This window comes from Leucoraja erinacea, chromosome 6, assembly GCF_028641065.1.
Source record: "Leucoraja erinacea ecotype New England chromosome 6, Leri_hhj_1, whole genome shotgun sequence".
NCBI lineage: Eukaryota > Metazoa > Chordata > Chondrichthyes > Rajiformes > Rajidae > Leucoraja > Leucoraja erinaceus.
The window spans coordinates 81,167,594-81,289,409 of record NC_073382.1 but is presented as its reverse complement, the minus strand read 5'-3'; the positions used below and the strand labels follow the sequence as shown (position 1 = coordinate 81,289,409).

At 45.7% G+C, this 121,816-nt stretch overlaps 1 protein-coding gene across 2 annotated transcripts; it reads right to left on the bottom strand.

Moving 5' to 3' along the window:
- Positions 1–2,967: 2,967 nt before the first annotated feature.
- Positions 2,968–100,504, bottom strand: pgm2l1 (phosphoglucomutase 2-like 1). 2 transcript variants are annotated; one of them, XR_008723667.1, is made up of 15 exons: positions 100,274–100,504; positions 78,949–79,116; positions 66,184–66,290; positions 63,060–63,144; positions 58,495–58,578; positions 55,842–56,035; positions 39,956–40,145; positions 28,244–28,341; positions 25,201–25,381; positions 24,988–25,081; positions 22,065–22,194; positions 19,650–19,839; positions 12,984–13,117; positions 7,474–9,622; positions 2,968–4,534 (listed from the first exon to the last, which is right to left on the bottom strand). XR_008723667.1 is itself a non-coding variant. In XM_055637422.1 (14 exons), exons 1-14 carry the CDS (start codon positions 100,379–100,381, stop codon positions 9,523–9,525), a joined length of 1,863 nt encoding a protein of 620 aa, XP_055493397.1. In that variant the 5' UTR covers positions 100,382–100,504; the 3' UTR covers positions 5,535–9,522. The 2 variants fall into 2 exon arrangements, 1 of the variants encoding a protein (XP_055493397.1); XM_055637422.1 differs by lacking the exon at positions 2,968–4,534 and having other exon boundaries at positions 5,535–9,622.
- Between the last annotated feature and the right edge of the window lie 21,312 nt (positions 100,505–121,816).

Sequence of the window (121,816 nt, the reverse complement as noted above, 5' to 3'; positions counted from 1 at the left end):
CCATTACACAGACCAATGAAGAAGGGTCTCAAACCGAAACATCATCTGTCTAGGTTCACAATCATCCTACCACAGCCATAGAGCAGTGCTGAACTACGCCCAACCTCTTTTATGACCCCCTGACTTTCCTTGATTGGACTTTGCTGGCTTTACCTTGCACTAAACGTTATTCCCTTATCATGTATCTATACACTGTAAATGGCTGGATTGTAATCATGCATTGTCTTTAAAAGCAAAAGCTTTTCACTGCACCTTGGTACACGTGACAGTGAACTAAACTGAACTGAAACTGATGTAAGACAAAAGGATTGAAGAGTTGGGCGGTCACGGTGGTGCAGCGGTAGAGTTGCTGTCTTGCAGCGAATGCAGCGCCGGAGACCCGGGTTCGGTCCCGACTATGGGCGCCACCTGTACGGAATTTGTACCTTCTCCCCGTGACCTGCGTTGGTCTTCTCCAAGATCTTCTGTTTCTTCCCGCACACCAATGACGCGCAGGTTTGTAGGTTAATTGGATTGGTAAATGTTAAAAGATTATCCCTAGTGGGTGTAGGATAGTGTTAATGTGCAGGGATCATTGGTCGGCGCGGACCCGGTGGGCCGAAGGGCCTGTTTCCACGCGGTATTTCTAAACTAAAGTTGTGAATTATGGAGCCAGAGGAAGTAATGTAGGTGGAGGGGAGAAATAGGTGCGTCCCGTTGGGTAACAGGGGAGTGGTTAGGGTTTGAGGGAAAGAAAGGGAGTGACGATGGAGAAAGGTGGGGAGAAGTTAGAGGTTACCTAAAATTGGAGAATTCAATGGTCAATAAAGACCATGTGACAACATAGATGGACAGGGTGGAAGGGGGCATTTTTAGTTTAGTTTACTTTAGATACAGCGCGGAAACAGGCCCATTGGCCCATCGAGTCCGCGCCGACCAGCGATCCCCGCACATTAACACAATCTTACACCCACTAGAAATAGATTTTTTACATTTATACCAAGCCAATTAACCTACAAACCTGCGCGTCATTGGTGTGCGGGAAGAAACAGAAGATCTCGGAGAAGACCCACGCAGGTCACGGGGAGAAGGTACAAACTCCGTACAGATGGCACCCATAGTCGGGATCGAACCCGGATTGAACTCTACCGCTGCGCCTCCGAGCCGCTGCCTTTAACAAAGCTTCTCATTGTATCTCGGTGCACGCAACAATAATAAATTATTTGGCATCCTCAGCACAGTCATATAGGAAGGAAACAGACCATTCGGCCCAGATTGCCCCTCAGGCCCTTCGACCCACCGAGTCCGCAGTGACCAGCGATCCTTGCAAAATAACACTGCCCAACACACACGAGGGACAATTTTACATTTTATACCAAGCATAGAAACATAGAAATTAGGTGCAGGAGTAGGCCATTCGGCCCTTCGAGCCTGCACCGCCATTCAATATGATCATGGCTGATCATCCAACTCAGAGTCCCGTACCTGCCTTCTCTCCATACCCCCTGATCCCCTTAGCCACAAGGGCCACATCTAACTCCCTCTTAAATATAGCCAATGAACTGGCCTCAACTACCCTCTGTGGCAGAGAGTTCCAGAGATTCACCACTCTCTGTGTGAAAAAAGTTCTTCTCATCTCGGTTTTAAAGGATTTCCCCCTTATCCTTAAGCTGTGACCCCTTGTCCTGGACTTCCCCAACATCGGGAACAATCTTCCTGCATCTAGCCTGTCCAACCCCTTAAGAATTTTGTAAGTTTCTATAAGATCCCCTCTCAATCTCCTAAATTCTAGAGAGTATAAACCAAGTCTATCCAGTCTTTCTTCATAAGACAGTCCTGACATCCCAGGAATCAGTCTGGTGAACCGTCTCTGCACTCCCTCTATGGCAATAATGTCCTTCCTCAGATTTGGAGACCAAAACTGTACGCAATACTCCAGGTGTGGTCACACCAAGACCCTGTACAACTGCAGTAGAACCTCCCTGCTCCTATACTCAAATCCTTTTGCAATGAAAGCTAACATACCATTCGCTTTCTTTACTGCCTGCTGCACCTGCATGCCTACCTTCAATGACTGGTGTACCATGACACCCAGGTCTCGCTGCATCTCCCCCTTTCCCAATCGGCCACCATTTAGATAATAGTCTGCTTTCACTGCTTTTACTTTCACTAAGCCATTTATTAGGAATCTGATGGGCAACTTTTTCACACAGAGGGTGGTGGGTATATGGAACGAGCTGCCTGAGGAGGTAGCTGAGGCAGGTACTATCACAACTTTCAAAAGACACGTGGACAGGCTTAAGGATAGGAAAGGTTTAGAGGGATATGGACCACAAACGAGTTGGGCCGAAGGGCCTGTTTCCGTACAGTATGGCTATAATATATTCCATCTCTCATGCACCTGGCCATTCACAGTTCTGGGGCAGAAAAGATATCGTATTAATATTCAGTTCAGTTTAGAGAAACAGCGCGGAAACGGGCCCTTCGGCCCACCGACCAGCGATCCACGCACATTAACACTATCTTACACAGACTATGAACAATTTATCCATTCATACCAAGCCAATTAACCTACAAACCTGTGTGTTTTTAGAGTGTGGGAGGAAATCTCAGAGAAAACCCACGTAGTTATGGAGAGAATGTACAAACTCCGGACACACAGCACCCGTAGTCGGAATCGAACCCGGGTCTCTGGCGTTGCAAGCACTGTAAGGCAGCAACTCTACCACTGCGCCACCGTGCCGCCCTTGATCGCAAGATAACACATGATGTGGACACAGCAATAGTCAGAGAGAGATAGTGATACAGCGTATAAACAGGCCCTTCGGCCCAACTTGCCTATACTGGCCAACACTAGTCCCACCTGCCTGCACTTGGTCCATATCCCTCCAAACCTGTTCTATCCACTGTTTCTTAAAAGTTGGGATAGTCCTAGCCTCAACTACCTCCTTTGGCAGCTCATGACACCCACCTCCCTCTGTGTGAAAAAGTTACCCCTCAGATTCTTATTAAACCCTTTCCCCTTCACCTTGAACCTATGTCCTCTGGTCCTCGATTCACATACTCTAGGCAAGAGACTCTGTACATCTATCTGATCTATTCCTCTCATGATTTTATACACCTCTTTTAGATTACCCCTCATCCTCTTGTGCTCCATGGAATAGAGTCCCAGCCTACTCAACCTCTCCTTGTAGCTCACACCCTCTAGTCCTGGCAACATCCTCGTAAAGCCAAAGTCAGACGTCACTTTTTTTTAATATAGACTTTAATTCATAAATAAATATACCAACACTGAACACAAGAAATACAGCTTATCGAGAGACCGTCCCCTCTCTTGGCACGAGAACGAACATTTTAAATCCACCGATTTAATAATTTGAATGTTCATATTCATAGAGCCCCCCCCAAAAAAACATTAATCTTTGTAATAGAACAACACAGGTCACTGCCGAGGTCAAAAGGAAACAGGAAGTGGCAGGATCAACAATCTGTGGGATTGGACAACGGAGGTTGGACAACAGAAGGGAAGGCCAGATGGGAACGGGATGGTGCAGCAAGCCTCGATTGTAAAGCACGCTGATTTCTAGAGAGAGTGAACGTGTGGGTAGAAAGGGGCCAAGTGTGGGAGAGGTCAGGATGGAAGCTGTGGGAGACACAAACTACTGCAGATGCTGGCTTACACAAGAATATGACACAGAGTGCTGGAGTAACTTAGCTGGTCGGGCAGCATCTTTGGAGAAGATGGAAAGGTGATGTTTTGGGTCGGGACCCTTCTTCAGACTGATTGCAGTCTGGGGTAAGAAAGCTGGAAGAGTGGAGAGGCAGGATAAACCCTGGCGAGTGATAGGTGGATACAGGTGATGAGTGGGGGGGGGGGGAGTTGATTGTCAGATGGTTGGAGAAAGGCCAGAAATGCAAATGCAAAAAGGTGTGACATGGATAGAACAGGTGGATATTGTGAAGCCAGAGGAGGGAAGAGAGGTGGACGGGGGGAAGGGAAAGATGGAGGGGGCTTCATCACCACAGATACATTGCAAACTCTTTCCATATCTCAGGCGCCACATTGATGTAGCTGCAAATGCAGGCGCACAACAAAATTAAAACCTAATGGACATAGTTCAGTTTGCATCGACCCCACTCTCCTGTGTGGCTCTTGAAATATTAGCCCTGGAGGTGAGGGTAGTGTGGGAAGAGGAGAAAATCATCACAAAAGCTCACGGTCAAGGGGCAGAAGCCATGAGGCAATAACACTGTCAGAGCCAGATGCACGGGAACCCCAGCAGAGGTTGCACAGTTCAACTGTCTCACACAGACACCTCAGCTCCAGTCCGCTCCGGGTGCTGCGGCAGCAGCTGATGTCGGGTGGTGCAAAGCCGACTTCCAGGCAGCGGCTCCAGCTCGCACAATGCCGCCCTGTCGACGTTCAGCATCCGTTTCTCGTGGGTGGCTGCGGATTTGCAAAGGTGAACGCTTCCCAGCGATTCCACGCCCTTGAATCCGAACGTGGACAGGTGAACCGGAGTCGGACGTTCCCAATTCACCGCCGGCCCCCTTCCTGACTCCAATACGCGGTGATGAAGTTGATTGGATCGCAGCAGCAAGGGCAACAAAGTAAGCAGCATTTACACAGTGTTTGTCTTTGCCAATGCACCAACAAGCCAGAGGTAGACAAAAATGCTGGAGAAACTCAGCGGGTGAGGCAGCATCTACGCTCCGTAGATGCTGCCTCACCCGCGGAGTTACTCCAGCATTTTAGTCTACCTTCGATTTTTTCCAGCAACTTAAACAAGCCAGAGGCGCTGCACAATCTCCAGCAGGCTTGGTCGACGATGAGAACACCTTTCACACAACCCGGTGTGTTACAGAACAAATGAGTTAATCGGCATTTCACAAAGTGCAAGGCATCCAAATACTTCAATATTATTGCTTCTCCCTCTATTTAAAGTTCTCAAATAAATTACTATGAAAATACATTTTGAATTTTAAAAAAAAGTAACAGACGAAACATGGCATGGAACTCTGGAAGTCTGTGCTGAGAGAGTCTGTGGACTTAGTAAGCAGTCAACTCAAACCCCAAGAAAATAAATAGCAAAAAGACATCAAACTTAAATGAAAAGTCTCCACTTCCTGAACCAAAACTATTTCAACTCACAGATCTGGGTGCAGACTGAATGAAGTCCCCCCCTCCCCCTCCTAGCCCCAATTCATAGAACCAGGATTGGAAATCACTGCTGAGCAACACAGCGGGTTTTCTACTGATGTCCAAAGATAAGAAGGTGGACAAAAATGCTGGAGAAACTCAGCGGGTGAGGCAGCATCTATGGAGCGAAGGGAATAGGCGACATTTCGGGTCGAGACCCTTCTTCAGATTTTATCCAAAGATAAGACCTCTGTTATTAATGACGTTGGGAATTGGAAAATTAATAATGTTGAATGAGAAACTCTTGCCCCTGAGGCATGGCGGAGTAGACCTTGGATGGGCATGGGGGGGGGGGGGGGGGGGGGGGGGGGGGGGGGGAATCAAAGACTTGTGAATCTCTAGAGGCTCAGGCTGAAGCCCACCAGATGCTGATGATGTTTGTGGGAGGTTTCAACTTCCTTGCTTTCATACACTCGTTGTTTTTTTTTTTTAAATTGCAAAAGTACTTAGTTAAAACTCAATAAATGATGAATTCTGTGAAAATGTTTTGTTATATTTCCCTGTAGAAGGTAATACTCAAGGGGTGATGGGGAGGACAAGCTGTGCCAAAAATGGGGCGTACAAATTCACATCACAATCGCATGGCAGTTGAAGGGGTTTCGACTGGGGAGCGAGGGCTTGCTTCTCTTGTTGGAATATGCCGGCGTTAACGTGGAGGATTCCACCAGCAGAGAGAGTCTGAAATGTAGGTTGACCGATGAACGAGTGCATGTTGCTGCCATTGAGGATGCTCTTGGAGTGAAGGGCAGGAACACACAACACGCTGGTAGGAGCAACAAACTGCAGATGCTGGTTTATACCAAAGATAAACCGGACCAAAGTACTGGACTAACTCAGCGGGCCAGTCAGCATCTCTGGAGAAGGGTCCTGACCAGAAAAGTCACCTATACATCTTCTCCAGAGATGGTGTCTGCCTGCCCCGCTGAGTTACTCCAGCATTTTGTGACCATATTCTACAACACACAGGGTCAGGATGTGCCAAATTAAAAATGACCCTGGTTCAGTGATTGTTTTGGTGAGGGATGAATCCCATTTCGACCATCTAACTTTTAGCGTGGCGTTATTTTTAACATGCGGTACACAGCTTGTTAAAAGTAACCTTGCCCCGGTTGGACCAGTGATGAAACAGTCCTGAAGATGCCAACAAAGCTTTGGGCCACGTTTGTGGGAGGAGTCACAACTGTCAGGAAATGAGATGAGGAGGAATTTCTTTACTCACCGGGTGGTGAATCTGTGGAATTCTTTGCCACAGACGGCTGTGGAGGCCAAGTCAGTGGATATTTTCAATGCAGAGATAGATAGATTCTTGATTAGTACGGGTGCCAGAGGTTATGGAGAGAAGGCAGGAGAATGGGGTTAGGAGGATCAGCCATGATTGTATGGCGGAGTAGACTTGATGGGCCGAATGGCATAATTCCACTCCTATCACATGATCTGTCCAGAACCCCAGGCACCGATGAAGGACTGAAGGCCTCTCACACGGGATGGATGGATTTTAGGGAACTGGGGAGCACTGTTGGTGCTGGCAAAGTGATAGATCCTGGATAGACACAAAATGCTGGAGTAACTCAGTGGGACAGACAGCAAGGAATGGGCGACCTTTTTAGTTCGAGACCCTTCTTCCGACTGAGACCCTCTTCTAGAAGGATCTCGACATGAAACATCACCCATTCCTCTCTCCAGATATGTTGCTTGTCCCGCTGAGTTACGGCAGCATTTTGTGTCTGTCTTTGGCTTGTTTAAACCGGCGTCTGCAGTTCCTTTCCCAACACATTTGGTTCAAAGGGGTTCTGAGTTCTGGGGATGGTAAGGGAGAACGTTGATTCCTGGGAATAATGGAAAAGAGGAATAATTCCTGGGATTGGTGAGGGGGAAGAGAATTAATGTGTAGGAAAGAACTGCAGATGCTGGTTTACACCGACACAAAGTGCTGGAGTAACTCAACGGGACAGGCAGCATCTCTGCAGAGAAGAGATGGGTGACATTTTGGGTGGAGACCATTCTTCAGAGACGTCACCCATTCCTTCTCTCCAGAGATGCCGCCTGTCCCGCTGAGTTACTCTAATATTTTGTGACTATCTTCGGTGTAAACCAGCATCTGCAGTTCCTTCCTACACATTGCGTCTGCTTGAGCTCAGTCTGAAGAAGGGTCTCGACCCGAAACATCACCCGTTCCTTCTCTCCAGAGATGTTGCCTGGCCCGCTGAGTTACTCCAGCATTTTGTGTCTATCTTCTTCATAATACTATGGATATCTGAGCTAAAAACACAAAAGAAAATTCCGGAAATACTTACGGGTCAGTCAGCATCTGGAGGGAAACGAAGACCTTTCATCAGCTAGATTGCCGCAGCTAAACTGGCTGCAGTCAGCTCATACAGCACAGACTAGGATCCAGAGTCACCACTGCCCAGACCACAGCAATGCTGCTCTCTTCATAAATAAAGGAGACTATAGTTTACTGAATTAAAGCACAAAATAATCACATCTCAGTTCTGCAGATACTAAAATAAAAGTTTTCAAGTGCAAATTAAGACTTACAGTTTATCCAAATGCAATAAATACACTAAATATATCCTCTTAAACCTTTGGCAAAATGCTTCAGCCTCAAATGATCAGACAGGGACAAGACAATGCAGGGTCGTTGTCAGAGTCTTCACCGGTCTCTGCTGCAGTCACTCCTGCCAGCAATAATACTTGAAGTAGTGCTCGCACACAAGCGTGTGCACACAAACAAGCTTGTACACAAACACTAGTGCGCACACACACGCGTGCACACACTCTAACACACAGATGTGCGTTCAAACACACACACACACACACACACACACACAGGTGCATGCTCTCTCACACACGCTCATTCAGACAGGCAAACACACACCTGTGCATGGATCACTCTAGCACAGGTCACGCACGCACACAAGCCCCTGGCTCCCTGTCTCCACACTGCCGCCACAGGTCGATGGCAGAGCATCGGTAAAGTGTAACGCCTGTCTGGGCGATCTTTGGTGATCCAAGGGGCGAGAGGGCCGACTGTGTATATGCCAGAGCGACTGGCTGGAGGGTTCCATCACTCCCACCATCACCACTACCCTTGCACAGAAGCCCGTCTGTAGCAGTGGGATGAACGGGAGCCAGGAACTGCAGATGCTGGTTTAAACCATAGACAGACACAAAATGCTAGAGGAACACAGCAGGACAGGCAGCATCTCTGGAGAGAAGGACTGAGATGTCTTCAGACTGAAGAAGGGTCTCGACCCGAAGTGTCACTCATTCCTTCTTTCCGCAGATGCTGCCTATCCCGCTGAGTTACTCCAGCATTTCGTGTCTGTCTAAGGTGACAAGAGGCTGGGCCTGTGACCTCTGCAGTTGGGGAGGGCTGGCGAGTTGTTTCGCCGCGAGTCTCTCTCCACCCCCATTCAGTTACGCCAAAAGACTCCACAAAAACTGGCATGCAGGGCAACAAACAAACGGCTGGAGAAACTCGGCGTGTTGAGCAGCATCCCTGGGTGTTAATGTGCAGGAAATATTTGAGCAGAGAGGGAGGAGAAACCAAACCTGTATGCCTGCATACCTGTATGCCTGCGCGCCTGCACATCTGTACACTTGCACATCTGTATGCCTGCACATCTGTACTCTTGCATACCAGCACACCTGTACAGCCCCGGACAGGTCCCTGGCACGTGCTGACCAAGTCCCCACAACACAGAACACTGATGGGAACGCAATGCGTTGGGAGTAACTCAGTGGCTCAGGCAGAATCCATGGAGGACAAGAATGGGCCATGTTTCACCTCCGGGACCCTTTCGCATCTGAAGACCCCCAGTGTCACCTAACCCTGTCCTCCACAGATGCTGCCTGACCCGCTAAGCTAACGCCAGCACTTTGCGTTCTATGCAAGATATTCCAGCACCTGCAGTTCCCCGTGCCTCCAACATTAGCCTGCAGCACGGGAGGATTCTGTTTGCAGAGGTGTTTACATCAGACAAATGCAGCAGGATCCAGTGAATAAATGTCCCGCACCGCAGTAGGAGACACCAGAGGCAGGGAGCGAGTGACAAGAACTTCCTAGCAAACGGGCCATACATCTACTCTGGATTAAAGCCGGGCTCATTGTTCACCCTCCTCACCCTGGGGACAGAGCTGACACGCACACAGCATCGGCAGTGTATCGCCCTCTTCATCTCTGCTTCAGAGCACACAGGTCTGCTGGCATTCCCCACAGGCTCTCTCTCGCTCTCTCTCTCTCTCTCTCTCTCTCGCGCGCTCTCTCTCTCTCTCTCTCGCTCTCTCACTCTCTCTCTCGCTCCAACGCCACACACGCTCTGGTTACGGCAGGAGCATCTTTAAACGCGGGCGATCAGGCCGTTCTTCTCCGGCTCGAGGAAGTGTTTGACCAGCGCATCGATCAATTTGTTCAGCTCTTCCTCCAGGTGGGCCGTGTCACTGGATAGAAAGGAGAGAAGCCATTTGTCTGCAAGTCGAGGAAACACTTTCCCCGAGAGAGTTGTGAATCTGTGGAATTCTCTACCAAATAAGGCAGTGGAGGCCGGTTCACTGGATGTATTCAGGAGAGAGTTAGATTTAGCTCTTCGGGCTAAAGGAATCAAGGGATATGGGGAGAAGGCAGGAATGGGGTACTAATTGTGGATGATCAGCCATGATCATATTGAATGGCGGTGCTGGCTTGAAGGGCTGAATGGCCTACTCCTGCACATAGAAACATAGAAATTAGGTGCAGGAGTAGGCCATTCGGCCCTTCGAGCCTGTACCGCCATTCAATATGATCATGGCTGATCATCCAACTTAGTATCCCGTACCTGCCTTCTCTCCATACCCTCTGATCCCCTTAGCCACAAGGGCCACATCTAACTCCCTCTTAAATATAGTCAATGAACTGGTCTCAACTACCCTCTGTGGCAGAGAGTTCCGGAGATTCACCACTCTCTGTGTGAAAAAGGTTTTTCTCATCTCGGTTTTAAAGGATTTCCCCCTTAACCTTAAGCTGTGACCCCTTGTCCTGGGCTTCCCTAACATCGGGAACAATCTTCCTGCATCTAGCCTGTCCAACTCCTTAAGAATTTTGTAAGTTTCTATAAGATCCCCTCTCAATCTCCTAAATTCTAGAGAGTATAAACCAAGTCTATCCAGTCTTTCTTCATAAGACAGTCCTGACATCTCAGGAATCAGTCTGGTGAACCTTCTCTGCACTCCCTCTATGGCAATAATGTCTTTCCTCAGATTTGGAGACCAAAACTGTACGCAATACTCCAGGTGTGGTCTCACCAAGACCCTGTACAACTGCAGTAGAACCTCCCTGCTCCTATACTCAAATCCTTTTGCTATGAAAGCTAACATACCATTCGCTTTCTTCACTGCCTGCTGCACCTGCATGCCTACTTTCAATGACTGGTGTACCATGACACCCAGGTCTCGCTGCATCTCCCCCTTTCCTAATCTGCCACCATTTAGATAATAGTCTGCTTTCCTGTTTTTGCCACCAAAATGGATAACCTCACATTTATCCACATTATACTGCATCTGCCAAACATTTGCCCACTCACCCAGCCTATCCAAGTCACCTTGCAGTCTCCTAGCATCCTCCTCACAGCTAACACTGCCCCCCAGCTTAGTGTCATCCGCAAACTTGGGAGATATTGCCTTCAATTCCCTCATCCAGATCATTAATATATATTGTAAATAGCTGGGGTCCCAGCACTGAGCCTTGCGTTACCCCACTAGTCACTGCATTGTGAAAAGGACCCGTTTACTCCTACTCTTTGCTTCCTGTTTGTCAGCCAGTTCTCTATCCACATCAATACTGAACCCCCAATGCTGTGTGCTGTGTGCACCTATTGTCTATTGAGATAAAGAACAATGAATGAAAGATATACAAAAAAGTGACGATAATAAAGGAAACAGGCCATTGTTTGCTGTTTGCCAGTTCCGGGATGCTGCAACTGTCATGTGCTGAGAAAATGGAGCAGTTGGGCTTGTACACTCTGGAGGTGAGAAGGATGAGAGAGGATCTCATTGAAACATATAAGATTGCTAAGGGTTTGGACACGCTGGAGGCAGGAAACATGTTCCCGATGTTGGGGCAGTCCAGAACCAGGGCCCCAGTTTAAGAATAAGGGGCAAGCCATTTAGAACGGAGACGAGGAAACACTTTTTCACCCAGAGAGTTGTGAGTCTGTGGAATTCTCTGCCATGGTGGAGGCCGGTTCTCTGGATAATTTCAAGAGAGAACTAGATAGGGCTCTTAAAGATAGTGGAGTCAGGGGATATGGGGAGAAGGCAGGAACGGGGCACTGATTGGGGATGATCAGCCATGATCACATTGAATGGTGGTGCTGGCTCAAAGGGCCGAATGGCCTACTCCTGCACCTGTTGTCTATTGTCAGAGCTGTAGGAAGAGGTTGGATAGGCTAGGATTTTTTGAATTTTTAGGATTTTATGAATGAATAATTAAATGAATGACACTATTATCATGTGACATGTCACCATGAAATTCTTTTGTATTGCGTACCGTACATAAAATATGCAGAGTTAAAGTGAACACTCAGTCTTTTTCCACAGCCTGTTGTCAGGCAACTGAACCATCCTATCACCAACTAGAGAGCGGTCCTGCGCATTTTGTACGTTCTCCCTGTGATCACTTGGGAGGTCTCCCAAACTATGGGATGGAGACACGGTGGCGCAGCGGGTAGAGCTGCTGCCTTGCAGCACCAGAGACCCGGGTTCCATCCCGACTACAGGTGCCGTCTGTACGGAGTTTGTACGTTCTCCCCGTGACCGCGTGGGTTTTATCCGAGATCTTCAGTTTCCTCCCACACTCCAAAGACGTACAGGTATGTACGTTATTTGGCCTTGTATAAACGTAAATTGTCCCTAGTGTGTGTAGGATAGTGTTAATATGCGGGGATCGCTGGTTGGCGTGGACTCGGTGGGCCGAAGGGCCTGTTTCTGCGCTGTATCTCTAAAACTATAAGGCACAGGCTTAAAGTGGGAAGGAAATGGTTTAAGCACGGCATTGCGAGGCAACCTTTTCACTGAGAGGGTGGTCCATGTCTGGAACGAGCTGCCAGAGGAAGCGAGTGCAATTCTGACTGGGAGGGGTGAGATGATATAGTGGGGACGGTCACAGGGAGATACAGCGTGGGAACAGGCCCTTCGACCGAACTTGCCCACACCGACCAGCATGTCCCAGCAACACTAGACCCACCTGCCCACATTTGGACCATATCCCTCCAAACCTGTCCTATCCATGTACCTGTCTAACTATTTCTTAAACGATGGGATAGTCCCAGCCTCAACTACCTCCTCTGGCAGTTTGTTCCATACACCCACCACCCTCCGTGTGAAATAGTTACCCTTCGGATTCCTATTAAATCTTTTCCCCTTCATCTTAAACCTATGTTCTCTGTTCCTCGATTCCCCTACTCTGGGTAAAAGACTCTACCCAATCTATTCCTCTCATGTGCATCTACCCAATCTATTCCTCTCATGATTTTGTACACTATAAGATCTCCCCTCATCCTCCGGCGCTCCATGGAATAGAGACCCAGCCTACTCAACCTCTCCCTATAGCTCACACCCTCTAGTCCTGGCAACATCCTCGTATATCTTTTCTGAACCCTTTCAAGCTTGACAACACCTTTCCTGTCCAGTCAGTGTAAAGACTACACATGGGTATCTGCAGAAGGGTCCCGACCCGAAACGTCACCCGTTCCTTCTCTCCAGGGGCAGTATCTGCAGTTCCTTCACACACAATCCACGCAAGCAACCGATCGGTGGTGGCACTGACCTCTGACCTGGCGGGGCGCAGAACTCGGCGTAGTATTTGATCTTGGGCTCAGTGCCGCTGGCTCTCAGTGTGGACACACACCCGTTGAGGAAGGTGAAGGTGATCATCTGGCTGCTCCTGCTCACCGGCAGCACCTAGTGGGGAAAGGGATCAATTACAGCCGGGGCAACTGGCTCTAGCACAACATCATACGGTGGCGCAGCGGTAGAGTTGCTGCTTTACAGCGAAAGCAGCGCCGGAGACCAGGGTTCGATCCTGACTACGGGCGCTGTCTGTACGGAGTTTATACGGTTTCCCCGTGACCTGCGTGGGTTTTCTCAGAGATCTTCAGTTTCCTCCCAAACTCCAAAGACATACAGGTTTGTAGGTTAATTGGCTTGGTAAATGTAAAAATTGTCCCTAGTGGGTGAAGGATAGTGTTAGTGTGCGGGGATCGCTGGTTGGCGCAGACCCGGTGGGCTGAAAGGGCCTATTCCCGCACTGTATCTCTAAACTAAACAAAAAGCTAAAAAAAGATTGGGGAAGAAGGGTCTCAATCCGAAACGTCACCCATTCTTTCTCTGTAGAGATGCTGCCTGTTCCGCTGAGTTACTCCAGGTTTTTGTGTCTTTCTTCGGTTTAAACCAGCATCTGCAATTCCTTCCTTCACATAGATAGGGGAGACAGTCACAACCTTTTTGCCCGGGGTGGATGAATCAAAGCGTTACCCTAAACATTATTCCCTTTATCCTGTATTTGTACAATGTGGACGACTTGACTTTAATCATTTAGCAGTAGGAAGGAACAGCAGATGCTGGTTTAAACTGAAGATAGACACAGTGGGACAGGCTGCATCACTGGAGAGAAGGAATGGGTGACGTTTCGGGTCGAGAGCCTTAAGATGATCATGTGTGGTCTTTCCACTGACTGGATAGCACGCAACAAAAAGGCTTTTCACTGTACATTGGTACATGTGACAATAAACTAAACTAAACCAGCATGTAGAAACAAAGAACTGCAGATGCTGATATATATTAAAGTTAGACACGAAGTGCTGGAGTAATTTAGCGGGTCAATAGACAATAGGTGCAGGAGTAGGCCATTCGGCCTATTGTCTATTCCACTTATTGTCTATTGATCCGTTAAATTATCCCAGCACTTTGTGCCTATCTTTGATACATACCAGCATCTGCAGTTCTCTGTTTCTACATATTGGTTTAGTTTAATTTATTGTGATCATGGCTGATTATCTTATATGTTTCAATAAGATCCCCTCTCATCCTTCCAGTGTATATGTCCAGTTGCTCCATTCTCTCAGCATATGACAGTCCCGCCATCCCAGGAATTAACCTTGTAAACCTACGCTGCACTCCCTCAATAGCAAGAATGTCCTTCCCCAAATTTGGAGACAAAACAGCACACAATACTCCAGGTGTGGTCTCACTAGGGCCCTATACAACTGCAGAAGGACCTCTTTGCTCCTAGACTCAACTCCTCTTGTTATGAAGGCCAACATGCCATTAGCTTTCTTCACTGCTTGCTGTACCTGCATGCTTACTTTCAGTGACTGAAGTACAAGGACAACCAGATCTCGTTGTACTTCACCTTTTCCTAACTTGACACCATTTAGATAATAATCTGTCTTCCTGTTCTTGCCACCAAAGTGGATAACCTCACATTTATCCACATTAAACTACATCTGCCATGCATCTGCCCACTCACCCAACCTGGCCAAGTCACCCTGCATCCTTATAGCATCCTCTTTGCAGCTCACACTGCCACCCAGCTTTGTGAAATCTGCAAATTTGCTGATGTTATTTTTAATCCCTACATCTAAATCATTAATGTATATTGTAAATAGCTGCAGTCCCAGCACCCAACTAGTCACTGCCTGCCATTCTGAAAGCGACCCATTAATCCCTACTCTTTGTTTCCTGTCTGCCAACCAGTTTATCCATGTCAGTACCCTATCCCCAATACCATGTGCTCTAATTTTGCCCACTAATCTCCTATGTGGGATTTTATCAAATGATTTCTGAAAGTCCAGGTACACTACATCCACTGGCTCTCCCTTGTCCATTTTACTGGTTACATCCTCAAAAAATTCCAGAAGATTAGTCAAGCATGATTTCCCCTTCGTAAATCCATGCGGACTCGGACCGATCCTGTTACTGCTATCCAAATGTGCTGCTATTTCATCTTTTATAATTGACTCCAGCCACTTCCCCACCACCGATGTCAGGCTAATTGGTCTATAATTCCCTGTTTTCTCTCTCCCTCCTTTCTCAAAAAGTAGGATAACATTAGCTACCCTCCAATCCACAGGAACTGATCCAGAATCTATAGAACATTGGAAAATGATGACCAATGCGTCCACGATTTCTAGAGCCAGCTCCTTGAGTACCCTGGGATGCAGACCATCAGGCCCTGGGGATTTATCATCCTTCAGTCCCATCAGTCTATCCAACATCATTTCCTCCCCAATTATGAATTTCTTTCAGCTCCTCCGTCACCCTAAGTCCTCTGTCCCCTATTACATCAGGGAGATTGTTTGTGTACCCCTTAGTGAAGACAGAACCAAAGTACCTGTTCAACTCGTCTGCCATTTCCTTGTTCCCGATAATAAATTCACCTGTTTCTGTCTTCAAGGGGCCCACATTTGTCTTAACTAATTTATTCCTCTTCACATACCTAAAGAAGCTTTTACTAGCCTGCACCTCCTTAGTATTCTTGGCTATCTTACCTTCGTACTTCATATTTTCTCCCTGTATTGCCCTTTTAGTTCTCTTCTGTTGCTCTAAGGTGAGCGGGCCAAGGTTTAAAGGAGGTACAGGGCAAGTTCTTTTTTACAATAAACTGAGAAGGATTGAGAGTCAGAATCATACAACATGGAAACAGAGGCCTGTTTGTGCCAAACATGAGGCTGATGAGGGCAGAGCTGTAGATGTGTATATATGGATTTCAACAAAGCATTCAACAAAGTTTCACATTGTAAGCTGCTCTAGAAGGTTAGATCGCAAGGGATCCAAGGAGAGATAGCTGAATGGATAGCAAATTGGCTCCATGGAAGGAAGCAGAGGGTGATGGTGGAAGGTTGCTTCTCGGACTGGAGGCATGTGACTAGTGGTGTGCCTCAGGGTTCGGTGCTGGACCCATTACTGTTTGTCATCTACATCAATGATTTGGATGAGAACATACAGGGCAAGATTAGCAAGTTGGCAGATGATACAAAAGTGAGTAGTTTTGCAGATAGTGAAGATGGTTGTGAACGATTGCAGCAGGATCTGGATCGATTGGCCAGGTGGATGGAATTTAATACAGAGAAGTGTGATATGATGCATTTTGGGAATAACATGGGCAGGACCTACACAGTGAATGGTAGAGCAGAGGGATCTAGGAGTGCAGGTGCATGGTTCCTTGAAGCTCACGTCGCAGGCAACTTTTGGTACATTGGCCATCAGTCAGAGTATTGAATATAGAAGTTGGGAGGTCATGTTCCAGTTGTATAAGACGTTGGTGAGACCGCATTTAGAATATTGTGTTCAGTTCTAGGCACAATGTTATTGGAAAGATATTGTCAAGCTGGAAAGGTTTCAGAGAAGATCTACGAGGATGTTGCCAGGACTAGAGGGTCTGAACTATAGGGAGAGGTTGAGCAGGCTGGGTATCTATTCCTTGGAGGGGAGGATGAGGGGTGATCTAATTGAGGTGTATAAAATCATGAGAGGAATAGATCGGGTAGATGCACAGAGTCTCTTGCCCAGAATAGATGAATCGAAGACCAGAGGATATAGGTTTAAGGTGAAGGGGAAAAGATTTAATAGGAATCTGAGGGGTAACCTTTTTATGCAAAATGTGGTGGGTGTATGGAACAAGCTGCCAGAGGAGGTAATTGAGGCTGGGACTATCCCAATGTTTAAGAAACAGTTAGATGGATAGGACAGGTTTGGAGTGATTTGGACCAAACGCAAGTAGGTGGAACTAGTGTAGATGGGACATGTTGGCCGGTGCGGGCAAGTTGGGCCGAAGGGCCTGTTTCCATGCTGTAGGTCTCTGTGATGGACCCAAAATATGGAAGAAGAGGCATTGATGGGCTTTCTGTGTGATTCCAATCTTCTGGGCCCAAAATCCTTCCAGGCATCAAACAGTGTGAACCAGACACCTATTTGCAGCAGCAAGCCACCTCTTTCTGACGCAGCCTTCTTCATGTCACTGAATGCTGCATGTGCGTGCGGCGTGATCCGAAGACTCGGGGTGTGAGAATCGTGCACGAGACAGAGAACGAGTTGAGGTGTGAGTGTGAGGTGCCGATGTTGGGAACATTCTTGCAGCTGTGAGCAACGTGGGAAGGAGGGAGAGGGAGGGGGGGGGGGGGGAGCAGTGTAGGGGCAATAGGCAATAGACAATAGGTGCAGGAGCAGGCCATTTGGCCCTTCGAGCCAGCCCCGCCATTCAATGTGATCATTGCTGATAATCCCCAATCAGTTCCTGGCTTCTCCCCATATCCCCTGGCTCCGTTATTTTGAAAGCATCCAGAGAACCTGCCTCCACCGCCCTCTGAGGCAGAGAATTCCACAGACTCACAACTCTCTGTGAGAAAAAGTGTTTCCTCGTCTCCGTTCTAAATGGCTTACTCCTTATTCTTAAACTGTGGCCCCTGGTTCTGGACTCCCCCAACATCGGGAACATGTTTCCTGCCTCTAGTGTGTCCTTAACAATCTTATATGTTTCAATGAGATCACCTCTCATCCTTCCAAACTCCAGAGTGTACAAGCCCAGCCGCTCCATTCTCTCAGCATATGACAGTCCCGCCATCCCGGGAATTAACCTTGTAAACCTATGCTGCACTCCCTCAATAGCAAGAATGTCCTTCCTAAATTAGGGGACCAAAACTGCACATAATACTCCAGGTGTGGTCTCACTAGGGCTCTGTACAACTGCAGAAGGGTGCAGAAGGGAGGCAGGGTGGCAGGGGGGAGGGAGGAAGCAAGGGTCCACCCACGTGTGTGGATCCGGGGGGCAGTTGGCTTCACAGAGCGAGTGAGTGTTCACCACAAACAGACAGTGAGAGGGAACTGCATGCAATGCTCTCCCAGGTATATACACCACTGCGATCCTAGGAGAGGTGTGGAAAAGAAAAGGGAGGTAGTATGTGATTGTGGAAATGAAATAGACAAGGCAATACATTTTCAGCAGTTAATGGCATCAAAGGAAGTAGGGTCAGCATGGGAACAATGCAGCATCACTGGAGAGAAGGAATGGGGGATGTTTCAGGTCGAGACCCTTCTCTCCAGAGATGCTGCCTATCCCACTGAGTTACTCCAGCTTTTTGTGTCCACCTTCGACTCTGACTCCACCCTCTCAATGCCAAAATATTCTGTCTTGTAGGGAGATCCTGAGATACGAACTCAGGATCTCTTGTTTACCAGTTTGGTCATAAGGTCATAAGTGATAGTAGTAGAATTAGGCCATTTGGCCCATGAAGTCTACTCCGCCATTCAATCATGGTCGATCTATCTCTCCCTCCGAACCCCATTCTCCTGCCTTCTCCCCATAACCTCTGACACCCGTACTAATCAAGAATCTATCTGTCTCTGCCTTAAACATATCCACTGACTTGGCCTCCACAGCCTTCTGTGGCAAAGAATTCCACAGATTCACTACCCTCTGACTAAAGAAATGTCTCCTCATTTCCTTGCTAAAAGAATGTCCTTTAATTCTGAGGCTATGACCTCTAGCCCTAGACTCTTCGATCCATACCGCTACGGTTTGCAGTGGTATGGATCAAATGCAGGCAAATAGGACTAGCTGGGCCAACATGGGCAGGTTGGGCTGAAGGGCCTTTTCCCATGTTGTATGACTTACTGACCTCAATATGATTAGTTCAGTTTAGTTTATTATTGTCACGTGTTTTTCTGTTGCGTGCTACCCAGTCAGCAGAAATACAATATATGTCGTCCACAATGTACAGATACGTGGTAAAGGGAATAAAGTCCAATAAAGTCCCATTAAAGATAGTCCCAGGGTCACCAATGAGGTAGATGGGAGGTCAGGACCGCTCTCTTGTCGGTGAGAAGATGGTTCAGTTACCTGATAACAGGTGGAAAGGAACTGTCCCTGAATCTGGAGGTGTTTGTTCGTTTTCACACTTCTGTACCTCTTGCCCGATGGGAGAGGGGAGAAAAGGGAGTGATCAGGGGGAGACGAGGGTGTGGACGGGGTGAGACTGGTCCTTGATCTTGGGCTTTCAGAGTCTAGTTTGGTTTAGTTTAGAGATACAGCGCGGAAACAGGCCCTTCGGCCCACCGAGTCCGCACCGACCAGCGATCCCCGCACACTAACACAATCCTACACCCACTAGGGACAATTTATATTTATACCAAGCCAATTAATCTACAACCTGTACTTCTTTGGAGTGTGGGAGGAAACCGAAGATCTCGGGGAAAACCCATGCGGGTCACGGGGAGAACGTACAAACTCCCTACAGACAGCGCCCGTAGTCGGGATGGAACCCGGGTCTCCGGCGCTGCAAGCGCTGTAAGGCAGCAACTCTACCGCTGCGCCGCTGTGGCCATCCTTCATAGTTATCTAGCATTCTAAATAACGCCGCTTGCAAAACCAATGATGGTAAGATTGCTGCATAGAAATAGACCAGGGGGTGAGATATGAAAAACGATTTAAGCTTACCGACTTATTATTGGGTTGGCTGCTGTCAAATCCAGTGGTTACATCCCTGATGTGCAAAATTTCAAATGAGCCACAGGAGCAAGGGTACTGACTTTCCGTCTCATAGTTCCGGAGCCGTTCAAAGATTTTCTTAATTGTAGCAGGGTCGTAGCATTTAAAGTAAGAGGTTCTGGAGATGTGATGACCATACCTAAACACACAGACGGTGAAAACCAATGTCCAGTTATTAGTTTCCATGCATTTCGAGAGGCGGCCAAAACTTAGATTGAAGTTTATTAATGCCACGTGTTTTGAGGTACAGTGAATAGTATTGTTCTGCATGCTAGATTAGATAATACCACACATAAATGCAATCACGTCCAACTCAAGTACAACAGGTGGAGCAAAGGGCAAGATACAGAGTGCAGAATATAGTTCTCAGCATTGTAGCGCATTAGTTCCAGAGACAAAGTCTAATGTCCGCAACGGGGTAGAGGTGAATCGGACAGTACCCTAGCTCATGGAAGGACCGTTCAGAAGCCTGATTGCAGAGGGGAAGAAGCTGTTCCTGAGTCTGGTAGTGTTCGCTTGATGTACAAATTTGCAGATGCCACAAAGCTGGGTGGCAGTGTGAACTGTGAGGAGGATGCTATGAGAATGCAGGGGTCAGGGTATAAGTGGAGAAGGCAGGAACGGGGTACTGATTGGGGATGATCAGCCATGATCACATTGAATGGCGGTGCTGGCTTGAAGGGCCGAATGGCCTCCTCCTGCACCTATTGTCAAACACTAATATATTCTGTACTTTGTATCTTCCCTTTTGTTCTATCCATTGTCCTTGAGTTTGATTTGATTGTGTTTCTGTACAGTATTATCTGATTTGCTTGGATAGCTTGTAAAACAAAGTGTTTAGTTTAGTTTAGAGGTATAGCATGGAAACAGGCTGTTTGGCCCACGCCGACCATCACTCACCCTCCTTCTACATTATCTCACTTTCGCATCCACTCACTAAACACTATGGGGGCAATTTTACAATGAACGCAGGTCTTTGGGACGTGGGAGGAAACCGGAGCACCCGGAGGAAACCCCACGTGGTCCCAGGAAAAACATGCAAACTCCACACCGACAGCACCCGACGTCAGGAACGAAACCGGGTCCCTGGCGCTGTGAGGCAGCAACTCTACCCACTGCCCCAATGTGCCACCCACTGGACAATAAACGTCAGCATTTCTAACGCACAGTTTAATGCAACAGAGAAAATGACCTGTGATCAGAGGTCTGAAGATATAACGGCAGGAAACACAAACTGCACGGCGGCACAGAGGTAGAGTTGCTGCCTTACCTTCTTCACTGCCGTGTGCCGGGGCACCAGGGCAAAGGGCGCGGACGCCAACAGGATCAACAAACTCATCAGGAAGGCCGGCTCTGTCCTGGGGGCGGAGTTGGATTCACGGGAGGTTGCTCTTGGAGGGGAGGATGCTTCTCGAACTGCGGGGCATCCTGGACAATACAGCTCACCCCCTCCATGGTCAACACACTGGTCAACCTGAGGAGCACCTTCAGCAACAGACTGGTTCCACCAAGATGCAGCACAGAACGCCACAGGAGATCCTTCTTCCCTGTGGCTATCAACCTGTACAACCCCACCGCCTTCTGTCGTGGGGTAAACTGAGACTGACTCCCCCTTCTCTCCCCAATCTTTGCACATCCCCCAATCCTTTCCATTCATCACTTTAATTTCATGTTTCATGTATTTTGTGTTTTATGTATTTTGTGTTTTTAAGGATGTTGGCAGATCAATTTCCCTCCTGGGATGAATAAAGTTCTATCGTATCGTTACAGTGCCAGAGACCCGGGTTCGATCCTGACTCCAGGTGCTGTCTGTACAGAGTTTGTCATTCCCACCGTGACCCACATGGGTTTTCTCCAGGTGCTCGGGTTTACTCCCACACTCCAAAGATGTACAGGTTTGTAGATTAATTGGCTTTGGTAAAGAAAAATTGTAAATTTCCCTAGTGTGTGCAGGATAGTGTTTGTGATCGGGCGGTCGCTGGTCGGCACGGATTCGGTTGGCTGAAGAGCCTCTGTCCGCGTTGTATCTCTAAACTAAACTAGTGTGTGAACGGGCGATCGCTGGTCGGCACGGACTTGGTGGGCCGAAGGGCCTGTCTTCGCGCTGTATCTCTAAACTAAACTACTGTGTGAACGGGCAATCGCTGGTCGGTGCGGACTCAGTGGGCCGAAGGGCCTGTTTCCCCCGTTGTATCTCTAAACTAAACTAGTGTGTGACCGGGCACTGTATCTCTAAACTAGTGTGTGAATTGACGATCACTGGTCGGCGTGGACTCGGTGGGCCGAAGAGCCTCTGTCCGCGCTGGATCTCTAAACTAAACAAGTAGCTGAGCCCCACTTCGATACCTAGTTGGCATTACTCACGTTCTGTAAATGTTATTCAACTGCTGGACTATGGTGAGGTTTCTGGTCTCCAGATACGCCGCCATCTCGGCCACCACCACTGCTGCACTCACCCCATCCTTGTCAAACATCAGCGTGCCGCACATGAAGCCTATTAGCAACGAGAGCAAAGGGGCCGAGGTATGAGTGGTGGGAGTGTGGAGAGCACACAAGGAGGTCTGTGAGTACAGAGCCTGCCCACATTAGGCAGCACATTACATTCTGCCTCACCTTCAACACTGAATCTCGATAACTTGAACAATAAACACTGCATAAAATTGCAGATGCTGAAAATAGTGAGCAAAACATAGTCTTGATTGGTAGACAAAATGCTGGAGTAACTCAGCGGGACCGGCAGCATCTCCGGAGAGAAGGTATGGGTGACGTTTCGGGTCGAGACCCTTCTTCAGACTGAATTCACAACAGTAGTCTTGATTAGGGGTTATGGGGAGAAGGCAGGAGAATGGAGTTAGGAGCGAGAGATAGATCAGTTAGGATCGAAAGGCGGATAGACTTGATGGGCCGAGTGGCCTAATTCGGCTCCTAGAATTTATGAACTTAGTCCTGGAGGGACCAGGCAGCATTTAAAATACACTTGGACAGATATGGACCAAACGTGGGTAAATGGGATTAGATGGTCGGCATGGACAAGTTAGGATGAGGGACCAGTTTTCATGCTGTATCACTCTCTGACTCCATCTGGGGAGGGAATGGACAGATGACGTTTTGGGTCGAGATGCATCATCAGACTTTTTATAATAAATTCAAACAGTAAAGTTTTATAAAATCTGCATTGTGATGAGCAGTGGATTTTAAAGAGAATGTAAAAATATGCATGTAAACTCGACCGGAAACGTCACCCATCCCTTCCCTCCAGAGATGCTGCCTGTCCCGCTGAGTTACTCCAGCGTTTTGTGTCCCACATATTAAGAAGTTACCTATTCACACACAACTTTAAAAACAGTAGACAGCAACTATCCATATTAATAACAGTCAGCAGTAAAGTCACAGCAGCAATTAATCTTGTTCACATGATGTTGATATGTCTTGGTTTGTGCAAGATTAATTATCTGTCTAGTGTTGCTGGGCAGAACACCAGCTCGGTAACTCACACACAGAAGGCTTTGGAGGCCAAGGCAATGGATGTTTTTAATAGATTCTCAGTTAGTACGGGTGTCAGGGGTTATGGGGAGAAAGCAGGAGAATGGGGTAGACACAAAACGCTGGAGTAACTCAGCGGGTCAGGCAGCATCTCAGGAGAACATGGATAGGTGACGTTTCAGAGTGCTGGAGTAACACAGTGGGTCAGGCAGCATCTGTAGAGAACATGGATACGTGACGTTTCACTGAGTGCTGGAGTAACTCAGCGGGTCAGGCAGCATCTCTGGAGAAAAGGAATAGGTGATGTTTCGGGTTGGGACTTCTTCTTCTGAAGGGTCTCGATTGAATGCCGGAGTAGACTTGATGGGCTACATGGCCTAATTTTGCTCTTATCACTTATTAACATATGACACAAAATATCATGTCATAAGTGATAGGAGAAACATTAGGGTATTTAGCCCATCAAGTCTACTCCGCCATTCAATCATGGCTGATCTATCTTTCCCTCTTAACCCCAGCCAAGAAAGCCATGGATAAAGTGAACACTCAAGGTCTTTATCCCAGGGTAGAGGATTCTAAAACTCGAGGGCACTGGCTTAAGGTGAGTGGGGAGAGATTTAACGGACTCAGGGCAACTTTATCCACTCAAAGGGTAGTCCGCATTGATCGGTTGATACAGCATGTATACGACAGGCCCTTTGGCCCACTTAGTCCATGCTGGCCATCGTTCACATTAGTTCTATGTTATCCCACTTGTTTATCGATACCCTGCACAGGAAGGACAAATTGCAGAAGTCAATTAACCTACAAACCAGCACGTCTTTGGGATGTGGAGGAAACCGGAGCACCCAGAGGAAACCCATACGGCACAGGGAGAACGTGCAAACTCCATGCAGGCAGCATCTGAGGTCAGGATGGAACACAGGTCATTGACACTGTCAGGCAGCGGTTCTACCAGCTACGCCACTGTCCCACCCTGTGCCGTGTCTGAAACCAGCTGCCTGAGGAAGCAGGAGAAACAGATACAATTACCAGGTTTAAGACATTTGGACAGATATATGGATGGGAAGGATTTAGAGGGATAGGGCGGCATGGTGGTGTAGTGGTAGAGCTGCGGCCTTACAATGCCAGACACCCGGATTCAATCCTGACTACGGGTGCTGTCTGTATGGAGTTTGTACTTTCTCCCCGTGACCTGCATGGGTTTTCCCCCCACATTTCAAAGACGTGCTAGTTTGTAGGTTAATTGGCTTGGTATAAATGTTAAACATTTGTCCCTAGTGTGTGTAGGGTAGTGTTAATGTGCAGGGATCGCTGGTTGGCGCGGACCCGGTGGACCAAAGGGCCTATTTCCGCGCCGTATCTCTAAACTAAACTAGTGTGTGAACGGGCGATCGCTGGTCAGCGCCGACTTGGTGGGCCGAAGGGCTTGTTTCTGCGCTGTATCTCTAAATTAAACTTAAACAAATGGAACTAGCTTAGATGGAACATCTTGGTCGACGTGGATGAGGTGGGTCGAAGGTCCTGTTTCCGCGCTGTATCTCTAAACTAGTGTGTGAACGGGCGATCGCTGGTCGGCGCGTATTTGGTGGGCCGAAGGGCCTGTTTCCGCGCTGTACAGTTCTCTGTGGTCACAGGCAATGGCTGTCTGTTGGTACTACAGTGCAGAGACCAAATACAAAGAGTAGGTGGACAAAAATGCTGGAGAAACTCAGCGGGTGAGGCAGCATCTATGGAGCGAAGGAAATAGTTGACGTTTCGGGTCGAGACCCTTCTTCAGACTTAAAAATACCAAGTGTCTCACCAATGGATTCCTCAAATGCGAACAACACTTCTTTCCCGCTCTGAAGCAACTCGTCGATTCGGTTTCCAATCCACTTGAACCCAGGCAGAGTTTCCTGAAACATAAAGGGACTGGGGTAGGTGGGGCGTAGCGGACGGCATGGGGAAGCTGGGCCGAAGGGCCTGACTTCGAGCTGTATGGCTCGGTGACTGCAATGTCGGCAAAGCTTCTCACCTCAAAGTGGAAGCCTTCATGAACGGCGAGGGCCTGCAGCACTTTGGAGGAGACGGTTGTGGCCAGCATGTAGACGTTCTTCACGTCAGAGAGGTCGGGGTGCTCACTCCTCCAGCAGCTAAACATCCACCAGCCCAGGAGAGCCCCCAGCTCGTTGCCAGAAAACACCTTCCATCTGCCACTGCATCGAGACACAAGAAGCAGGTTAGATACTTTGGGGGGGTAGACACAAAACGCTGGAGAAACTCAACGCTGGAGAAACTCAGTGGGTCAGGCAGCATCTCTGGAGAACATGGATATGTGACAGGTTGGGACTTCTTCTTCTAAAGGGTCTCGATTGGTGTTGAATCTGTGGAATTCTCTGTCACAGACGGCTGTGGAGGCCAAGTCAGTGGATATATTTAAGGCAGAGATAGATAGATTCTTGATTAGTACGGCTGTCGGGGTTATGGGGAGAAGGCAGGAGAATGGCGTTAGGGGGGGGAGAGATAGATCAGCCATGATTGAATTGCAGAGTAGACTTGATGGGGCGAATGGCCTAATTCTATTCGTATCACTTATGATCTTATTCGTTTTTCACCAGAGATGCTGCCTGACCCACCAGCATCTACTGTTCTTTTCCACACTACTCAATACCTTGGGCTGTTTATTGCACCTATCTTCAAGGTGAGATTTTAAAGGACTTGACGGAAGTATATGAAATTATGTGAGGCATGGATAGGGTAGACAGTCAGAACCATTATCCTACAGTGGAAATATCAAAGGCCAGAGGGCACAGGTTTAAGGGGGAACAGTTTAAAAGAGGTGCGTGGGGCAATTTCAAACAGAGTGGCGAGTGCCCTTTAACACGATGCCAGAGGGTGCTGGAAGCAGATGTTTAAAGGAGACGGGTGATCGATGGTCAGCATGAACTCGGTGGGCCAAAGGGCCTTTTCCATGCTATATCTCCAAACTAAACATGTTGTGTAAGCCCCTGTGTGAACCATCTGATCAGTCCTGCTCCATCAGATGGTGTGGGGACAGGTGGGACTAGTGAAAATGGGGCATGTTGATCGACGTGGGCAAGTTGGGTCCACTGCATGTCTCCATGACTGTATGAGGGGTGGAGGTAGGAGGAGAGAGGATAGAAATGAAAACACAGATATTGTGGGTTGAAGGGCCTGTTCCTGTGCTGTTATTTGTTTAAATCCCTCTCCCAAACTCAGGATATTTAGTCAATAACCTTAAAATGTAACCTCTGGACATCAATCACTAAAATACTCCCTGAAGGAGGTGTTTTGTCTCAACCACATGAAGACAGTGGAACATTGAACTCGGAACGGTACAGCTGAGGATCTATAAGCCACTGGTCAGGCTGCATTTGGAATATTGTCAGCAGTTTTGGGCATCACATCCAAGGAAGGATGTGCTGGCGCTGGAGAGGGTCCAGAGGAAGTTTACGAGAATGATCCCAGGAATGAGTGGGTTAACCTACGATGAGCGTTTGACCGCACTGGGCCTGTACTCGCTGGAGTTTAGAAGAATGAGAGTGGATGTGGAAAGGATGTTTCCACTGGTGGGAGAGTCTATAGGTCTACAGGTCATAGCCTCAGAATTAAAGGAGATGAGGAGGAATTTCTTTCGTCAGAGGGCGGTGAATCTGTAGAATTATTTGCCACAGAAGGCCATGGAGGCCAAGTCAGTGGATATTTTTAGGGCAGAGATAGACAGATTCTTGATTAGTACGGGTGTTGGAGGTTATGGGGCGAAGGCAGGAGAATGGGGTTAGGAGGGTGAGATAGATCAGCCATGATTGAATGGTGGAGTAGACATGATGGGCCGACTGGCCTAATTCTGCTCCTATCACAAGATCTTATGAGCACATGAGCAGCCCCTTCAGCCCACAATGTCTGTACCCAACATGATGCTAACCAACTTCATCTGACGGAACATAATCCATACCTGTACATTCCCCGTACATACATGTGCCTATGCTAAAGTCTCTTAAACACCACTAATGTATCAGCCTCCACCACCACCAAGGTACTACACATGTGCACAGGTGCCATCGCAATGTTTAAGAAACATTAGACAGGTACATGGATAGGACAGGTTTAGAGGGATATGGGCCAAATGCAGGCAGGTGGGTCTAGTGTAGATGGGACCTGTTGGCCTGTTTCCACGCTATAAGACTCTATGACAACTCTGGCAGAGCGTTCCAGGCACCCACCACTACCTGTGCAAAAAATGCTGATGTGCACATCTCCTTTAAACTTTGCCCCTCTCACCTTAAAGCTGTGCCCCCCAGTATTTGATATTTTCAAAAGATTTCAAAAGGAAAAGGTTTTCTGACTGTCTACCCCAGGGGTCGGCAACCTACGGCCCATGGGCCGGATCCGGCCCCTAACCCAAAAACAACCGGCCCGCAGGCGCGTTTTTGATTCAATTCGTCATTGCGACCTGGGAACCGCAGCCAGTCCTGGGGCATGCAGCCGGCCTGGGGACTGCAGCTCGTCCCGGGAAGGCGAGCTGATCTGGGAACTGCAGCTCGTCCCGGGGCAGGCAGGCGACCTGGGAGCGACAGCCAGTCCGGCCGACCTGGGAACTGCAGAAAACTAATTGAAAAACACGTGAAAACTAATGGGAAAAACTATTGGTGATAGATGTGGCCCGCCATCCGCTCACACACATGGGTCCTGCCTGGCCCCTATACAGAACAAGGTTGCCGACCCCTGGTCTATCCTATCTATGTCTTTCATAATTTTGTATAGTTTTATTAGGTCCCCTAGCAACCTTTAACGTTCCAGAGAAAACAATCCAAGTCGACCCAACCTCTCCCTGTAGCTAATGATCTATAATCTAGGCAGCATTCTGGCAAAGTTCCTCTGCACCCTCCCCAACCTCTCCCTGCAGCTAATCCAGGCAGCATTGTGGTAAACTTCATCTGCACCCTTTCCAAAGCCTTCCAATTTGGGGATGACCAGAATTGCACGCAATAAAGTGGGCAGTAATGAAAGCTGTGCACAGCACCGAGTGACGAACATGGCTCACTATGAACACTTACTCCTCTTGCTCTTCTGCAACAGCCAGTCTGTCGGCATCGGGATCTGTGGCCAACACAACCCGAGCCCCTTCCTTCTCAGCCAACTTGATTGCAAGAACCTAACGACAGAGAGCAGAGAAAGGTCACGTCAAGTGAAGTCTATTTACAGTGACGGGTCACTACTTACTGAAGTACCATAGTTGACATGGAGAGACAGAGAGAGAGAGAGAGAGGGAGAGAGGGAGAGAGAGAGAGAGAGAGAGAGAGAGAGAAATGGAGAGAGCAGAGATAGAGAGAGAGGGAGACACACACACACACACACACACACAGAGGCAGAGAGAGACACAGAGAGAGGCAGAGACAGGGAGAGAAAGAAAGAGAAAGAGAGACAGGCAGAGAAAGAGAGAGTGACAGACACAGAGAGAGAGAAAGAGAGAGAAAGAGACACAGACAGAGAGAGAGAGGGAGACAGAAAGGGACATAGAGAGAAAGAGAGAGAGCGAGAAAGGTAGGTGGAGGAGTAGGCCATTCGGCCCTTCATGCCAGCACCGCCATTCAATGTGATCATGGCTGATCATCTACAATCAGTTCCTGCTTTTCCCCCATATCCCTTGATTCATTTAATCCTGAGGTAAATCTCCCTCTTGAAAACATCCAGAGAATTGACTTCCATTGCCTTATGTGGCAGAGACAGAGAGGGAGACAGAAAGAGAGAGAGAGAGACAAACAGAGAGGCAGAAAGAGAGAGACAGAGAGAGAGAGAGAAAGAGAGACGGAGAGAGAGAGAGACAGAGAGAGAGACAGAGAGAGAGAGAGACATTGTGCCACACTATTTGCTCCTAAGCTGTTAGTGTACGAGGGGCCCAGAACTGTCTCAGAGTGCAAGATGTGGACTCAACCAAGCTTCCACACTTCACCTATATAAATACCTGTCACAATGTCTTCCACATGTTGTTATTGCTCATCTCAATTACTCCCTCTGGCAGCTCGTAAATGCACCACTCTACACCCAATAAAGTTCCCTTTCAAATTTCTCCCCCCCCCCTCACCTTAAATCTCTGCCCTCTAACTTTGTACTCCCTTCCCCTTCATAAAAGTAATGACTGCAAAAAGAATGCCCTCCACTTTGAGACACTGAGTGTGTGATTAGCAGCCATGAGCCAAAGGCAAGTTCATCAAACCATCCTTTATAAAGTCAGTCACAGATTTCACCATTTGTTCAATCAAGAAAACAACATAAGAAGATGCTGATGCTGGAATCTTGAACAAAGCACAAGTTTCTGGAGGAATTCAGCAGGATGGGTAGCATCTGTGGAGGGAATGGACCAACAGCGTTTCAGGTCATAAGGAATAGGAGTAGAATTGGGCCATTCAGCCCATCAAGTCTACTCCGCCATTCAATCATGGCTGATCTATCTCTCCCTCCTAACCCCATTCTCCTGCCTTCTACCCATAACCTCTGACACCTGCAATGATCAAAAATCTATATATCTCTGCCATAAAAATATCCACCGACTTTGTGCCTTCTGTGGCAAAGAACTCCACAGATTCACCACCCTTTGCTGAAGAAAATTCTCCTAATTTCCTTCCTAAAAGAATGTCCTTTAATTCTGAGGCTATGACCTCCAGTCCTAGACTCTCCCACAAGTGGAAACATCCTCTCCACATCCACTCCATCCAAGCCGTTCACTATTCTGTATGTTTCAATGAGGTCCTCCCTCATTCTTCTTAGGGATAGGAGTGGAATTAGGCCATTCAGCCCATCAAGTCTACTCCGCCATTCAATCATGGTTGATCTATCTCTCCCTCCTAACCCCATTCTCCTGCCTTCTCCCCATAACCTACAAGTCACTAATAGGAATAGGCCATTAAGCTCCTCAATGTTACCCCACCATGTAACACAATCAAGGCTTATGTCAACCACTAGCCTCCTGTCTGATCGTATCCCTTCACTCCTTTAATATTTAGTAGTAGGCCCCCCTCGGTCATGACTGACCATGGGTCATTATATTTATATTTATGTTAATATTATCTGTTGAGGTTTCATATATTATTAAATAATTTGCCCGACCATTTGCACCAGACAATAGACAAGAGGTGCAGTAGTAGGCCATTCGGCCCTTCATGCCAGCACCGCCATTCAATGTCATTTGACGGCACTGGGCCTGTGCTCGCTGGAGTTTAGAAGGATGATGGACCTCATTGAAACTTACCGAGTAGTGAATGGCTTGGATAGAGTGGATGTGGAGAGGATGTTTCCACTCGTGGGGGAGTCAAGGACCAGAGGACACAGCTTCGGAATAAAAGGACGTTCCTTTAGAAAGGAGATGAGGAGGAGTTTCTACAGTCAGAGGGTGGTGAATCTGTGGAATTCATTGCCACAGACGGCTGTGGAGGCCAAGCCAGTGGGTATTTTTAGAGTGGAGATTGACAGATTCTTGATTAGTACAGGTATCAAAGATTAGGGGAGAAGGCAGGAGAATGGGGTTGAGAGGGAGATAGATCAGACATAATTGAATGGGGGAGTAGACTCGATGGGCCAAATGGTCTAGTTTCAGCTCCTAGGACTTATAAACTAAGTAATGGGTCTAGATATGTTTGCCTGTAAGTTTTACGTTAGATACAGCGCAGAAGCAGGCTATTTGGCCCATCGGGTCCGCGCTGACCACCGATCCCTGTACACCACCACTAACCTACACACTAGGGGCAATTTACAATTTTTGGCGCAACCAATTAACCTACAAACCTGTACGTCTATGGAGTGCGGGAGGAAACCGGATGACCCGGGCAAAACCCTTGCAGTCACGGGGAGAACGCGCAAACTCCATCCAGATAGCACCCGTGGTCGGGATGGCATCCGGGTCTCTGGTGCCATGAGGCAGCAGCTCTACCCGCTGTGCCACTCACTGATACTTGCTGACTAGGAACGGCGCCCTGGTCACAGAATTGGAGGTATTGAGTGACAGGAGTAGAATTAGGCCATTCGGCCCATCAAGTCTACTCCGCCATTCAATCATGGCTGATCTATCTCTCCCTCACAACCCCATTCTCCTGCCTTCTCCCCATAACCCCCGACACCCGTACTAATCAAGAATATCTATCTCTGCCTTAAAAATAATCCATTCATTTGGCCTCCACAGCCTTTTGTGGCAATTAATTCTACAGATTCACCACCCTCTGACCAACGCAATTCCTCCTCATTTCCTTTGTACATCCTTTTATTCTGAGGTTATGCCCTCTGGTCCTAGTCTCTCCCACTGGTGGAAACATCCTCTCCACATCCACTTTATCCAGGACTTTCACCATTCGGTAAGTTTCAATAAGGTCCTCTCTCAATCTTCTAACTCCAGCGAGTACAGGCCCAGTGCCGTCCAACGCTCATCAAAGGTTAACCCACTCATTCCTGGGATCATTCTCATAACCCTCCTCTGGACCCTCTCTAGAGCCAGCATGAAGAAATTCCTCCTCAACTCCTTCCTGAAGGTTAAGGTTGCCGTACACTAGCCGCTGCCGCTGTTGTTGCCATGAACGTCGCCTGACAGCTACTTCCTGCTTGCTGCAGTTTCGCGGGCAGCAGTGTGTGTGTCCACGCCTGCGTGAAGGTTGAGGCATGGCAACGAGCCAAGAGAGCAACGAGCCAAGGCAACTGCTCCCCAGCCTGTCCAACCTGTGACATTTGCAAAGGGCTGAGCTGGCAATGGCAGGGGGGTTGAATTACTGAAGTCAAAACTCCACTCAAAATCACCGCACTATGGGGTTAACCATTCCAGAAATAGAAACATATATAGAAAATAGGTGCAAGAGTAGGCCATTCAGCCCTACGAGCCAGCACCGCCATATGATCATGGCTGATCATCCAAAACCATGGCTGATCCCAGTTCCTGCTTTCCCCCCCGTATCCCTGGATTCCTTTAGCCCTAAGAGCTAAATCTAACTCTCTCTTAAACAAACGGCTTTCTAAACTAATGGCTGATTCCTTGACCACTTGTACTTGATCAGTGAAGATTGACACTAAATGCTGAAGTAACTCAGCGGGACAGGCAGCATCTCTGGAGAGAAGGAATGGGTGACGTTTTGGGTCGAGACCCTTCTTCAGACTCTTGATCACTTGTCTTTACATTTCCACACAAAGTGCTTTCCCCCCCATATCCCTTGATTCCGTTAGGCCTAAGAGTTAAATCTAACTCTCTCTTGAAAACATCCAATGAATTGGCCTCTACCGTCTCTGTGGCAGAGAATTCCACAAATTCACAACTCCCTGGGTGAAAAAGTTTTTTCTCACCTCAGTCTTGAATGGCTTCCACTTTATTCTAAGACTGGACCCTGGTTCTGGACTCGCCCAACATTGGGAACATTTTTCCATTTTTGACATGTACAGTCAGTCTGAAAAAGGGTCTCGACCCAAAACATCACCTATTCCTTCGCTCCATAGATGCTGCCTCACCCGCTGAGTTACTCCAGCATTGTCTACCTTCGATTTTTGCAGCATCTGCAGTTCTTTCTTAAACATAATGTCTTCAGAAAGTCGCAATTGTATCCAATTCTATGGCTTCCTCCGGCCGCTTCTTCCAGATATCGACTACCCACTGAGTGGAAAAAGTTTCCCCTGAGGTCCCTCCATAATTTTAGAATACTCTACCCTGGGAAAGAGACTGTGAGCGTTCACTTTATCCATGTCCCTCACGATCTTGTACACCTCAATAAGGTTACCCCCTCAGCCTCCAAAGAGGGAGTAGTTTAGACTCACTCAGTGATCACTCCTGGCAATCGATCATTTTACTGATGATGACAGCACTTATGTACACTGTGGAGGAAGGAACTGCAGATGACCGGCTGCATTGTGGCTTGGTTCGGCAACTTGAGCGTCCAGGAGCGGAAAAGAATGCAGAAAGTTGTGACCACTGCCCAGTCCATCATCGGCTCTGACCTCCCCACCATCGAGGGGATCTATCACAGTCGCTGCCTCAAAAAGGCTGCCAACATCATCAGAGACCCACACCATCCTGGCCACATACTCATCTCTCCGTTGCCATCGGGAAGAAGGTACAGGAGCTTGAAATCTGGAGCATCCAGGTTCAGGAACAGCTTCTTCCCCACAGCCATCAGCCTATTAAACACAACTTCAAACAGGCTCTGAACAATAACAGTCTATTGCACTTTATCTGTTTATTTTTGTGCATATCTATGGTCTATGGTATATAGACACGCTCAACTTTTATTTCCTGTTCTGTATTATGTTTACATGTTCTGTTGTGTTGCAGCAAGCAGGAATTTCATTGTCCTATCTGGAACACATGACAATAAAACTCTCTAGCTTGTTTACACCAAAGATAGACACAAAATGCTGGAGTAACTCAGGGGGTCAGGCAGCAACTCTGGAAAGAAGGATGCGTGATGTTTTGGGTCTGAAGTAGGATGTCGACACGAAACGTCACCCATTCCTTCTCTCCAGAGATGCTGCCTGCCCCGCTGAGTTATTCTAGCATTTTGTGTCCATCTTCCTGTGTGTACTGTGCCGGGTATGAGGGAGAAACCTCATTATATTTGCAAAGCCCTGTGAAAAAAATCCACGTACAAGCCCAACATTCTTCAACTTTTCACCTCTTTGAAACTAGGGTTAAAAGTTTTTGTAAACTGGAGTCAGTATTTAGTTAAGACGACAAGACCTTGAAAGTAGAGGCAAAGCACTGCAGATGCTGTCTAATCCACAAAAGGACACAAAGAGTGCTAGTTGAAGAATTTTCCAGTCTGAAGAAGGATTTTCGGCCCGAAACGTTGCCTATTTCCTTCGCTCCATAGATGCTGCTGCACCCGCTGAGTTTCTCCAGCTTTTTTGTGTACCTTCGATTTTCCAGCATCTGCAGTTCCTTCTTGAACACAAGTGCCAGAGTTACTCGGCAAGTCAGGCAGCATCAGACTCTGAAGAAGGGTTCCGATCCAAACCATTGCCTGTCCATGAATGAATGATATTGGCCAAGTGTTCACATACAAAGAATTTGCCTTGGTGCTCTGCCCGCAAGTGACAGCATGACATACTGTGACAATAGACAATAGGAGCAGGAGTAGGCCATTCAGCCCTTCGCGCCGGCACCGCCATTCAATGTGATCATGGCTGATCACCCACAATCAGTACCCCGTTCCTGCCTTCTCCCCATATCCCCTCACTCCGTTATCTTCAAGAGCCCTGTCTAGATCTCTCTTGAAAGTATCCAGAGAACCAATCTCCACCGCTCTCTGAGGCAGAGAATTCCACAGACTCACAACTTTTTGTGAGAAAAAAAAGTGTTTCCTCGTCTCCGTTCTAAATGGCTTACCCCTTATTCTTAAACTGTGGCCCCTGGTTCTGGACTCCCCTAACATCCGGAACATGTTTCCTGCCTCTAGCATGTCCAAACCCTTAATAATCTTATATGTTTCAATAAGATCCCCTCACATCCTTCTGTACTCCAGAGTATACAAGCCCAACCCCATTCTCTCAGCATATGACAGTCCCGCCATCCTGGGAATTAACCTGGTGAACCTACGCCGCACTCCTTCAATAGCAAGAATGATCTTCCTCAAAATAGGCGACTAAAACTGCACACAATACTCCAGGTGCAGGTCTCAGACTGTGACGAGATGAAGCACAGGAGGGAGAGATTAGGAAGCTGAACCATCCCACCAACAATGAGAGAGCGGACCTGAGCTACCATCCACCTCATCGGAGTTTGCAGTTTCATTTTCTTGTCACGTGTACCGAGGTATAGTGAAAAGCTTTTGTTGCGTGCTATCTAATCTGCAGAAAGATCCTTGGACTATCTTTAAGAAAGAACTGCAGATGCTGGAAATATCAAAGGTAGACAAAAATGCTGGAGAAACTCAGCGGGCAAGGCAGCATCTATGGAGCTAAGGAATAGGTGACATTTCGGGTCGAGACCCAAAACATCACCTATTCCTTCGCTCCATAGATGCTGCCTCGCCCGCTGAGTTTCTCCAGCATTTTTATCTACTTTGGACTATCTTTGATCAGAATTTACCTTGCACTAGACATTATCCCCTTATCATGTATCTATACACTGTAATGACTCGATTGTAATCATGTATTGTCTTTCTGCTGACTAGTTAGCACGCAACAAAAGCTTTTCACTGTACCTCAGTACTCGTGACAATAAACTAAACTCAGAAAGGGAGCTTAGTAGAATCGTGTCAAGGCAGCAGTTTCTCCCTCAATATCAACGCAAGGACAGAGGTGGTCGCCAACTGCAGGCAGCAGTATGGTGTACAAGCCCCAATCTGTACCAATGGTGTTGAAGTGGAGATGGCCTAGAGCTTCCAAGTTCATAAGTGATAGGAGTAGAATTCGGCCATTCGGCCCATCAAGTCTACTCCGCCATTCAGTCATGGCTGATCTATCTCCCCCTCCTAACCCCATTCTCTGCCTTCTCCCCATAACCCCTGACACCCATACTAATCAAGAATCTATCTATCTCTGTCCTAAAAATATAGAAACATAGAAAATAGGTGCAGGAGTAGGCCATTCAATATGAAAATGGCTGATCATCTAAAATCAGTATCCCGTTCCTGCTTTCCCCCCCATATCCCTTGATTCCTTTAGTGAATTGGCCTCCACTGCGTCCTGGTGGTTCCAAAGTTCTTCCAATGATGGAGGCCACTGTGTTCTTCGGGACCTGCAATGCTGCAGAAATTGCTTTATACCCTTCCCCAGATCTGTGTCTCGACACAATCCTGTCTCGGAGGTCTAAGGACAATTTTTAGTGTCATAGCAAAGGGTCTGAATACTTAGGTAAATGTGATATTTCAGTTATTTCATTTTAATTACTTTGCAAAAATTTCTAAACACCTGTTTTTGCTTGTTTATTATGGGGTATTGTGTGTAGACTGATGATAAAAACATGAATTTAATCCATTTTAGAATAAGGCTGTAACATAGAAAAAGTGTGGGGATCTGAATACTTTCTGAATGCACTGTAAGTCCACAATAGGCCGAGGAAATTCACCATGCCCAATGACTCTTATCAATTTCTACAGATGCATCATAGAAAACATCCTATCCAGATGCGTCACAGAGACAACAACCTGGCTGCTCAACACCCGGCTTGAGATCTAACTATTCCTTTGGTTCATGTTTCATTCGCAAGAAGAAGAAGAAGAAGAAGAAGAAGAAGAAGAAGAAGAAGAAGAAGAAGAAGACCGCTTGATATAACATTGATATGTATTCTTCTTCTTCTTCTTCTTCTTCTTCTTCTTCTTCTTGCGAATGAAACATGAACCAAAGGAATAGTTAGATCTCAAGCCGGGTGTTGAGCAGCCAGGTTGTTGTCTCTGTGACGCACCTGGATAGGATGTTTTCTATGATGCATCTGTAGAAATTGATAAGAGTCATTGGGCATGTTGAATTTCCTCGGCCTTTTGTGGACTTACAGTAGGTATGTTACAAAACCTACCTGAATCGTGGCTGAGCATCTGCCCCACCCCTTGTGTGTGATTTTGGCGCTGTTTAGAGGGGGCGGGTTTAAAACGCGATTTTTACTAGGCTGTTGCAATCGAAAATGTTCAGCCTAGTAAATCATTAACGGAAAATCGCTGAAAGACCCCGTCGCAAAAGGTATTATTCGTTTTTATGGCCTTGTAAAATAGTTAGAGTAATTTAAAAACCACTATCTCACTCTGCAACCTCTCGCAGCCCCAGGGTTTTATAAAGCAAACAATTAAAGGTATGTACCTTATTTTTACATTAAATGGGGCATGTATATAACCCTGTAATTAAAGTTTTCTATAGCGAGTAGTTCATTTTGGGCTCTTTATATCCCGCAGTATTTTTCTGGGCATTTGAGGGCATAAATCTAGCGCAATGTGAACGTTCTAAACCAGCGCGTTCCACATGAACCCACTAGAAAGCCGATTTAAATTGACTTTAATTTACAGCAATTGAACACTAAATTCCTTCCATTTGGCCTATAAATTGATGTAAATGAGATTTAAAAATCATGTTTTATTGTGAATTATTTGTGAATATTATTTGGACACTTAGCCTATTTAAAAATGTTAATCATTTATTATGAAAAGGATAGATGTTTAGATCTAGTAAATTGAAGTTTGAAATTAGCTACAATTGGGTAACTAACTAATTATATGCTTTAATTTCAGGTCATCCAAGTTAGATTATTTTATATTGTTTCAGAATGCTTCAATCTATGATAACTGAAAATTTCATTCAGTTCTCTTAATTTTTAAGAAGGTTATGGGCTTTTGACTGTCCTCGATCACAGCTTTTTTGTTATGTCCATAGAAAATCAATAGGGAACAAGATGCTAATTTCCGAGTATGAAAATGGCCATAACTTTTTTATTACTTGAGATATGAAAGTGAATTATGTGTCAAATTAAACTTATTGTTATGCTTTATCTGATGGGATAAATTGCAGACTTGATTTTTTAAATCTCAAAATTTTGTAACATTGCTACTTACAGTGCATTCAGAAAGTATAATTGATATAACAATTGCTCACTGCAAGAAATTGCAGAGGTGTGAATGCAGGCCAGTCCATCACAGGCCAGTGAATGCCACCACCCCAACAACTCCATCTATACTTCACCCTGTCTCGGGGATAGTAGCCAACATAATCATGGACCGCTCACAACCCAGCCCTTCCCTCTTCTCAGCTCTTCTGTTGGACAGAAGATACAAAGGCTTGAAAGCACGCACCACCAGGTTCAAGGATAATTGCTTCCCCCTGCTGAGGGTGAACTCCCGATCTCCCAATCTACCTCGTTGAACCCCCTGGACTTAAAAAAAAAAATCTGCGATTTCTCTGCAGCTGTAATTCAGCAATCTGTTTATTCTCTCTCTGTGCATTAACTGACATACACATACTTCCATCTGGCAAAACTGACTTCATCCATTTCACCACGAACTTCCATCTGGCAAACCCATGTCCAAGACACCTCACACGCTCTTCGTCTCCTTCATGATTTCCGTTTTCCAGGCCCCCTCTTCCTCATCTTCACCATGGATGTCCAGTCACTCTAAACCTCCATCCCCCACCAGGAGGGTCTTAAAGCCCTCCGTTTCTTCCTCGACCGCAGAACCAACCAATCCCCGCCTACCGATACTCTCCTCTGCCTGGTCCTTACCCTCAACAACTTTTCCATTGACTCCTCCCATTTCCTCCAAATCCAAGGCGTAGCTATGGGCACGCGTGTGGGCCCTAGCCCCAAACTCTACCTCCGCTACATCGACGACTGCATTGTTGCTACCTCCCGCACCCATGCAGAACTCACTGACTTCATCCATTTCACTATGGACTTAATTCTGGCAAAATTAACAACATTCATACACGTGTATGCTATGAGTACCCTGCAAGGTTTTTCACTGAGTCTTGGTACATGTGATAATAATACTAATACCAAATGGATTAAATTATATCAGCACATATTATATCACCCCCCCCCCCCCCATCTCACTAAATCAGAGATTGAGAGTCATGCAGCATGGAAAATAAATTACATTAGGCATTGATTCCTCACCAACCATCGACTACCCACTTACACTAACCCCACACTTATCCCATTTTCACCCATCCCACATTCTCAGTAACTCCCCGCAGATTCTACCATTCACAGCGGCCAATTAAACAACCAATCTGGACGTCTTTGACGTGGTAGTAAACCGGGGCACTCGGATAAAACCCACGCCGGTCACGGGGAGAAGATGAAAACACCATGCAGACAGCGCTGGGGTCAGGATTATACCGGGGTTACAGGAACTGTGAAGCAGCAACTCTTCCAGCCGCACTTTAAATCGAGGATTTGCAAAACCTTCTCCATCACTTGTCTTTAGATTGCTGCGCAAAGCCCCCAGGTACGGGACAGACTTCACTTTCTGTTCAAGGGTCGGAAGAAGGGTCTCGACCGAAACGTCGCCCATTCCTTCTATCCAGAGATGCTGCCTGTCCCACTGAGTTACACCAGCTTTTCGTGTCAATCTTCAGTGATAGACAATAGACAATAGGTGCAGGAGTAGACCATTTGGCCCTTCAGGCCAGCACCACCATTCAATGTGATCATGGCTGATCATCCCCAATCAGTACCCCGTTCCTGCCTTCTCCTCTTATCACCTGACTCCGCTATCTTTAAGAGCCCTATCTAGCTCTCTCTTGAAAGTATCTAGAGAACTGGCCTCCACCGCCCTCTGAGGCAGAGAATTCCAGACTCACAACTCTCTGTGTGAAGAAGTGTTTCCTCATCTGTTCTAAATGTTTTTCTACATCTCCGTTCCAAATTGCTTACTCCTTATTCTTAAACTGTGGCCCCTGGTTCTGGACTCCCCAACATCGGGAACATGTTTCCTGCCTCTTGAGTGTCCAAACCCATAATAATCTTATATGTTTCAATAAGATCCTCTCTCATTTTTCTAAATTCCAGTGTATACAAGCCCAGCCGCTCCATTCTCTCAGCATATGACAGTCCCGCCATCCTGGGAATTAACCTGATGAAACTACGCTGCACTCCCTCAATAGCAAAAATGTCCTTCTTCAAATTTGGAGACCAAAACTGCACACAAGGAAATACATGTGATCAAGGAATCAGCCATTTGCTTAGAAAGCCATTTGTTCAAGAGAGAGTCAGATTTAGGCTTAGGGCTAACGGAATAAAGGGATGAGGGGAGAAAGCAGGAACGGGGTACTGATTGTGGATGATCTAAGTTTCCAAAACATGGAAGAGTGATTGTTACCAGCACACATTCGCCCTCCTCTGGATTGGGACATTTGACAGTGGAAAACTCGGGGTCTGGATCCTTCTGCTCCAGAACTGGAATGGGTGGAGCGAAGCCAAACGCCTTGAACGCCGCCTGCACATAGTCGTGCCCAACGCCGTGGAAGGAAGTGTGCACAAACTTGACTGACGTCTTGCTGTTGAGTTCTCTAAATGGGAGGAAAGAAGCATCTCAGTGTCCAACACTCCACCGGGTTAAAGCAGCACGTGTTCAGACAGTAACAATATCAAGGACAAGTACACTTTCAATGGATTCGTGTTGGTGTCAGAGAACAGCTCATCGTTGTAAAGAATACAAACCTTTTCCAAAGCACCAGCATCAAACCATCTCTCACCCAGCATTTAAATATAGATTTTTATTAACAGGTATTATTGGTAAGAAAAGGAACAGGAAATGGGGGAGAGTCATAGAGTTATACAGCACGGAAACAGGCCCTTCGATCCATCTTGTCCCTGCTAACCAAGTTGACATCTTGGGTAGGCCCATGCACCTGCACTTGGCCGATATGCCTCTAAACCCATATATCTGTCCAAATGTCTTTTAAACAGTAAAAGAAGCGAGTTCACATGATGCCCAGTCTAAAAAGTTAGCAATTAAAGATAAAGGGAGTAATGGGGAGACCCTGGAAGTAGAAATAATGACTGTCCACAGATGCATTGTAGGAATCATAATGTCAGGTTGCATCACAGCTTGATTTAGGAACAGCTCTGTCCAAGACTAAGAAATTGCAGAGTTGTACATGTAGTCCAGTCCATCACACAGATCAGACTCCGATATGACTCTGTCTACACTACGCTGCCTCAGAAAAGCAGCCAACATAATCAAGGACATGTCCACATCCCGGTCATTCCCTCTTCTCCCTGCTCCCATTGGGCAGAAGCATGAAAGCGCGCACCGCCAGACACTGGAACAGCTTTTTCCACTCTGTGACGAGGCTTCCATAAGCTACTAGACCTATGTGGAGATTGGACCTAGTCAATGGAACTGATGCACTACATGCTTAGAACTATATTCCGCACTCTCTACCTCTTATAGTTTTTGGCCTTGATTGTAATTATGTATGGTATGTCTGATAGCATGCAAAAACAAAATGTTTCACTACAACTCAGTACGTGGTGGTAATAAACCTAAACCTATTGAGAGGTTTTATTGAAGATCTTATTGAAACATATAAAATTATTAAGGGTTTGGACACGCTAGAGGCAGGAAACATGTTCCCGATGTTGGGGGAGTCCAGAACCAGGGGCCAGTTTAAGAATAAGGGGTAAGCCATTTAGAACGGAGACAAGGAAACATCTTTTCACACAGAGAGTTGTGAGTCTGTTGAATTATCTGCCTCAGAGGGCGGTGCAGGCCCGTTCTCTGGATACTTTCAAGAGGGAGCTAGGTAGGGCTCTTAAAGATAACAGAGTCAGAAGATATGGGAAGAAGGCAGGAACGGGGTACTGATTGGGGATGATCAGCCATGATCACATTGAATGGCGGTGCTGGCTCGAAGGGCCGAATGGCCTACTCCTGCACCTATTGTCTATTGGGAGCTACATCAGAAAGTACAGATAACATTTGTAAAAATATATTTGGACAGGTGCTTGGATAAGAAAGGTTTAGATGGAGACACGAGGATCTGCAGATGCTGTAATTTTGCGTTGAACACAAAGTGCTGGAGGAACTCAGGGGTCAGGCAGCATCCGTGGAGGAAATGGACAGGCAACGTTTCGGGTCAGGACCCCTCTTCAGACTGATGGAGATGGGGTAGAAAGCTGGAAAAAAGATGGGGGCGGGAAAAAGCCTGCTAAATTAACGATTTAGACGAGGGAATTAAATGTAACATCTCCATGTTTACTGATGACACAAAGCTGGGTGGCAGTGTGAGCTGCGAGGAGGATGCTGTGAGGTTGCAGCGTGCCTTGGATAGGTTGGGTGAGTGGGCAGATGCAATGCCAGATGCAATATAATGTGGATAAAAGTGAGGTTATCCAATTTGGTGGCAAGAACAGGGGGCAGATTATTATCTGAATTGTGTCAGATTAGGAAAAGGGGAGGTGCAACGAGACCTGGGTGTCCTTGTACATTAGTCACTGAAAGTAAGCATGCAGGTACAGCAGGCAGTGAATAAAGCTAATGGCATGTTGGCCTTCATTGCAAGAGGATTTGAGTTTAGGAGCAAGGAGGTCCTACTACAGTTGTACAGGGCCCTGGTGAGACCACATCTGGAGTATTGTGTACAATTTTGGACTCCTAATTTGAAGAAGGACACTATTGCAATTGAGGGAGTGCAGTGTAGGCTCACCAGGATAATTCCCAGGATGGCGGGACTGACATATGATGAAAGAATGGGTCGATTGGGCTTGTATTCACTAGAATTTAGGATGGGAGAGGATCTTACAGAAACATATAACATTCTTAAAGGATTGGGCAGGCTAGATGCAAAAAAAATGTTGCCAATGTTGGGGGAGTCCAAAACCATGGGTCACAGTTTAAGAATAAAGGGTAGGGCATTCAGGACTGAGATGAGGAAAAACATTTTCACCCAGAGAGTTGCGAGTCTGTGGAATTTCTGCCACAGAAGGCAGTGGAGGCCAATTCACTGGATGTTTTCAAGAGAGAGTTAGATTTAGCTCTTAGGGCTAACATAATCAAGATATATGGGGAAATAGCAGGAACGGGGTACTGATTTTGGATGATCAACCATCATCATATTGAATGGCGGTGCTGCCTCCAGAGATGCTGCCTGTCCCACCGAGTTACTCCAGCATTTTGTGCCTAAATATGATCTGCCTCGATCTTTGATCCCTATGGATATTTTGATTTATTATGATGAGGTCGAATACAGAGACAGGATCTTGTTCGAATTATGAAACATAAATAGAAAGTGCTGGAAATAGCGGGCAAGTCAGGCAGCATTGTGCACTGGGAGAACCTGAATTGTTCTGGGTCGTCGACCCTTTATCAGAGCAGGAAGGTCCAGACAATATTTCTGGGTCACACCCAAGATAACAAATAAAGCTGGAGTAACCCAGCGGGACAAGAGGAGTTGAGTATAGGAGGAGTATATAGAGGTCCTTCTGCAGTTGTATAGGGCCCTAGTGAGACCACACCTGGAGTATTGTGTGCAGTTTTGGTCCCCTAATTTGAGATAAGACATTCTTGCTATTGAGGGAGTGCAGCGTAGGTTTACTAGGTTAATTCCCGGGATGGCGGGACTGTCATATGCTGAGAGAATGGAGCAGCTGGGCTTGTACACTCTGAAATTTAGAAGGATGAGAGGATATCTTATTGAAACATTTAAGATTATTAAGGATTTGGACACGCTAGAGGCAGGAAACATGTTCCTGATGTTGGGGGAGTCCAGAACCAGGGGCCACAGTTTAAGAATAAGGGGTAAGTCATTTAGAACGGAGATGAGGAAACACTTCTTCACACAGAGAGTTGTGAGTCTGTGGAATTCTCTGTCTCAGAGGGCGGTGGAGACCAGTTCTCTGGATACTTTCAAGAGAGAGCTAGATAGGGTTCTTAAAGATAGCGGGGTTATGGGGAGAAGGCAGGAACGGGGTACTGATTGGGGATGATCAGCTATGATCACATTGAATGGCGGTGCTGACTTGAAGGGCCGAATGGCCTACTCCTGCACCGATTGTCTATTGGGACAGGCAGCATCTCTGGAGAGAAAGAGACTTTTCTTCAGACCTGCACGTCTTTGGAGTGTGTGAGGAAACCAAAACACCCGGAGAAAACCAACGCAGGTCACGGGGAGAATGTACAAACTCCGTACAGAGTCAGGATCGAACCTGGGTCTCTGGCGCTGTGAGACAGCGATTCTACTGCTGCGCCACTGCGCCGCTCTATTAATTCTTCCCACTCTCATCTGAATCCCGACTCAAACGGATTCTAACGAAAGGTACCGACCCCCAAAACATCATCTGTCCATCCCCTGAAGATGAGGCACAAAATGCTGGAATAACTCAGCGGGACAGGCAGCATCTCTGGAGAGAAGGAATAGGTGACGTTTTGGGTCGAGACCCTTCTGCAGACTGAGAGTCAGGGGCGAGGGAGCCTAGAGATATGGAAGGGTAAGGTGTGAAAACAACAGATCAAAGCAGATGATGATAAGGAATTGTAGAATGGTGCATTGTTCGCTGAGGGGAAGGTGACAAGGAGGCAATTAAACAGTAAAATTAATCAGGACAGAGAAACTAGTCGGAAGAACTAGGGTGGGGGAGGGACGGAGAGAGAGGGAAAGCAAGGATTACTTGAAGCTGGAGAAATCAAAATTCTTACTGCTGGGTTGTAAACTGCCGAAGCGAAATACGGGGTGCTGTTCTTCAAATTTGCGTTGGGCTTCAGTCTGACGGAAAGGTCAATGTGGGAATGGGAGTGTGAGTGTGAGTTAAAATGTTTAGCAACCAGGAGACTGCGTACATCTAGGCGGACTGAGCACTCTCGGTATGAGCAGACAGAGGATCGGAGTTGGTGAGCTGTGTAAGGGTTTGACAATACACGGTGAAAAATGCGGGCAGTTGATTCAGAAGGTTATTTTACTTCGGAGTCACGTGTGACCACGTGAAGAATGCCCTGGCGTAGATGTGCAATGCATACTTCGAAATGAACTGCTTTCGAAAGTTCGCCATCAGACTTGCCTTAACTCCCAAATTTGCAGGCTTATTCAAGGCCAGCAATGTCCAGCCGCCGAATCTTCTCTTCGGGGAAGACCTACCCAAACAGGTAAAAGACCTGGATGAGGAAGCAAAAGCTGTCGGACTAATCAATGTACCAACGACGAGCAAAGCTTAATCGTTTTGGCGACAACACCCCTACGCCTCCATCAGCAGTAAGCGATTCACTGACGCTGGTGGCAGCTCGAAAGCTGATTCTCTGGGCAGATTCTCTGGTCTTCTAGGCCAAGGCACAAGCCGGCCCTCAGGGAAAATGCGCATCCACGCACCCCAGCTGTCCTACCCTCCAAATCTCGAGGACGGAAATAGAACCCGCATCAGGTGCCTTTGGGCTTACCATAAGACCACCGGTAACCATGGAGGTAGGTGGGTCTGGTTCTTTCCAAAACATGGGTTGTGTGGACCAGTTACAAGTTGATGAAATGTTAATAGGATAACATCAGATCAGTTTATACTGCACAGTATAAAAGGGTTCCAAATTGAACTTTCCTTTAACTCATTGCCACCCATACTATATACACCAAGTTGGTCATTTATTCATTCCAAACAAAAAGGTTTGGATATACAAGCAGATATCCAAACAAGTAAAAGATCTGGATGAGGAAGCAAAAGCTGTCGGGTTAATTAAAGCACCCACGATGAGCAAAGCTTCACCGTTTCGGCGACGACACCCTGCGCCTCCAAAAAAGAAAGATGGAGGATGTCGGATCATCCTTGATTTAACTCATATGTGCAGTATAGACATTTAAAAATGAAAAACTTTGTTACTGTCCAACAACTGATTCTCAAAGGATGCTTTATGGCATGCATCAATCTCAAAGATGCATACTATTCAGTTCCCATTCACAGGGATCATCGGAGATATTTGAAATTTAGCTGGATGGGGCAATGATAGCAGTTTAAAGCGTTGCAAAATGGGCTAACTTCAGCTCCCAGGTTATTTACCAAATTACTAAAGCCGGTGCTTGGGCTGCTCAGAGCTCAAAAACACATTGTTATGGCCTATCAGGATGATATTCTAAAACGCTGTATTTGGCTAAATTAGCTGTTTCAGCCGTGAAACTAATATTTGAGAAATTGAGGTTTCTCATCCATCCAGTTAATTTAAGTTGATACCAACTAGAGTTATTGATTATTTCGAATTTACCTTTAACTCTATTAATTTGTCTGTGACACTGTCCGGGGGAAAGAGATTAGAATTAATAGAAGCCTGTAACAACCTTGTTGTTATGAAGCAGCCTTCTATTCGTCAGGTGGCTAGTGTAATTGGCAATATAGTGGCTGTTTTTCCAGCTGCGCAATTTGGGCCTTTGCATTATCAGAACTTACAATGTGCAAATGAGCAAGCTCTCAAGTACCATTTAGGTAATTGTCAACAGACCTATGCTATTACCAGCTGAAGCTATCAGAGTTACAATGCTGGACGAACAGTATTCAGCATTGCTCCAGTAACAGAGGCAGATGGGATGTGCATGAGCTACCAATTCTTCAGTTATATAGTATCAACTACCTAGAGACACGGGGGGGGCATTCTATTTGTTTAAAGGCTTATTGTGTGAATATGCATAATCTGTATGCTCAACTACAAGTTGATAACACTATGGTGGTGGCATATATTAATCACATGGGTGGAATCAAGTTAGTATCCTGTGATAGTTTACCTAACCTCATTTGGCGCTGGTGTATCGTCACATAAAATCAATGACATTGTTGCTCGATATAGAACACCGAATATCGATTTGTTTGCGTCTAGGCTCAATCACCTGTTGCAAAAATGTGGCATGGGAGCCACACCCAGGGCCAGTGGCGATAATGCATTCTCGCTACACGGAGGAGGAATGTTCTTTTATGCCTTTCCTCCATTTTGCCTCATCAGTCGGATCTTGCAAAAAATCCAGCAAGATTCCGCGTCAGGCATTTTTGTAGTGCCTGACTGGCCTATGCAGCCATGGTTCCCGCTGATGTTGGGAATGATAATAGAACCGTATATGGTTATTTCTAAACACAAAAATTTGCTGGTTCATCCCATGACTCGGGAAGCCATCCTCTGCATGACTTGCAGACTCTAAGAAGACCGTTCCTGGGGCTCGGGTTGTCAGACCGAACCATGCTCACTGCAGCTTGCAGGGATAGCACCAAAAAAGCAGTACATTTCCTCATCAGGAGATGGGAAGTGTGTTGTTTAAATGCTAATATAACATATAATACAGCGCGGATAACTGACGTCTTGGAGTTCATTTTCAAATGGGTCTTTGACAAAAAATTAAGTTATAGTGCCATTAACTGTGCCAAAAGTGCCTTCTCATCATATTTGCTGCAGGGATCGGGACCCACTCTGTCGGGTCTCACCATCTGATATCCAGATTTATGAAGGATATCTTTAACACAATTTCTCCCAGGCCCAGGTACACGGAAGTATGGGATATTAACATTGTGTTAACACTACTTCGCCGGTGGGCCCCAGCTACATCCTTATTTTTGCTCATGGCGCTGGTTCAGCGCAACGCGTCCAGTCGTTGCATAAGCTACAGCTGAACAGCATTTTGCATTTCGTTGTCTCTGTACTGTACACTGACAATGACAATTAAAATTGAAATTGAATCTGAACAGAATGGTTATATCTACCAACATAATAACGTTCTATGTAAATGAGTTATTAAACTAAGCAGACCTAAAGCTGGAATTTCTGGCATATCCTAAAGTTGGGCCTAAAGCTGGAATTTCTGGCATATCCCATAGACCATGGATTGTGTGTGTTGTCACACATATTCATCAACATTTTAAGGCTACAAAGAAACTTAGAGGCACAGAGCTGGCAATGTTCGTTAGCCACAAAAAAACACACAAGAGGGTTTCAGTGCAGTCCATTTCCAGATGGTTTAGATATGTATTGGCTTGTGCAGGAGTGAACACTGATGTTTTTAAATCTCACTCCACCAGGGTTGCGATAACATCAGCAGCAAGGTTCATGGAGGTTCTGCTGGACCACACCCTAGCGACAGTAGGATGGTCAAATGAGCGGACTTTCCAAACCTTTTATAATAAACCGATTGCCAGGCCGGGTTCGTTTGCCAACTCAAGTTTAAGTTCTATTTGCTTGTGATTTGCTTATTATTAGCATCAGCATGTTTTAAATCTATGTCGTGTCTGAATGCATTATTAGTTTTTCAAGCATTTCTGGTCAACTGAAATCTTCACGTAGTCACTCACGTGACTCCTAAATAAAATAGGAAGATTAAACGAGAACTTACCAGTTTGAAGTTTGATCTTTTTTATGAGGAGTTACGATGAGGGATTACGTGTCCTCTGCTCCCAACCCTCTTTTCATAAAGGTTATGTGGTAGTTCTAGTTTCTCGAATCTTCCTATAATCAGTTCAATAACTGTTATCTACGATTTCACACCGCTGTTTTGGAGATTGACGCGCATGTGGGCTGGCGGGCTTCTTCACGTAATCCGTCATCGTAACTCCTCATAAAATAAAGATCAAACTTCAAACTGGTAAGTTCTTGTTTAATCTTCCTATTAATGGGCACATGGAAGGCACAGGTTCCATTGTGTCCTCAAGAAGAAACATAAATGCTGTTGTAGAATTAACAATGGGTAAAAAAAAATCCAGCATGGAACTAAGGGAAAAAATGGCAGAGTGCTGGAGTAACTCAGCGGGTCAGGCAGCATCTGTGGAGAACATGGATAGGTGACGTTTCACAGAGTGCTGGAGTAACTCAGCGGGTCAGGCAGCATCTGTGGAGAACATGGATAGGTGACGTTTCACAGAGTGCTGGAGCAAATTTTTCAGTGACCTGATACGTCAGTCAATGATGCCGGCAGTCGCCGAAAAAAATCGCCAAGTGGGGCAGGCCCTTTAGACAGACTTGGAATTATTTTCCTTGAAATGCTGGCAGACCTGATAGAAGTAAATAAAATTATGAGAGGCGTAGATAGCGTAGTCAGAACCTTTACCGCCAGAGTGAAAATATCAAATATTTGAGAGCATAGTCTTAAGTTGAGAGGAGCTAAGTTTAACGAAGATGTGCGGAGCAAGTTTTTTTTTTTTTTTACACAGTGCCTGAAACGTGCTGTCAGGGTGGTGGTTTAGGCACATCTGAAAACTGTATATGTGGGTAATATACTACAATGCACAGAATTTATTTTCATGTTCATGTCATAGGAGCAGAATTAGGCCATTTGGCCCATCAAGTCTACTCCGCCATTCAATCATAGGGTCATGGAGTGATACAGTGTGGAAACAAGGCCCTTCGGCCCAACTTGCCCATATCTCCCAGCTACACTAGTCCCAATTGCCTGCCCTTGGTCCATATCCCTCCAAACCTGTCCCAACCATGTACCCGTCTAACTGTTTCGTAAACAATGGGATAGTCCCAGCCTCAACTACCTCCTTGGGAAGCTTGATCCATACACCCACCACCGTTTGTGTGAAAAGGTTACCCCTCGGATTCCTATGTTTAAGAAGGAACTGCAGATGCTGGAAAATCGAAGGTAGACAAAAATGCTGGAGAAACTCAGCGGGTGAGGCGGCATCTATGAAGCAAAGGAAATAGGGGATGTTTCAAGGGTCTCGACCTGAAACGTCGCCTATTTCCTTCGCTCCATAGATGCTGCCTCACCCGCTGAGTTTCTCCAGCATTTTTGTCTACCATCAGATTCCTATGAAATCTTTTCCCCTTCACCTTGAACCGATGTCCTCTGGTCCTCGATTCTCCTATTCTGGGCAAGAGACTCTGCATGATCAGCCAATCTCTCAATACCATTCTCCTGCCTTCTCCCCATTACCTTAATTTCTGCTCAAACGGAAATCGATTTAAAGAGTGGTAATTAGGAAAAGAAAAGGAGAAAGAAGTAGGAGAAAGGATGAGGGAAAATTAGGAGATCCAGGCAAGTTTCAAGTTGAGTTTATTGCCAAATACAAGAGTACAGTGGATACAGATACATGGAAATGTCACTTCCAGTGGCACCAGGGATATAGACACACACACACAAAACAAATCATACATAAAGTACATATAACATTCAAAAGGATAAGACTGCAAAAAACAAGAGTTTAATGCAAAAACAATTAGAAAGAGAAAATACACCATAGCATTGCAAGAGAGGGGGAATGGTGTTGAGGGAAATGGAGGGGGGAAGAGAGTGAGAGAGAAACAGTGGCGCAGCGGTAGAGTTGCTGCCTTACAACGAATGGAGACCCTGATCGATCCTGACTACGGATGCTGTCTGTACGGAGTTTGTACGTTCTCCCCGTGACCTGCGTGGGTTTTCTCCATGATCTTCGGTTTCCTCCCACACTCCAAAGACGTACAGGTATGTAGGTTAATCGGTTTGCTAATGTAAAAAATTTCCCTAGTGGGTATAGGATAGTGTTAATGTGCAGGGATCGCTGGTCGGCGCGGACCCCGGAAAGGGCCTGTTTCCTCACTGTATCTCTAATCTAAAAACTAAAGAAAAACGCAGAACTGTCCATTGGTTATGGAACAAGTGTAAGGAAGGCAAATTCAATGCTAGCATTTACATCAAGAGGACTGTAATACAAAAACAGAGATGTAATACTGAGGCTCTGTAATGTTTTAAAAAGGTGGGAACTGAATGAAAGTTATTTTCTTCCTGTAACAAAGATCCCTTGATTGGGTGGGAGATTGCAACATTCACGTGGTCCGTCCTGTTTCTACGAATGCAATTAACCTAGCGTGCACAGTCAAATAAGATCAAATAGAGCAAGTTGTCCTACAACTTTAGGCTGTGCACGCCATATGCATGAAGAACTCCCTTGATAATCTAAGTGTAATTTAGTTTAGAGATACAGCATAGAAACAGGTCCTTCAGTTCGCCGAGTTCACACTGACCACTGATCACCTGTTCACACTAGTTCTATGATATAGAAACATAGAAATTAGGTGCAGGAAGTAGGCCATTCGGCCCTTCGAGCCTGGACTCAATATGATCATGGCTGATCATCCAACTCAGTATCCCATACCTGCCTTCTCTCCATACCCTCTGATCCCCTTAGCCACAAGGGCCACATCTAACTCCCTCTTAAATATAGCCAATGAACTGGCCTCAGCTTCCCTCTGTGGCAGAGAGTTCCAGAGATTCACCACTCTCTGTGTGAAAAAAGTTTTTCTCATCTCGGTTTTAAAGGATTTTCCCCCTTATCCTTAAGCTGTGACCCCTTGTCCTGGACTGCCCCAATATCGGGAACAATCTTCCTGCATCCAACCTGTTCAACCCCTTAAGAATTTTGTAAGTTTTTATAAGATCCCCTCTCAATCTCCTAAATTCTAGAGAGTATAAACCAAGTCTATCCAGGATTTCTACATTAGAGAGTCCTGACATCCCAGGAATCAGTCTGGCGAACCTTCTCTGCACTCCCTCTATGGCAATAATGTCCTTCCTCAGATTTGGAGACCAAAACTGTACGCAATACTCCAGGTGTGGTCTCACCAAGACCCTGTACAACTGCAGTAGAACCTCCCTGCTCCTATACTCAAATCCTTTTGCTATGAAAGTTAACATACCATTCGCTTTCTTCACTGCCTGCTGCACCTGCATGCCTACTTTCAATGACTGGTGTACCATGACACCCAGGTCTCGCTGTATCTCCCCTTTTCCTAATCGGCCACCATTTAGATAACAGTCTGCTTTCCTGTTTTTGCCACCAAAATGGATAACCTCACATTTATCCACATTATACTGCATCTGCCAAACATTTGCCCACTCACTCAGCCTATCCAAGTCACCTTGCAGTCTCCTAGCATCCTCCTCACAGCTAACACTGCCCCCCAGCTTAGTGTCATCCGCAAACCTGGAGGTATTGCCTTTAATTCCCTCATCCAGATCATTAATATATATTGTAAATAGCTGGGGTCCCAGCACTGAGCCTTGTGGTACCTCACTAGTCACTGCCCGCCATTGTGAAAAGGACCCGTTTACTCCTACTCTTTGCTTCCTGTTTCCCAGCCAGTTCTCTTTCCACATCAACAGTGAACCCCCAATGCCGTGTGGTTTAAGTTTGTATACTAATCTCTTATGTGGGACCTTGTCGAAAGCCTTCTGGAAGTCCAGATACACCACATCCACTGGTTCTCCCCTATCCACGCTACTAGTTACATCCTCGAAAAATTCTATAAGATTCGTCAGACATGTGACCTTTCGTAAATCCATGCTGACTTTGTCCAATGATTTCACCACTTTCCAAATGTGCTGCTATCCCATCTTTAATAACTGACTCTAGCAGTTTCCCCACTACCGATGTTAGACTAACTGGTCTGTAATTCCCCGTTTTCTCTCTCCCTCCGTTCTTAAAAAGTGGGGTTACGTTTGCTACCCTCCAATCCTCAGGAACTACTCCAGGATCTAAAGAGTTTTTTAAGATTATTACTAATGCATCCACTATTTCTGGAGCTACTTCCTTAAGTACTCTGGGATGCAGCCTATCTGGCCCTGGGGATTAATCAGCCTTTAATCCATTCAATTTACCCAACACCACTTCCCGACTAACCTGGATTTCACTCAATTCCTCCAACTCCTTTGACCCGCGGTCCCCTGCTATTTCCGGCAGATTATTTATGTCTTCCTTAGTGAAGACGGAACCAAAGTAGTTATTCAATTGGTCCGCCATATCCTTGTTCCCCATGATCAACTCACCTGTTTCTGACTGCAAGGGACCTACATTTGTTTTAACTAATCTCTTTCTTTTCACATATCTATAAAAACATTTGCAGTCAGTTTTTATGTTCCCTGCCAGTTTTCTTTCATAATCTATTTTTCCTTTCCTAATTAAGCCCTTTGTCCTCCTCTGCTGGTCTCTGAATTTCTCCCAGTCCTCTGGTATGCTGCTTTTTCTGGCTAATTTGTACGCATCATCCTTCGCTTTGATACTATCCCTGATTTCCCTTGTTATCCACGGATGCACTACCTTCCCTGATTTATTATTTTGCCAAACTGGGATGAACAATTTTTGTAGTTCATCCATGCAGTCTTTAAATGTCTTCCATTGCAAATCCACCATCAACCCTTTTAGAATTAATTGCCAGTCAATCTTGGCCAATTCACGTCTCATACCCTCAAAGTTACCTTTCTTTAAGTTCAGAACCATTGTTTCTGAATTAACAATGTCACTCTCCATCCTAATGAAGAACTCAACCATATTATGGTCACTCGCCCAACGGGGCACATACAACAAGACTGCTAAGTAACCCTTCCTCATTACTCAATACCCAGTCTATATCCCACTTTCTCATCCACTCTTTACACACTGGGAACACTTGTTCAGAGACCAATTACCCTACAAACCCGCACGTGTTTGGGATGGCAAGGCCATCCTACCACAACTAGAGATCAGTTCTGAACTACTATATGCCTCATTGGTGACTGACGGACTATCCTTGGTCAGACTTTACTGGCTTTACCTTGCACTAAACGTTATTCCATAATCAAACTCGTGGTAAGCACGGAGAATGAACGTAGTGGGTACGTCGGAGCTCGGGGACGTCTCTTAGCGGCTCGTAACGCTAACGCTACTCAGGAAGAATCGCTAACGGCAGGTAAGCACGGGAAGACTCGTGAAGATTTTTTGCACAGGTATCTGTACACTGTGAACGGCTCGATTGTAATCATGTATTGTCTTTCCGCTGACTGGTTAGTCTGCAACAAAAGCCTTTCACTCGCTACACTTGACATTAAACTAAATTGAACTGAACCTGGAGGAAGCCTGAACGTGCAAACTCCACACTGACAGTACCCGAGATCCGTGAGACTTTGGGCAAACCAGCTGTGCCACTTGATGCAGTTGGCAAAAAAAAAGACCATTGACACTCTCAGCCCTGACACATGGGAGGGTGCAGAACAGAGGAAAAGAGAATGACACCCTTGAACATTTGCATAATTTATTCGCCACAAGCAAGCTGCTGATGACAAGGTCACATCTTTCCCTGTACGCAGCGAGGGCGAGGGCGAGTACTGGCTTTTCAAAATGAAAGCCTAAAAATTTCAATAAATGATTTCAAAACCACAGCAGCTGCTAGCTGGAGAGATTAAATGAGGGATTGATCTCCATTGGAGACGCATCAGACCTGACCTAATTCTCTGCTCATTTGCACTGGTAATCAATAATTGCCTTGAGCACTAGGAATGATTGTTTCAAAATGATTGATTTTTCACTCCCAGTCCAAAAACACTAACATGTTCTACAAGTTTAAGAAGGAACTGCAGATGCTGGACAATCAAAGGTAGACAAAAATGCTGGAGAAACTCAGCGGGTGAGGCAGCATCTACGGAGCGAAGGAAATAGGCGACGTTTCAGGTCGAGACCCTTCTTCAGACTGGTGTGAGGGCGGGGGGGGGGGGGGGGGGGGGGGGGGGAGGGGACCTACTCCTGCACCTATTGTCTATTTTCAGCACCCGTAATCGGGATCGAACCCGGATCTCTGGCACTGTAAGGCAGAAGCTCCACCGCTCCGCCACCATGCCGCACTTTGCTTCTGTACACCTGAATTCAATAAACCTTAATAGCCCTGTCCCATGGTACGAGTTAATTCCAAGAGTTCTCCCAAGTTTAAAAAAAATCAAACTCGTGGTAAGCACGGAGAAAGAACGTAGCGGGTACGTCGGAGCTCGGGGACGTCTCTTAGCGGCTCGTAACGCTAACGGCAGGTAAGCATGGGAAGACTCGTGAAGATTTTTCAACATGTTGAACAATGTCCACGAGAGCCCCGAGTACCAACGAGTGGCCATTACCGTAAATCTCCGAGTTCGAATCAGGGCAAACTCGGGAGAGCTCTGTGAATGAACTCGTACCGTGGGACAAGGGCTTTAACTGTCCGCTAAAAACCCAGTTTTGAAACTTTCAGTGTGCATTGAGTTTCGGCAGCTTCTGTTTTAGTTAAGTTCAGTTTACTATCAGGTGTACCGAGGTACTGTGAAAAGCTGTGGAAGTGAGTTCCAGATTTACAATTTGTGTGAAGTAGAATTTCAAGCAATCATGATAGCACCAGAACAATTCAAGATGATCAAATTATTGTTGCCCATTGGTGTTCATCATTTATTTACACAATTTGGATGAGAATGTATAAGGCATGGTTAGTATTTTGCAATATCATAAACAGTTAAATAGTTGTCAAAAATTACGGTGGAATCTTGATCAGTTCGATAAGGGAGCTGAGGAATTGCAAATAGTGTTCAATTCCGATGTATAAGGTTTGACAGACTGAATAAGACTGGCAATATGTTATATATTTTTCTATAGGTCTCTTGCTCACAGGTGTACGAAAATTAGATGAAAACAAAATCATGCAAGAGTGGCACTGTGGCGCAGCGGTAGAGTTGCTGCCTCACAGGGCCAGAGACCCGGGTTGGAACCTGACCATGCGTGCTGTCTGTACGGAGTTTGTACGTTCTCCCCGTGACCTGCGTGGGTTTTCTCCGGGTGCATCGGTTTCCTCCCACACTCCAAAGACTTCTAGGTTGTAGGTTGATTGTCTTTAGTAAAAATTGTAAATTGTCTCTAGTTTGTAGGATGGTGTTAGATAATAGACAATAGGTGCAGGAGTAGGCCATTCGGCCCTTCGAGCCAGCACCGCCATTCAATGTGATCATGGCTGATCATCCAGAATCAGTACCCTGTTCCTGCCTTCTCCCCATATCCCCTGACCCTATTTTTAAGAGCCCTATCTAGCTCTCTCTTGAAAGTATCCAGAGAACCGGCCTCCACCGCCCTCTAAGGCAGAGAATTCCAGACTCACAACTCTCTGTGTGAAAAAGGGTTTCCTCGTCTCCGTTCTAAATGGCTTACCCCTTATTCTTAAATTGTGGCCCCTGGTTCTGGACTCCCCTTACATCGGGAACATGTTTCCTGGCTCTAGCGTGTGTCCAAACCCTTAACAATCTTATATGTTTCAATGAGATGCCCTCTCATCCTTCTAACTTTCAGCTACAAGCCTAGCTGCTCCATTCTTTCAGCATATGACAGTTGACAGACGTTAGGACCCTTTTTCAGACCGATTGTGGGGGAGGGGGTTTGGGGGTCTGAAGAAGCACCCCGACCCAGAAACGTCACGCATCCGTGCTCTCCGGAGATGCTGCCTGACCCGTCGAGTTACTTCCTTTTGCGTAAACCAGCGTCTGCAGCTGCTTGTCTCTACAATTGCGAGCTCTAACCTGTGAAAGCACAGCTTTTTCAGATCTTCCATGTAAAGTGCAGAGATTTCATTCAGAGGATCCTGCCGCAAGGGGCTGACATCAGACAAGTTGCCGTTCCAGGACTCCTGCCAAGGCTCCAGGTTTTCCTCAATACACTGCAGGATTCTCTTATCATGAGGAGCACCAAGCTGTGCGCCATTTTCCCAATACACCTGTGGAACAGAAGCATAAGTAAGTAAGTAAGTAAGTTTATTGACCAAGTATTCACATACAAGGAATTTGCCTTGGTGCTCTGCCCACAAGCAACAACATGACATACAGCGACAGTTACGAATGACTCAGAAAACACTAACATTAATAACTCGCCACCCAAAATCAGAACGTTGGAAGAATGCTATTAGAACTCAGAACAGTACAGCATGGGAGCCAGCACTGCCATTCAATGTGATCATGGCTGATCATCCACAATCAGTACCCCGTTTTGTAGTAAATGCCTACTATGTTCTGTGCGCTGAAGCAAAGCAAGAATTTCATTGTCCTATACAGGGACACATGACAATAAACTCACTTGAACTTGAACTGTGGCCCCTGGTTCTGGACTCCCCCAACATCGGAAACATGTATCCTGCCTCTAGCGTGTCCAAACCCTTAATAATCTTATAAGTTTCAACAAGATCTCCTCTCATCCTTCTAAACTCCAGAGTGTACAAGCCCAGCTGCTCCATTCTCTCAGCATATGACAGTCCCGCCATCCCGGGAAATAACCTTGGAAACCTACGCTGCACTCCCTCAATAGCAAGAATATCCTTTCTCAAATTAGGGGACCAAAACTGCACACAATACTCCAGGTGTGAAGTATTGTTAGGATAATTAAAGTAACGCTCATCGATAACTATTTGTGGAAGGGTTTGAGTTTCGTTTATTGTCGCGTGTACAGAGGTAGAGTGAAAAGTTTTTTGTTGCGTGCAAAAGTCCAGTCAAGTCCAGTCAATGTTATTTGTCTGATACACATACGACAATGCAGTGAAATGAAAGTGGCAATGCTCGCTGCCTTTTGTCCAAAAGACAAACAACAAACTCCGCAAACAAATTAAAACACAATCTAACACACATATTCTTTTGAATAAATCCAGAGAAAAACGTTCTGTAGAGTTAGTCCCTCTGAGATAGGCGTTTCCACAGCTCTTGCCTCTGTGAAAAACTCCTTCTCAACCTCTCCGTTCTCACCGCATGGCAACGGGGGCGTTTGCCTGACCGTAGCAGCTGGAACAGTCCGTTGCAGGGGTGGAAGAGGTCTCCCATGATTTTGTTTGCTCTGTAGTTGCCTACTATGTTCTGTGCGCTGTAGCAAAGCAAGAATTTCATTGTCCCTATGCAGGGACACACGACAATAAACTCTCTGCAGAGAACTGTGGCAGAGCAATTCCCAAACAGATGGTAAACATCGGACAAGATGTATCCTGCCTCTAGCACTGTAGGTCCTCGGAACCTCTGAATAATCCTCAATTGCCTGAGGTGGTATAAGGCGCTCCTCTTGCCTTACTCACGAGTGCTGAGGCGTGTGAGCCCATCCATTCTCTCAGAGATGTGACAGTCCCGCCATATTTAAAAAACCTTGGAACCCTATCCGCTGCATCCTCATTTATCCTCAATGGAGTGTATTTCCTCAAATTAGGGGACCAAAAGTGCACACAAAACTTCGTTTTTTTTGATGTTCAAGAGGAGGTTGTTATCCTGGCACCAGAGTGCTAGATCAGCCATCTCCTCCCGGTAGGCCTTCTCATCGTTGTCTGAGATCAGGCCCACCACCACAGTGTCATCAGCAAACTTAATTATTGAATTGGAGCTGAACCTAGCCACACAGTCATGTGTGTACAGGGAGTACAATAGGGGGCTATACAGTTTAGAGATACAGCGCTGAAACAGGCCCTTCGGCCCACCGGGTCCGCGGGGACCAGCGATCCCCGCACATTAACACTATCCTACACACACTAGGGACAATTTTTACATATACCAAGCCAATTAACCTACAAACTTGCACGTCTTTGGAGTGTGAGAGGAAACCGGAGATCCCGGAGAAAACCCACGCAGGTCACGGGGAGAACGTACAAACTCCGTACAGGCAGCACCCATAGTCAGATTAAGCCTGGGTCTCTGGTGCTGTAAGGCAGCAACTCTTCCAAAGATGCTGAATACAGATACTGTTCTTCATGTCTGTGTGTGGCCTCACATTGGCAATGGAGGAAGCCAAGAGCAGAAAGGTTTGGAGGGATGTGGGCTAAATACGACTAGCTTAGATGAGGCACTTTGGTCGAAGTTGGGTTTGAAGGGTGTGTTGCTGTGCCACTCATGAGTCAAGAGTGTTTTATTGTCATGTGTCCCAGATAGAACAATGACATTCTTGCTTGCTGCAGATAGCACCCGTAGTCGGGATCGAACCCGGGTCTCCGGCGCTGCATTCGCTGTAAGGCAGCAACTCTACCGCTGCACCACCGTGACCGCCTTCAATATTTGATCAGTCTGAAGAAGGGTCTCGACCCAAAGCGTCACCCATTCCTACTGTTCCTCGATACACGTGACAATAACAAACCAACACCAAAGGTGTTCAAAAGTAAGCCGCAGGACCAAATCATAAGGTGTTTGTAAATCAACCAGCCACCACACTGTGTACCTTATATCCATTGTCTTCCTTGGGATTATGTGATGCAGTAATCATCACACCAGCTGCAACATGAAGCTGCCGAACAGCATAGGGCTGGAAGGGGAAAAACAGTGCAGTTAACAATCAATAAATAATTTGCTGATTTACCCTATGCCTAAGGATATGAAAGAACTGCAGATGCAGATACAGTCTGAAAAAGAGTCTCGACCAGAAACATCACCCATGCCTTCTCTCCAGAGATACTGCCTGTCCCGCTGAGTTACTCCAGCATTTTTTGTCTATCCTATGCCTAAACCTACCTGACCTCCCGGTTGCTAAACACTAACTCCCCCTCGCATTCCCACACTGACCCTTCTGTCCTGGGCCTCCTCCATTGTCAGAGTGAGAGTCAGTGCAAATGGGAGGAACAGCACCTCATATTTTGCTTGGGTAGCCTGCACCCCAACGGTAAGAGCATTGACTTCTCTAACTTTAAGTAACCCTTACTTCCCTTCGGCATCCCTTCCCTTCCCAGTTCTCCGACCAGTCTCACTGTCTCCGTCTACATTTTACCTCTGTTTGCTTTGTTGTCACCTTCTCCCAGCTAACAATGAACTATTCTACATTTTCCTTGATCTCCATTCCCTTTGTCCTGTTTTCACACCTTACACTTTCTTCTCTATGTATCTCCCTCTCCCCTGACATCAGTCTGAAGAAGGGCCTCGACCCGAAACATCACCTATTCCTTCTCTCCAGAGATGCAGCCTGTCCAGTTAAATTACTCCAGTATTTTGTGTCTATTGCCAATTTACCAAATGAATTCTCAATATATTTTCTTTTTAAATCTGCAGATTGTGGAGATCAGAAATAAAACAGAACATGCTGGAAACATTTAGCCAGGTTACTGCTTATAAAGAGAAGCAGTTAACCTTCCAGGTAGAGGAGGAGCCTTTGTCAGATCTGAGAATCTTGAACAAAAATGACCTGCTGGAAGAACTCAGCACGTCAGGCAGCATCTGTGGAGGGAATGGACAGACCATGTTTTGTGCCAGGACCCTTCTAAAATCCTAACCTTATTCATATCTAATCCAATTTAAAGCATAAATGTTGCACTCAAGTGTAAGTTAAAAGACTCGCTACAGTATGCACAATTTCAAGCTGAAAAATACGAAAGTCAGGGGTTTTGGGGAGAAGGCAGGAACGGGGTACTGATTGTGGATGATCAGCCATGATCACATTGAACGGCGGTGCTGGCTCGAAGGGCCGAATGGCCTACTCCTGCACCTATTGTCTAATTATGAGAAGGATTCCTCCTTATCCTGAGGAATGAGAAGGACTGCGCCCAGACTTTGTGTGGAGCACGTGTGGAATTAGTTACCAGTCATTCAGTGCGCAAACAAGACCATACTGGGCAAGCCTGAAGCTGATCTGTGTGTGGACATTGCTAATTGCTGTTCTCCAGCACGGACATAGGCTCCTTGTCCCAACTTGCCTGCATCTGGGCTAAATCCCTTCAAACCTTTGCTATCCGTGACCTGCCCAAGTGTATTTTAAGCTCGTAACCATGTACCTCTCAAGCATCTTTTAATTATCATAATTGTACCCATCTCTGCCACTTCTTCTGGCAGTTCATTCCATGTACGTACTCCCTCACATTAAACCTATGTCCTCTGGGTTTAGATTGATTCATTGATAGACACTTTACTATCAATCCCCTACGCTGGGAGAATGCTGCTACTCTTTTTTTTTTTTTGAAAATCGAAGGTAGACAAAAGTGCTAGAAATTTCCTTCGCTCCATAGATGCTGCCGCACCCGCCGACTTTCTCCAGCACTTTTTTTTTATTTTTTTTTTAATTAATATTTTTATTAGGAGCAAATGCATATCATAATAAAACCATTTCATGTACATCAGTCATACATTGCTAATATTAGCAGTTGTATATTGACTCTGCTTCTAGTTTTTTTGTTTTATAGATAGAGAATAAGAAAGAAAAAAAACATGATAAAGAAGAATGGAATAATTAACTAATAATACAACATTGGAGATAGGTTCGTAAATTATAAAGTAAAATCCTTTCATCTAATCCCGAGTTCGAGCTTCAGTCAAGTTCCCGTGCTGAACCAATCTACCCCTTCAAATAGTCAATAAATGGAGACCATGTTCTAACAAAAAGTTCTTGTTTGTCCATTAGGACAAATCTAGTTCTTTCCAAATGTAAGGTCTCCAACATTTCCATAATCCACATTTTAATTGTGGGGGTTATAGGACCTTTCCAAAATTTTAATATAAATTTTTTCCCAGTTATTATACTATAGTTGAGAAAGTTTCTTTGGCTTGTTGTAAGTGTTAAGCATTGTTCTGATATTCCTAGTATTAGTAGTTTTGAGTCGGGAACCAATTTGGTTTTGACAACTTCAGAAATTATTCTAAAAATATCCGTCCAGAAAATTATATATATTTTTTATACAGTTTACGAATATGTGAGAAATAAGCTTCTAAATGCTGACATTTATCACAAATAGGAGAGATTTGTGGGAAGATTCTATTTAGTTTTGTTTTAGAGTGATATAATCTGTGTAATACTTTAAATTGTATTAAAGAGTGTCTGGCATTTAACGAGCATTGATGTATATGTTGTAAACTTTCGTCCCAAATATCTTTCATTATTGGTTGGCCTAGTTCATTTTCCCATGTTTGCCTATATAATTCCGTCGGTGGTACTTCACTATCTAATAGGATATTATAAATGAGATATTAATTTATCTGTATTAGGTTGTTTATTCAAACATTCATCAAGAATTTCTGGATCTCTAGTTCTATAGTCTTGTGTATTTGATTTAACATAATCTCTAAGCTGCAAATATCTGAAAAGTCATTTGAGTGAAGTCCATTTGAGTGAAAGTTGTAACTAAATGAAGGGTATTTACAATGGGAAGAAAGAGTGATAGATTATCCAATTTTAAAGTCTTTTTTAATTGTTTCCAAATTCATATACCACTGTTCTGCTACTCTGCCCTCATGATTTTTTACATCTATGCAGTCACACCTCAGCCTCCCAGACGGCAGGGAAAAACACAAAGCCTATCCAGCCTCACCTTACAAGTCAGACTTCCAAACTTCATGCCCTGATTCAGTGCTAAGTTGTCGGCTCAATGTAAAGGAACCATGAGAAAGTACAAGGACAACACCAAGTTCTATCCAATAGTACAGCAACGGTAGAGCTGGCGCAGGGGTAGAGTTGCTGCCTCACAGTGCCAGAGACCCGGGTTCCATCTTGTCTGTCTGTACGGAGTCTGTACGTTCTCCCCGTGACCTGCGTGGGTTTTCTCCGGGATCTCCGATTTCCTCCCACACTCCAAAGACGTACAGGTTTGTAGGTTAATTGGCTTGGTAAATGTAAATTGTTCCTGGTGTGTGTAGGGTAATGTTAGTGTGCGGGGATCGCTGGTCAGTGCGGACTCGGTGGGCCAAAGGGCCTGTTCCCACGGTGTATCTCTAAACTAAACTAAAGTTCCATAAGATGTTGAATAAAAAGTGTCATTCTCCATTGCCCAAATAACATGATTTAGCTACAAAACAATTCCTTGTGAAATTTTCCACATTCAAAGTAATTGCTCCGACTGAGATTGTCAGTGGAGTGTTCATTAATAACAAATTAGGTCTCATGATAATAAGTTCATTGGCTGCACAAAAGAAAACTAGAGGAAACCTTCTTCCCTTTAATGTCAACGTTTGACATTACCCACCCATGAATGTTCAACAGCTAATCTATGGTGTCATAAAGACTTCAATAAATGACGGGCTTAAATGTGTAGAAAGAAACTGTTGATGCTGGTTTATACCAAAGACAGACAACACAAAGTGCTGGAGTAACTCAGTGGGTCAGGCAGTATCACTGGAGACAGGCACAGAAATCACTATAAAAACATGGGGCGGGGGGGCACAATGTCTTGGCAGCCGCGCGCGTGCGCATGCGCACACACGCAAGGCTTCGGCCGTGGGCCCTGTGGACGGTAACATTGGAAGCTGACCTGGTTGGTGACCGACTCTGAACTCCAGCAACAGCAGCTTCGTCCGCTCCGAACCGTGGGGCTTGAATCGGCCCGTTCGCGGGGCCTTTCATCGGCCGGTGGAGGCTTCAACATCGGGAGACTTGATCGCCTCGATGCAGCAGTTTGATTTTAAGCCGCGCGGGGCGCTGAAAGGCCCCGCGAATGGGCCGATTCAGCCCTTAGAAAGCGTCTGATAAAGTCCGGATTACAAAACATGGGGGGGGGGGATCGTATCCCACCTCTCAAAGGGGGGGGGGGGGGGGGGGGGGGGGGGAAAACGTGCCCCCCCTTCCCCCCCAGGATTTCCGCCCACGAGTGGAGAAAAAGGATGGGTGACGTTTCGGGTCAGTAGATTTGGGTCTGAAGAAGGTTCCCAATCCAAAACGTCACCCTTCCACATTTTGCAGAGATGGGTGAGATACTCCAGGCTTTTTTTTTGTTTTTTTTCCCCCTATCTCCATCTTAAATTTTGAGGAATCGCCATTTGCCAAAACCAGATCAGGGAATATCAGGCGCAGATAAACTCACAAACGATTCTTACCACAAATGGAGTTGGCACATACGTAGAAAACAAATACACGGGTATATCCTTGCCAAGGAATACTGCAGCTGTCAATTGGGCAAGCCTGCAATAAATAATTTAAAAAATAATTTTCATGTCACAATTTATTCGGTAACAATACATTTATATTAGAATAGAGAGCTTTGAGGAACGGTGAATTAATTGATATATTTTATTAAAAGTATGGGCGGCACGGTGGCGCAGTGATTAGAGTGCTGCCTTACAGCGCCAGAGACCCGGGTTCGATCCTGACTACGGGTGCTGCCTGTGTGGAGTTTGTTTGTTCCCCACGACCTGCATGGGTTTTCTCTGGGATCTCCGGTTTCCTCCCACACTCCAAGGACACCCAAAAGGTTAATTGGCTTGGTACAACTGTAAATTATCCGTTATGTGTGATGGGTAGTGTTAGTGTGCGGGGAACGCTGGTCGGCATGGACTAGGTGGGCCGAAGGGCCTGTTTCCACACTGTATTTCCAAAGTAAACTAAACTAGATATACGTTTGCATTATTAGGCACATTCATAAATTACTCATATTTGCAGAACAGATTAAGGAAATTTGCATTCACAAGCAGAGGTAATTATCTGCTGCGGAATGCACCGTTTCCATGTCACGCGAGGGATAATCACAGGAAGAGAACAAGGACATGCTGAGACGTGTTCACAAACTCCCACATCCTCTGCACACTCATCACTTTTGTGCTTGCCCTTCCAGATTGTGTGACCACTCCTATTTAAATTTAAATTATATTTTATGTTAATTCTACGCAAATCATCCCATAAGCCAGTTATGATTTCATCGTGCATCCTCTAAACTCAAGTTCATCTCTTTTATATCCTCTATCTGTATTTCTATCTCATATTTCTGTCTGAAGAAGGGTCCCGACCCGAAACGTCACCCATCCCTTCTCTCCAGAGATGCTGCCTGTCCCGCTGAGTTACTCCAGCATTTTATGTTTAAGAAAGAACTGCAGATGCTGGAAAAATCCAACGTAGACAAAAATGCTGGAGAAACTCAGTGGGTGAGGCAACATCTATGGAGCGAAGGAATAGGTGACATTTCGGGAAAGAGAACCTTCTTCAGACGTCTCGACCCGAAATGTTACCTATTCCTTCGGTCCATAGATGCTGCCTCACATGCTGAGTTTCTCCAGCATTTTTGTCTACCAGCATTTTGTGTCTATTTTCTATCTCATACAAGACCCTCAGTTAAAAGTTACCTCTAGCCAGCGTGTTTTTTTAATGATAGTTTCAAATGGTAGGATGCACTGGCACCCGGACTTTCAAATTTCTAAAATTTACAAAAAGATTACTAAAGTTTAAAAAATAAAATGTATTAATTAAATAAGGCAGTCAGGCCCTCAGTTTATTGGATGATAATTCGCCAAATGCACCAACTGCAAGTAATGAGATGCATAGCGGCATCTTATTAGAGTCACAGAGTGATACAGCGTGGAAACAGGCCCTTCGGCCCAACTTTCCCACGCTGACCAACATGTCCCATCTACACCAGTCCCACCTGCCTGCTTTTGGCCCTCCAAACCTGTCCTATCACTGTACCTGTCTAAATGTTTCTTGAACATTGCAATAGTACCTGCCTCATCTCCCTACCCCAGCAGCTTTTTCCATACACCCACCACCCTTTGTTTTTAGAACGTTACCTCTCAGGTTCACATTCAATCTTCCCCCTCCTCACCTTAAGTCTATGTCCTCTGGTTCTCAATTCCACTACAGGGCAAAAGACTGTGCATTTACCCAATCTATTCTTCTCATGATTTTGTACACCTCTATCAGACCACCCCTTATCCTCCTGCGCTCCAAGAGAGCTAGATAGGCCTCTTAAAGATAGCGGAGTCAGGGGATATGGGAAGAAGGCAGGAACGGGGTACTGATTTGGGATGATCAGCCATGATCACATTGAATGGCAGTGCTGGCTCGAAGGGGCGAATGGCCAACTCCTACAACTATTGTCTATTGAATAAAGCCTTAGCCTGTGCAACCTCTCTCTGTAGCTCAGGCCTTCGAGACTTGGCATCATCCTGGTAACTCTTCTCATTGTCTACTAAAAAAAAGCTGCTTGTAAATATTATTCCAATCACTCTTTCATGAAAGACATGTACGTCATGGCATAATAATACCCAGGTTGCATCCAAAATGATACACCAGTTCCCTCACAAGTTCATGCTGTGCACTTTTAAGGGCCTGTCCCATTCACGCGACCTTTACAGACGACTGCCGGCACCCGTGATAGGTCGCCGAAATTCTCAATATGTTGAAAATTCAATGGCGACCAGAAAGACGCTACGACTCTTTGGACCATAGGAGACCTCTCACGACCTATCACGTGTGCCGGCAGTCGCCTGTAAAGGTCGCGTAAGTGTGACAGGCCCTGAAGACTTCAGGCAGTCCATGTACAATTCTCCCTCAAACATTTAAATCAAAGCAGCTGGGTGGTCCAGTAGTGTCACATTGGTCATATATTCATATGGGGAAAAAAGCAGAAATTATTCTAGAGATCAGGCGGCAACTATTATATGATTTATATATCAAAGTAAACATTTTTTTTCTTTTGGAAGACTGTAAAACTACTGTCTAAATATTTCTGAATATTCTCATTTTATTTGAATTTTTTTTAATTCAAAGTGTGTAGGATAGTTGCATGTTTAGTTTAGTTTTGTTTTAGAGGTAGAGTGTGGAAACAGGCCTTCGCGATGCCCTCACATTAACACTATCCAACACACACTAGGGACAATTTACAATTGCACCAAGCCAATTAACCTGCATACCTGTGCGTCTTCGGAGTGTGGGAGGAAAACGAAGATCTCGGAGAAAACCCACACAGGTCATGGGGAGAGCGTACAAACTCCGTGCAGACTGCACCCGTAGTCGGATTACTTTGAATAGATGGAGCAAACAAAGCTTATCTCACTGAATATCCTGAATTTGGGCTGGAAAACAACAGTTCACATTTTTGCACTGCTTTTCCATTTTATTGGCGAAACGAAAAGACATCGCAAGTTCACAAGATATAGGAGTAGAATTAGGCCATTCGGCCAATTGAGCCAACTCCACCAGTAAGTTCCACCACCCGTTAATAGCACCCACCTCATACTGCTACACCTGCTCTTCTCCTGACCACGGGTATCATATCCAATCACTACACCCCTCTGCTCCAGGTCCGAGAAGCACCTCTCGAGGTATTTCAATAAACCCTGCACAAGGCAAAAATCAAATTAAGTTCACGTTTATTGTCACAGGCACAAATTATTGTCACACAGGTACAGATGTCACAGGTTATGGGGAGAAGGCAGGAGAATGGGGTTAGGAGGGAGAGATAGATCAGCCATGATTGAATGGCGGAGTAGATGGGCCGAATGGCCTGATTCTACACCTATCACTTGTGACATACTGTCTGACCCAAGAACTGCAGCATCACAGTCACATCAAGGCAGACGATGCACAAAATTACATAATTTACACACAATTGTGAAAGAAAGACTGAAAAGAAGACATTGGTGCAAAAACATAATTAGAAAAAAGTCCATAGCAGTGGAAGAGATGGCTGCAATGTTCTGTTATTCTGTTCTTATCAGTTTCTTTGCACTTTATCTGTTTTATTTATTCATGTGTGTATATATTTATACAATGGTATATGGACACACTGATTTGTTCTGTATTGATGCCTTCTATATTCTGTTGTGCTGAAGCAAAGTGAGAATTTCATTGTCTTATCTGGGACACATGACAATAGACATAGAAACATAGAAAATAGCTGCAGGAGTAGGCCATTCGGCCCTTCGAGCCTGCACCGCCATTCACTATGATCATGGCTGATCATCCAACTCAGTATCCTGTACCTGCCTTCTCTCCATACCCCCTGATCCCTTTAGCCTCAAGGGCCACACCTAACTCCCTCTTAAGTATAGTCAATGAACTGGCCTCAACTACATTCTGTGGCAGAGAATTCCAGAGATACACCACTGTAGATCAGTGCATGCTCCTTTAACATAGTGACCTCACCACTACTAACCACTCCCCATTATCTTCAGTATAACTGTAGCCTCCCCACGTCTCTCTCTCTCTCTAGCTCCAGTGACAGACCACGGACAGCTAGGGCACTGTGTGTGTTTTATACCAGTATCTATAATAAAACATGTCGTGAAGACATCATGTGTTTGGAAGTCTTTACATGGTGTCAGAAGTGGGATTCGCACCTCCTGTCTATCGTTTTTTTTTTTTTTTGTTTGCTTTCCCCCAGTTCCAATTTCCCTTTTATTTGTCATGGCTAACTCGTGTCCCAAACCTGATATGCTGGTGTTTGACTCAGACATCGTGCACCGTTGGGCGGTCTTTAAACGCGATTTCGAGCATTACATCACGATCGCCCATGCCAATGCCACCCCGGAGGTGCGGGCACATCTGCTACTCAACCTGGCTGGCCCGGAGGCCATGGAACGTTCGGAAACGTTCGAGTACGGCGCTGGTGAGGATGCTCGGGACCCGGTATGTCTTTTGGCTAATTTCACCGCGCTCTGTGACATTCCCACTAATTGCATCATTGAGCGGTTTAAGTTTTTCACCAGACGCCAAAACCCCGGGGAGCACATCGACTCTTTCATTGCCTCGTTGCGTCACCTGGCTCGGCGTTGCCGCCTTGACACGGTGACCCCCGACCAAATGATCAGGGATGTCCTGGTTCACGGTCTACAGGACGAGAAGCTACGGGCTGAGCTCTTAAGGAAGCCTGACCTGACTTTAAACGAGGCTTTGCATTCCTCTCGTATGGCTGCTGCTGTTGCCTCTGTATCTACACCTGCTGCTCAAGATGTTCACTATGCCAGTGCTGCTGGGCGCAGGCGGAACGATGGCCTGCCACGCCAGCGTAGCGCTCCCGCACCCGCGAGGGACAGCCCGCGTCGTTGCCCCAACTGCAACTTCGCTAGTCATCAGTTTAATGTTTGCCCCGCGCTGGGGAAAACTTGCAATTTCTGCCGAAAGCTCAATCACTTTTCTGCAGCATGTCGTTCCATTGGCAGGCCGGACCCTGCTCCACGGAGGAGCCTAAACAACCTTGCTGAGACTGATAACGCTCTTGGTTCCCAGCACCATTCAGATGAACTCCTTGATTCAGATAACGGCTCCTCCCTTGATGAATCGTCTATTTTTTCGCTCTTGGGTGCACCTGCTTTGATAAAGGATCCCTCTGTACGTGTTACCGTGAATGGGTCGACCTTTACTGCGAAGGTCGACACTGGAGATTTCGCCAATGTTATGTCAAGGAGCCTCTTCGAGCAGATAAGATCTGGTGAGAAGATTACTCCCGACAACTCCCGTCTTCATGCCTATGGGGGAGGAGTGCTCACACCAGTCGGAAAAACAACCCTTATCTGCACAGTTCTGCAGACCTCTCGGCCCCTCACTTTCCTCCTGCTAGACTCTGAGAATGTTACTCTGTTGGGCGCTCGTGCGTGCCAGGACCTCGGTTTGGTTTCCTTCCACCGCGGTGTCCACCTGGTGCAGGCCCCCATGATCGAGTACCCCGATCGTTTTGATGATGTGTTGGGGAAATTACCCTGCAACTACAAGATCGCTGTGGACCCGGAGGTCGATCCGGTAATCCGCCCGGCTCACCGCGTCTCCTTTACCATGAAGGACAGGGTGGAGTCGACTCAGTGCCACATGGTGGCCACGGGCATACTCAAGGAGGTGAGTGATCCCACCCGGTGGGTCTCCACCATGGTTGTGGCCGCAAAGAAGGACAAGAGCGAGATTCGAATCTGCATTAACCCCAAGGACCTAAACCTGGCCATCAAGCGCCCGCACTACCCCATGCGAACAGTGGAGGATGTCTCTGCACAGGTTGGCCCCGCCACTGTATTCTCTGTCCTCGATGCCAAGAGCTCTTTCTGGCAGATTCCGCTGGATGAACATTCCTCATACCTGACAACCTTCAGCACACCCTTCGGCAGGTTCCGTTTCCTCCGCATGCCTTTCGGGATCAACTCTGCCAGCGAGGTTTTCCAGCGCACCATGGAGCAGCTGTTTGCCGGTCTGCCGTGTGCTATCATTGTCGACGACATCCTGGTATATGGGAGGGATGTCGCTGAGCATGACCTCCACCTCCCAAGTCCTGGATAGGGCTTGTGAGGTCAACCTCAAACTGAACCCCAAGAAGTGCCGTTTCCGCGTCCCGGAGGTCACGTACGTGGGACACGTCTTCACGGCTGAGGGTCTGAAGCCAGACCCACAGAAGACGGCTGTGGTCTCGGGGATGCCCGCTCCGACCGACGTGCCCAGCCTGTAGCGCTTTCTGGGCATGGTGAACTACCTGGGGAAATTCATTCCCGACCTCAGCGAGCTGAGTGCACCTTTGAGGGAACTGACCAAGAAGGACATCGCCTGGGTTTGGTTCCCGCACCATCAGTCGGCTATCGAAACCCTGAAGTCCCAGTTGGTCCGCGCCCCCACTCTCAAATTTTTCGACCTGAAGCGTCCCATCGTTCTCACCTGCGATGCCCCGAAGTTCGGCCTCGGTGCCGCCTGCCTGCAGCTCTACGACAGGTTGCAGCTATCTGTCCCCTACGCTTCCCGCACCATGACCCCTGCTGAGCAGCGTTACGCTCAGATCGAGAAGGAGCTCCTTGCCGTGGTGTTTGCCTGCTCGAAGTTCAAGGACTACATCCTGGGCAACACCTTCACTATTGAGACCGACCACCAGCCGCTGGTCACGATCCTGAATAAGCCGATACACGTTGCCTCATCCCGCCTGCAGCGTATGATGCTGCAGCTCCAGCATTTCACGTTTCGAAATGTGTACCGCAAGGGCAAGGACATGTTTGTGGCCGACACGCTGTCCCGCGCACCGCTGACGTCCACTGCCTGACACCCGTACGAGTCGTCTGACCTGATGGTATTAAACGTTAACATTGTGCCTTCCCAGCAGATGCAGTCCCTGATCCATCACACTGCCAAGGACCCTGCCCTGCAGCAGCTTGCGGACGTCATCCGCCGTGGCTGGCCCGACCGTCGCTCATCTCTGCCTGATGGTGCTGCGCCATACTTCCTCGTCCGGTATGAACGTACTGCACGACGGCGTGGTGGTGAAGGGCCACAAGGTCGTGGTGCCTGCTGCGCTGCGGGACCACTACTTCCAGTCTGCCCACAGCGGCCATCCCGGGGTCGAAGCCACTCTGTCCCAGGCCCAAAGTCAGTTTTATTGGCCCGGCATGGCGCAAGACATCCGGGACAGGGTCTCTGCCTGCTCGACCTGCAACTGCCTCGCTCCCCATCAACAACGCCAGCCGCTCCTGCAGCAGCCTGCCCCCGACCTGCCGTGGATGTCGGTCGCCACTGACATTTTTGAGTGGCGTGGCAAACATTTCCTGGTCCTTGTGGACTCCTACTCCAGCTGGTTCGAGGTGGATCAGCTGCCCACCCTCACATCTGCTGCTGTCATCGGGAAGCTGCGCCGCCACTTTGCGACCTTTGGCTCTCCAGTTACTTTGCAGTCTGACAACGGCGGCCAGTTCTCCAGTGCGGAGTTCCGCGCCTTCGCTGCATCCTGGAACTTTCGCCACATCACCAGCAGCCCGGAGTACCCACCGAGCAACGGCCTTGCTGAGCGCGCCGTCCGCAGTGCAAAGGAGTTGCTGGAGCATTGCAGACTTTCGCGGTCGGACTTTTACCTGGCCATCCTCAACCTCCGCAACATTTCCCGTGACCCTGCCCTGGGCTTGCCTGCTCAGCGGCTCATGTCCCGCACCACACGCCCTCCGATCCCTGTCTCCCAGCGATCTCTGCAGCCCGTGGTCCTCAGCCCTGCCACTGTCCAGGAGCGATTTGCCCAGAAACAGGCCATCCAGAAGCGCTCCCACGACAGGTCCTGTCGTACCCTTCCGCGTCTCTTCCCGAATCAGGTGGTCCGGATGCGGTCCCCCTCCGGCCACTACCGGCTAGCCGTGGTCGTCGGCTCTGCGGGCTCTCCTCGGTTGTACCTCGTTGACTACGAGGGTACCATCTACCGCTGGTCCCGCCAGCATCTGCTCCTGGTCAACGAGCCCGCTCCACCCCCTGCAGCCCCTTTTGCCCCTTTGGTTCCTTCCTCTCTGCCCTCCGCTCTTCGCATGCCCAGGGCTCTGCCGTCTCAGCTCTGTGTGCCCCGTTCTCCCCCGGCACCTCCCAGTCCGCCTTCTCCTTCCTCACCCGCTCCTGTGCCCGCTTCTCCTCCCCGCTCTCCTCGTCCTCCCTCTCTGGCAAGTTCTCCTGCCTGTTCCCCTGTCGCCGCCCCGGCTCTCGTCCCTGCTCTTCCTGCGGGGGGGGGGGGGGGAGTGTGGGCTGCGCACCCGCTCCGGGCGGTTGGTCAAGCAGCCTGTACGTTACGGGAGTTTGCGTGAATGTGTTAACTGTTTCTTGCCGGTGTACGCGCGGAGGGTGTTTCTAGCGTATGAGTCGTGGTCGCACTGTCACTGCTATAATACTTTGTTTTCCGAGGGGAAGGATGTAGATCAATGCATGCTCCTTTAACATAGTGACCTCACCACTACTAACCACTCCCCATTATCTTCAGTATAACTGTAGCCTCCCCATATCTCTCTCTCTGTCTAGCTCCAGTGACAGAGCACGGACAGCTAGGGCACTGTGTGTGTTTTATACCAGTATCTGTAATCAAACATGTAGTGAAGACATCACGTGTTTGGAAGTCTTTACAACCACTCTCTGTGTGAAAAATGTTTTTCTCATCTCAGACCTAAAACATTTCCCCTTTATCCTTAAACTGTGACCCCTTGTTGTGGACTTCCCCAACATCGGGAACAATCTTCCTGCATCTAGCCTGTCCAACCCCTTAAGAATTTTGTAAGTTTCCATAAGATCTCCCCTCAATCCTCTAAATTCTAGCGAGTACAAGCCGAGTCTATCCAGTGTTTCTTCATATGAAAGTCCTGGTATCCCAGGAATCAGTCTGGTGAACCTTCTCTGTACTCCCTCTATGGCAAGAATGTCCTTCCTCAGATTAGGAGACCAAAACTGTACGCAATACTCCAGGTGTGGTCTCACCAAGACCCTGTACAACTGCAGTAGAACCTCCCTGCTCCTATACTCAAATCCTTTTGCTATGAATGTGAACATACCATTCGCTTTCTTCACTGCCTGCTGCACCTGCATGCCTACTTTCAATTACTGGCATACCATAACACCCAGGTCTTGTGGCATCTCCCCTTTTCCTAATCGGCCACCATTCAGATAATAGTCTACTTTCCTGTTTTTGCCACCAAAGTGGATAACCTCACATTTATCCACATTATACTGCATCTGCCATGCATTTGCCCACTCACCCAGCCTATCCAAGTCACCTTGCCACCTCCTAGCATCCTCCTCACAGCTTACACTGCCCCCCAGCTTCGTGTCATCTGCAAACTTGGAGATGTTGCATTCAATTCCCTTGTCCAAATCATTAATATATATTGTAAATAGCTGGGGTCCCAGCACTGAGCCTTGCGGTACCCTACTAGTCACTGCCTGCCATTCTGAAAAGGACCCGCTTACTCCTACTCTTTGCTTCCTGTCTGCCAGCCAGTTTTCTATCCACATCAATACTGAACCCCCAATACCGTGTGCTTTAAGTTTGTATACTAATCTCTTATGTGGGACCTTGTCGAAAGCCTTCTGAAAGTCCAGATATAACCCATCCACTGGTTCTCCCTTATCCACTCTACTAGGTACATCTTCAAAAAGTTCTCTTGAATCTTGAATTCGGGTAGGATTAGGGATGTGAAGGTTAGTTCAAGAACCTTATGGTTGTAAGAAAGTCGCTGTTCCTGAACCTGGTGGTGTGGGGCTTCAGGCTTCTGCACTGATGGGAGCAGTGAGAAGATGGCATGTAAATACTTTTGATGCAGGGAAGGTCTCTGCCAGTGATAGACCCGGCTGAGTCCACCACCCTTTGGACTCTTGCGTTCCCGTGGAAATGCCCTTGATGCAACCAGTCAGACTACTTTGTACAATATATTTGTCAAAATGTCTTCGAGCATTTGGACATATACCATATCGCTTTCAATTTCAACAGGAGTAAAGGTGAGGGCAAATTACAATTAAAATACATTTCATCAGGTAACAAGGTGGATAAAACTAATAGCCGTAGATTTAGAGTGAGGCACAAGATATTTAGAGGATCAGAAGAGGCCCGCTATTCACCCAGAGAGTGCGGCACAGTGGCACAGCTTGTAGAGCTGCGGTCTCACAGTGCCAGGTACCCATGGTCCATTAGATAATAGACAATAGGTGCAGGAGTAGGCCATTCGATCAAATCATCCATAATCAGTACTCTGTTCCTGCCTTTTCTCCATATCCCCTGACTCTGCTATCTTTAAGAGCTCTATCCAACCCTCTCTTGAAAGCATCCAGAGAATTGGCCTCCACTGCTTCTGAGGCAGAGAATTTCACAGATTCAAAACTCTCTGTGTGAAAATGTTTTTCCTCATCTCCGTTATAAAGAGCTATATAGGGCTCTTAAAGATAGTGGAATCAAGGGATATGAGGAGAAGGCAGGAACGGGGTACTGATTGAGGATGCTGTCCAAATGCTGGAGTAACTCAGTGGGACAGGCAGCATCTCTGGAGAGAAGGAATGCGAGACGTTTCAGGTCGGAAGAAGGGTCTCGACCCGAAACATCATCCATTCCTTCTCTTATTGAAACATAAGATTATTAAGGGTTTGGACACGCTAGAGTCAGGAAATATGTTCAGAACCAGGTACCACAGTTTAAGAATAAGGGGTAAGACATTTAGAACGGAGACGAGGAAACACTTTTTCTCACAGAGAGTTGTGAGTTTGTGGAATTCTCTGCCTCAGACCGGTTCTCTGGATACTTTCAAGAGAGAGCTAGATAGGGCTCTTCAAGATAGCGGGGTCAGGGGGATATGGGGAGAAGGCAAGAACGGGGTACTGATGATGGATGCTCACATTGAATGGCGGTGATAGCTAGAAGGGCCGAATGGCCTACTCCTGCACCTATCGTCTCCAGAGATGCTGCCTATCCCGCTGAGTTACACTAACATTTTGTGTCTATTTTAGGATGTGCCTCAGAATTGAATGCTAAGTGCTAAGTGCAGGAAGATGGGATTAATGTGGTTAGGTGCCGGCATGAACCTAATGGGCAGAATGACCTGTTTCCTCACTGTATGACTCTCTGACTTTTACATCATGAAGGACTCATTGTGTTTCTGTAACTGAAGGCATATAAATAATTAATCAGGTGAAATGGAAGGCTATTATTCTAAAATTGCATAACCAAAAAAGATATTAAAATCCTGTTCAAGACTGAGTAGGCTTTTGCAGAAAAGCATTGAGCATAGACACAGCACTCGTCCTTTCCACTCGTCACTTTAATTTCATGTCAATGTCAACTTTACTCGCCACATGCACCCGAAGGTGCAGGGAAATGTTTACCCCTTATTCTTAAACTGCGGCCCCTGGTTCACGAAATGAAATGTTTCACGTATCTTATGTTTCTATGACTGTTGGCAGATCAATTTCCCTCCTGGGATGAATAAAGTTTTGTTGTTTCGTATCGTACATTATGGCGAGGAATGGGAAAAAAGAGATAAGAAAATGCTTTATCTTTGTCATGGTAAGAATGAGCTGTATTGATAGTCTCCAGCATTAATGACAATCTGCTTTTGTGACTATTTCTTACACGGAAGGTTTTAAGATCAGCTATCATTTGAATGAATCAGTTCTCAGATCCATTAAAATGCAGACTCCCCCTGGGGGAGGAAGTATCGCATGATTTCCTTTGTTTGCAATTTGTAAAGCCTCAAGAACTTCAACCGCCCCAATGCGGGAGCTTCGACCGCCCCGATCGCGGAAGCTTTAATCGCCCCAACGCGGGAGCATCGATCGTCGGCTGCGGATGGTTCGGCCACCCCGACTGCGGGAGAATAAAGAGGAAGAGGATTGGCTTTCATCACAGTGAGGAACCTGGGGAGTCCGCTGTGGTGGATGTTTATGTTAACTTTTATGCGGTTGTGTGTATTGTTGCTTTTTTGAAGTATGGCTGTATGGTAATACGAATTTCACTGTACTTTAATTGGTCCATTGTACAATAAACTGACCTTGAGACCTTAATTAAGCAAATCCACAATTTAATTAGAAACAATTTTAAAGTAGTATGCAAGATTTGGACAAATAAATATACACCGGCACTGTATGGTCTTTGCTCTGTCATTCAACCGAGTACGTGCCTCATGAAACAGCAGAGGTCAAGGGCGTCAGAGTGTCATACAGCACAGAAGCAGGCCCTTCGGCCCACTTGCTCATGCCGACCAAGATGTTCCATCTATACTTGTCCCACCTGCCCGTGTTTGGCCCATATCCCTCCAAACCTTTCCTATCCATGTACCTGTCCAAATATATTTTAAATGTTGTTATAATACCTGCCTCAACAACCTACTCTGGCAGCTCGTTCCTTATACCCACTACACTCTGTGAGAAAAAATTGCCCCTCAGGTTCCTATTAAAACCTACCCTTCTCACCGTAGTTAAGAGTCAAAAGTGTTTAGTTTTCATATGTACCCAAATGGAACAATGACATTATTACTTGCAATAGCATAACAGGTCTGTAAACACAGTGCCCCATAGATAATAATAAAACAATAAATAGTGCAATAAAAATACTAGTGCAAAACAGCATGGCACGGTGGTGCAGCGGTAGAGTTGCTGCCTTACAGCGCCGGAGACCCGTGTTTGATCCTGACTACGAGTGCTTTCTTTACGGAGTTTGCAAGTTATCCCTGCGTGGGTTTTCTACGAGCTCTTTCCAGATTATGATAAAGGGAAGTGCAACGAGACCTGGGTGTACTTGTACACCAGTCACTGAAAGTAAATATGCATGTTCAGCATTCAGTGAAGAAAGCTAATGGTGGCCTTCATAACGAGAGAATTTGAGTATAGGAGTAAAGAGGTCCTTCTGCAGTTGTGCAGGGCCCTGGTGAGACCACATCTGGAATATTGTGTGCAGTTTTGGTCTCCTAATTTGAGGAAGGACATTCTTGTGATTGAAGCAGTGCAGTGAAGGTTCACAAGATTAATCCCCGGGATGGCGGGACATATGATGAAAGATTGGAAAGACTGAGCTTGTATTCACTGGAATTTAGATGGATGAGAGGGTATCTTATAGAAACATATAAAATTATAAAAAGACTGGACAAGCTAGACGCAGGAAAAATGTTCCCAATGTTGGGGGAGTCCAGAAATAGGCGCCACAGTCTAAAAATAAAGGGGAGGCCATTTAAAACTGAGATGAGAAAAAACATTTTCACCAATAGAGTTGTGAATTTGTGGAATTCTCTGCCACAGAATGCAGTGGAAGCCAATTCTCTGGATGAATTTAAAAGAGAGTTAGTTAGAGCTCGAGAGGCTAGCGGAATCAAGGAATATGGGGAGAAGGCAGGCACGGGTTACTGATTGTGGATGATCAGCCATGATCACAATGAATGGCGGTGCTGGCTCGAAGGGCCAAATGGCCTCCTCCTGCACCTATTTTCTATGTTTCTTCCCACACTCCAAAGACGTACAGATTGTAGATTAATTGGCTTGATATAAGTGTAATTTGTCCCTAGTGTGTGTAGGATGGTGTCGGTGAGCAGGGTTCACTGGTCGGTGTGGAACGGGTGGGCTGAAGGGCCTGTTTCCGTGCTGTATCTCTAAACTAAACTAAAAACTGAAAGAGGTGAACTTTCTACGGGTGCACAGTAGAGAGCATACTGACTGGTTGCATCATGGCTTGGTTCGGCAACTTGAGTGCCCAGGAGCAGAAAAGAATGCAGAAAGTTGGGACCACTGCCCAGTCTATCATCGGCTCTGACCTCCCCACCATCGCAGTCGCTGCCTCACAAAGGCTGCCAACATCGTCAAGGACCCACACCATTCTGGCCACACACTCATCTCTCCGCTGCCATCAGATAGAAGGTACAGGAGCTTGAAATCTGGAACATCCAGGTTCAGGAATAGCTGTTTCCCCACAGCCGTCAGGCTATTAAACACGACATCGAACAAACTCTGAACAATAACAGCCTATTGGACTTGATCTGTTTATTTATGTGTGTATATATATATATATATATATATATATATATATATATATATATATATATGGTCTATGATATATAGACACACTGAACTGTTCTTTATTTATGCTTACAATACTCTGTTGTGCTGCAGTAAGTAAGAATTTTATTGTCCTATCTGGGACACATGACAATAAACTCTCTTGACTCTTGACTTGACTTGAAAGACTAGTGCAACCAAGACAGTTTCTAGTGTGAAGTTTAGTTGGTGCAAGTGACTCGGGAGGTGACAGGTGGAAATGGTAATGCTGGCATCTTACAGATCGAGTTGTGGGTACACATCAGTGTAAGGCGAGAACAGGATTATGCACATCTCCGACATTGGTCCCACCCACTGATCAAAGAGTTAACCAATTGTTCATGTGTAGAAAGCAATGAAGGAAGTTTACACCGAAGATAGACACAAAAAGCTGGAGTAACTAAGCGGGTCAGGCAGCATCTTCTCCGGAGAGACGGAATGGGTGACGTTTTCGGGTCGAGACCCTTCTTCAGGCCGAGTCATTGGAGAGGGAAACGAGAGATATAGAAGTTGCATGGAACAATGCCAAATGCAAATTAGAGGAACAGCCACTCCTATTTCGCTTGGGCAGCTTACAACCCAGCGGTTTGAATGGCGATTTCACTATCCTCAAGTAACCCTTTCATTCCCTCTCTCTCCAGCCACACCTCACCCTAGTCACCATACTAGTTTCAGCATCGTCCTGTTGAGTTTCACTTTCTGTATAACACGTTATCACCTTCCCCACAGCCAACAACGGATCATTGTGGGCTCCACCTTTGTTTGATCATCGTTGCTTTTTGCATACGTTTCATTCATTTGTTCAATGTACATTCTAAACCTCTCGTTTCCCTCTCCCCTGACCTCAGTCCGAAACGTCACCCATTCCTTCTCTCCAGAGATGCCGCCTGACCCGCTGAGTTACTCCAGTCTTTCATTCTTTCAGAACAACTGAATTACTCCAGTCTTTCAGAACAACAGACAGCCAACCATGTCATCTCTGGGTGTCCGCTCTATCACCCACCAAATGGAGCTCAGGGCCTGGCAGACATTGACGCAGAGACAACAACCTGGCTGCGCAACACCCGGTTTGAGATCTAACTATTCAATAGACAATAGGTGCAGGAGTAGGCCATTCAATGTGATCATGGCTGATCATCCCCAATCAGTACCCCGTTCCTGCCTTCTCCCCATATCCCCTGACTCCGCTATTTTTAAGAGCCCTATCTAGCTCTCTCTTGAAAGCATCCAGATATCCTGCCTCCACCGCCCTGAGGCAGAGAATTCCACAGACTCACCACTCTCTGTGAGAAAAAGTGTTTCCTCGTCTCTGTTCTAAATGGCTTACTCCTTATTCTTAAACTGTGGCCCCTGGTTCTGGACTCCCCCAACATCGGGAACATGTTTCCTATCTCTAGCGTGTCCAAGCCCTTAGCAATCTTATATGTTTCAATGAGATTCCCTCTCATCCTTCTAAACTCCAGAGTGTACAAGCCCAGCTGCTCCATTTTCTCCGCATATGACAGTCCCATCATCCCGGGAATTAACCTTGTAAACCTACTCTGCACTCCCTCAATAGCAAGAATGTCCTTCCTCAGATTAGAGGACCAATTATTCCTTTGGTTTATGTTTCATTCGCAAGAAGAAGAGAAGACACCGGTCTTTTGTGTCTGTAACCAATTGTTCATACTCTCCCTAGCATTGCACGGACTTACAAAACAAAACCGGTCACGTGTTTGGACGGGTTACCTGAGTGGACTGTATGATGGTCAAGTCGTTAATGCAGGAGAAGCCTGCACCCATGGAGGATCGCAGCCCCGCCGTGCCAAACGTCATTCTGTAACACAGGCGATCACGCAGTTCCTTCTTCTTCCCATCGTGATGGAGCTTCTCAATCTCAGCTTTAGTCTTGGGATTCTGTGAACAGTGAAATAATAAAAACAAGCAATGGAACATACTGTAGCAAAATTCCCTTCCTCTGCCCATTTTACAACAATCGATAAACGATACGATACAATAGAATGTTTAAGAAGGAATTGCAGATGCTGAAAAAATCGAAGGTAGACAAAAATGCTGGTGAAACTCAGCGGGTGAAGCAGCATCTATGGAGCGAAGGAATAGGTGACGTTTTGGGTCCGAGCCTTCTTCAGACCCAAAAACGTCACCTATTCCTTCGCCCCATAGATGCTGCCTCACCCGCTGAGTTACTCCATCATTTTGTCTACCTTCAACACGATAGAACGTTATTTACCCCAGGAGGGAAATTGGTTTGCCAACAGTCATAAAACACAACAAGATGCATGAAATTAAAGTGACAAATGGAAAGTTGAGGATTGGGGATGTGCAATGGTTGGGGGAGGGGGGGGAGGGAATCAGTTTGCCCCACGATTGAAGGGGGAGTAGTTGCTTTGTCTGAGCATTAGGGTTAGGTTAGATTAGTAGGGTTAGGGTTAAATTAGGGTTTGATTAGTACGGGCATCAGGGGTTATGGGGAGAAGGCAGGAGAATGGGGTTACGAGGGAAAGATAGATCTGCCATGATTGAATGGCGGAGTAGACATGATGGGCCGAATGCCATAATTCTGCTCCTATCACATAAGAATTTATGGGCACCACTATTCTATATTATTAACCAGGGTAGGACAATATTTAATTACGTTGGCTGCCTTCCCGAGGCAGTGTGAAGTGAAAATGTAGTTGATGGTGGGGAATCTGGTCTATGTGATGGACTGGGCTACAATCTTGGGCAGTGTTGTTCTCAACCCACGCTGTGAGGATGTTTTGTATAGAGGTACAGGAGGCTATTCAGCCCGTCTAGTTCAGTTTTTTTTTTAAGTTTAGTTTACAGATTCAGAGCGGAAACAGGCCCTTCGGCCCACCGAGTTTGCGCTGGCCACACATTAACACTATTTACACTTATACCGAGTATGCAAACCCAAGCCAATTAACCTACAAACCTGTACGTCTTTGGAGAGTGGGAGGAAACCGAAGATGTGGGAGAAAACCCACGCGGTCACGGGGAGAACGTACACACTCCGTCCAGACAGCACCCGTAGTCGGGATCGAACCCACGTCTCTGGCACTGCAAGCACTGTAAGGCAGCAACTCTACCGGCAGCCCTTGCAGTCCTGGAGGTCCCCTCAGTTACACTTCGCTCCCCTGCTCCTTTCTCCCCACTTAGTTTTGCTTATTATAGTCTTGTGTACAAAGATACTCAGGGGTTTAATTTGGTTCAAGTATTATAAATCCGCTAATGCCCGTCAACAAATGTATGGGCAAAGCCAGCTGGACAGAAACTAGAGAGGAAGCAAACGCACCCAGATCAGGAAATGGCACAGAGATAACACATAAAATACTTCTGCAAAATATTGGCCTGTACATGAACTGTACATAAGCCTACGCTACACTCCCTCAATAGCAAGAATTGTTTCCTCCGACACTCCAAAAACATACAGTTTTGGAGGTTAATTGGCTATTGTTAATTGTCTCCAGTGGGTGTAGGATAGTGCTAGTGTACTGGGATCGCTGGTCGGCACAAACTCGGTGGGTTGAAGGGCCTGTTTCCGCGCTGTATATCTAAACTAAACCACTAATCATGTGTAAGAAGGAACTGCAGATGCTGGTTTAAACCGAAGACAGACACAAAAAGCTGGAGTAACTCAGCGGAACAGGCAGCATCTCTGGGGAGAAGGAATGGGTGACTTTTCGAGTTGAGACCCTTCTTCAGAGATGCTGCCCGTCCCGCTGAGTTACTCCAGCTTTGTGTGTCTATCTAAAAAACTAAACTATTTGGCTGGGCAGTGAAGAAAAGCGATTAGTTGGTCCCTGTTTATAGTATGTCAGCTATTTCACAGGATGTTGATAGTTCGCATTTATTTATCAAGATGGCAAAGTCAGCGGGGTTGTTCAGGGACAATTCCAGACCAAGCTCGAGTTCCTTACTAACCACACAGACACCTTTCGATAAGCGAGTTTGGTATTCCGATTGCGCACACCCAGGTCAAAGGTCACTATGCATAAACAGCAGTGGAGAAGTGAACCTTCATTCCTTCTGTTTTTTCCAGCTTTGATTCTTCTAGGTAAGAAAATATTGCTTTCAAACTATGAAATAGTTGTATTTATTCTTCCTTTGATAAAAGCTAAGATTGTTGTCGTTTTTATTGCTTTATTATGCTTTGGTGATTAAGCAAGATCGTGATTGTCCGTGGTCGGTGTCGGGCCAGTGTCGGTTGAGTTGCTGTTAACTGTTGCCTTATTAAGACAAGGCTTGCGCATTATGGCTGGCCACAAGGAAAGGTTGGGCAGCATCTATCGCTGGCAACAACACATCCCCTCAATAGACTCCTCTCCGCCAAGACGCCTCCGAAAAGCATCCTCTCCTATCATACAAAGCTTGAAAGCACGTAATCCACTAGATGAAAGAATAGCTTCTTCCCAGATGCTTCTTAACAGATGCTTGAAAGGACCTCATAGGCCAAGGATGAGATCCTGATCTTCCAATCTTCCTGGTCACGTCCTCATGAATGGTCAGATTTGCCTGACAGCATCAAAACGTTTCCCCATAGTTTCTTCGGTAGACACAAAAATGCTGGAGAAACTCAGCATGTGAGGCAGCATCTATGGAGCGAAGGAATAGGTGACGTTTCGGGTCGAGAAATGTTCAAAATGGTGACACTGATCTGACGCTGGCAGTCGCCAAAAAAAAATCGCCAAGTGGGACAGACCCTGAAGATGCAGAGTGCAAAATATAACCTCAGCATTGTACCGTATCAGTTCTTTGAATTAGATCCTCGTTGGTTCAACCCAAAGACGATCATTCCTTAAGAACTGGTGTGAAATGGATGTACACAATTTTCCTATTGTTTATGCTACATGGATACAGCTAAAAGAACACCAGGTTTGTTGAGTTTTGCTTGTAGAGTTTGTCGATGATGGAGAACTCGCCTGGAGAAGGGGCAATCATTTCAGGCTAGAACTTGTAAACTGATTCGTTGCATTCTTGTTACACACACCACCATGCTGCCAGCTGTCCGCCCTGCCTCACACAGCGTTACATAAATTGTTGATGACAATGATTGTTGATATAAATTATAAATGGCAGAGTTCTGGAGAATGCTGTTCAACTAGAGGCCATAACCTCAGAATTAAAAGACGTTTTTTTAGGAAGATGAGGGGAAATTTATTTAGTCAGTGGGTGGTGACTCTGTGGAATTCTTTGCCACAGACGGCTGTGGAGGCCAAGTCAGTGGATATTTTAAAGGCAGAGATGGATAGATTCTTGATCAGTACGGGTGTCAGAGCTATAAGAAGGCAGGAGAATGGGGTCAGGAGGGAGAGACAGATAGCCATGATTGAATGGCAGAGTAGATTTGATGGGCTGAATGGCCTAATTCTGCTCTTATTACACGACTTCATGAATTTCGCAAACTGAGTGTTGCAAGTATTTTGTGTTATGCTCCCCAGTGCAAAAACATGGCTATTCTTTGCAAGGGATCACCAATCTTCATTAAAAGTGGTAAACTAAACCTTTTTTTTTATTCTACTGGTTATTTAATAACAGTATTAGGTTTTAAGCTAATATTAGTGTTAATATTATTTATTCAAATTCAATTGTTCTTCAATATTACTGATTATAACAAACATTTAAAAGCATGAAAGCTAGACACAAAATGCTGTAACTCAGCGGGACAGGCAGCATCTCTGCCTAGTGAAGACAAATGTAGGTCTCTAACAATCAGAGACAGGTGAATTTATAATGGGAAACAAAGAAATTGCAGAAAGAGTTAAACAAGTACTTTGGTTCATTGAGGAAGACACAAACAATCTCCCAAAAATACTAGGCGACTGAGGATCTAGTAGGAGGGAGGAACTGAAGGGAATTCACATTAGTCAGGAAATGGTGTTAGGTAAACTGTAGGGACTGAAGGCAAACAAATCCAGGGCCTAATGGTCTGCATCCCAGAAAACTCAAGGAGGTGGCCGTAGTAATCGTGGATGCATTGGTGATCATTTTCCAATGTTCTCTCGACTCTGGATCAATTCTTGTGGACTGGAGGGTAGCCAATGTAACTCCACATTTTAAGAAAGGAGAGAGAGAGAGAGAAAACATAGAAATATAGAAAATAGTTGCAGGAGTAGGCCATTCAGCCAGCACCGCCATTCATTGTGATCATGGCTGATCATCCACAATCAGTAACCCGTGCCCGCCTTCTCCCAATACCCCTTAATTCCACTAGCCCCTAGAGCTCTATCTAACTCTTTAAAATTCATCCAGTGAATGGCCTCCACTGCTTTCTGTGGCAGAGAATTCCACAAATTCACAACTCTCTGGCTGAATTTTTTTTTCTCATCTCAGTTTTTAAATAGACTGTGGCCCCTGGTTCTGGACTACCCCAACATTGGGAACATTTTTCCTGCATCCAGCTTGTCCAGTCCTTTTATAATTTTATATGCTTCTATAATATCCCCTCTCATCCAGTGAATACAAGCCCAGTCTTTCCAATCTTTCCTCATATGACAGTCCAGCCATCCCGGGGATTAACCTTGTGAACCTACGCTGCACTTCCTCAATAGCAAGGATGTCTTCCCTCAAATTAGGAGACCAAAACTGCACACAATACTCCAGATGTGGTCTCACCAGGACTCTGTACAACTGCAGAAGGACCTCTTTAATCCTATACTCAAATCCTCTTGTTATGCCATTAGCTTTCTTCACTGCCTGCCATATCTGCATGTTTAATTTCAGTGGTTGGTGTACAAGGACATTCTATCTCTGTCCTGCCCACTCCCCTTCTTCAGACCGATGTCAGGGGAGTGGGCAGGACAGAGATAGAATGTAGTCAGAAACAGTGAGACTGATGGGAGAACTGGGAAGGGGGAGGGGATGGAGAGGGAGGGAAAGCAAGTGCTATTTGAAGTTAGCTCTAGCATCTGGTGTTTATCTTCAGTTTAAACCACCATCTGCAGTTCCTTCCTTAACAAACATTATGACTCATTGTAAAGTGAGTCTGCAAGGCAATAGGAGTTGATCGAATAATAGTTGTGCACAGTAATTTCAAGAAGCTTGCCAAACACTGCTGTGTAAGATATTCTGACAGGCAGTCTATCTTTTTCACGGCCGCGCAAATTTTCGAAGATCTTTCCTGGACTCAGCTCACTGATGCAATTATAATAAAGCACATCAGCACCTCTACTTCCTAAGAAGGCTACAGAGATTTGGTATATCAAAGAGGATTCACTTGAACTTCTACAGGTGCACAGTAGAGAGCATTCTGACTGGTTGCATCATGGCCTGGTTCGGCAACTTGAACGTCCAGGAGCGGAAAAGACTGCAAAAAGTAGTGACCGCTGCCCAGTCCATCACCAGCTCTGACCTCCCCACCATCGAAGGGATTTATCGAAGTCACTGCCTCAAAAAGGCAGCCAACATCATCAGCGACCCACACCATCCTGGCCACACACCCATTTCGCCATAGCCAATGAGATGAAGGTACAGGAGCCTGGAAACTGTAACGTCCAGGTTCAGGAACAGCTTCTTCCCTTCAGCCATCAGGCTATTAAACACGACAACAAATAAGCTCTGAACTACAATAGACCATTATTATTATTGCACTATAATTGTTTGTTAATTGAGTATGTTTATATGTGTATATATACACACTGAACTTTTTTTTTCCCCCCTCATTATGTACTATGTTTACATATTCTGTTGTGCTGCAGCAAGAATTTCATTGTTCTATCTTGGACATATGACAATAAAACACTCTTGATGGTTACCTTGAAACTACTATGAAATTCACGCACAATTTGGACAGTCATTTGCTACAGATTAGTTTTTCAAAAGGATTACGCTTGGTAGGCATCAGTCTGCCACCCAGATAAATCAATAAACAGCCTACTACTAACATGATTTCCCCGTAAAGACTTATTCACTGCGGACCACTGTCCCTCCAGGGAAGACACTCAACTCATGAATCTGTCACCTCTGCCTCGAAGCACCATGTATAAAGAGGACAATAGCCCTGCATTTTAAAGCTCCGAGGGGCCAGCTATGGGCCTTGCCAGTACAAGAAGGCCAAAATTCATGCTTGCAGCAGTTATTGTTTGTTTGTTTTTTGTGTGTACATGTGCGAGTGTACGTGTGATATTTATAAAAATAAAAACAGGTCAGATAACATCTCTGTAGAAAAGGAATAGGTAATGCATTGGGTCGAGACCTTTCTTCATACCGGATACATCACCTATTCCTTCTCTCTAGACATGCTGTCTGTCCCACTGAGTTACTCCACCAGCTTTTAGTGGTCTATCTTTTTTCAGCCGTTTAAACCAGCATCTGCAGTTGGTTCCTAAATCACACAAGCACACAATCATCAACAGTATATATATGAGTTCAAACCAGGCGTAAAAAAAATGGTGTTCCTTCCCTCGGCATGAGAATATATATAACATAGAAATAATTTGTATCACAAAACAAAAAAGATGGTGGATATTACATTGATATATCACTCAACACATCAACATTTATATTTGTATGCCAGACAACTATCTATATGGCAAGCATAGATATCAAAGACACACATTCATAAAGATTACATTAAATATCTGAAATTTACAGCTATATACCGAGCTTTATATCCCAGACCTATTTACGAAAATTCTTAAACACTACAACACTATCTGGACGATCTATATTATACGGGAACAGCTGAATTTCTGGAGTGTTACACTAACAACAACTTGAAAACACCCACAATATTATAATGTGCTTCATTACCTATATATTCACACACACACACATATCTATATACACCGCCACCAAATTCAAGCCCTGTTGGGCTCTAATCCATGGGTCAAGTCTCATCTTGACCCTGTTTGCACAGTTAGTGGGTTGCTTTGAGTTTTAGTAACCAACAAACCATTGCTGGGGAGCTACGTCCTCCATAGACAGCACTTCGGCACATATGGCTGTGGAAATTTTTTCACAAAAGCTATGGCATCTGGTATACTGCAGATAAAACAACACTACGGCAGTATCTTATATCCTCATTAAATCAGTATCTGCGACAAATTAACTATAATCTGGCAATGGTGTGCGAGAGACATAGTTGGCTATCCTGTACCAGGATTTTAGTGGCGGACACCCCATCGACAACATCGGTGTTGGACCCAAAATTACTTGCTAAAATTATCAAAAATGGTACGCCAGAAAGATTTTTTTGCGTCTAGTTAAATCACCAACTACCCATGATATGTTGGGAACCAGACCCAGAGGCAAAATGCCTTGAGAGTCGGGTACTCCAGAAAATTCAGGAAGACTCACCTCTGGCATTCTGGTCTCTGGCCTACCCAACCCCTGTCCAATCACTGACACCAATGTCAACACCACCCACCAATTAAGGCATTAGCCATCACATGCCACCAAAAATTGAAACTCCCCAGATTTTGAACCGGTGGGATTGGGGGACGACGATCACCACCATGTCGGCATCCCTGCGAGTTTCCACCAAGAAACAGTACCTGGACCCATCGGAAGTGTGTCTGGGCAGGGTGGCATCGGATTGTCTGTCTGCCATGATGGCGACGGGGAGAGGTCACGACTCTCTGTCTGAGCTGGGAAACTACAGAACACTGTGAGTATGCAATGTACTTGAATAAATGATTTGTTAGCCAATGAAAATGAAATGAGTTGTTTGGCCTGCCCTGTGCTTGAAACTGCAATGGCAATGGAAATGAAGTAAAAATGCAATGAGCTGTTTGGCTTGAGCCTGCCCTGTGCTTGAAAGTGCAATGGCAATGTAAATATGTAAACAAGGACTATGTAAACAGTCAGTCTGAAGAAGGGTCCCGACACGAAACATCACCCATTCCTTATTTACATATTCTGTTGTGCAGGTGCAAGTAAAAAATGTCATCGTTCTATCTGGGACATAGGACAATAAAACACTCTCGATTCTTGACTGAAATACAGCCAATTCATGGATGAAGATATAAACAATATCGCTGGAATAATTTCAAACTGGGGTAAGCATTAATAATTAAAGAACCAGCAAACTAATTCTTTAGTACCCTTTTGTTTAAAAAAAATAATAATTTCTGTGACAATAGACGATGGGATTTATGCCAATGCACAGTAACCACACAGACAATGATCTTGAATAACATTGGCTTTAAAAGGCAATGGTTCTTGTGATTGAAGTGCAAAGATGTGCTGCAACCGCACATTTGCGGTTGCAGCTCCTAGACTGTGGAACAGCATCCCTCTTCCCATCAGATCTGCCCCCTCCATCAACACCTTTAAGTCTAGACTAAAAACTTACCTGTACTCCCAAGCCTTTCTTGACGTCCTCTGCGCGAGGGCTATATGTATATATGTATGTAGTTTGTTTGTTTATACTATTCTTATAACAAATGTAAAGCACTTTGGCCAACGAGAGTTGTTTTTTAAATGTGCTATATAAATAAATGTGACTTGGCTTGACTGCACTGGACTGTCCACAGTATATTTGACCAGGCAGACAACGGCCTCAGAGTCAGTCAATGCGCAACGAGGAAGAAAATATAAATAGATCATAATTAAAATCTTCTTCAGATCTGCTTTTATTTGAAAAACATTGTTTTTCTTCCAGGGATTTTTAAAGTGTCTTCAACTCTGGATTTCCATAGTGTAACGAGTCAGATGGTATTCAATTAACTGACTGACGAGCATTAGATTAAAATTCCCAGACATCGATTGCATATTGAACAATGTGCAGCCAGATGGTTCTGTGTTGCCTGTAAATTCCTCCATTGTCAAATGACGACACGGCATTTTGAGTTCCCAGTGCTAATGGAAGCTCAATAATAGAGCTAAACAATTAATCTACTCCCACAATTGAAGCTGCAAATTATAGCAAGCTATTCTTTCATGGGGGAAATTGCAGAAATGAATAGTATTCACACAGAGAGTGGTGAATCTCTGGAATTCTCTGCCACAGAAGGTAGCTGAGGCCAGTTCATTGGCTATATTTAAGAGGGAGTTAGATGTGGCCCTTGTGGCTAAAGGGATCAGGGGGTATGGAGAGAAGGCAGGCACAGGATACCGAGTTGGATGATCAGCCATGATCATATTGAATGGCGGTGCAGGCTCGAAGGGCCGAATGGCTTACTCCTGCACCTATTCTATGTTTCTATCCCCCTTAATGTTGACATAAATGAAGCCTGCAAAGTTCCCTTCCTACAAGTCATTGCAACCATCATGTGCCTTGATGGTCAGTGATAACAGACCCATACAGGCAGAAGATAAGACCCAAAAAGATGGATTTTTTATATTCTACATTCACAGCCTTACAACCCATGTGCAAAAACGTTTGACCTGTTTTCTGCCTTAACTAACTTGTGTTATAATTTTACCTTGTATCTGTGTCTCCTCATTTAACAATTTATTTTGATCTACTTTCCCTGTGCCTTAAAACCTTGGACACGTTTGGCTGGATATGGACTAAATGTTGGCAAGTGGGACTAGTGTAGCTGGGACATGTTGGCCGGTGCAGGCAAACTGGGCAAAGGGCCTGTTTCCACATTCTATGACTATCAAATCTCCTTTGTATCATCTGGCTTCAATCACCTCTCCCATTTTGTGCTAAACGCACCGGTTGGTCAAGTGGACCTGCTTTCACATTGTGCTTCACCCAAACTGGCTCAAGACTCCGAAATAAAGAAAGGACTTCTCCAACCCCACTAAATATCAAGCAACATGAAACCTTCTTTAAAATGTAACACTGAGTATCAAGTATTTGAATGATTTAACAAGCTCAGCTAATATTGTCAATATTTCAAGATGTAAAGTTTTTAAGGTTAAATTAATAGTTTACACCTTGCTGAAGCCTGACTGGAGAAGGGTTCTGGCCCTAAAACATTGCCTGTCCCATTTCCTCCACGTATGCTGCCTGATCCACTGAATCCTCCAGCATTTTTTGTGTTTTGCTCAAGATTCCAGCTTCTGCAGTTCCTTGTGTCTCCCGGAAAAACCTTGCATCGTGTTTTGCCAGAGTCCATTTTCTCATTAAAGAAATCATAAGGACTGATGCCATTAATAATGCCATTAATCCTCTTGCGTGATAGGGTACTGTGACTGGACAAGTTCTTACTATCCCCTTCACTGCTCGGGCGTGCTGGCTTTGTTCATCACCACAATCGCACTCAGATCAGTGGTGGAGGCAGACAACGAATAGAAAAAATAGAAAAGGCAATCTGCGCATTCATCAACTTTCGTTCAAAGGCTGAAGAATGACCAGGCAACAGCATTCCCATGTACAGACTGATGAGATTCCACATTAAAAAAAAAACAAATAAAAGGTATCAGAATTAACTATCTCCATTCCACATTCTTGAAGCACTTATTTCTCACGCTGGAATCCACCATTCCTTCCAAAATCTACTTTTTGCTTAAATGTTTCTCTTTTAAATCTTTTTTCCATTCCCACAAGGTCAAGGTTCTGGTGACTTTCACTGAGAGTTAATTTTTCTCTCCCTCTTCCTGGAAACGCTGGCAATTTGATTCCACAGAAGTCCAAATCCTTGACTAGACGATGAATCCAGTTACTTATCACGCACGTGAAGCTCTCCCGTAGAAAAGGCTGTGCGGAAGCCTGAAGATGATTTTACTCTTGCTAACAACATTAATAAAAGCATCTCACCACAGTCATCAGCTAACAGGGTACACCCTAGAGATTTATGGTTTATTTCTCTGTATCAGATCATGACGGGAATAGATAGAGTAAATGCACAGAGTAGGGGAATAGGTTTAAGGTGAGAGAGGAAACATGGAAAGATTTAATAGGAACCCAAAGTGCAACTTTTTCCACACAGAGGGTGATGGGTACATGAACTGTCCGAGGAGGTAGTTGAGGCAGATACCATAATATTTAAAGGTAGACAAAAGTGCTGGAGAAACTTAGCGGGTGAGACAGCATCTATGGAGAGAAGCTGGGTCTCGACATGAAACGTTCACAAGGTTAATTCCAGTCTGAAGAAGGGTCTTGACCTGAAGCTTCGCTTATTCCTTCACTCCATACATGCTGCCTCACCCACTGAGTTTCTCCAGCATTTTTTTCTACCTTCAATTCTTCCTTAAACATAGCAATATTTAAAAGACATTTGGACAGGTACATGGATAGGAAAGATTTAAAAGGATAGGGGGCAAAAGCAGGCAGGTGGGATTAATGTAGATGGAGAATCTTGGTCGACTTGGCAAGTTGGCCCGAAGGGCCTGTTTCCGTGCTGTATAACTCTAATATAGCGTGGGCTCGCAGGAGTCCAGTCAAAAGCTAAGCAGACACAAGTTGTGTGCTCGAAACATGTTTTAACCGGTAGATACAGCTCCCTACTCCTCAAATGGGCACGGGCGTTGCCCGACCTTAAATACCGCTATGGGTCAACCCCGTGACCTGCGCCTCCCACACCGAGACACCCAACTCCTCCCTCCAGAGCCGAGGGTTCACTCTGCCCATGGCCTACCACCAGGTGCTGCCACACTAAGGCACATTGCTGCCTGCATTGGGTGAGATAGTTATTATGGGGCTTTCTCACGGGGCGACTTGACGCAAGATGTAACCAGAGTGAAGTGGTCGAGCACGATATCGCACGATATAACGGGGGGTAGATAAAGAGTTCCCACGGGTACTCGGCATTTCTGTTATTTGTGCGAGTGACTTGTCCGTCTCCCGAGCTTTCCCGTTAAATCTTGAATGAACACTGTGAAGTGTAGTTAAATCATCACGTGGCACAAATGATGTAACTTTTTTTTCACACACTATAAATACTAGGTACATGGAGAAGTGGTGCAACCGAGGCAGAAATGGTCCCACTGCAGCGTTTCAAAGGTAACTCGGGCACATACAGTGGGAATGAGCAAAGAGGCCATCTCTGCGCTTACTACAATTCATAATTGGGGAGTGTGCCGTGGCAGGACAGCTCTATTGATGGGTAGCCGACCACAGGAACACTACTGCATGTTAGCAGACATGCATAGAAAATAAGCTGATAATTATGTCCTGTTGTAATCCTGCTTACTTCTCTTTGTTTCATTTTAAAGTGTTGTCCTCTGAAAAGTGCTTCCTATAAGATGGTCGTCCGCAAAACCTGCCATTTAGCACATTGCATTGTCCCTTTTATTGCCCGAGTTTAGGCTTGTTGCGGAGGTTAATGAATAGAATCTGTTTAAAAAAATCTAGTGCGCCTCATTTGTTGATTTTCATGTTTGCGAAGCCCTTTTTTAGACAAATGTTGTTTGGTGTGATGCACCTTCTCTCAATATGTGCAAGAAGTCGTCTTTTTATATTGTCAAATAGGAATAAAGACTTTGTCTCACATTGACCGTGATGATTGTCTTATTTTATTATCTACTGAGAGGTGAAACTTTCAAACGTTTAAATAGCTCAGCAATTGAGGGACCTGAACACTCAAAAATGAAAAAGAATGAAAATGTGATTATATCACCTCCCTTCAACTATTTTGTGTTTCAGCATGAGAGGGATTATAACATTAGACATTCATCTTGTAGTGATGTGTTAATGAAGAATTGCAGACATCAATCTGATAGTAAAAAATATATTTATTTAACAATGAGGTAAATAAGCACTGACAATCAAACTGCCGAGTTAAAAGCTTTATCACACTTCAGGCGTTCGCAGGAGTTCCCACGGTAAACGCAAGAGTTATTACGGATATCGCACTGGCCACTACGTCCATATAATGTTTCAATGTTCAACCACAAGTGTACAAGTCACTCTTGGAGAAATTCAAGCTTGCTTGAATTTTCTCCCGAGTCAACAAGTTACACGAGTACCTGCCGTTAGCGCCACGGTGGTCCACGAATGCCGTACGGTTATCGTACGAGGTTCCCACGATGTTCAACTCTGGTTACCTCTTGCGTCAAGTCGCCCCGTGAGAAAGCCCCATTAGAACTTCAAGAACATATGAGGAAGGCGGACAGGATAGAAAAACACCAGCTGGTTCACTGAACCTTTTCTTTTTTTTTTATTACAGTGTTGAGTTGCTGGTAAGAATCACACCCCTCAATGCATCTCATCCACCTGTAGTTATACATCCCCCTGCACGTGACTGTGACATTTTATGGATTAATTATTTTGCACAGACTCTCTGAGATCAGAAGCTTCTAATCAGCCAACATCACCTGTTTATAGTTTTCAGAGAGATCAGACTTGTTCAGAAATGCAATGCACTTCAGTGTGAACCCTTGCAACAAATCAGCACTCGCTGCATGAGCCGGGGTGGGAGATTGCAACCTTCACGTGGTCCACCCTTGATTCTTTCCTGTCCGCCTTACTCTGGAGTTTAGAAGGATGAGAGGGCATCTTATTGAAACATATAAGATTATTAAGGGTTTGGACATGCTAGAGGCAGGAAACATGTTCACAATGTTGGGAGAGTCCAGAACCAGGGGCCACAGTTTAAGAATAAGGGGTAAGCCATTTAGAACGGAGACGAGGAAACACTTTTTCCACACAGAGTTGTGAGTCTGTGGAATTTTCTGCCTCAGAAGGCGATGGAGGCCGGTTCTCTGGATACTTTCAAGAGAGAGCTAGATAGGGCTCTTAAAGATAGCGGAGTCAGGGAATATGGGGAGAAGGCAGGAATGGGGTACTGATTGGGGATGATCAGCCATGATCACATTGAATGGCCTAATCCTGCACTTATTGTCTATTGTCACCCTGTTTCAATTAATGCAATCAACCCGACGTGCATAAACAAAATCAAATAGAACAAGTTGACCTACAACTTTAGGCTGTGCACCCATATGCAAGAAGAAGACTGCATGAGCCTGTAATAAGTGCATCAATTTCATAATCATCTTCAGCTGGTTACAGATGGTTAAATGGGCCTATTCTTTTCTGCATTTTTACCTGTCTCACGAGATTATGTGATTGATACCATGGAGTAACAAAGGTCATGAGTCTTTAAAATAATGTTACCCCAAAGAGAAATGGACATTTGTAATTAAACAACTCCCCCAATAGACAAACCTTTGCTGTAATAAAACTGATACAACTCATTCTTTAAAAGCTGTCCCAAGATTAGTTTCCAAAGCCTATTACAATTGGAATTTCACTCATCCACAATAGCCTCCAATTTGTTTCAGCTGAGGTGGGTCACACGGAACGCACTTTATTTTACGTTCATTGTTGCTCTTGAAGATGGTGGGGATCAATGGATTTTAGATTACGGAAGGCGATTTCTCGGAGGAAGCGGGGTCGAGGTGTCGGAGAAGGGATTGTGAACCGTATAAGCTTATGATCAGAGAGGGGGACGAGGCAAGGATGGAGGTCGAGTACTGGTTGATTTGTGGAGCAGACCAGGTCAAGGATGTGACCTTTGTCATGGGTGGGAAAGGTGACGTGCTGAGTGAGAGAGAAGTTGTCAAGTTGTCAAGAGATGCCGCCTGTCCCGTTGAGTTACTCCAACATTCTCCCCACTCCCCTGTTGAAGTCCTGCCTCCCCGTTCTCTGCCCCTACCTCACTAATCTCTTCAACTCCTCATTGTCCCAAGGAACTGTCCCCCCCGCTTTCAAAACTGCTGCTCCAAAGCCACACTCAGCAAAATCAATAACCCCCCTCTCCCCATCTCCCCAGGCCCGCAACCTTGGCGTGATCTTTGATTCCACCCTCTCCCTTGAGCCTCACATCCGCCATGTCATTAAAACCTCCTTCTTTCATCTCCGCAACATCGCCAAACTCAGACCCTCTCTCACACCGCCCGCTGCAGAAAGACTCATCCATGCCTTCATCTCCTCCCGACTGGACTATTGCAACTCACTTCTCCTTGGCATCAGCTCCACCTACATCAACCGACTCCAACTGGTCCAGAATGCAGCCGCCCGACTCATCACCCACACCAAATCCTAGCATCACATCACTCCAGTCCTCAAACAACTTCACTGGCTTCCCATCTCCCACCGGATCACCTACAAAATCCTGATCCTCACCTACAAAGCCCTCCACCATCTGGCCCCCCCATATCTCACTGACCTCCTCTCCCCCTACCAACCCTCACGGTCCCTCAGATCCACATCAGCCAGTCTCCTCTCCATCCACAAGTCCAACCTCCGCAGTTTAGGGGACAGAGCCTTCTCCAGGGCAGCTCCCAGGCTCTGGAACTCCCTCCCCCAACTGATCCGCAATTCCGTGTCCCTCACCATCTTCCAGTCCCACCTCAAGACCCATCTCTTCACCTCTGCCTATCCTTAGCCCCACGTCCCCCTCCCTTTTCATCTGTGCGTTAATTGCCTTATTATTGTGTTTTGTATTGAATTATGTGTTTACTTTGTGTACTAGTCATGTCTCTACTATTTATTTCATTCCCCTTACATGTTTTGCCTCTACCTGCAAAAATTTTTGTAAGGTGTCCTTGAGACTCTTGAAAGGCGCCCATAAATAAAATTTATTATTATTATTATCTCAGGAGAGAAGGAATAAAGAGAAGGAATTTTACCAGAATAATGCCCGGATTAGAGGGCATTAGCTGCAGGGACAAAGATCAAATAGAACAAGTTGACCTACAGCTTTAGGCTGTGCACGCCATACGCAAGAAGAAGCTGGGATTGTTTTCTCTGAAATGCCAGAGGCTACAGGGAGACATAATAGAAGTATATAAAATTATGAGGGGCATAGATAGGTTAGAATGTCAGACCTTTTCTCAGAATTCAAAAATCAAGTATCAGACAGCATAGCTTTATGGTGTAAGGTGCCAAGTTTTATTTTTACAGAGGATGGCGAGTACCTGGAATGCACTGCCAGGAGTGATGGTTGACCAAGACAAGATAGTGGCATATAAGAGACTTTAGGATAGGCACATGTATATGCTCGTAATGGAGGGATAGGATTATGGGCAGGCAGATAAAAGTGGGTCTTGGCATCATCTTGGCTCAGCATAGACATTGTGGGCTGAAGGTGGCTTCAGCACTTCAACTCCCCCTCCCATTCCGTATCCGACCTCTCTGTCCTGGATCTCCTCCACAGCCAGTTTGAGCAACATAGGAAATTGGAGGAACAGCACCTCATATTAGGCAGTCTGGTGGCACGAACATTGAATTCTCACAATTCTGTTAGCCCTTGCTGTCTCCTCCCCTTCCTAGCTCTCCCTCAGCCTCCTCCTCCTTTTTCCTTTCTCCTCCCCGCCTCCCATCACCCCCCATCATTCTGAAGAAGGGTTTCGGCTCGAAAGGTTGCCGATTTCCTTCGCTCCATAGATGCTGCTGCACCCGTTGAGGTTCTCCAGCACTTTAGTGTACCTTTGTGGGCTGAAGGGCCGGGTCTTGTGCTGTACGAGTCTATGCTCTTAAGGATGAAGTGACACATCAGGAAAGAGACAGCACAGGAAAAAAGACAGGTTGGATAAGTTGAGAAACAGTTATTTTCAAATGATGCAGGTGAAGTGAATTAGCTATTGGCCTTTCACCACTGATCTGGGTTCTGCTACTGTCTAGGCGGGGAAACATGTCGTATCCCTTTTACATTAAATCAGCATGGTCAATATTATCTTCCCGAGGCTCAGTCAGGCATCACATAGATCGACATGAAGATGCACTCTGCCTGTAATTTGCATTGCGGCAATTGCACTCAGACACACATGAAATGGGGGAGTGAAAAATGCCAAAGAGCCCTTCTGAGATCCTTATATTATAAATCCAGGAGAAAGACCTAGCCTACTCATTCTTGCCTCCTTAGATAGAGCTCTTAAAGATAGCAGTCAAGGGATATGGGGAGAAGGCAGGAACGGGGTACTGATTATGGATGATCCCATTTATGTGCTTTTTAAAATCGTTTTATTGTTTCATTGACGTTGTTTTATTATTCATACATTTGTCTTATTGCTTGTTTTGCAATTTTTAATTATTGACTATTTTATTTTTTCTTTCCTGTAAAGCAATTTGAATTGCTGTTTGCATGAATGGTGCTATACAAATAAACTTGCCTTGCCTTACACTGTACTCCCTGCAGTTATTCTTTGTTTTAAAAGAACAAATGATTTATTTTCATATTAGATTGTTCTGCTTAGGTGACATCTCAATCTCTCAATTTAATAATAAGGTGTTGTAACATATTTAAATCAAATGTGCTCTCATTGCATGGACATTTGACTTCAATACCACCTATTGTACTCGAATTTGACGATTGTATTTATGTCGAGTATTATCTGAATTGATAGCATGTAAAACAAAGCATTTCACTGTACCTCAGTACACGTGGCAATAATAAACATAAACCAATCTTGGCCACTGCCTGATTCCGTCAAGAGGCATCGTTACCCAGAAATGCAGAACAATCACTTCTTCAAGAGGCCTTTACAAATACCATTGTTCCTTTACTTTGGAACAAAACCAGGACAATTACAGGAAAAGCTGTTGAATTAGACATTTAATTTTCTGCTCTGTTTTCTCTATATCCCTTGACACGATTATCAATTCACTTTCTAGCATAATTACTAAAAGATCTAATTGTCACAACACCCAAATCTTTCTGGAGTGCTGCATATTTCCATTTTCCTCTGGAAAATCCTTACCCGTTTCTTAAAATAATTCAGCTTTAATATGAATAATGGTTCACCTATAAACCCACTCCTATCTGAGCAACAACTTGCCTGTTACATCCCCACAAGCACGTCAATGATTACCCATTTTCCCTGCTCCTCCACCTTTCAGGACCATCACCAATTCCCCAATTGATAGAGGAATAAAGGCGTAGACTATTTTCTAAATGGGGAGAGAATCCAGAAATCGGAGGTGCAAAGGGACTTGGGAGTGGTGGTGCAGGATTCCCAAAAAGTTAATCTGCAAGTCGAATCGGAAGTAAAGAAAGCAAACTCAATGCTAGCATTTATTTCAAGGGAGCTTGTATACAAAAACAGGGATGTAATGCTGAGGCTCGGAGGCGCTGGTAAGGCCGCATCTGTAAAATTGTGAGCAATTTTGGGCACCATACCCGAGGAAGGATGTACTGGTTCTGGATAGAGTCCAGAGGAGGTTCACAAGAACGATCCCAGGAATGAGTGGGTTTGTCCGCACTGGGGCCCGTACTCACTGGAGTTTAGAAGAATGAAGGGGGACCTCTTGGAAACATACAGAATAGTGAAAGGCTTGGAGAGAGTGGATGTGGAGAGGATGATTTCACTAATGGGAGAGTCTAAGACCAGAGGTCACAACCTCAGAATTAAAGGACATGCCTTTAGGAAGGAAATGAAGAGGAATGTCTTTAGTCAGAGGGTGGTGAATCTGTGGAATTCTTTGACAAGGAAGGCTGTGGAGGCCAAGTCAATGGATATATTTAAGGCGGCGATAGATACATTCTATGGCCCAATTCAATTGCTATCACATGACCTTATGACCCATTCCATCGGCACCACCCCCATGTCACTGAATACGCTAACAAACTGCTACAGATGCACAGTAGAAAGTATCCTGACAAGATGTTGTGTTCGATAAATTGCCGGATTCAGACAACAGAGTTTGATTCGCTAAGTAATTTATCACACTACTGAAGAAGGCACATACACTCACGTATCCCCGAACATCCCGATACGCACTTGCAAACCCAGACTACACAGCAGAGCATGCCGCAAGGATGGTTTCTACACACTCAAGTATCCCCGTACACACTCGCAAACACAGTCGAGCACGCCGCAGGATGTTTCTGTTCTCCATCACCTGCCACCGTTCGCGGCACGGTCCAAGGCTGGGGCTCTCTCCCAAAGGGTGCCCAACATCATCCGTTATGGGATTTGTTATCCGAGCAGACCGCACCTTCCCAAGCCAATCATTACCCCCCGCCCCACCGCCTGCAACGTTTCTGCTCGCTACTCGCGGCAGATGGATAGGGTGGTCTACCCAACTATAGCCGTTCCGTTTTGTTCATCAGAACCAGAATAGTACTTTATTTGCCAAGTATGTTTTGCAACATACGAGGAATTTCATTTGCCAAGTCAGTCATACAAATAAAAGCAACACATCATCCAAAACACATTTTAACATGAATATCCAGCACAGTGACTCCTACACATTCCTCACTGTGATGGAAGGCGAAATAAAGTTCAAGTCTCTTCCCCATCACCGCTACACTTTCCCTATAGGATGGCCTGAGAAAGGCTACGCTCCCAAGCATGAACACAGGTACGAGGTCAATTCTAGGAGATAACACGCCTGAATCTTGTTTTCAAGGGGCTATGGAATGTATGGCTAATTTAGCTGGTAACTCCATTCCACATTTTAGCTGAAGTTGTCTGTTTAACCCTTACGCTACAGATGCATCTTAACCAAGTATGACAATTGCAATATACAGGAGCTGTTGAGGATTGGGAGAGTGGCAGACTCGGCCCAGTCCATCATGGGCATGTAATGAAATAGATGCAGGATTCAAGGAATCGCATCAATTACTTGCTTTTCTTCTGTCCTTATCTTTTCATTGTCTTGTACAATTTATGTTTTAGAATCATTAAGCTGTACAGCACGAAAACAGGCATTACAGCCTACCTTATCCATGCCATCCAAGTTGGCATTCTGGGCATTTCCCTTTTGCCTGCATTTGGTTGATATCCCTCTAAATTGAACCTATCCATAAATCAGTCTGAAGAAGGGTCTCGACCTGAAGCGTCACCTATTCCTTTGCTCCATAGATGCTCCCTCACCCGCTGAGTTTCTCTAGCATTTTTATCTACCTTCGATTTTTCCAGCATCTGCAGTTCCTTCTGAAACATAAATCTGACCAAATGTCTTTTGAAAGTCGTAATTGTATGGGCTTCTATAACTTTCCCCGGCAGTTTTTTTGTGCCTCCTATGTGCTGGTGATGCTGCTGCAAGCATGATTTTCATTGCGCTTGTACCTCACCGTATTTGAAAACAGACACAGAAGGCAGGAGTAACTCAGCAGGACAGGGGTCAGCTCTGGGGAGAAGGAATGGGTGACGTTTTGGGTCGAGACCCTTCTTCAGACTTATGACAATAGACAATAGGTACAGGAGTAGGCCATTTGGTCCTTCAAGCCAGCACCGCCATTCAATGTGATCATGGCTGATCATCCCCAATCAGTGCCCCGTTCCTGCCTTCTCCCCATATTTACAAAGTTAATTCCCGGGATGGCAGGACTGTCATATGCTGAGAGAATGGAGCGGCTGGGCTTGTATACTCTGGAGTTTAGACGGATGAGAGGTTATCTTATTGAAACATATAAGATTATTAAGTGTTTGGACACGCTAGAGGCAGGAAACATGTTCCCGATATTGGAGGAGTTCAGAACCAGGGGCCACAGTTTAGGAATTAGGGGTAAGCCATTTAGAACAGAGACGAGGAAACACTTTTTCACACAGAGTTGAGTCTGAGGAATTCTCTGCCTTGGTGGCCGGTTCTCTGGATACTTTCAAGAGAGAGCAGGATAGGGCTCTTAAAGATAGCGGAGTCAGGGGATATGGGTAGAAGGCAGGAACGGGGGTACTGATTGGGGATGATCAGCCATGAGGGGGAGGGGGAGAGGAGAGAGAGAGAGAGAGAGAGAGAGCGGGATGAAGGGAGAGAGTAGAGGGGGAGAGAGAGTGGGGCAGGATGAAGGGAAGGAGTGGGGGGGGAGAGAGAGAGAGAGAGGGAGGGGGGAGAGAGAGGGAGAGGGAGGGAGAGAGAGAGGGAGAGGGGGGGGGGGGAGAGAGAGAGAGAGAGAGAGAGAGAGAGAGGGAGAGAGGGAGAGAGAGAGAGAGAGAGAGAGAGAGAGAGGGAGAGAGAGAGAGAGAGAGAGAGAGAGAGAGAGAGAGAGAGAGAAGAGAGAGAGGGAGAGAGAGAGAGGGAGAGAGAGAGGGAGGGAGGGAGAGAGGGAGAGGGAGAGAGAGGGAGAGAGAGGGAGGGAGAGAGGGAGGGGGGGAGGGAGGGAGGGAGAGAGAGAGAGAGAGGAGAGAGAGGAGGGAGGGGGGGAGGGAGAGAGGGAGGGAGAGAGAGAGAGAGAGAGAGGGAGAGAGGTGAGAGAGAGAGGGAGGGGGGGGGGGGGGGGGTGAGGGAGAGTCTGGGTCTGAGGTAACCGAGTGCCAGCGGGCTGGGACGGACCTGATCCCACAGCAACCACCGGTCGAGCGCCCGCTCCAGCTCCTGGTCGCCATCGTGGACGTCGCCTTTCAGCGGGTTGGCGTTGATATCCTGCCCGCCGTCCCCCATCTCCGCTCGGATCTGCGGTCGGTCGGTCGGTCGGCGCCTCAACGTCGACAGAGCCGCCTCTTCATCTCGTTCGCGCGTGTGTGTGTGTGTGTGAGGGGAACCGCCGCCGCTGCACACCGCGCCTGCGCCACGGCCCGGCGCCATCTTTGTAGTTTTCATGCCGGCCGCGGCGCGTTGCGCGGGGGTTCTGAGCGCGCGGGACAACGGACTACAACTCCCGGCGGGCATCGTGCGCAGCCGCTGCTCCGGTTGCCCCGGCAACGCCGTCAATGGGTGGGAGGAACCCGTTGAGCGCGGCGCCTACTGGGACGTGTAGTCTCACGTCGAGGGAAAACTGCACTGCACATAGTTCAGATCAAAGATACTCAGATTCCTTCAAACTTTATTAATAATAATAATAAACTATTTCGGACTCAAGGTCCAGACAAGGGGCAACATTACATTAAAAATGCATTGCATATTAAATATCATAAATACATATAAAATCATGGTATATCACATAAAAACATCATAATTTATATATTTTTTAAAACACAATACGTAAGTTAAAAATCCAGATTAAAAGATGATCAATGTCCTACAACGAGACAACGATACCAGTGTCTCCACAGCTGAGATTTGTAGCGTGTAGTGCTAACCCTTATGTTTGACAAGACCACAATAAGCACATTTTTAGAGTCATTTATCCTGCAAATGAATTTATACATGTGGTGTCTTAGGATAGCTTCTAAAGTACTGACACCTGCAGCCACAAACATATTACTGGCACTACACCATCTAGGTTGCCTTAGCAGTGTTCTCATGGCATCGTTATATGCCACCTTTAATCTCTGCATACTTGTCTTTAAATAGTTCGACCACAGGTGTGCAGTGTAGAGTGGTGTGCAGTATGCTCTAAATAGCGACATCTTCACCACATCTGCATATGCACCAAATTTCGCAAGAGAATATTCGTCTGTACATACAGCATGCTTCGTTGCCTATAAATATCCTCATCATCTGTCATTTGTTCTGTAATAATATGCTCTAGATATTTTATCTTATTACAGACATTAAGATTATTGTCAGACAATTTAAAATCAGGATATTTTAGACATTTATCCTCTTTGGTTCTACAGATCATAACAGCACTCTTACTAGCATTATATTTAATGTCATGTTCCACACCATACACAGAACATATAGTAAGGAGCTGCTGGAGACCAGCGCTAGATGGACTAAAGACCACAAGATCATCTGCATACATAATATGGTTCACTAAAATATTACCAATCACGCACCCAGTGTTACAGGCTTTCAATTGTTTAGAAGGATCATCAATATATAGAATAAAAAGGACTGGGGACAAAATTCCCCCTTGTCTAACACCATTGCTAACCCCAAATGGGGCTGAGACCCTATTGCCCCATTTTATTTGCATAGTCTGGTGGGCATACCAGTAGGCCAGAATTCTAACAATGTATTCAGGCACCCCTCTTTGACTTATTTTACCAAACAGCTTTCTGTGATTAACACGGTCAAAGGCTTTGGAAGCATCAATAAAGCACATAAGGATTGAAGAGTTTTTGCCTCTATATTTGTTTACAATCTCCTTTAGGGCATATATGCATAAGTCAGTGCCATGTTTAGCTTTAAAGCCAAACTGGTTATCTGTTGAGTTAACAAACTAATTTATTCTATCCAGCAGAACTCTTTCTAAAACTTTTGACAATATGCTGGCTAAAGCTATGGGCCTGTAATTATAATACCACCCTATCTACACGCGATTCCACCTTCAGGGAACTATGCACAGTTATTCCTAGATCCCTCTGTTCAACTGCATTCCTCAATTTGCTACCATTTACCATGTACGTCATATTTTGATTTGTCCTGCCAAGATGTAACACCTCACACTTATCAGCATTAAACTCCATCTGCCATCTTACAGCCCATTCTTCCAAATGGCCTAAATCTCTCTGTAGACTTTGGAAATCTACTTCATTATCCACAACACCACCTATCTTAGTATCATCTGCATACTTACTAACCCAATTTACCACACCTTCATCCAGATCATTGATGTTCATGACAAACAGCAGTGGACCCAACACAGATCCCTGAGGCACCCCACTAGTCACCTGCCTCCAACCTGACAAACAGCCATTCACCATTACTCTCTGGCATTTCCCATTCAGCCACTGTTGAATCCATCTTGCTACTTCTGCATTTATACCCAACAATTGAACCCTCTTAACCAACCTTCCATGAGGAACCTTGTCAAAGGCCTTACTAAAGTCCATATAGACAACATCCACTGCTTTACCCTCATCAATTTCCCTAGTAACCTCTTCAAAAAATTCAAGAAGATTAGTCAAACATGACCTTCCAGGCACAAATCCATGTTGACTGTTCCTAATCAGACCCTGTTTATCCAGATACTTATATATATATTATCTCTAAGTATCTTTTACATTAATTTGCCCACCACTTAAGTCAAACTAACAGGTCTATAATTGCTAGGTTTACTCTTGGAACCCTTTTTAAACAATGGAACAACATGCACAGTACGCCAATCCTCAGGCTCTATTCCCGTTTCTAATGACATTTGAAATATTTCTGTCATAGCCCCTGCTATTTCTACACTAACTTCCCTCAATGTCCTAGGGAATATCCTGTCAGGACCTGGAGACTTATCCACTTTTATATTTTTCAAAAGTGTCAGTACTTCTTTTTCTTTGAATCTCATAGTATCCATAGCTACTCTACTTGTTTCCCTTACCTCACATAATTCAATATCCTTCTCCTTGGTGAATACCGAAGAAAATAAATTGTTCAATATCTCCCCCATCTCTTTTGGCTCTGCAGATAGCTGTCCACTCTGTCTCTCTAATGGACCAATTTCATCCCTCGTTATCCTTTTGCTATTAATATAGCTGTAGAAACCCTTTGGATTTACTTTCACCTTACTTGCCAAAGCAACCTCATATCTTCTTTTAGCTTTTCTAATTTCTTTCTTAAGATTCTTTTTACATTCTTTATACTCCTCAAGCACCTCATTTACTCCATGCTGCCTATAATTATTGTAGATCTCTCTCTTTTTCCGAACCAAGTGTCCAATTTCACTTGAAAACCATGGCTCTTTCCAATTTTTACTATTTCCTTTCAACCGAACAGGGGCATAAAGATTCTGTACTCTTAAAATTTCCCCTTTACATGTCCTCCATTTCTCTTCCACATCCTTCCCATAAAACAAAATGTCCCAATTCACTCCTTTTAAATCCTTTCGCATCTCATCAAAGTTAGCCTTTCTCCAATCAAAAATTTCAACCCTAGGTCCAGTTCTGACCCTCTCCATAATTATATTGAAACTAATGGTATTGTGATCACTGGACCCGAAGTGCTCCCCAACGCATACCTCCGCCACCTGACCTGTCTCATTTCCTAACAGGAGGTCCAGCACTGCCCCTTCTCTAGTAGGTACCCCTATGTATTGCTGCAAAAAACTATCCTGCACACATTTTACAAACTCCAAACCATCCAGCCCATTTACAGAATGTGTTTCCCAGTCTATGTGTGGAAATTTGAAATCTCCCACAATCACTACCTTGTGCTTACTACTAATATCTGCAATCTCCTTACATATTTGCTCTTCCAATTCTCGCTCCCCATTTGGCGGTCTATAAGTGTTGCTACCCCTTTCCCACTTCTCAGTTCCACCCAAATAGCCTCCCTAGACGAGCCCTCCAATCTATCCTGCCAAAGCACTGCTGTAATATCTTCCCTGACAAGCAATGCAACACCTCCACCTCTTGACCCTCCAATTCTATCACACCTGAAGCAACGAAATCCTGGAATATTTAGTTTCCAATCACAGCCCTCCTGCAACCACGTTTCACTGATCGCCACAACATCATACTTCCAGGTGTCAATCCAGGCTCTAAGCTCATCCACCTTTCTTACAATGCTCCTAGCATTAAAATATGCACATTTAAGAAACCCACCGCCTCTTATTCTCTGTTTATTTTATTTTTCTTCTTTCTTCCCTAGATTTTGGGTCTGAGTGCTTCCCTTCTCTGCCTCCTGCCTCACACTCTGTCTATGAGCTTTCTCTATTTGAGTCCCTCCCCCCCAACCATTCTAGTTTAAAGTCTCCCCAGTAACCTTTGCAAATCTCCCCGCCAGGATATTGGTCCCCCTCGGGTTCAAGTGCAACCCGTCCTTTCTGTACAGGTCACACCTTCACCAAAATAAGTCCCAATGATCCAGAAACTTGAATCCCTGCCCACTGCACCAGTCCTTCAGCCACGCATTTATCCTCCACCTCGCTCCATTCCTACTCTCACTGTCGCGTGGCACAGGCAGTGTACCATACTGTGATACAGTTAGTAAGAATGCTCTCGATGGCGCAGCGGTAGGAGTTCACCAGAATCTGAGGAGACAGATGGACCTTCTTTAGGCTCCTCAGGTCTAACATAGTTAGACATAAGGAACAGTTCCTTCTTACACATGAAGAACTGCGGATGCAGGTTTACACCGAAGATGGACACAAAATGCTAGAGTAACTCAGCGGGACAGGCAGCATCTTTGGAGAAAAAGGAATAGGTGATGTTTCGGAGTTGAGACCCTTCTTCAGACAGTCTGGGGAAAGGGAATAGAAACAGACCCTTTCCTTGATCATTGTTTTTATGCATATCTTTCATTCATTTAACCATATAACCATATAACCATATAACAAGTAAAATGAACAAAGGCGAGCCAGTGGATGTAGTGTATCTGGACAATCAGAAAGCCTTTGATAAGGTCCCACAGAATAGTGGGCAAAATTACAGCATATGGTATTGGGGTTAGTGAATTGACATGGATATAAAATTGGGTCCCCAGGGCCTGATGGTGTATATCCCGGGGTACTCAAGGAAGTGGCTCTAGAAATCGTGGATGCATTGGTAATCATTTTCCAATGTTCTATAGATTCTGGATCAGTTCCTGTGGATTGGAGGGTAGCTAACGTTATTCCACTTTTCAAGAGAGGAGCAAGAGAGAAAATGGGCCAAGAATTATAGACCAGTCAGCCTGACATCGGTAGTGGGGAAGATGCTGGAGTCAATTATTAAAGAAGTAATAACGGCGTATTCGGATAGCAGTAAAAGGATTGGTCCGTCAGCATGGATTTATGAAGGGGAAATCGTGCTTGATTAGTCTTCTGGAATTTTTTGAGGATGTGACAAGTCAAATGGATGAAGGAGAGCCAGTGAATATAGTGTATCTGGACTTCCCGAAAGCCTTTGATAAGGTCCCACACAGGAGATTAGTGGGCAAAATTAGAACACATATTATTGGGGATAGGGTATTGACATGGGTAGAGAATTGGTTGGCAGACAGGAATAAACGGGTCTGTGTCAGAATTGCAGGAATTGAAGGCGAGTGGAGTGCATCAAGGCTCGGTGCTGGGACTGCAAATAAAATTAAAGTAACACTAGCAAATTTGCAGATGACACAAAGTTGATTGGCAATGTGAACTGCGAAGAGGATGCTAGGAGGTTGCAGGGTGACCTGGACAGGTTGAGTGAGTGGGCAGATGCAAGGCAGATGCAGCATAATGTAAATAAATGTGAGGTTATGCATTTTGGCGGCAAGAACAAGGAGGCAGATTATTATCTCAATTGTGTCAGATTAGGAAAAAGGGAAGTGCAACGAGACCTGGGCGTCCTTGTACACCAGCCACTGAAAGTAAACATGCAGGTACAGCAGGCAGTGAAGAAATCTAATGGCATAATGGCAAGATTGACTTCAATCTACATATAGATTGGGTGAATCAAATTGGCAGGGGTGCTGAGGAAGAGGATTTCTTGGAATGTATGCGGGATAGTTATCTAAATCAACATGTAGAGGAACCAACGAGAGAGCAGGCTATTTTAGACTGGGTATTGAATAATGAGGAAGGGTTAATTAGCAATCTTGTTGTACGTGCCCCCTTGGGCAAGAGTGACCATAATATGGTTGAGTTCTTCATTAGGATGGAGAGTGACATTGTTAATTCAGAAACAATGGTTCTGAACTTAAAGAAAGGTAACTTTGAGGGTATGAGATGTGAATTGGCCAAGATTGACTGGCAATTAATTCTAAAAGGGTTGACGGTGGATATGCAATGGAAGACATTTAAAGACTGCATGGATGAACTACAAAAATTGTTCATCCCAGTTTGGCAAAAGAATAAATCAGGGAAGGTAGTACATCCGTGGATAAGAAGGGAAATCAGGGATAGTATCAAAGCGAAGGATGATGCGTACAAATTAGCCAGAAAAAGCAGCATACCGGAGGACTGGGAGAAATTCAGAGACCAGCAGAGGAGGACAAAGGGCTTAATTAAGGAAAGGAAAAATAGATTATGAAAGAAAACTGGCAGGGAACATAAAAACTGACTGCAAAAGTTTTTATAGATATGTGAAAAGAAAGAGATTAATTAAAACAAATGTAGGTCCCTTGCAGTCAGAAACAGGTGAGTTGATCATGGGGAACAAGGATATGGCGGACCAATTGAATAACTACTTTGGTTCCGTCTTCACTAAGGAAGACATAAATAATTTGCCGGAAATAGCAGGGGACCGCGGGTCAAAGGAGTTGGAGGAATTGAGTGAAATCCAGGTTAGCCGGGAAGTGGTGTTGGGTAAATTGAATGGATTAAAGGCCGATAAATCCCCAGGGCCAGATAGGCTGCATCCCAGAGTACTTAAGGAAGTAGCTCCAGAAATAGATGCATTAGTAATAATCTTTCAAAACTCTTTAGATTCTGGAGTAGTTCCTGAGGATTGGTGGGTAGCAAACATAACCCCACTTTTTAAGAAGGGAGGGAGAGAGAAAATGGGGGAATTACAGACCAATTAGTCTAACATCGGTAGTGGGGAAACTGCTAGAGTCAGTTATTAAAGATGGGATAGCAGCACATTTGGAAAGTTGTGAAATCATTGGACAAAGTCAGCATGGATTTACGAAAGGTAAATCATGTCTGACAAATCTTATAGAATTTTTCGAGGATGTAACTAGTAGCGTGGATAGGGGAGAACCAGTGGATGTGGTGTATCTGGACTTCCAGAAGGCTTTCGACAAGGTCCCACATAAGAGATTAGTATAGAGAAACTTAAAGCAAACAGCATTGGGGGTTCAGTATTGATGTGGATAGAGAACTGGCTGGCAAACAGGAAGCAAAGAGTAGGAGTAAACGGGTCCTTTTCACAATGGTAGGCAGTGACTAGTGGGGTACCGCAAGGCTCAGTGCTGGGACCCCAGCTATTTACAATATATATTAATGATCTGGATGAGGGAATTGAAGGCAATATCTCCAAGTTTGCGGATGACACTAAGCTGGGGGGCAGTGTTAGCTGTGAGGAGGAGACTGCAAGGTGACTTGGATAGGCTGAGTGAGTGGGTAAATGTTTGGCAGATGCAGTATAATGTGGATAAATGTGAGGTTATCCATTTTGGTGGCAAAAACAGGAAAGCAGACTATTATCTCAATGGTGGCCGACTAGGAAAAGGGGAGATGCAGCGAGACCTGGGTGTCATGGTACACCAGTCATTGAAAGTAGGCATGCAGGTGCAGCAGGCAGTGAAGAAAGCGAATGGTATGTTAGCTTTCATAGCAAAAGGATTTAAGTATAGGAGCAGGGAGGTTCTACTGCAGTTGTACAGGGTCTTGGTGAGACCACACCTGGAGTATTACGTACAGTTTTAGTCTCCAAATCTGAGGAAGGACATTATTGCCATAGAGGGAGTGCAGAGAAGGTTCACCAGACTGATTCCTGGGATGTCAGGACTGTCTTATGAAGAAAGACTGGATAGACTTGGTTTATACTCTCTAGAATTTAGGAGATTGAGAGGGGATCTTATAGAAACTTACAAAATTCTTAAGGGGTTGGACAGGCTAGATGAAGGAAGATTGCTCCCGATGTTGGGGAAGTCCAGGACAAGGGGTCACAGCTTAAGGATAAGGGGGAAATCCTTTAAAACCGAGATGAGAAGAACTTTTTTCACACAGAGAGTGGTGAATCTCTGGAACTCTCTGCCGCAGAGGGTAGTCGAGGCCAGTTCATTGGCTATATTTAAGAGGGAGTTAGATGTGGCCCTTGTGGCTAAGGGGATCAGAGGGTATGGAGAGAAGGCAGGTACGGGATACTGAGTTTGGATGATCAGCCATGATCATATTGAATGGCGGTGCAGGCTCGAAGGGCCGAATGGCCTACTCCTGCACCTATTTTCTATGTTTCTATGTTTCATAACGAGAGGAGTTGAATATAGGAGCAACAAGGTCCTTCTGCAGTTGTACAGGGCCCTGGGGAGTATTGTGTGCAGTTTTGGTGCCTAATTTGAGGAATTTGTTATAGAGAGAGTGCAGCGTAGGTTGATGAGGTTAATTCCCTGGATGGCAGGACTGTCATATGATGAAAGAATGGAGAGGCTGGGCTTGTATTCACTGAAATTTAGAAGGATGAGAGGGTATGTTATAGAAACATATAAAATTATTAAGGGATTGGAAATGCTAGATGCAGAAAACATGTTCCCGATGTTGGGGGAATCCAAAACCAGGGATTACAGTTTAAGAATAAGGGGTAGACCATTTAGAACTGAGACGAGGAAAAACGTTTTCACTCAGAGGGTTATGAATTTGTGGAATTCTCTGCCTCAGAAGGCAGTGGAGGCCGGTTCATTGGATGCATTCAAAAGAGAGTTAGATAGAGCTCTCTGGGCTAGCGGAATCAAGGGATATGGGGAGAAGGTAGGAACGGGGTACTGATTGTAGATGATCGGCCATGATCACATTGAATGGCGGTGCTGGCTTGAAGGGCGGAATGGCCTACTCCTGCACCTATTGTCTATGTATCTATGTATATGTATTTGTTCTTTATCTCTCTTCATTGCCATCTAAACGATATATATATTGTCTTGAACCGATATATCACCTATTCCTTTTCTCCAGACCCGCTGAGTTACTCCAGGTTTTTTGCATCTATCTTTTAGAAATAATATTTATTAATTGACACCTCACTGTCACATGTACTTGGTACAGTTAAATTCTTTGTTTTGCATACAATACACAAGTATGCAAAGGGACGCCACATGTCGGGTGCTGATAAAGTTACAACATATTCAACAAAGTATTCAACATAGTCCTGATGGTTCCTCTTCCTTCTCAATGCCCCCTTGCCTATGTCTTCTTAATTACCTCAGGATAAGAGTCTTTGAAGACCGAGATTTAGAGTCAAATAAAACTGCTGGTCTACAGAGCCGTTGGCCTCTCCACCCTGTTGTATGGAGCCGAGTCATGGACCACCTACAGCAGGCACCTGAGAGCCCTGGAACAATACCATCAAAGATCCTTACGAAAGATTCTGAGGATCAGCTGAGAGGACAAACGCACCTTCTTCTTTCGGCCCCCTTCAGTCATGGCTGACCATGGGTGTCTCCAGGGTTGGAGGACGCCAGTGCCTGACTTTGTTTAACATGGGGAGACTGGTTCACAGACAGCCACCACACAGTCCTCGACAGATCTGGGTCAGGATCCAGTGGCTTGGAGTCCAAGACGACCGGAGACCCTTTTCTGCTGCAGCCTTCATCCACCTTCCCAGCCGTTGTGAAGCTCCACTAAGGTCAGCCATCAGGACAAACGCACCAACATCAGCGTTTTGGAGGAAGCCAACATGACCAGCATCACCACCACAATAATGCAGCACCAACTTTGTTGGACTGGCCATGTCATCCGCATGTCCAACACACGTCTCCCTAAACACATCCTATACTCTCAATTGAAGGAATGTCATCGTGCCCCTGGCGGGCCAAAGAAACGCTTCAAGGACAACATCAAGAACACTCTGAAGAAATTCCACAACACATCGAGCAACTTGGAGCACATTGCACTGGACAGGCGCTCCTGGAGGAAATCCGTGCAGGAAGGAGCTGCACGTCACGAAATGGAACTACGTCGTGTCACAGAGACAAAGCGACAGCACCGTAAGGAGGGAAGGGGGCTCGACGACTACCAACCACCACCAGTCTCCACTGCCCACGTTGCACCAAGGTGTGTGGATCGCGGATCGGCCTCTACAGACATTTGCAGACCCACAAGTAGACGGCCCTATGGAGAGGAGAGAATGATCAAAGTCATCTCGAGTGACCGCCGATGATGACCTGCCTTTATCTTGCCTTTCCCCTCTTCCAACTTTCTTCTCCGCCCCCCCTGAAGAAGGAGATTGCCCCGAAACAACCTCTATCCATGTTCTCCACAGATGCTGCCTGAACGGCTGAGGAGCTAATTGTCGGCCTGACACAGTGGGCAGAAGTAGTGCTGTATGACACTGCAGAACTAGACAAGAGGATGGGATTTACATTCCACACTCACAGGCAAAGGCTCCTCTGTCTCTCTGAGGATCCTTCAATCCTTCTACTCTGGGGCTGTAGAAAGCATCTTGTCCAGTAACATTTTAATCTGGTTTGGGAACAGCTCTGCCCAGGACAGGGAGGCTCTGCAGAGAGTAGTGCCGAACGCACCATGGGAACTACACTCACCCCCCCTGCAGGACCTATACACCAGCAGGTGCAGATCCAGAGCCAGCAAGATAATGAAGCACCCCTACCACCCCAGCAACGGACTGTTCCAGCTGCCACGGTCAGGCAAACGCCTCCACTGTCACGCTGCGAAAACAGAGAGGACGAGACAGAGTTTCTTACCACAGGCCGTCAGGACTCTAAACTCTAATCTCACCAGGGACTAATTTACTGTTGTGTCTTTTAAAAAAAATGTAAATACTGGTTCTGTTCTGTTCTGTAGTTTTTGCACAATCCCGCAGGCATTGCCACTTTCATTTTACTGCACATCTTGTATGATGTGTATGTGACAAATAAAGTAAAGTTAACTTGACTTGACTTGTCAACCTGCTCTCCATCAAGGCTCATCCCCCCAGAGTTGTGTACGCAGCCCAGACCATCACACAAACCAAACTCCCTTCCATTGATGCCATCTACACTTCATGCTGCCTCGGCACAATCAAGGACCAGTCTCACCCCAATCAATCCTCCTTTGCCCCTCTCCCACTCGGCAAGTGGTACAGAAGTTTGAAAACCTTCAGATTCAGGGCCAATTTCTCCCAGCTGTTTTCACACAGCTGAACCATCCTCTCACCAACTAGAGAGCGGTCCTGATCTCCCATCTCCCTCATTGGAGACCCTCAGACTACCTTTAATCAGACGTTTCTGGACTTTACCTTGCACTAAACTGTATTCCCCTTATCCTGTATCAGTACACTGTGGACAGCTTGTTTGTAATCATGTACAGTTTAGTTTAGCTTAGAGATACAGCACGGAAACAGGCCCTTCTGCCCACCAAGTCCGCACCGACCAGCGACCCCCACACATTAACACTACTCTACACACACTAAGGACAATTTACACATACACATATCTAATTCACCTACATACCTGTCAGTCTTTGGTGTGGGAGGAAACCGAAGATCTCGGAGAAAACCCACGCAGTCACTGGGAGAACGTATAAATTCCATACAGACAGCATCCGTAGTCAGGATCGAACCCGGGTCTCCAGCACTGCAAGCGCTGTAAGGCACCAACTGTACCGCTGCGCCACCCAAATGTGTGCTATCCAGTCTTTTTGCTGACTGGTTGGCACGCAAGATAAAGCTTATCACTGCACTTCAGAACACGTGACAATCTATATTACTAAAAGTCTGAACTTGACCACTTCCTGTTGTTCTGTATATTGATTTTAGAAAAAACGCGACCACGGCTGTGAGTTTTGGCCATCTTACTCAGTCTCCCTCCGCTCATCAGGTGCCGAGGATTGTTCCCATCGATGAAAAATAAAAAAGTTATTAGTGTTTAAAAAATGTTGATATTCTCTCTCCTGTCAATCACGCCTTGAAGGCCACGCCCCTTCTGGTGGGAGGGGGAGGGACTGTAAAACCCAGAAGTGTGGGCGTGGCTCAGTCCCTGCAAGATGGAGGAGGGAGAGGTCACGACTCGCTGTCTTTAGTGGCCTTGCACCCTGCTGGAAATGGTATGAAACCACTTGAATTTGGTGGCCTTGCACCCTGCTTGAAATGGAATTTCAAGGAAAAGCCGTGAGTCAACTGCCAGCCCACCAGCCGTGAGTGAGTGAGCTGCCAGCACAACAGGCTTGAGTGACTGAGCCACCAGCCCAAGAATCCATTCGGCCCACAATGTCCATACTAGCCCTCTGGAAACCAGTCCCTTCAGCCCACAACACCCATACTAGCGCTCCAGAAAGCCCCCCCCCACTGGCTACCAATATTGGAATTGGTGGAGAGGTAGAATATTGCTTTGGGGAACCAGCCCTCCCATGTGATGCTGGGACCCAACGGGTCCCACTTAGTCTAGTAATAAACTAAACTTGACGAGTTCTTACCTCAGCCAAGGCAATCATAGATGAGAATATTCACCATCAATTTATTTACTGCAAACACTGCCACCCTCTGCCATCTGCCTATTTGTCACCTGGCAACATGAATTGTTAGAACATGGATACACAAGGAACTGCTGAAACTGGTTTGCAAAAGAAAGATATAAAGTGTAGGAATGATATAAAATTTTGAGATTTAAAAAATCAAGCCTGTAATTTATCCCATCAGATAAAGCATAAAAAGAACTTTAATTTGATACCTAATTCACTTTCATATCTTCAGTATTAAAAAAGATATGGTCATTTTCATACTCGGAAATTAGCATCTTGTTCCCTAGTGATTTTCCATTGACTTAACACAAAAGTTGTGATTGAGGACAGTCAATTGACATAAAAGCCCATATCTTTCTTAAAAAAATAAGTGAACTGAATGAAATTGTCAGTTATTATAGATTGAAGCATTTTGAAACAAATATGGCACATCTTACTTGGATGACCTGAATTTAAAGCATATAAATAGTTAGTTACCTAATTGTAGATAATTACAAAATGGACCGTTGTGACCGAAATAGTAAGCAACACCAAGACTGCCTTGAAAATTCAAAAATGTGATATTCTCAAGATCAGAACTTAAATATTATTGTAACGTTAAAACAAATACCTGTAGTAAATACCCAACAAAAAAAATCATATTAATACTTGTCATCTAATATCAGTTACTAGATCTAAACACCTATCCCATTCTTAAAAGGCTAAAAATAATTTTTTAAATAGCCAATTTTTTTCAAATAGACAATAACACAAAATATAGATGTTAGATGTTCTTATGACGGAATTGTGCAAAAAAATAATGAATTTGGTTATCTTGAGAGTGGATTGATAGATCGGAATGTGGCCGCTGCCATGATAAGCCCCACGATATTGGCAGGCAAGACAAGGCCGATATCGGGGCCTAAATAACATATTTTACAATAACATAAAGGTCAACTGGTATTCTAGTTCTTCTTATCTTACTATGTTTATTTCATCTACTGTTGTCTGTGATTTCATACCGCTGCTTTGAAGAATGCCGCGCATGCGTGCTGGTGGGGTCTTCACGTAATCCCTCGACGTAACTCCTCATAAAATAAAGATCAAACTTCAAACTAGTAAGTTCTTGTTTAATCTTACTATTAAAAGTAACATTAGCAAATTTGCAGATGACACAAAGCTGGATGGCAGTATGAACTGTGAAGAGGATGCTATGAGGATGCAGGGTGACTTGGATAGGTTGGGAAGATGCATGGCAGATGCAATATAATATGGATAAATGTGAGGTTATCCACTTTAGTGGCAAGAAATGCTGGAGTAACTCAGCGGATCAGGTAGCATCTCTGGAGCAAAGGAATGGGTGACGTTTCGGGTCGAGACCCTTCTTCTGTACGGTGTCAGATTAGGAAAATGGGAAGTGCAATGAGACCTGGGTGTACTTGTACATCAATTACTGAAAGTAAGCCTGCAAGAAACAGCAGACAGTGAAGAAAACTAATGGCATGTTGGCCTTCATAATGGTAGGATTTGAGTATAGGAGCAAAGAGGTCCTTCTGCAGTTGTACAGGGCCCTGGTGAGACCTCACCTGGAGTATTGTGTGCAGTTTTGGTCTCCTAATTTGAGGAAGAACATTCCTGCTATTGAGGGAGTGCAACGTAGGTTCACAAGGTTAATTCCCAGGATGGCAGAAATGTCATATGATGAAAGAATGGAACGACTGGGCTTGTATCCACTGGAAAGGATGAGAGGATATTTTATAGAAACATAAAATTATTAAGGGATTGGACACGCTAGATGCAGGAAACATGTTCCCGATGTTGGAGGAGTCCAGAACATGGGGCCACAGTTTAAGAATACAGGGTTGAGTAGGCCATTTAGAACTGAGAGGAAAAACCTTTTCACCCAGTGTTGTGAATTTGTGGAATTCTCTGCCTCAGAAGGCAGTGGAGGCCGACTCATTGGATGCATTCAAAAGAAAGTTAGATAGAGCTCTTAGGGCTAGTGGAATCAAGGGGTATGGGGAGAAGGCAGGGATGGGGTACTGATTGTAGATGAATAGCCATGATCACATTGAATGGCTCGAAGGGCCGAAGGGCCAACTCCTGCACTTATTTTCTATGTATCTATGTAAAATGCTGGAATAACTCAATGGAACAGGCAGCATCTCTGGAGAGAAGGAATGGGTGCTGTTTTGGGTCGACACCCTTTTTCATACTGATGTCAGGGGTGAGAGAGAGAGATAGAATGCAGTCGGTGACAGTAAGACTGGTGGGCCAACTGGGAAGGAGGAGGGGATGGAGAGAGAGGGAAAGCAAGGGCTTTTTGAAGTTAGAGAAGTCAATGTTCATACCGCTGGGGTGTAAGCAACCCAAGCAAAATATGAGGTGCTGTTCCTCCAATTTACGCTGGGCCTCACTCTCACAATGGAGGAGGCCCAGGACCATATATAACCATATAACAATTACAGCACGGAAACAGGCCATCTCGGCCCTTCAAGTCCATGGCAAACACTTATTTTCCCCTAGTCCCATCTACCTGCACTCAGACCATAACCCTCCATTCCTTTCCTGTCCATATACCTATCCAATTTATTTTTAAATGATAAAATAGTAAGATTAAACGAGAACTTACCAGTTTGAAGTTTGATCTGTATTTTATGAGGAGTTACGATGAGGGATTACGTGAAGAACCCGCTCAGCACGCATGCGCGGCATACTTCAAAGCAGCGGTGTGGAATCACAGATAGACACAGTTATTGAAGTAAACATAGTAAAGATAAGGAGACATCAGTTTATGAATTTGACCCATATTATTGAGGGTGGGAGCGGAGGGCACGTAATCCCTCATCGTAACTCCTCATAAAATGCAGATCAAACATCAAACTGGTAAGTTCTCGTTTAATCTTACTATATTACTTCGGAGTCACGTGAGTGATTCCGTGAAGATTTCAAAGTTCTGTGATTTCAAACCGTGTTACAGTTATTACTACATTACTGCCGAAGTATTTGAGGGAGGAAGTGTGTTATCGTAACCAACCAATGAATCTGTTTGTAGAAAAACACAATGGTATTTTTTAACAATAACAACAAAGAAAATAAATTGCTCCCCTGGGCTTAAATTAAATATTTCCAGTCTGTAAAATCTTTCCTGCAAATAAAACAGGTTTTGCCAACGGCTTGTTATAACATTTCTGAACGGTCTTTCCCCCCAACGTCCTGCTGTAGCCAGGATGTGGTTTATAGGCACGTCCATTCTTTTAGCCGTCGACGTGGATGCTGCCCTGGTGGAATGAAATTTGTACATGTTAGTTTTTATCCCAGCAGCTTTTAGCACCTGCTTGAGCCATCTCGAAATGGCTCGTCACCCGACCATAAGGTTTTTTATGACTGACCCACAAGGCTTTTCATCTCCCTCGAATATTTTGGTTGTGTCTATGTAGGATAATAGGGTCATGGCACATAAGCGTGTTTCTGGCGGGTAAGCCCGGAATTCCACGACTGGATTAGGTGTTCCTGGTCTGCTCTGTTTGATCATTCCCTGTATAATGACAGAGATCTGGTCTGGAGCTGTGAGCATGGTGTCCAGTCGCAATAGGTGTAGTGACTGGGTCCTCTGTGCAGCTACAAGTGCCATCAACATAAGTGTTTTGAGCATAGATGGTTCCAGGTTGAGGGATCTGACTGGTGGCCATCCCCTGAGGTATGTCAGGACCACACTGACATCCCATATATGGGTGTACTGTGGTCTAGGGGGTTAGAGTTATAAATACCCTTCATTAGTTTGACCACCAGCTGGTGGGACCCCATGGCCTGTTGTCCTGGAGCTGGTTTTAAATAGACCGGCAGTGCAATTCTAGCTGTGTTGATGGCTCTGCAGCTGAGTCCTTCATCGTGGTGAAGGTTTCGCCAGGAATTCCAGTACGTTGGTAACTGTAGCGGTTGAGTAGGTGGTCCCTGTATCCAAGCAGTACGTCTCCCATTTTTTTGATGCTGGACAAGTGCTGTTTTTTAGTGGATGTTCAGAGGGATACTGACATGGTGTCGACGGTTTGTTATGATAATCCCAGTCCCAGAAGTGGTTTGTGCAGAATCTGCAACCCAGGAGTTTGATTTTTTTCATGGCACGGGTGGCTTGTGCCCGACACTGGGTGTTAATAACTCTGGGTCACTGGGGAATACCATCGGAGTTTCAACAACCATGTCATGGAGTATTGGGAACCATGGCTGTGTAGGCCAGTCAGGTACTATCAAAATACCTGAAGCAGAGTCCATTTGTATTGTGCATAGTCCCCGACTGATGAGGCAGAAGGGAGGAAATGCATAGAAGAAGAATTTCCCCAATCCAGCACGAACGCATCTACCGCTGCTGCCTCAGGGTCTGGTTCCCAAGCGACATACATAGGTACCTGGTGATTTAGCCTTGATGCAAATAAATCGATATCTGGCGTGCCATATTGCTTGATAACTTTTGTGAAAAAATGTTTGGGGTTTTAACATCCATTCGATGTTGTCATTAAATTTACGTGACCTGGTGTCTGCCACTGTGTTTAGCTTACCTGGCAGGTAAGTTACTGATAGCCAAATATGTCTTTGGACACACCATTGCCAAATTGTGTTGACCAACTTGTCGCATGATACCGATTTTATGCCGCCCATATGGTTAATGTAGGCCACCACCGTAGTATTATCTATTTATTACTGTACATGCGTGATGCATATTTATGCATATGCCTTTAAACCATAAGTCACCCAACATCTCTAGATAATTAATGCCCAGTGTAAGTGGTAACGATGATTCTGGGTTAGTTCATCTACTACTTGTGCTGGACATAGAGTTAGTTGCTCCCCAGCCTTAAGCACTGGCATCTGTTTGGATAACTGATGGTAGTGATGATAATAGGCTGAAAGTATGTCAAACGTTTTTTGCCCACCACTGTAGTTCTGATATTACTTCAGTGGGTAACTTCATGAAACGATCATAATGACCTGTATGTCGTTTTTGGTACAAAGGTCCGAATTATGTAGCCGGAAATGCTGCTACCATTTTCCCAATTACTCTGTTATTTGTCGAGTAGTTGGTAGTTTCTTGACCATTAAACTGTTGCATGATTGTGCCAATTCAACTATGTTGTCTCTTGGCAATGTTACAGTCACGTAGACTGAATTAATTGTGAAGCCCAAGTAGTCCATGATAGTGGATGGCTTCAACTTAGATTTATCTGGATGTAAGACAACCCCAGGGTTTCGAATAACTGTTTGGTAGCTGAACAGCTAACATAGTCAAATTCATGGTCTTGCCTACCATTTAGGATATCATCAAGATATGCCATGACAATATGTTTTTGTCTTCTGAATATTGCCAGAGCTGGTTTTAGTGTCTTGGTGACACTCTTGGGCTGATATGAACCCATTGGGTAACGCTTTAAACTGCTATAGCTGCCCCATCCAGGTAAATTTCAGGTATCTGCGATGATCCTTGTGAATGGTACTAAATAGTAAACATCTTTAAGATGAATGCTTGCCATGAAGTATCCTTTGGAATTTAGTTGTTTGGCAGTAACAACCGGTTCCATTTTGAAATGTATATACTTAACAAACATATTTAGTGAAGTTAAGTCAATGATGATGCGACATCCACCATTTTTTGGGTTTAGTGAATATATTTGATACGAATTGCAAGGGTTCAGGTTTTCCCATGATACCCTTTGTAATTATTCTCACCAGTTCAGCTTGTCCCTCTTGTTTCTTTAACGGAGAGGGGAAAAATACCCTCTGGGGTGAATGTTGACCTGGTGGCAATTTTTCTAGTATGAATTGTATTTGTATTCACTAATGCCATTGAGTATATACTGATCACTCGTGATAGACTCCCATGTGTTAGTATTACTCTATATACTGGTAGGAACCAGACCCACCTACCTCCATGGTTATGGGTATTCTTCTGTTTCCTGCCGGTCCAACGAGTGTTGCACATCGTCTGACGTGGCGGTGACGTTGGGGGGTGGCACATTTTCCATGGGGTCCGCTCTGGGCCCTGGTCTAAAGAAGACTTTCGGTGATAGAATGCGGACCCCGAGCTTTCATCAGTCCGATATGGTAGACGTTGACTGATGGACGCGATGGGGTGCTGCTGCGTAGGAATTACTGTTTTTGGTTACTTGTCCCGGCCCTGCCCTCATGAGCCGAAAGTTTTGTAAAACCTCTTGCATGTCCTTCATATGCTTTGTGAGGTTTTTGCCAAAGAGCAGTGGGTCTGGCTCAGTCGCTGGGGTATGCACAACCCCGCAATGTAGGATTTTATGGCAGGTCTTATGACTTGTTTACGAAGGTTGTGGTCATCTCCGTATTTGTCCATGGAACGAGGAAAAACGATGTGATGGCTGACGTCAGGCTTTTAACGGCCTCCTGCACGTGGGGTTTCCATGTAGCTGTCCACCACACCTAGCAGCTCTTCCTGTTCCTGCACCCCTTGCATACTCCCGAGATCTTCAGCCATTGCCCTTGTTCTTGACCAGCCCAGTCCTGGTCACCAAAGCTATCCTCTGGAAAGGAGGAAGCAATGGACAGTGCACAAGGCACTGTGGAGGGAGTGCCGGACCCCCCTCTGCGAGAGCGCCCATCCTGGGGTGCACCTCGCTGGAGCTCCTGCTCCAAGAGTCGCTCCATGCGGCTCAGGCGGCTGTCTCTCCCCCGCCTGGGTGGAGAGACGTCCCCGTCCGATAAGTCAGAGCCACCGGCCGGACGCCTCTTCCTTGGCTTTACATCCGCCTACATACCGCCTTGTTGCTGCCCCGCGAGATGGAACGCTCCTCCGTGGAGTCGAGCGGGGAGCAGGTCTGTTCAGGCGGCTGTCTTTCCGTGCGGGTGGAAAGACGTCCCGTCCGATAAGTCGGAGCCACCGGCCGGAAGCCTCTTCCGTGGTGGTACTTCCACCCCGCTGCTTAGGCGCTAGCGGGGCTGGGCTCGGCACGGTGTCGGGATAGCGGAGCGCCTGGTAAGTGATCCTACCGCCTTCATGCTGCCCCCCCCTTAGATGGAACGCTCCTCCGTGGAGTCGAGCGGGGGACTGGTCTGTTCTAGAGCCTTTCTTCTCTGCCGGACAGCAGAAGGCTCCCTGTGAAAGAAAAACCCGATGTCAGCTTACCTGATGGTCCGTTCTTTCACCTCCATAGCGGGAGCGCCTGACTCCCGCTGTGCCGCTGTTGCTCTGCTGGACATAATGCCGCGCATGCATGCTGAGCGAGTTCTTCACGGAATCACTCACGTGACTCCGAAGTAAAATCAAAAGACAGCTCCACTACTTCCATTGGAAGCTCATTCCTCACAGCTACCACTCTCTGAGTAAAGAAGTTCCCCCTCATGTTGCCCCTAAACGTTTGTCCCTTAATTGTGAAATTGTGCCGATAGTAAGACCATATTGTGGTTAGTTGAGCAGTTGCTACTCTTGAGGAAAGGGAATGTCTCTCCAGAAAGTCACTGCTATTCAGTGTCTCGTACAGACTGGTGTTCCACGGTTCACATCGGTGCACATTACTCAGCCAGGGAGAGAACGGCAACAGAATGAAAATGGATTCCAGACCAAATCCATATCAAACATAATTTTTTAGTTAAACATAACTGGCTGCATTGTGGCTTGATTCGGCAACTTCAACGTCCAGGAGCGGAAAAGATTGCAGAAAGTTGTGACCACTGCCCAGTCCATCATCGGCTCTGACCTCCTCACTATCAAAGGGATCTATCGCAGTTGCTGCCTCATAAACGCTGCCAACATCATCGAAGACCCACACCATCCTGGCCACACACTCATCTCTCCGTTGCCATCGGGAAGAAGATACAGGAGCTTGAAATCTGGAACATCCAGGTCGGGAACAGCTTCTTCCCCACAGCCATCAGGCCATCAAACAAACTCTGAACAATAACAGCCTATTGCACTTTATCTGTTTAGTTATTGTGTTTATATATATATATGATCTATAGACACATTGAACCTTTGTTGGTGTTGGTGTTCCCTGTTGGTGCGTTTTGGGAGGTGTTGCCAAGTTGGTGAAGAACAGGTGACTTGGATGTAAGATTAACTCCAGGACTGTTTGGAGTCTGTAGACTGGGCAATGTTCAAGGACTTGGCAACGGACTTGAACGAATACGCCAGAGTCATTACAGACTTCATAAATAAATGTGTGGAGGACTGCATCCCTACAAAAACCTTCCAAGTGTTTCCCAATCAGAAACCTTGGATGAACTTTGAGATCTGCACTCTTCTAAAGTCTAGACACAGGGCATTCATGTCTGATGATACAGTGACCTACATGAAGTCCAGATACGACCTTGGTAAGGCCATCATAAAGGCCAAAAGGGACTTCTGCTCCAAACTGGAGGACGAGACAGATGTTCGACAGCTGTGGCGAGGCCTGAATGCAATCACCTCCTACAAGGCGAAACCAGGAGGCAGCTCGAATGTCGGTGAAACATCACTCCCTGACGAGCTCAATGCGTTTTACGCACGCTTTAACAGGGAGAATACTGATGTGCCTTCCCGATCCCGCATTCGCTGTTGTGAGATATAGTTTGTGCTCACAATCACTACTCAGAGACTAAATCGTGGAAACAAGAAATGCTTTATTTGCGAGTCTGCAGAATCGGGTGCCTCTCCAAGTTGAGACACACCGAGCAAAGGAAAAACGTCTATTTTTATACAATTCAGTATACAGTCTTTATTGATCGGACGCCTCCCCTTCTGACCCCTTCCAATCAGGGTACCGAGGTTCACAATCTTCCAACCCTCCCATCCGTGCATCATCAATCATTCCCTCTTCTCCCACATCATACATCGCATGTACATTTAAATTAGGTTTTTTGTCATGAAGGGCGTAAAGTTAATATTCATTTATTTCATTAAGCACGCTCAGTCGCTGTTGCCCTAACCTACTTAATTGCCTTTGACCTAAAGACTAGCTTCTGTGTTGTCTGCCACATTCCTTACCTCATCTTGTTATTCTACAATATTA

What these genes read in the sequence shown, in the direction of transcription:
- pgm2l1 (XM_055637422.1), bottom strand. Translation starts at nt 100,381, where the DNA reads ATGGGGGACGGCGGGCAGGATATCAACGCCAACCCGCTGAAAGGCGAC. An exon ending in AGGAAGACAATGGATATAAG is followed by an intron (nt 56,036 to 58,494) that starts GTACACAGTGTG and finishes TCTGTTCCACAG; the next exon opens with GTGTATTGGGAAAATGGCGC. An exon ending in AGGAGGGCGAATGTGTGCTG is followed by an intron (nt 28,342 to 39,955) that starts GTAACAATCACT and finishes CTCTGTCGTTAG; the next exon opens with GTTCTTGCAATCAAGTTGGC.